Here is a 144179-nt window from a genome sequence, read left to right as displayed (position 1 = left end):
TCTCAGAGGTTTAATCTGTAGTATAAATCAGTGTCTCTTTGAGTTTTTTTAGTAGGTGGTATTCTAGAAGAAAGAACTCAGGGAATAGCAGGGCAATAAAAGGACTAGTTTGGGGGCATAAGCATTGTCCATAAATTCCATATTCACTTGTTCATCTTTCATCTATCCTTAACCATGTGGCTAGCAGGAGCCTTTACTTGGGGAGCTAGTGATCATCTTAGGCAATGCCATTGATAATTGTTCTGTTTTTTGCAAAACCACCTTGGCTCTATAACTTCCTGACTTCCTTAGGATAAAATGGTTTCATAAGATTTCTCTTTACATGGCAGATTTCTTGGTTTTGGTTTAGTCTTCAAACTATGACTAAACTGGAATCAGCACAGTAGGTCTATTTCCCAAAGCTGAACTCTGGTGTTCTGCTTTCAGCTTGGGGCAGAACAGGACTCAGAAGAAGGAAACAACTAATTCTCTTTCTTTGCCCAGATCCACAATAGACTTTTGTTTCCACACAATATGATAACCTTTCTGGTTCTCAGTTTCATTATGTGAAAATTAAGGATTGGGGGGGCAGGTGAAAAAAGATGACATTTTTGACTCCTTTCAAATTCATCTATGACTAAGACCTACACAGATAAATTATAGGAAACAAGTACAAGAAGATGTAAATTCTTGGTACTAAAATATAGTAAAAATCATAAGAACAATACTATAACTAGTTGTGTGATATTATAAAAAATACTCAATTTCTTGTGCATTAATGTCCTCAGCTATACAATAAGGAATTAGCTAGTAATTAGCAAGAATATTTCCTGTTCCTAGAATCAATAAATTACTCTGTCTGGTTCAGAAATTGAATTTTACCTGTTTCTGGCCAAGATGGAGAAACAGTGACTAGATTTACCTTCCAGACTGAAATAACAACAACAAAAAGACAAAACATGAAATAAAACAGTGATTTTTAAGACATTGGCCATTACACAACAAGACATAGTAATTTCTAAGAGACAGGGAGTAAGGTGAACCTTATGGCTGTCCCAGCTTTCTGCCTTGAGAGAGTATCTCGGCTGTACCACAGGAAAGGGAAAACCATTTGGAGTCTGGAGATCTCCCCAAATTGAGGAGACATAGCAGAGGATCTGGGAAGACCAAGGTGGCAAGTACTGGAGAGGAAAACACCACATAGAAAGAGAAACTCAGAGATCTACAGAAAGCCACCTAAATATTCAGCAGACATGCATGTGAAAAAACTACCTGAGACTATGGAAAGAACCACCTAAAATGAGTAAAGGGAACGGTACCTACTGCTCACATGGGGCCTGGGAGAGTGACTCTTTCTACCATCCATGCTGGAAACACTCATAATTCAAGGGGCATTGGGTAGAGTACTTAGTAAAATCTTGCTTGGAAGTAAAGAATAATTAGCCCTAGAATGGGCACTGAGCCAAGCTCACCTAAAAACATCATAAAACAAGACCCAAAATAATTGAACTATTTCAAGTAACAGCATCCCAAAACGAAGTTCAAGAATATTTACTGGAATGCAAAATATTCCTCACCTAACAATGTCTGGCATTCAATCAAAGATATTCAGAAATGCAAAAAGCAGGAAAATAGGGCCCATGGTGAGGAGAATAATCAACCAATGGAAACTGACCCAGAGCTGACAGAGATGCTGTAATTAGCAGAAAAGGACATTAAAACAGTTATTTTAGCTGTATTCTATATGTTCAGAAAGTTAGGTAGAGATTATGGAAGATATAAAAAGACCCAAATCAAATTTCTGAGATAAAAACTACAATGTGTGAGATAAAAAATAAATTGGATGGGATTAACAGCAGTTTAGGTATTACAGAAGAAAAGATTAATGAACTTGAAAACATAGCTATAGAAATGATTCAAAATGAAACAAGGAGGAAAAGAGAATAAATTTTAAAAATGAACAGAGCCTCAGAGTCCTGGAAGATACTTCAAGCCACCTAATACACACATGCTTGGAATCCCTGAAGAAAAGGAGTGGGATGAAAAGAAAATTGAAATAATAGTGGCCAAAACTGTTCTAAATCTAATGAAAACAATAAATCCATATATCTAAGAAGATCAGTGAACTCCAAGCACAAGAAATGTGAAGAAAACTATACCTTATAATCAAAGTACTCATAAACAGTGATACAGAGAACATCTTAAAAGCAGTCAGAGGGGGAAAAAATTACATACAGAGGAACAAACACAAGAATGAGAGCAGAGTCCTCATCAGAAACAACTCAGGTGAGAAAATAATGGAACAACATCTCGGAAGTACTGGAAAAAAATCTGTCAACCTAGAGTTCTATACTCAGCCGCAAAAATATCTTTCAAATACTAAGGCAAACTAAAGACATATGAAAGCTGAAAGAATTGATCACCAGCAAATCTGTACTACAAAGAATGTTCAAGGAAGTCCTTCAAGCAGGAGAAAAATGATACGAAATGAAATATAACTGAATGACACTAGATGAAACCCTTTGTGGATCTACACAAAAAAATATTGGAAATCAGAACCAGATATGTATATTTTCTTATTATTAAAATGACTTTATTTTCTTATTATTTAAATGACTTTAAAGTATAAATTGACTGTTTAAACAAAGATAATATATTTTGAAGTTTAAAATACAGGTAAAAATACAGTGTATGACAGTAAGAGCATAAAGGCTGGGAGAGGAGAAATGAAAGTATACTATACATGAAGTGGGATAATATCACTTGATGGCAGAGACAGTGATAAGTTACTGTCTTACCATACAGCCTAACAAAATTAACGCACAAAGTGTTATAATTAATAAATGAACAAAGGAGATAAAATGGCATCATCAAGATACCCAGTCTAAAGGAAGCCAGAAAAAGAGAAAAAAGGAAATAAGGAAAAGATGGGACATATTAAAATTTATATAAGCCTAACTATACTAATAATCACATTAACTGTAAATGGTCAAAACAATTGAATGGCAGATATTGTTGGATTAAATTTAAAAAATCAAGACCCAACTATATGCTGTCTATAAGAAATATACTTAAAATATAAAGAAACAAATAGATTAATAGAGGGAAAATAATGATACCAATGCCCACACCAATCAATTGAAAGCTAGACTGGTTATATTAGTATAGGACAAAGTAGATTTTAGACCAAAGAATATTTCCAGTGTTAAGATAGTCATTTCATAATGAAAAGGGGATCAATTCATAACAATCACAAATAATTACTAAACAAGAGAGCTTCAGAACACATGCAGTAAAAACTGATAGAACTGCAAGAAGAAATAAATCCATAATTATAGTAATAGATTTCAACTTGTCTCTCTGAATAATTGATAGAACAAGTACACAGAAAGTCAAGTGTATGGTAAATTTGAAGAACACTACCAACCAACTTAATCTAATTAATATTTATAAAACAGTGCACCCAATAACAATAAAATACACATTTTTTTCAAGTGCACACAGAATATTTACAAAGAAATTGAATTTTAAGAAATTCAGACTTAGATCCCATTTATTATTAAGGTATTTTATTCTTTACTTTTAAATCTTTGTAGCATTTCTTTAAAAAATTAATTTACAAGCATTTATTCTACTTTGCTTATTGTAGAAATGAACTCTTATAAACCACATTTTCTTTGGGAATTTTAAATGTAACATCCATAAAATACAGATATATATCTAATTAAAGAGATACATTTGGTATTTCAAATATGTGTCTGGCCTAAAGAAAAATGCTTCATACCATACTAAAACCAAAGTCAAAACAGCAATTAATATAGAATACTATCACCCAGTAAAATCACTCAGTAGGTTGGAGCATGTTTATCTTTACCAAATATTAAAGATGTTACTAATTTAGGAATTAAGAACACCTTCAAAAAGACACTATTTTACAAATGTCCTCAATTTATTCATTTTAATTAATGTTTTTTGCTTAAAAAAAAAAACTGCTTAGAATATCTCTCTACATTCTTTTGTCAAATACTGACTGCTGTTTTCAAGAGGCCTACTCAGTAGTCCAAGATTTAATAGCATCTGCTTATCTACCACAAAGGTTAAACAGGGATAAAATTGGCAATAGCTTGAAAGAAACAAGTGGAGTAGGGGAGGGAACAAATTTAGGATGGGGGCTGGCTTTAATGTTACAAACCAACTTAAAAGCAAACTATCAATATTGTTCAGAGGCAAGCTCCTTCAGTAAATTCTGCCAGTTCAGCCAGGAGCAGGATGGCCTGTTTTTTACCCTTCCCCCTCCTGCCCACGTTCAAAATAGAGAATCACTTGTACGACGCAGTGTATGTGGATAGGAACAGTACGTGGTTCAAGGCACCACACACCGTCTACACACTTATGGGCATCAGTTTTATCTCAGTCCTCACCAAAGCATGATGATATAATTTTCCATCTCTATTTAAAGGCAAGAAGATTGAGGTGCATAGAAACTCTACAATTTATGTCAGTTCAGAAATTAGCAAGAAGCAGAGCCATTTTTCAACCCAGATCTCTAGTGATAAAGATGTATAAATAACATAGCTAAAGTACTTATTAGAATACATGGGTCACAGAAGACATTTTTATAAATATTATTTCTCATATCAGTATCTAGACCTTTAATTCCTTGATTTTGGTACCTCTGTGTTAATATATAAAACTCTACAAAGAGATGTTTCAGATTATTCAAGGCATCTAAATATGGTAATGGACCTAAATGCCTGTGGGGAAGGTATCAACATGTAAGAAAAACATAAAGGTAATTTGGAACCATTCTTCGCAGAAAATTTCTCAGGTTAAATGTTATTTATTAGTGAATCAGTCTTAAGAATGATCTGTAATATGGAGATTTGGATTATGGTTGGAGTTTTATGACATTGATAAAGAACTATTGTCTTAATTTTTTAATCTTTGTGTAATTATGGGATTGTTGGAAGACTGATTTTTTTTTTCTTTTGCGGTACGCGGGCCTCTCACTGTTGTGGCCTCTCCCGTTGCAGAGCACAGGCTCCGGACGCGCAGGCTCAGCGGCCATGGCTCCCGGGCCCAGCCGCTCCGCAGCATGTGGAATCTTCCCGGACCGGAGCGCGAACCCGCGTTCCCTGCATCGGCAGGCAGACTCTCAACCACTGCGCCACCAGGGAAGCCCAAAACTGATCATTTTTAATCAATCAAACTTGATTTAGAGAATTCTTTTGATCATATATTAAGTCTAGAAACAGTGTTTTCATTTCTCTCACCCACTTTCCAAGACATTTGTTAGCTGATGATCAACAAAAGTATACGACATACATCATGAATATTTGAAATTTTAGAACCTGAGCCTCTTTCTTATTAGTGTTGGCAATTCTGATTTTCTTCCTTTGATAAGTGTGTCATCAATTTATTATGATAATTAATGAAGATGCCCCAGGAAAAAAAACTGCTTCCCTTAAGTAGATGCTTTTTAAATACTAATGAATAACTTTGCTATTTAAAATTTTCGTAACAAATTCATCACATGCAGAAATGCACCATAAATTATAGATACCCATCGTTAGTAATGTATAGACTATCCAGTGTCAGACATATTAAATAGAAAGTACCTTAAAATAGCCCTAGTTGCTGTGTTTGTATTGTTCACTGTTTGTAGGCATATTAAACATCTCTGTTTCAGTTCAGTAATGCCCTACTTACTCTGAGTATTTTTTATACAGTTAGTAAGCAACTTGTAATCACTATCACTCTTAAATAGCATTACAAGGATAAGAGGCTATTAGTTTTGGTCAAGTGAAGCTGGGTTGCAATGGGTTAACTGGGATCATTACCTCAGAGACTGTTCATATCCTCAGACTTCACAGCCCTAGCAGAAGCTAGCTCTGTAATAAGTCTCACATTACATGCGGATTAGATTTGTAGAAATCCTGTAACTCAATAGGTACCTGCCTATTCTCTCCTGGCGTCAGCCTGCCTGCACTGCTTTGCTCTGTAGACATACCTGGCATTCCACCCATGCCTCTCACTTACTAAGTGAACTGGAGTCTGCCTACCAAAACATTGGGGGTATTGTCATGAAGGAGAAAACCCCCTGACAGACAAGCAAAGTGTGAAGTTGGGCTTGCAGTGATGCCTTGTTACCTTCCTCTGAAGTGTACATGCTGCTCTAACTTCCTCATACCCCACAGCTCTGTTGGAGAGCTGCTATTTCCAGGTATCTGTAAGCAGAATGCAGTCACACTCCAACAGGAGGATGGCATTCTGGCTGCCTTTTCCTCCTCTCTTCTCTCCCCCGCCCTCCTCTGGCCTCCTTGACCACAAGGCTTACCCACCCTGATCCTCTCTGCTTTCCCTCCCAACAGTGTACCTTGACAAACATGTTTACACTCAAAGGTGGGAAAACAAAACCCAGCACAGAGCACAACAGAAAACAGGCTTGGCACCAAATCCTAGAACAGTCAGTGCACTGATTTCTGGGAGCTGTGCCAGATGTGATAAGCACTGCTATTTTAACACATAGCTCTAGCTCTCAGCACAAATCATTCATTAAATAATTAGCATATTACCTTGTTAAGAATCTTTCAAACTAAGGTAAGGTTTTCCTTCAGGAAGCACATCAGATTGTTTAGCATCTTTTTCTAATTAAGCATTAATCCCTCCCAGGAAGAATGAGTCACTCAAGCAAGTGAACTTTCAAAGATAAGGGATTTCTCCTTTGTAAACTGCAATTAACAGCTTTTAACAGGCAGCTTTGCTTCGGTTTTCCCAGCGGTTGAAGTGATTCCGATGATTTTTTTCTTTTTGCTCGTTATGCAGCTAAACAAACTCAGGAAATGGAGGCATTTATGACAAATCGAGAGGTGAGTTGAGTAGTAAGAAACCCAAACCACACCAAACCAAACAGAACCTTGAATTGTGTTACAATCCCATATACCATCTTTCTTAAAGGAGATTTTTCCCTCTATGGGGATACAACGTGGCATTCTGTGTGACAGCTTGGATGCAGGCTACCTTTCATAGGTGCAAAACTTCCCCTGGCAGTCAAACTGTGACATGTGCCCTAAGTGTAAGTACACTTTTTAAATACAAAAATTCATTTTACAGTTGTATTTAAAAGAAGCTTTGAAGTCTTCAAGTCCTACAATTTTGTACCATTCAAATACTTATTTCCAATTTTTAGTAACAAAAGCAAAGATTAAATCTTCATCCTTCCATGTAGATATATGAATGGGGGATTTATGCTCTCTCTGATGTACCTGGTAATTATAGAGTAGTAGTCAGTCTGTTCCAAGTGGGTTCTTACTATTATTTATTGGGTTTTTTTATTATTATTATGAGGGAAAACCATAAGCTGTTTCTTTCCTGAAAGTTTTCAGGCTTCACCATTTTCAAAAAGGGATATGTGAAAAAAAGGGGTGCAGGACTTGTGCTATTCAAAAAAGGGAAAGCAATGCTGATTTTTTTATGCATGTTAAAAATAAACATTTTGTTATTAGGTCTGCCTCAGTTGCCTGAAGGAGCAGTTTTACCTGTGAAATTCATATGGTCGTAGATCTGTAAGGGACCTCAAAAACAATCCAATCTAACTTCCTCACTTTATAGAAAATTAAACTGAAACTAGAGAGGCAAGGTGACTTACCTAGGGTTACACACTGCTTTATGGCAAAGCCAGGACTAGAACTAGGTATGTTAACACCCAATTCAGGAAGTTCTGCTGTTTGGCACACCATGATGTTTGGGAAGAAGTCTCACTCCAGCTGTAGCAAGGCATCGCTTCCTCAGTTAATGATGGGGAATAATTCTCAGTGGTAACAGGCTTTCCTCCTGCTGATATTTCCATTGAAGAACTGCAGGTGTAATTCAAGGAGAAAGGGGAACCTGCAGCAGGTCCTTTTTAAAATGACGGTCACATAGATAGAGTGAAAATAAACAAACTGACAAATCAGCAAACTCTATCTTAAAAAGCAGAACATGGCTGGATTTCAGGTTGCTTTTGTCACTGATGGAGGGAGCAGAAGTTCCTATTTAATCTTCATGATTACAGAAGCTAGTCAAATACTTTCAGCGTACTTTGAAGGGAGAAAAACTTTTGTGTATTTTGAAAAATTATATGTTGAAGACCAACTTTTGTTCTCAATAACTTTACACCTTATTACGGGGATAAGATAAGCATAAAAAAGCACAAAAACCCAACTTATACCAGAAGTACAAAGGAATACAGTGATGTTGGAATTAATTTAATGATATTTAGCATTGTATATGTAAAGTTGATGGTTTATAAGTTGTTACACATGTTGTATTATATTAGTCAAGCTTTTGTATTTGCTTCCTGCATTTAAATTGTTGATTAAAAAACGCACTGGGAAAATATAAATTTTAACACATACACACACACATACACACTCCTACATTTAAATAGATATACCAAAATCCTTGGTATGGTCAGAAAACAACCATGTTAACTATTCTTATTTATTCAGCCAGTATTTATTGAGATAGCTGCTGTGTAGGAAACCCAAAATGTATGTGACATGATCAAATTTCTTTAGAAGTTTATAATCTATCTTGAGGAAATTAAAAATATAGTAAAAGAGCTAGTAACATTATAAAGATAATGTTTAATAAAATGCCAAAATGAGAGCTTCAGACAATAAGTTACATTAGGCATTTAGAGGAATGAAAGACAATTAGAGCTGTTTTAGTTTGGAGAAACCTTACTAAGAAATTGAGAATTAAGTTGGGCCTTGAAGATTGCGTCAGATTAGATATTATTTAGTTTCACTACGCAAGAGGGAGGAGGTATGGGGATATATGTATAGGTATAGCTGATTCACTTTGTTATAAAGCAGAAACTAACACACCATTGTAAAGCAATTATACTCCAATAAAGATGTTTAAAAAAAAAAAGAAGTTTGGGGATAGCATTTATGGAAGGAATTAAAGACAGATCTCTATAAATTCACACACAGTTTTATATACATGGTAGATAGATTGCAGTTATATTATGTGTTAACTCTTTTATCAGTAATCCATAAGTTTCCTAGTCCTTCAAATCCTCCAAGTGCAATTTAAGTCCCAAGTTCTTTATAAAGTCATTCAAAACAACTTCATTTAGTAATGTTCCTTTCCTTTTCTAAACACACTTAATACTCAGTGTGTAAACTAGTTTTTACACAGGGATGTATCAGAAATATTCTGAAAAGAGAATTCTTCAGGATCTTGGGTAGGTATATTCCTAACTGTCTCATAAAATTTTTGGAGACAAGATAGAGAAATGTGAAGAGGACAACAGTACAGAGAAATGGATCCATAGTGGAATGAATCATGGGATAAAATTGAGAGCAATATTACTGAATTGCATGTTTTGTTTAAATATGAATCAATATTTAATTTATTCCATAACAGATTTCACACAAGAAGTAATCTCAATATATATTTCATCAAAGGGAATCTTAATATCTATGTGTTCAAAAGGAATTCACCATCACCTGCAGTTTCTACAACTTTTACATTGGCATTGACACCAACTATTTATCCACTCCACAAATCAAACATAAACTTCCTAACGAGTATGTTGCCATCAGAGTTTCCACCTTTGGAGACTGTACATCAGCTTTAACACAGTAGACATTATTCAAAGTATTTATCACCTTTTGGATCAGACTTCAGAGTAGATTCTTACCCATTGATGTAGGATCTTTATTCTTCAGAGGTAAGACTAGATTTTTGGAAATAGCCAAAAGTTTGAAAAAAGTTGGCTAAAATAGAGAATTGAGGCTATAAAGTAACAGGAATTAATTTGGAGTGTTTCTCCTAAGGTTCTATGAAAGCAACTCAAGTAAGAGCAATATTTTGAGTGATGGCAATATAATTTCACTAGCTTCCCCAGGTGACTGCTTTAGAGAGAGTGTGAACTGTAGTTAAGAGCATGGACATCGAAGCTGGAGATACCTGGGTTGCTTGACCTTAATTAGCACAAGTTTCTTCATTTTTAAATGAGGATAATAATTCCTACCTTAAAGGGTTAGTTATTGTTAATTATATTATTGAAACATGACATAGATTGATGGAGTTTTAAAATATCTATTACTCTACAATTTTGCCTCTTATTTTTTTCTCCATCCTATTTACTTTTGTGTGTGATAATCATAAATTGCGTTACTATGTTTAACAAATTTACTTAAAATTCAGAGTATTTCACCAGGGTTTTATTTTTATGGCAAACCTGTTATTAGAGAATGATATTAGCCTAATAAGTCATAGTTTACAAAATGCCAGGTGATTCTGTGAAATACTAATCAGACTAAATTGCAGATGTTAATGAAGAGCCTTTTATGATTCCAAGGTAGGAGAGTCTGTGAGAAAAGATGAAATATTAAACATACATGATTGAATAAAATTTCTTCATTGAGCAAATGATAATCTCACACAGGTACATTAATTGGTTCAGGCTGTAACCAAGGTTATAAGAAAACAGGTGTAGATGGATGTTTTAGAAAAAAAGGTAAATGTGTCATATGGTCAGTCAGTTAATCATTAATATTTACAGAGGGCCCACACCTTCATGCATGAACGGTTCGCACCCTTTAATATTCATCCCTGGTAGGACTGAAAGAGGATAATGATATATTTTTTTTAAAAATCTGTGGACTGAAACACTAAAATACTTTTATAGTTCACCTAACACTTGAAATGGACTTCATTTCAGAAATTAAGGACTCTATTATAGGTTTAATTTCCAATAGCACTCTGCTTGTAAAAATAGTCACACTTTATGTTTCTAATATGTTGGTAATGTTGGGTTTTCTCCCCCCAGTATTCTCTTATTCCATTTTTTTTAATTTTGCAAATTTACCGAATTTTTCATCGTTAAAATAATATTATCACACTATAGAAAATATATGCATAACTCTATCACTCTTGGTATTTTACAGTTCTGGTTTTAATTTATGAAATTATGTTATTTAACTTAACTTTAATCACAGTGTAAATATACTTTTGTTTTTTGGCTGCATTGGGTCTTTGTTGCTGCACGTGGGCTTTCTCTAGTTGTGGCGAGCAGGGGCTACTCTTCATTGCAGTGTGCGGGCTTCTCATTGCAGTGGCTTATTTTGTTGTGGAGCGTGGGCTTCAGTAGTTGTGGCACGTGGGCTCAGTAGTTGTGGCTTGTGGGCTCAGTAGTTGTGGCTTGTGGGCTCTAGAGTGCAGGCTCGGTAGTTGTGGTGCATGGGCTTATTTGCTCTGTGGCATGTGGGATCTTCAAGAATCAGGGCTTGAACCCGTGTCCCCAGCATTGGCAGGCGGATTCCTAACCACTGCACCACGAGGGAAGCCCTGTAAATATACTTTTGTATCCTCTTTTTTGTCTCATCTTGGTAAAAACTATATTGTATCCTCAATCAAACACTGTAATGCCTTTGAGAGTTTCCATTAAATAAACACAGAATTTAAAATTATCCCCATGAAACCTGTAGTGCTGGCGTATCTTCACTGGGCCTGAGATGGGCTTCATTATGTATTACAAGATTCATTTACAGAGAAAGAATTCTGGTGGACTTTGTGGCCTGAGATTGAATTCTGGCTTGGCCACTGGGTCAATTTGGGCAAGTTGTTTAAACTGTTTAACCCTCAGTGTCCTCCTCTGTAAATGGGAAAGTATTTTCTCATAGAGTTCTTCTGGGAATTAAATTTTAAAATTCATATAAAAAGCTCTTAGTATAATGTAGTAAGCTCTCAACCAGTATGAACAGACCCGCAGTCAGGTCTCCCATTTTATTGCCCAATCCAGGGTTCCTCCTTCTATATCATGCTGAGAACCTGGGAGTGAACACAATGATGAATATATGCCTTAATCTCTGTAGCTCCTATACATCATTTCCTGGGCTGTGGATTATCACAATCAATATTGCATGATTACAACTCACATTCTCTCAGAATACTTCAGCAGCTTTCACTGTGCAGGGTTGCATTTTTTTTTTCCAATGCTAAACATGATTGACAAAGAAATATAAGAGGACCACTCAATGAAATCCCAACACAAAGTGTTCAAGTTTGAAATGCTAAGATCCCCAGAACACTGAGCTCCATCATTTACAGACATCCAAGTAGATTCAAAGTACATAATTTGCTTCTTATCCCTTAAGAAGACCAAGCTTCCAATCCCCCATATCACACATATATAGTCATAAATGCTGGTTTAAAAAAAAAACACCATTGGCTTAGCATTTCTAAGGTGAGATGGACCTTTTGAGGCTCTTCATTATTTCAGTTTGTCTGTAGGTTGAAATAGAGGATTGAATTTGCAAAATGGAGTGAGATTATGATGCATTAATCTTATTCCAAATGTTAATTTATGGGCTTCATAAGATCTACTTTGCTGTAGAGCTTAGAAAATGTTTTTTCTCAGTAGCTCAATGGCTCAATTTCCATGGCAGGGACACTCCAAGAAAATTGAGTAGTTATCAGAATGAGAATTTTTGTTCCATGGTGTCTGAGTATCTGGTGATAAATTTCATCCTACTTCATTCAGAGAACTGTAATTTAAACACACACACACACAGATAGAGTGCACTTGTGAAATAAAACCAAAAATCTCTATATTAGCAGCCCAAATCTATTTTTTATCAGTCTAGGACTTTGTATATACATTGTAATTGTAAATGTGAAAATAAATGCCATCATATTTACTAAATTAGCATCTTTTAAGAAAAGGACTTAATAATCATAATAAGAACAAACTATAGTGAAAGGTACACTGGATTGGAAGTCTAGTGTTCAGAGCACAAGTTAGCCCCATCACTATTCCGTGGTGAAATTAGACCTGGTTTGCAAGATTATTTGGACCACAAGGTTATCAACTCATCTTGGTTTGACTTCACTGCCCTAATTTTAAAACTGAAAGTCCTGCATCTGAGGAAGCCTTTCTGTCCCAGACAATCTGGAACAATTGGCCACCCTATAAAGGGTGGGAACATTGAGAGAGCATTAGCTTGGGGAGGGAGAAAAGAAATGACTTAAACAGTGATGGACTGCAATACTGGGAACACTCAGGTCATTTTGGACTTCTGGAAGACTTGAGTTACCCTGAAGAGGAGGTATTGCCTAAGGAGTGTTGCTGGACTTAAAGGCTGTGCAACATCTACAATTCTGGAACTGGACTTTCCGGACTCCTAGTTCATTTAAAACCATAGCAGAAGATGTTAGCTTGTAAAAAGATACATATCTGTCAGCTCATACCTTTCTGCTTTTAGGATTACATGGTTACACATCCCTTTCTATGCCTCACCTGCTACCTTTGCCTCTTTTGTTTCAACTAAACCTGACCTTGACCCATTCCTGTCTTTGATCTTCTCCCTATTGCCTTTCAGGCAGCCAATGTAAACTTCCCCTACTTGCATTCCAGCTGACCTGACCGCATTTTAACTTAGTTTTCCACACTTAGACATTCTGTTTCCATATCTGCTTTTGGGACTAAGCCTATATCAAGGCTTCTGATTGCTGTATCCAACATTTGCTTTTAGAATTTCCCATGTGGAAGATGGAGGCTCTGGCCCCATTTATATTTTGAAACAGCAAACACATTTATTGAAAAGGAGGTCATGCAATCATTTTCCTTTTTGCATCATTTTTTTCTTCAGAGGCTAAATTACTTTAAATAGCTTTGTCTTCATTAGGTTTTGTTTCCTGAGTGCAGAAAAATCCTTCCCTATGTCATACACAATGTCATGTATCAATCTAATTCACAATGTCTTGGTTAGTTTAGTTATTATTGTGGACTTGATGAACCTTTGAATTTATAAGGTAGGAAGGCTGCAACAGTCATCTTTTTATTTTAATTTATTTCTTAGACCACTTTTATTCCACAAACATTTCTTACTGCCTATTATGTGCTATACTCTTAAGGGTCAAAAGGACCTCTGAAAAGACTGGAAGAAACAATGTGAGCCTTAGCCATTCCAAGGCCATAGTATAGAACCTATAACATACTAGGTACTAAAGTATATAACCAAGGACATATAAGATTGCTACTTCATAAAAATATTGTTGTTTTCATGATTTTTGTGGTATTTATCAGCTTTTTATACTTTTTAACTTGTGACTTCTTTCATAGTCTAATTACATATTAGTTCTTGTACCTAACTTGGTACTAGTAAATTATTTTTCTGTTTCTGAAACAGTGCCCTCCAAATTATGCACACTTCATGCACCACAATTCTTAGATCTATCTGTGCTCATTAAGAAAAAAAAGTCAGCAAGTACTACCTACTTCTAAGCTCAAAATTTTCTGTCCTAAAAAAAACCCAGCTGTATTGAGATATCCTTTGGTTTCTACCACAGACACTGCTAGTTACACAAAGAATCTGATTTGTCAGAAATTAAAAATCTATTTAGACAGGAGCAATTATAAGGATTCATCATACTTTCATGGCATACGAGATAGATATTTGTGTGGATTGAAAAGAAAATCCTTGTTAACTTCTCAAGTATTTCTGACTAACTGTTGGTATCGCTTTACTTGGGAGAGAGCTTTCTTGTGGTCATGAAAATTTTTTGTAGTTTCACCCATTCTTCTAGCAGTGGTTTAAAGAGATTGGTGAAACCAAATGGGAAAGAAGATAAAAGAGAGGGATTTTAGCTTGTTCCCAACACTACAAGTTTGTTAAGTTACAAACCACGTGCTCTATGCATACTTCTTATAATCTCTTACTTAATGTTTTGTGACAGATTTAATATAGCAAAATTAGACATGCTGCCACAGTTCTTCTGACAACTAACCTGGTTTCCATGCACTAATACCACTGGCTTCTTGCCCAGTACAAATACACTTGAATAAAAGGTCAAGGAACACACCAAGAAAAACCAGAAAGCGTAAAAATAAGAAGTAGATTTCAGCATGAAAACACTAAATACTTCTGAAGAATCTTTAGACACTTCTCAGCACTGACTGTCTTGGAAGGAAGGAAAATGTGTACTTTTTACAGGTATTTAAACACTGTCAGATGTAAGGTAAATCATTGAAAATAATCTTAAATTTAAAATAATATTGCATAACTTTTTAAAATTTCATATCCAGTTAGAGTCCTTGGAATAAATTTAGATGAAATGGTTTCATAATAAATCCATTGCTTTCTACATAAAGTTGGAAAGGTGCATAAAGAAGAAACATATGCAGTCATTTTCTTTTTACTTGCATCAAAATAGTTTAATCATTTTGTAGTTTACACTAGATAATTCATGGGGCATAATTACTCAAGAAGACAAACAGTAGATTTAAAACCATTGCTTTCTCTTTGGTTCACAATCTTAGCGATAAGCGTTATCTATAAAATATTAGTAAATGCCAAGTACCAACATAGCATCACCACCTTAGGATCTAGTAGGGAAAAGTAAATACAGACTAAAGAATATTAGAAAAAAAGTCAAATTCTTGACAATTTATCCATTTGCACTACTGTTAAAAAATCCCAGTGCCATATTCTTATCAGACAAGGCAATGGAGGAAAGGGGAAAATGGGACAACAATCTTATAAAATCCAACATTCAGAGGGTTACGATTACTATTAGTACTTCTTCTCCTTTATGTCCACTTATGTAAATTGTTACATTTTGGATTTACTAACTGCATCATATACTGAGCCATATTTTATATTCATACCATGTATCTGCTCCCTATTTGTATTTTCAGTGTTAGCTTTGAACACTATTTTTCATCTGATTTTTTGTGTCCCTTTGCCTTTTAATAAATCATTTCTGAGCCAATGATTCATTTAGTGAATTAGGAAAATAATACATCTTAATAGTAAATTAAAAGGAACAATTTTAATAAAATTTAAACAACCACAAATGATATAAAAATATATTAGTTTAAATGATTATTACTCATTTAATTACATGTTAGCCAAGATGAACTTACCTGCAGTTTTGAAACAGAAACTCAATCTTTAGGAACATAACAATTTTTTTAAGATGTAACATGATTTGGGGGGCAATCATAATAAAAATACATCACACATATCAGGTTAGAAAATTTTAAAGTCTAGCAATAGCAATTGTTGCTGAGATTATGAAAAATGGGAAATATTATATGTGTGATGGGAATGTAAATTGATGCCATCCTTTTGGAAAATAGTTTGTCAGTTTCTAGGAAACCTGGACTGTGCATGATCTATTTCCCTAGCAATTCTACGTACTTATACTCATTCTTAACTATTACACATGAGCACAAGAAGACACGTATCAAGACGTTTATTGTGGTGTTGATTGTCATTGTGAAAAAATAGAAACAACCCATTTATTGAGATATGATGAAGTGACCCAAAACCCAGCAAATCTCAACAAATATCAGTGAATTAAAAAGTAGACTGGCTTGTAATTCAGATATTTGAAGTTATCAGACATGGAATTAAAATTGCTATGATTAGTATGCTGAAGAAAATAGATGCCAAAGAGGAAAATCTTACCAGAGCCCTGGAGTCTATACAAAAACCATATAAGAGAGAAATTCTAGATATTTGAAAAAAATAATATCTAAAATTAAGAACTCAGTGGATGGGTATAACAGTAAATTAGATAGACCAGAAGCAAGACTTAGTAAATGAAAAGGTTAAGTTAGCTGAAATTATACAGGATCAAGCTAGAGAGAAAGAAGGATGAAAAATGTACAAAAGAACACAAAAGATATGTGAAGTCAGGTGAAAAATTATAGTAATGTACTTATAATTGAAGTCTCAGGAAGAGAAAAAAAAGAGAATGGGACAGAGCTTTTCAGGACTGATGAAATTATGAAGTGACATATTCAAGAAATTCTGTAGTCACAAGGCAGGAAACACACACTCAGGCATATTTGGCAAACTGCTGAACACCAGAATCTAACAGAAAATTTAAAGGTGGACAGAGGAAAAAAGACACTTTAACTTCAGGTGATCACAAGATTGACAGTTGGTTTCTCAACAGAAATGATGGAATCCGGAGTACAACGGAATGACTTTTTTTTTTTTTTTTTTTGCGGTACACGGGCCTCTCACCGCTGTGGCCTCTCCCACTGTGGAGCACAGGCTCCGGACGCGCAGGCCCAGCGGCCACAACTCACTGGCCCAGCCGTTCCGTGGTACGTGGGATCCCCCCGGACCGGGGCACGAACCCACGCCCCCCTCATTGGCAGGTGGACTCCCAACCACTGCGCCACCAGGGAAGCCCCGGAATGACATTTTTAAGGTGAAGGAAGGAAGGAAGAAAGGAAGGGAGGAAAGGAGGGAAGGGGAGAGAAAGAAAGAAAGAAAGAAAGAAAGAAAGAAAGAAAGACAGAAAGAAAAAAGACAGAAAGAAAAAGAAAGAAAGAAAGAAAGAAAGAAAGAAAGAAAGAAAGAAAGAAAGAAAAGAAAGAAAAAGAAAGAGAAAGAAAGAAAGATAAAAAAGAAAGAAAGGAGGGAAGGAAGGAAGGAAGGAAGAAAGCAAGCTGCCTATTTATGATTTTAAATCCAGTGAAGGGCTTCCCTGGTGGCGCAGTGGTTGAGAGTCCGCCTGCTGATGCAGGGTACACGGGTTCGTGCCCCAGTCTGGGAAGATCCCACATGCCGCGGAGCGGCTAGGCCCGTGAGCCATGGCTGCTGAGCCTGCGTGTCCGGAGCCTGTGCTCCGCAACGGGAGAGGCCACAACAGTGAGAGGCCTGCGTACCGCAACAACAACAACAAAAATCCAGTGAAAATATATCTCCAGAAATAAAGATGTTTGAGAAAAAAACAATAAAAATGAAATAATATATTACCAACAATAGAAGAACTAGTAAAGGGAGCTCTTCAGAAAGAAGGAAAGTGATCAGAGATGGGGGCACAGATATTCAGAAAATATAATAAAGAGCATTTTAAAGTAGTAAATACATATTCATCTTTTTAAATTATATAGAATAGTAACCAAAATTAATATCCTGGATGATAAATCAAATCTCAACAAATATCAAATGATTAAAAATCCTGCAAAGTACCTTCTCTGACCATAGAGGAGTTAAACTAGAATAAGAATTCAAACATAGCTCAAAATACCCAAATATTAAGAAATTAAGCAACACGATTATGAGTTACCTGTAGGACAAAGAAGAAAATTCAATTTTATAAAATACTTTGGGCTGGATGAGAAAGAAAATATCACATATAGAATTTTAGGGAATGCAGGTAAAATAGGGCTTAGAGATATATAGGGTTAAATATTAAAATAATAAGAAAGGCTAAACATCAATCATATAAGGATATATATGAAGAATTTATGGGTATAAAATCACATTAATCCTAAATAAATTAGAAATCAGATGAACAAAAAAATAACTAAATAGAAAACAAACATAATACTGAAAATCAACAAAGACAAATATGTGTTCTTTGAAAAGACTAAAAATCCTGACAACCATTTTTTTTAAATTGAAGTAAAGCTGATTTACAATGTTGTGTTAGTTTCAGGTGTACAGCACAGTGATTCAGTTATATATTCTTCTTCATATATTTTCCCTTATAGGTTATTATAAATAACCTATATTATAAATAAAATATTGAGTATAGTTCCCTGGGCTATACAGTAGGTCTTTGTTGGTTATCTATTTTATATATAGCAGTGTTTATGTGTTAACCCCAACTTCTTAATTTATCCCTCCCTCCCTTTCCCCTTCGGTAACCATAAGGTTATTTTCTATGTCTGTGAGTCTATTTCTGTTTTGTAAATAAGTTCATTAGTAATTTTTTTAGATTCCACATATAAGCAATATCATAAGATATTTGTCTTTTTCTGTCTTGCTTTACTTCACTTAGTATGATAATCTCTAGGTCCATCCATGTTGCTGCAAATGGCATTATTTCATTCTTTTTGAGGGCTGAGTAGTATTGCACTGTGTGTGTGTGTGTGTGTGTGTGTGTGTGTGTATCACATCTTCTTTATCCATTCATCTGTCGATGGACATTTAGGTTGCTTCCATGTCTTGTCTATTGTAAATAGTGCTACAATGAACAGTGGGGTGCATGTATCTTTTCGAATTATAGTGTTCTCTGATATTCTGATACACTTCTAACAGAACAGATCAAACCTCTACCACCTCCCTTACACCACACACAAATTACTAACATCAGGAATGAAACAGTGGATGTCACTACATAACCTCCAGACAATAACAGGTCAAAGAACAGGTTTAAGCAAATAACTTTGAAATTTTAGATGAAATTAAAAAATTCCTGGAAAAAATAACACCTTAGAATAAGTAACACACACAACAATAGAAAATCCATATGGTGCAATATTATCACAAAAATTGAGAATTTGTCATAGAGAAAACTCCAGGCCTGGTTGAGTTCCCAGGTGAATTCTTGCAACTAGATACTGAAAATATAACACCAATCTAACCAACCATTTTTTCCCAGGGGACATACAAGGATGAAATAAAATATAAAAACTTTTCCAGATAATAGAAAGAGAGTAAACACTTCCCAACTAGTTTTATGAATCTGATACAACCTTGATACCAATATGTGAAAAGACTATTGAAAGGGGAGAAAAATTTTAGGTCAACCTCTCTTTACGACCATAAATGCAAATTATAAAAATATTAGCCTACTATATTAAGCAATATATTAAAAAGAGCATAAAGAAATAATAAAGTGGAATTTACTCCAAAAATCCAAGTATGGCTATATATTCACAATTTATCAATTTAATTCAACACATTAACATAAGAAAAATATATGAATAACTCAATAAATGCAGAAAAAACACTTGATAAAAATCAACACCCATTTATGATAAAAAGTCTAAGCAATTTAGAAATAGAAGAAATGGCCTTAATTTATCAATATTATATAGTATGTAGCAGACTTCATATTTAATAAAAGAGTAAAAGGCTTCCGTCAGCATTTGGACACAAGGCAAGGGGGAGACTTATTCAGCTGTACCCTGGAAGTCCTAGCCAGTGCAAGAGGACAGGAAAAATGAGCAACATATATAGTGATGTAAAGGAAGATAGGAAACCATCATTATATGCAGTTAACATGACTGTGTACTTAAAAATGCAAAATAATCTACAGATGTGGCCTACAGTCAATAATCTACAGACAAGATCTATAGATTAAAAGAGATTTCACTCAAATTTTCAGCTGGTTGTCCTAGTGAAAACTGATGAGTTAAGTTTAAAACTTACATGTAATTTGAGGACTACAAAAAGTAACACAATCTTGAAGGAAAACAGAGTAGCAGATACTAAGACATTCTAAACTCAGAAATTAAGACAGCATGAAATTGGTGCCCAGGAAAGCAATCAGATCTATGGAACAGAATGGAGTCCAGAAACAAACTGACATGTATTGTTAAATGATATATGGCAGATGCACTTCTCTAGTGCCAGAAGGGAAGGATGAACTTTTCAATGAATGTTGTTTTTGATATTAAATGAAAAAAATTCTTGATTCTTACTTCACACCATACACACACAAAACACACAGACACACACAAATTCAAAGATGATTGTATATCTAAATTTGAAACCTAAAAGAATAAAGTCTCCAAAAGCTTAAATAGGAGAATAACTTCATCACTTTACAGACAGCAAATAGGACAGAAAACTTTAATTATAAAGGAGAGATCAGTTATTAGACTTTCTTGAAAATCAAGAGCATCTTTTTACCCCAAGGCACCACTAAAACAAGCTACAGAGTGGGAGAAAATATGTGTAATATATATATTTAATAAAGGCCCTGAATCTAGAATATATAAAGAATTCTTCAAATCAATAAATACACTACAGAGCCACCTCACTCCCTACCCACTTTGGGCAAATTACTTGAATGAGCATTTAGTAAAAGTGGGTATTCAAATGGCGAATAAACATGGATACAATGGAATACTATATAGCAATACAAATGTATGAACTATCATTACACAAAACAATATGGATTAATCTCGCAAACACAATGTTAAGCAAAAGAAACTAGCAACAAAAGGTACATGCTACATAATTTCAATTATATAAAGTTCAAAACAAAACTAATCTGAAGTGATAGAAATCATTAGAGTCATTATCCCTGAGGAGATAATAGTGGTTTCTCTGGTGACCATTTAAAAAAAATTCAACATACTGTTCATCTAGGAAATATGTACTTTTCTCTATTATATGCATAAATATTTTACTTTAAAATGCTTAAAAAACAAGGCAAAAAGATGAGGTGTCTGGAAATAAAAGTACACCTTTAAGACAAAATTTCGAAGGAGGGGAATTATCTCATAATCAGAGAATTGAAATAAACAAAGATGTAGCTGAAAGGAAGAATGTTGAAGTCAAAGGGCAAGAAATGTTGTTGTCGATTCATTTTAAAGAACACATTTGTGGAAGAATCCCTGAAAAAAGAAAAATTAGAAGATTCAGTTCTGAGACAAGCTGGTAAATACAGCATCCGCAAGTTCCTAGGAAGGATGATTATTTGTGCATGTATTCCAACAACCCAGTGGGTTGCCTTACGTGTGGTGGCTGTTCAATTCTTGTTTAATTACCAGTAGAGCAGTTTTTGTTTGAAAGACAAGCATGGAGCCAAGTGGGGGAGGAAGGCAACTCCTAACCACATCTCCCACATTCCTGGACCTTGACCTCCAACTTTAACATTTAAGCTAGTTCTACTCTAGACAGAGCAGCAAGTTTTAAGAGGCTAAGGAAAATACAGGACTTGTATCACTTTAGTTTTTTTCTCCTCTGAATAATCATTATTACATTGTGGATCATCTGTTTTTATTTTTCAATAATCTATTTAAAATATTTTTAATTGCATCAGATTTAGATAATATGATTTACAAAGAAGAATTATCAACATTAAATTCCTATATTATGAATGAGCAATGACCATATTATGTATTTAGGTACAACAACTTAACCCTGTGAGTTTGAAGAAAATGGATAATGGACACACAGTTAACATCATATATCCTCCTTTTCCCATAATTCTTTAAGCATTTAAACATGAACTCGTAAAGTGTGTATGTATATTCAAACATTGAGAAAACATAAATTTAGTCAACCACTTGGTTATTGTGGTGGGAGTTTTATTAATTTGTTGTGTAGACCATACTCAACCATTTCTTCCATACCATCTATTGTTTGACTATAAGCTGATTTCTCCATATTTGCCAAGACACCACAGCCATTCTGCTTTCAAATGAGAGGAGTTAGTATCAGTGTTTTAGGCTGATTCAGTTTTCTGAATGTGGTTTTAGACAAATAATTGTTCACTCCCTTTTTTATGCACACTTTCTAATTTAGTTTTAATCACCAAAGTTGATATAGTCATTATTAAAATACAGAAGTAGGTAAAATAAGAAGTGAGGTTTCCCTTCTCTTTATTCCCTTAAATCCCTCAGAGGTAATAATTACTTCCAGCCTGGAGTATAGTTTTGTTAGGAACATTTCTGACAAAAGATAACCCTCAGTATGAAAATAAGTACAAGGCTTAAAGTCCAACGTGAAACAATGTTAGGTCATCAGTTTTATTAGCACATATTTTAAGATGGGGAATCTGAAATTCAGACCTGAGGCTTTTCTGTGTAGATGAGTAACCAAGAATGAGACTTGGGAATATGGACAATTTGAAAAAGAATCAAAAATTGCAAACAAAAATAACGTTAACATTCATAGATCTTTGCTGAAATGCTTCAGTGGCCCAGAGTCTTCATATTTTCCTCAAACAATGCTTCTCTATCTTCTTAAACTTCAACAGAACATCGGTCTTGATTGACGACTTCCTCAGACAGCTCCTCTATAAATCTTAAACTTTGCATTTTCTTTTTCACTGCACTGTAAGCTCGTTTAGGCAAAGACTTTGAATTATTATTCATTGTTATCCCCAGTGCTTAGCATTATGTCTGGCACTTGGTAGGGGTTAGATTAATAAATCCAGTCCTTGTAAAAAAAAAAATAGGAGAGATCTTGGGACTCAATTACAAATAATCTTGAGCTGTATGTAAGAGTAAGATAATTAAATCACTGCTATGTGGCTGTTCATGCTCTCACTTTTTCCTTCAACAAACATCCTCAGAACTTACATGCGTAAAAGACTTGCCAAGAAGCAAATCAGGGCCTAGAAAAGAGAGTTAATTTAAATAACTAGTATTAAATGTGATCAAACTATCTTGCACGTGCAATGTTCTTTGAACATGCCAGAATTCCTGTCTGTGAATTATGGGAGTAGTATTTTTAGATTAATTTTCGGTTTAAACTCAATTTTCAATTTGTGGTCTCTATGGACAAATCATGTCAGAGAATATCAGTGCAACTGCTCAGATGTGACCTTCACACCAGACTTCTGGCCTTCTCAATCTCATTTTGGATATTAAAAATATGTATGCTATTTTCTTGTTCATTTACTTTATTTATTTTAACATCCAAATTTAGAAAGAACGCATGTATTTGCAAGTGGCTTTAATAAAATTATTGGTTCGCTCTGAAGATGTGTGTTGTTTACCTCCAGTGTTCCAAATCTTAATGAAAATGTCCTGCACACTTCCCATATTTTGTATTTATTAATAGCAGTAAATGGGCTCCAAAGCAATTCTACAAAAGTGTGAAGTGACACATTAGTAACTTGGCATGTCTTTCTGACATAGGCTTAACTGGCTGAAAAGTTAAATGTTCAGTCAAATCACCCCAAAAATAAACTCTGTACTATTTTTTACACTAAACTGATTTTACCTGAACTCAGAGTCAATTGGTTGTAAGTTTTGGTTTTTTTTAACATCTTTATTGGAGTATAATTGCTTTACAATGATGTGTTAGTTTCTGCTTTATAACAAAGTGAATCAGTTATACATATATATATGTTCCCATATCTCTTCCCTCTTGCGTCTCCCTCCCTCCCACCCCCCGGTTGTAAGTTTTTAGGGAATAAAACAGATCATCTTATAAACTTAAAGAACAAATTATAGTTAGTTCATTAATTTGCATTCAATTCATCAAATAGTTATTGAGAAAATCCTTCAATAGAAGTTCAACAAGCCCAAATGGAACAGAGGGAGGAATATAAGTAAAGGCAGGAGAACACTGAAAATATGTGGAGCAGCCTGTGGTCTAACATTGGATGCCAGAGAGGAGGTAGAAGGTATGTTGGGTTATGTCATACAGGGCTTCTAACTGATAAGAGTTTGTCCTCATTTCTTAAGCAATTTAAAACCATGGAAAATTTTTGTAGAGAGGAATGATGCCCTTAGAGACATTGTTTAAGAAAATTATCTGCAAATAGTATTAAAATCATTGGTGTTGGAGAAACTGGGGTAAAGAAGATCTAGAAGAGGTAATTACAACCAATTCAATACACATTTTATTCAATTTCTATTGGATTTGTGCCTAATTGTATTTCTGATGAACCACAGGAATATGCTTCTAAAAACAGAATATTTCAGATTCATGTTAAACTCAAATCGACTCAGCTTCTATTATATCCACATACATTATCTCATTAAACCCCTAATAGGGATTTTGCTGATGAGGAGAATTAGGAAAGATAACTTTTTCAAGATCACACAGACAATAAGCCGTGAATGTTTAGAGAAGAAGAGAGTGAAATTAAATCAGCATTTTCAGGGAAAATAATCCAAGGGAAATATACTACATAGACCAGAGGTACAGAAAGACTGCAAATAAAGAGGCCACTGCAATCATATCTATTTGTTAATGACAGACATGAATTAATATATATTTGCTGGTCTTAGAGTACTTAAGCTAAACCTTCCAATTCTCTTGGTAGTAAAGAAATTTAACAAATTCCACACATTTCAGCCACTTTATTTTCTAGGTGTTTGTTGCTGTCATTGTATGTTTATTTGCTTGTTTAATTTGCGGCAAGGGGAGAAGGATGCCTTTAAAGAATTTTCTAGGTTGCTGACTGGCCTATTGCTTACTTCAAGTACCCTTTAGTGAGGAATAACATTGTGATGTTCTCTCTTCCCTTTTACAATATGCAGAAATACACATGTGGTATTTCTTTCTAAAATATAAACGCTCTCTCTTAGAGTCATACTTTTGAAATGGTTTCCATAAATTAAAAAAATGAATCCAGGTGAAATATTAGGAAGTCAGATATTCCAGCCATGTGAGAAGTTTTGTGTTACACCTCTGGAAGTCAGTATTTATCAATGAAAATTTTACATTTAAAAATAGAAGAATGCATTCTGACTTAATTACCCTTCTAAATCAAGCAGGTAAAGCTTAAACACTTTGCCATTTATTGTATAGGTGAATTTTTTTCACCAATGCCTACTACAAGTTTTGATCAACTAAACTACACATTTTTCTTACCTTGGGTTAAATCATACTTCTACTTTGCTTTCAACAAGAATGCTTATTTATAAATCAGAACTAATCCAGGGAAAATGATGACATAAATAAATGTTGGTGGGAGGGAGCTAATTGGGTAGGAAATAGTACCCTGAAAGTTATAGCACTTTGGAATATGAAAGATGGATTCAGTGCAATATTTATGCTTTAGTCCTCTCCCCACCCTAAATCACATTTCTTGTTCAAGGGTGCCTATTGACCAAAGGAAAGTTTAGTGAATCAGGCCTTAAATTACTGCACCCAGTAATTGTTGACATATGTGTACTTTACAGTGCTAATTTATTTCACCATGAACCCAGTGTTTACGAACACACAAAAGCAGATTTATAGTATGTGAGATTAAGAACATTTTTATTCTTTACTTTTAGATTTTTAAGTTAGACAGATTTAAAAATGTAAAATACATTTGAAAATGACGTGAATCTGCCCACATGAAACACAGTGAATTGTAAAACATTATTTCTTGAGGAATTGAGAAAAAATAATTTCATTTAAAGGACATTATACCATATGTTTGAAATGTTCAGGTGATTTGAAGATCTTAGATCTAAGGTCATGTTAACAGATAAGATCTTGAGGGATCACAGGATTAAGTTATGTTTTGAGTAATGAGGCTATCTCACATTTACTGAGCCCTCATGCTTTGCCTGGCACTGTGCTAAGCCTTTCACAGAGATTATCTCATTTAGTCATCATAACAACCATCTGAAATGGGCACTATTAATGTTCCCATAGAATAGATGAAACACTCCGAGTCAGAGAAGCTGACTTCCCCAATGTCACGCGGTTAATACGTGGGTAATCCAGGATTCAGCCCCAGCTAGTCTGTCTCCAAAGACCAACTGAAGTCCCTACCCTCCATTGCTAGAATCAGGTCTGCTCTTTCCAGTGAGTATATGAGAGCTTCCCCCTCGATTGGTTTTTCCTAGAATACAGTAACTTATTTCCACATCCATAAATACACACTGAGACAGGATAAAATTCAAGTTAATTAAACTAAATTATAAGAGATGCAACTCACGTGAGCAAAGATCAATGAAAATATTTATTAACTTGTCGCAAGGCCTGTTTCTCCCTTGATTTTATCCTTTTCCTCCTTATCTTTCTTCACCTTGATTTTCCTATCACTCTAAATGGATAACTTAATAAAGTAATGAGAATTTAATGAACGTTTACTGTATATGCAGGTCTGTGTATTGGATACCAAGAGAATCATACAGTTTATGGATGATGTCTGATCTTTACCCCAAGAGCATATAGTCTACATTTTTTAATGTAGAAAGACATAAAACCACAAAAGACAATGGGCAATGATTAAATGATAAATTATGTGACGGAGATAATAAATGAACAAAAGTTCAGTTTTTGTTCTTTTTTTTTTGGAAAACGATCTTATGTAACTATCAGAGGGTATAAAATATTTGACTAGATGGAGAGGAAAGGTATTGGAGAAAAGAAACTGTTGGAGGTTAAAAGAGCAATAGAAATAATGGTATGGCAGTAACTGTAACTACTTGTGAGACACTAAGGAGATTCACATGACCAGAGTAAAAGGTCCATTTTGAGGAAGTTTTTGAGAACTAATTCAAACAGTAGGGTTAAATTGAAGAGGGATTTGGAAACTTTTTTAAAAAGTGATTTAACTTCATGTAAAATACAGCTGTGATTGCAGAACAGGCTAATCTCTTATATTACGCTCTCCTAATTTTTTGGCCAATCTTTTCATTCTTTTGAGCTAATCTTTCCCTTGAGGATTTAGCAGATATATATGGGGATAAACCAGGGTTCCTCAGTCTCAGCACTACTGGTATTTTGGGCTGGGTGACGGTTGCAGGATGTTTAGCACATGCCTGGCCTCTATCCACAAAATGCCAGTAGGACCCCCTTCCCTAGTGGTGACGAGCAAAAGTGTCTCCAGACATCATTGTCATCAAATGTCCCCTGGAGGATCAACATCACCCATGTGGAGAACCACTAGGACCAACCTAACCTCTTTGGACTCAAATGCCTAATACATTCCTACTTCTGTCAGGGATTTTCAAGGTACGTAAATGGCATTGTCTATTTTGGCAATGTGGAATCACTTCAAAATGTTCTTATCTGGATTTCAAAATACAGATTAAAAATTGATGCTATATAGTTTGGTATCATAAATTATGAACTTAAGAAAAAACTAGCCATTATACGGTTTCTACTGTTGTTGGAAATCCATTATTAATCATAAAAAAGTCAGCTAATACTACTAGCCCCACTATTTCCCGGTCATTTAAAACAAATTTTATTTTATTCTATATTAATTTTTCCTTGTTCTGCTTCTCCATAACAAGCTTTTGGTTGAGTCCTTTTTATGTGCTTTCTCTCTCTCCTCAACCAAACTGTAAACCACTTGAAAGCATTTTCACTTTGACACACATTTCCAAAAAGCATGCTTCAAAAAGGGTCAATAAATGCTATTTGATTAAAATGAAATTATACTGTTTTATGTGATAGCATTTCTATTCATATCTATATGTAACATATACACACCTAAAATATGAAATAACTAGTTATTTAAAAGTATTTTTAAATGTATGGAAAAGTATTGTTTTGTATTATGGTACTTTTAGTAATAAATAGATGATGACAATCCATTTACTGAGAATTATTAGTAGTTAAGAAACAGTTTCTTTCTGAATTTCTAAATATTTTAAAATTTTTAGTTCAAACTCTTTTGAATGAATATAGAAAATATAAGTACAAAATGAGATTTTTGTTTCTTTGTTCTTGGAAATTTTCTTTGCACTCTCTTAGATATTCAAGCTAAAACATGTCATTCAAAAACCTAGATAGTCTATACAAACAATGTGGAAAATTATAGCCTCTAAAAACTTAATAAAAGTAGAATCATCGTAGTTAAGTGAATACATCAGAGTTAAGTGATATATATGGTGTTGAGAATTAATTTTGTACATATAAGAAGATAGACTTTGTTCTCTATAATTTATGGGAGTAAATACAACACATAAACTTCATCTTTTTCATTTGCCAGCTGGTGCTACCATCTGCGTACCCAGGTACGTGGAGAATGTGGGTGAAGGTCCAGGAGCGTCCTCTCAGAAACCCACCTGCCTGTTTGGCCATCTGCTACAGAAATTACAGTCAGTACTCAGTTGGTCTGCAACAGTCCCCAGGCCTGGCCCATCACAGCCATCCTCTGGGGCACTATCAGGACAAGTGCTGGTGTTATTACTCTTCCAGGATGCTTCCTCCTTCTGTCCCACATTCCTATTTAGATTCTTTTTTGTTTTCTATTCCCCCATCTATAAGACCTTCCCATCTATGCCATGGGGTGTCAAATGGCCAGGCTTACATCTAAGACCAAGGTTTTTCCTATTATTTCTGTTGCTTTCTTTAATTTAAAAAAAATTAGAGTCCTTGAATTCTGGTCTAACTTCATGAATGAACTTGGAGTTCTTCTTACCCTTTCTTGGATTCTTTTTGTAGGTAAGAAAATGTAATATCTCTCAAATGGATAGAAAATCCTAACAAAAGTATCCTTCAAATGGAAATTATTTGTCAAATCTTTTACGGGGAATATAGTGTCTAGGACCGAGGAAGGGTGTTTCATCGTCAAAGCACTTTATAATTGAGCATTTAGAGCACTTGGGGTTTTTTTATCCTGTTCCGGGAGGTCAAACTGCAAAAGCCATTTAATCCAGTTATTTGACTTTCTTTCTCATCAATAGTGGAAGCAAATTATTGGCATAAATGACTTTTCTTAACAGACAGGTTACTGACCTTTTTGCCAAGAATATGTCCATCTAGAAAAATTCATTTTATAGACACTTTAATGGGTTTTGCTGTAATTCACCAAGTTGTGGGAGAACCTGTCCCTATACCTACACACCTTTGGAATGCTGAAACCTGATCCGTTTATCGTCGTTATTGGCCTTATTGCCATACCAAGGTACTGCTATGCAGTCATTATATCTTTTACGCTTCTGGAACAATCGATCTTCAGGCAAGCGGTGCAGAAAGCACTCCTGCTCCCTTAAATATAAAAGGGCTACAACATCTTCAGCTGCCAGCAATTTTAAGCTTGCCATTTCGCTGAATCTGAGGGGAAGTGCTTTAAGCAAATTAAATGACTCATTATCATTCCCTGAGTCATGACTGTATTTATCGGCAATGTATAAGGCAAAGGAAGACATGGTTCTTTCCCCAAATTCCCAATTATGTTATTTGTGCACTTATAGAACAGTTCTCTAAATATATCATTGTACTGAAGCAACTGTTGTATGGCAAGTTACATGAACCAGGAAGGAAGAAAAAAATTCCACCCAAGTACATTGGCACAAGGGCTTCTATAGCCTCTGTTTCCTGAAAGCAGGAAACAACTCTAACACATAGAGAAATCTAAATGGCCATTAATGGGGAAATGGGAAAGTAAATTGTGATATATTTGTATAATACTATTAGTCATTTGAAATTAAGTGTAGTACAAAGATAATGGCATAGGGCAATACTTATGGTATAAAATTATTTTAGAAATTCAGGATATAGTGTATTTTCCCTGATTGATCTTAACTGTTTAAAAGTACATGCATAGAAAATAAATGGAAAATAAATTCAAGAAAATGTTATCAAGGGCCATCTCTGGATATTGGGATACTGTGTGTGATATTACTTATATTTGTATCTTTCAAATTTTCTACTAATGATTATTTACTAATTCAATTATTGGAAAGGAAAAGAAAACCTTTATTAGAAGATATTTTGGTAAAGAAACACTGTGAATAGTAAAATGTCCTGCAATTTTAAATACAGAACATATTACAAATTAATTTAAGGTGCTTTGGGGGAGTAGAGGTGGGTATCATTTAAGGGAAGAAAGTCTTCTTAAGACTGAAAAAAGGTCAGTTATGTAATAGCAGATGTGTAACCACTGAGTAGCCCTAGGAATTTTTGACATCTGTCTTGAGCTGACTCTTGTAAGGAAAAAGATCTAGGTGAAACACAAAATGAATTCCTTACAGGAGAAAGGCATTGAGAACTTATGGAGGTCTGAGCACATGTGTTTATCAATCTTTTAAAACAAAACACCAAATCCCCTTTTGATCAACGTAAAAATTTTCTGCATCTGTATATCTAACTTAAATGCATTTAATCTGACCAATTCAGTTTGTTTTAGTTCAGTCTAATAAATATCTATTGAAACACATATCTGCTTGACTCTGTACTAGGTAGTAGAAACACCAGGAGAGTAAGAGAGGAAAAGAGGTCTTCACAGAGCTTACATACTAGCCATGCATGCAATCTCATTCTGTATGGTTCTGTCAGGAGAGAGGAAGTTCCGGAGGGAGTACAGGATTCTCAGAGGAACCCAGAGACCTGACACCTGGTCTGGAAGCAGCTGGTCCTGGAATAACTACAAGAAGTGAAGTAGGAAGTAGATAATGACTGCATATGTGTACGTGTGTATGCACTTATACATGTGTTGGGGACCAGGAGGCTTGGGAATTGGGTTGAGGTACATGACTATAGTCAAAGTGAAGAGAGAGATGGCATGGAGCTTTAGGAAAAGGTAAACAAGTTTGGTTTGGTTCAAGCTAAGAGTCTGAATTAGCAACTAAAAAGAGAAGAGATTAAAGAAGTAGAAAGAATGCCTATACAGTTTAAGAATTAGAGTTCATCTTCCAGGAGATGGGAAGATATTTAAGGGTTTCGATGGGAAAATAATTGGCTGAGATCTGGTTGAAGAAGACTACCCTGACTGCAAATGTTTTTCTTTCTGTATATTATTTTAGGAAAATAAAGGGTTTTCCTTCTAAATATGTAATTATGTTAAATTTTTTATGTTTTTCAAGTTAATCCTGCCTCATATTCTAATACTCTTCCCTGAGAGCTGGGTTTACTCTCTTAAAGTAGAGCTTAGAATTACTGATTTTTTTTTTTTTGGCAAGTAATTTGAAATACCATTTATTATATGTTAAATTCACATGCAGTGTAGTCTAGTTTTAATACATGTAAAAAAAATTCAACCTCTCCATTTGTTTTCCTCTTACTCTCCCAAACCTTAACTTTGTTGTAGAATCTGATAGTTCTAATAATCTCATTTCTTTAATTATGAATAAAATCATTTTATGTTTACTATGCTGACACCAATTCTCAGACACCGACTACCCAAAGTTAGTGCAGACCCCACAAGTCCTTCACAAGAATGCCCCCATTTCAGATGTCAGCAGCAAATTTTGGGTTTCCTCAAGCCTCTGACCTGCCTGACCATTTACAAATTGAGGGCTTCCAATACTTTTTTTTTCTTTTAACATCTTTATTGGAGTATAATTGCTTTACAATGTTGTGTCAGTTTCTGCTGTAAAACTGAGTGAATCAGCTATATGTATACATATATCCCCATATCCCCTCCCTCTTGCATCTCCTTCTCACCCTCCCTATCCCACCCCTCTAGGTGGCCACAAAGCACCAAGCTGATCTCCCTATGCTATGCAGCTGCTTCCCACTAGCTATCTATTTTACCTTTGGTAATGTATAGATGTCAATGCTACTCTCTCACTTCGTCCCAGCTTACCCTTCCCCCTCCCCGTGTCATCAAGTCCATTCTCTATGTCTGCGTCTTTATTCCCGTCCTGCCCCTAGGTTCATCAGGACCATCGCTTTCTTTTAGATTCCATATATATGTGTTAGCATATGGTATCTGTTTTTCTCTTTCTGACTTACTTCACTCTATATGACAGACTCTAGGTCCATCCATCTCACTACAAATAACTGAGTTTTGTCTCCTTTCATGGCTGAGTAATATTCTATTGTATATATGTGCCACATCTTCTTTATCCATTCATCTGTCGATGGACACTTAGGTTGCTTCCATGTCCTGGCTATTGTAAATAGCGCTGCAATGAACATTGTGGTACATGACTCTTTTCGAATTATGGTTTTCTCAGGGTATATGCCCAGTAGTGGGATTACTGGGTCATATGGTAGTTCTATTTTTAAGAATTACTGATCTCAAATGAGAAAAACTAGAGAAACCTCAAATATTACGCCTAGGCATAGGGATCAGGGTCTGCATTTCTGAATTGATGCATTTCAGCATCTCTGAGCCAGTTGAAAACACTTTTATTTTAAAGAAGAGTTAGAGAAATCTTTTATTCTTGAATAACACAAGAGTGATATAAAGGACTGTTCTCCACACACACACCCTTCCTTTTCCATCTCCCTCCCTTTCTTCCTCTCTCTTTTCCATTTTTCTTTCTTTTTTTCCTTTTTCCCTTCTTGTTTCCCTCCATCCCTTCTTTCCTCCTTTACTTCTTTTAATATTACTAAGTTTATCACTAGAAGAGATTTTTATGATATGGAATTTATAATCTGAGTATTTAACTGGGAAGATAAAAAGATAAATGGAAAAAATTTAATTAAGAAAAAAAGTGAGGCAATACAGCATTAAGTACCAAAATGAGTGATATAAATTTTAAGTTCTCTAATTTTCTAAGAGGAAAAGATATTTGTGACTTGGAATTGCTGGGAAAGGTTAGATTTGACTTGATTTGATTTGACTAGATTTGACTAGACTGGGACTATATTTGAACCCAGAAATTTTTTAATAGATTTGTAATATGAAAAAGCCTTCCCAAGTGAGAAGCAACCATTTGCAAAGGCTGTTATTATTGTTAATAATTAGATTTTAATCTTGAAATTAAAAAGCTTGGAGACAGGAGCCACATAAACTTCTCAAATTTGTTACTAGCAATGATTAGAAGGAGAAGCTTTTCTTTTTGGAGTCTATTTTTTGCTAAATAGAAACTTTGAATGAGATTAGATGAGCAGTTTGGTTTGAAAATGTTTTCATTAATTGGAAAATAAAATTGAAATTTTTCGTCTCATGCACAATTTTAACTTCAGTCATGTATTCAGTGGAGATACTTATTTCATTAACTTGTGATGTTTTATAATATTTTGCATGAGAAGGTTTACTAACTTTTTTCTTTAAACACTATTCATAATCTTAGCATCATTAAATAAGAAAAAGCTTTTCTTCTGGTACTTAATAATGTTTTTAGATACTCTATGGCCTTAGAAGTCCAAAATATTCAAATTCAAAAGTTGTGCATCTGGAACATTATGAATGAAATTATTGACTAGTCTGTGTTCTATTTTCAGGGCCTCTTAATATCTTGTTGCTGTTTTAATGATGACACCCTTTGAGAGTGTTAACAGCTTTATGCTCACTTTTCCAGTTTTCAGAGTACTTTTTTATCCTTAAGGGGATACTACCACTTTTTGCAATAACTGATCATCAAGCCTTGACATTTATTCATAGATACAATTCTCAACATTAATAAGTTCATTTGAAAACTTTCAGATAAAATTATTTAAATGTACTCTACCTAGGGCAGGATTTCTCAACCCCAGCATTACTGACTTTGGGGGCTGGATAATTCTCTATTGTGTGGAGCTATCTTGTGCACTGTAGAATATTTATCAGCTGAGCTCTATCCACTAGTAGTCAGTAGCATGCTCCTATTTTGAACAATCAACAGCGTCTCTGGACATTGGAAAATGTCCCCTTGGGGAGCAAAATCGCCCCCAGTTGAGAACCACTGATTTAGCGTTACCCTTGCAGAACCGTTGGAAACTCCAACTTGGCAATTTATGACAGCAGCTTTGATCTAACCTATTGGTTTCATGAGGCATGGTACCTATGGACATTAAAGCCTGATATTAAGTTTCTATTTTTTTGATGGCATGAGCAATAAAAATTCATGAACTTAGATTTAGTCAGTTTTGCATTTCCTTTCTTTTGTACCATGATTGAACTTAAGAAAATACACGACAATCTAAGCTTTCTAAGTATGAACCTTGAGTGACCAGAGAGGTAAGAATACAGAGTTTTGCAAGCTTCCTTATATTATCCTTTCTATACTGTTATAATAACTTAGTTTTTACAAATATTTTAATTAAGTAACTCTTTATTCATTTAGTCTCAGTGCAAGGTAGAGCTGCTTGATTAGGAGTTTGTTACTCGGTTCTGTTTTTGGCTTCCAATTGAAAAGACATTTTTATCCAGAGACTTTTAAAGCAAGTCTACCTAAAAGTTGTGTTTCATATGTTTAACATAACATATTTAGAAAATATAACTGGGATGGTTCAAATACCACAAAAATAATTAAAGCTGAATGTATTGATATATCTCATAACTGTACTAGATATTTTAGGGAAGGTTCAATTTCACTGTTACAAAGCTTTAAATACTGTGCAGAAATAGCATTATGAAGCTTTTTAATTTTGAGATTCAGATAATATATGGTTCTTTATTTATATACACCAGAAGCAATTTATGTGCTAATATGCTCACTTCTGATCAGACATACTTCAGAATATGTTTAATTGTTTATATATCAGTGACATCTTTTTCTCCCTTAGGCAGAATTTCTCTTTATTCCAGAATTCACTACCACCAGGCAACCTACACATTGATATTTCTTAATGCAATGGGAATATTTTTTGTTTGAAAAAGAATTTTTATGTTCTCTTTGTTCTGTAAGAAATTTCTCTAAGCATATAGTTAAGAGGAAAAAGACATGCTTGCATAGTTTCCTTTCCATGATGGATACACAATTTATTCTAATTATGTTCTTCTTAAATGTTTATGTGCAATTTCTTTCTAATGCAAGGAATTTCAGTATATCCAAATATTCAACACAATATATACATCTATATTTATATGTCAAACATAAACCAAGCTATCAAAAGATAATTAGGTGAGACATGCATGTTTTGTCATAATTAATATTCTGTCAATAGGCTAGATAAGAAAACTCCAAGGGTTAATGTTTTGCTGGGCTGCCAGATACTGTTGCCAGTGAATTTTTCTAGCTCACTCCATTAATCCAGTCAGCACAATGGATCAGGCTAGAGATGTGTCTCCATAAATCACTCTGAAGTGCTGGGGGTAGGAGTATCTAATTAATCAGCACTGTCATTATGTTTGACTTGTGGCTGCCTTACTGTGTTTGGGATGGAGATTCAGTGTGTTTAACCCACATGCTCTTAAACAGATCTCCAGTGGTGTGTAAATTTTAACCCATTTTCAGAAAAAAGTCAACCAGTGTGATTAAACCATATTTTTCAACAGCAATATATCTTTTAAAGATATGACCTCTCGTTACTTTCAGTTAATTCTTCCTGTACTATAGTAGATCTGCATTTGCAGTTTTAAAAACAAGACATATTTGAATATTATTTTGTATGTTAATATCATGGTCAGGACAAGAATATATCTTAAAATATTTTCTTTTTTTCTTTTTTGTTGTACACGGGTCTCTCACTGTTGTGGCCTCTCCCGTTGTGGAGCACAGGCTCCAGATGCGCAGGCTCAGTAGCTGTGGCTCACGGGCCTAGCCGTTCCGCAGCACGTGGGATCTTCCCAGACCGGGACACGAACCCGTGTCCCCTGCATCGGCAGGCAGACTCTGCACCACCAGGGAAGCCCCACTCTGTTCCTTATAATTAAAGTTGGTGCTGCTACTCCTCATCATGAAAGGATTGATTTACTTTTCTGTTTTCAGTGGTCAGAAAAGACCTACTAATAATTCTCCATCCTACTATGATTAGAAGCACAGGTTTGCACGTTAAATGGGATGACAAGTTTATTTGTGATTCTATGACAGAGGAAGTCTGTCTGATGAATCGGGGGATATTAATCGAGTCCTACACTAACTGACTGCTCTAACTCTCTGGCCTTGCAGGAAGATGTTAGAAACTGAGAAGTAACTTAAAAAATATTCATCTAATAGTGTCACAGTGGCCAGAATAACAAATTCCATAAAATAATTTGCTCAAGTCATTGAAAGAAAGGTTCTATCCCCCGGTGTTCCTGTTTCCGCAAATGTAAGTTTTCTGGTGGCTTTCTACTAAATGATTTGTACTTCTCAGCCCAAATCTGCAAAATGAGCAAGCTTACTTTGGACTTTTAAGAATGATCAAAGGGCTTCCCTGGTGGCGCAGTGGTTGAGAGTCCGCCTGCCGATGCAGGGGACACGGGTTCGTGCCCCGGTCCGGGAGGATCCCACATGCAGCAGAGCGGCTGGGCCCGTGAGCCATGGCCGCTGAGCCTGCGCGTCCGGAGCCTGTGCTCCTCAACGGGAGAGGCCACAACAGTGACAGGCCCGCGTACCGCAAAAAAACAAAACAAAAAAAAAAAAAAAAAAAGAATCATCAAAAATGTCACGGAAAACAAGCTTAAATATATACACTTTATTATGGCTACTAATCTTTGGGTAAAAAGAGCTTTTGGAGCTAAAAATTCTTGCAGAGTGTCACACACAGAAGCAAATGTGATATTTAAATTTTAAACTGTATTATAACATTATGTTAGTGGTGGCTTTTAAAATACTGTTTTGTGGGGGGAAGCTGAATAACTCATCCATTGTGCACTTGGACAAGTTTCTGACTATAATTTGTCGGATCTCAGTCATTAATATTTCACTTTGTTTCCAGATACATGTTATTTTGAACGTACAATATATGCAGGGTACTCTGCTAGTCCCTGAGTAGATAAATGAATAAGACTCACCCAGGTTGCATTTTGTAATAATTTTCATATATATATTATATATATATATATATAATATATATGTAAATGTAATTTTAAAAATTTCTTTGTTTTCAAATAACATGATTATTTATGAGAGACATGTGGGTGTTTCTCAAAGAAAAGGATAAGTTTTGATTAGGATTTAACTTCAGTTTTGCTCATTTTTACTGAGATTTCACATCTTGGCATCAAAGGAAATGTATTTTATATAAAATGTCTGCTTGATATGATCATTTTGATATGATATGATCTAATAGGCTAGGAAATGTTTGGTTCTATCAAGTCAAGTATTTATACAGTTAAAATAGTTTAACCTATGTGTAGAGTTTCTTATTCTCTCAGTAAGTAGTTTGGAGACATCACCTGTGTGATGCACACAGTGGGGAAAGAGGAAACAGGCTCTGTTAGAGCCATGAGATTAGCTGGTAGGTAAAACGTATGTAACCATAAACATGATAATCATACAATATAATATAGCACAAGGGCTAAGTGATTACTAAAAAGCAGGACATCGGGGATGAGGAAATTAGAAAGGCTGACTGAGGCAGGTTCCTAGGTGGTTTGAAGTGAGAAGGCCATTTTGAGTATGAGAAATAGTGATAGCGTTCACAGAAATAATGAAGTAGAAATATTCAGAGCATTACAAGTAGAACAGTCCAGCTTGAGTGATGAGTGGGAGACAATGACAGAAAGTGAGGTTGAAGGGAAATTATCAAGAGCGCTGAATTCTGGCAAAGCAGTTCAGAATTACCTTATTAGCCATGGGTAGCCATGGGATACTTCTGATGACATTAGTAATAAAATGAACAATTTTTTTTAAGGGTATCTGAGTGTGGGAGGTATGAACGCAAGGAGATCATTTAGGAGGCTGCTGAAAGAGAATTTTAGAGGGCAAGTGATAATGGCCTGGACTAGAGTAGTGACAGTTGGAACTGGCAAGCACGGAAGGGCTTAAAAGCAGTCGTGTAGGACTTATGTATAGCTCTTCTAACTAATGGACTGTTACCAAGTCCTGTAGCAGTTACAAAGGAAGGAGGGTCCAAAATTAACTATAAGCATTTAGGTGATTGAAAATCTGACAGTGACAATATTGAATAAAATAAGGAATCATAAAAAAAAAACAGGTTTCATTTTAGGCATGGTGATTTAAAAGTGATATTGGGGAATACATCAATTTTTCTTTACCATAGTCATGAATACATACACACACAGTGAATGAAGTGAATTTGGGAAAATTACCTCATTATTTTGATCAATGTGGAAATCTAATATGGATTTCAATTTTTAATTAAATTTTTGGAATTAAATGATTTAATTTGCTGTCTATAGCAGAAACCATATTTCTCAGTTATTTATCCACTATGCTTTCCCGTACAGAATCAATCTGTGTGTGTGTATGTAATTTTTGCCTTGAAAATAAAAGTTTAATAGTCATAAGCATATTTTTTCACTTTTTAAATATGTATTACAATTGAAAATAAACATAGTATATAGTAAATATCATAAAACACCACTTCTGATATATTACATTGTTTTTAACTTTACAGAACATTTATTGGCTCAAGGATTAAACAATTTTAAATTCATGTTTACCAGAAAGGATTATTATATAAGATGTATTATTAGAATATCGAATTTAGATTTATGACCCTAGAAAAATCCTTTCTTCCATGCAGAATAAGACAAACTGGCATTAACCAGTTGTATTGCTTTTTGCAGGAAGATGGCCGTGATGGACCTTAATTGCACAAATAAGGGTATTCTAAAGACTCTTAAACACACACACACACACACACACACACACACACAGATATCATTAGGATCAAACATTGCTGATTATCTGTCAAAAGCATTATACTGAACTGACTTGTTCAGAAAGATTTTGAAATAATTTTCAAATGATTTACTTCATAACCATCTGAACTGCAGGACAGATGTCCCTTATATTTTATAGGTACTATATGCTTTAGGCAAACAATCCTCTAAAGTCACAGGCTGTTACCATTTGTGACAGGGAAAGCTCTTGGGTGGTCCTCAGGGGAAACCTTAGGCAAACAGTATTTCTGTAATCCAATCTGTATAGCAAATCATCATAGAACCAAGAAAAGAGAGAAATGGTGGAAATCTCCACCTAGGCCAAGATGTGGGAAAGAAATCAAATGCATTACTAGTAATACTCTGTTTAAAATAGAGGAACTGCTGTATAACTCTATTTCACTGTATCCACCTTATGAAAAAATGCCCTGTTTTCTTCCATATTTTGAGAGGATAAATACATTACAAAAACCCAATTCTTAAAAGATATTCCAACTGAAGTGGCATTCCCTAGGTACAATGAAAGAGTAAATTATCAGAATCCCTCCTGAAGATTAAGTTATCCCAGGAATTTTCCTTCTTTGTTCTCCAGTTCTCCAGTTCGAACAGCTTACCTAAAGTGAGTTTCCTCAAGGCTTGGATCTACTTAAAAGTTCAGAGGAGGTGGCAATATGCTATTCCAGGTAGAGGCAGCACAGTGAGCCCCTCAACAGCATTGAGAATTAACCACATTCATGTCAGGCTGCCTGTTCAATGTTTATTTGAAGTACTAAAAATTTCCTAGTAATTCCAGTAATTTTATGTATTCATTCACCCACTCCTTTATTAATTTGCTCATATAATAATTCATTCAACCAATCTTCACAATGACCCAGATATTTTTTTTATTAGACACTGTGGATAAAATGATAAGGAAAAAGGGGGGCATGATCTCTTCTCTCATGGAGTTTACAGTAGCATAGAAGAAGACATTAATTGATAAAATAATCTCAATAAGAACTCACAATTGTTAGCTGAAATTATGGAAGTTCAGATAGAGAAAACGTAGATATATCATGACCTGTTTCACAAACACAGTTGTCCTAATTGCTAATATATCTGGCGACGCCAAATATATTTATACCCCATGAGAAGTGAATGCTATTACTTATATCTAATTATTTGTTTACTAAGAGAGATATGTAACAATTACAGAGACAATATAATTTTCCTCAAGTTATGTTTGTGTATATATGTTTACGGATGAACTTTAATCCAAATTTGACCCTTAGGAAGAAATATTAAATATGAATTTATGGGAAAAGAAATGATTTTTTTCTCATTGAGAGAACATTATTAATAAAAATTGTTATTACAAATAGCCACTTGAGAGTAGTTTCTTTCCAAATCCTTATAGATAACTTGTAAATATGAATATTTTTCCATAAATTTTATAAATTGCAAGAACAATGTAGAATATTTAAATATCAAGGAAATCAGTGAGATGAGAGAGGCATTTTCATCTATTTTCTCAAGCATCACAATAACACAGACATATAAATATGCTTAGTGAAAATTCTGGGTTAGGTTCAATTATGTACAAAGCTATCAAGAATAAGAAAGGTACTATTTCTTTTACACATCAAGTTTTCTCACATACTGTTGAGTTCATTCCCACCAACCTGAAGCTCTTTCATGAAAATGGCAGCAGAAATGTCATCTCTTCCCTGACATCTGGACACACACACACATCAGTGGCAGGCACACCAACCATAAGGGCATAAAACTAGCCTAGAGGTCTGGGCGCATCATCTGGTACCTGTTATAAGTCAACATAGATCCTTTGCTAAGTGGTTCCACAGATTGCACCAAGCAAGGAGCAAGCCCCAGGAGAAAAGCCAAAGGCAATATTGCTCTGAAGGGCTGTAAAATTGTGGCAGCAGTCTCAGTTAGTGACATTGATGATACTGATGACAATTAGGAGAGAGGGTTTAGAATGTGAATGGGGAGCAATTCAGCTGCTACAATATCCATCAGCAGACTGTTGCCTAAGGCAAAAGGACCCTGTTGTCCTTTGTTTTTCTGTTCTTACTGGAAGACTGAGGGGAGGTGGGGGTAGGAAATGGGAATTTATGAAATTCATAAAAAAAATTTTATGCAAAAATTCTTGTCAAACAGTTTAAAATGAGCACTTTAAAAAAATGGAATTGGTTGCTGCTTCTAGCTTTAATAAATGTGAGCTATCCCACTCATAGTTCTTAATTTTAAAAGAATATTGGAAGAAAAAAGGTTTATAGCTGTTCAGAGGAAGTCATCAGATTAATACTGCTAAATGTTCAACTATTTCCTCCTTGCCCTAACTTACCTTCATAATAATCCCCAACAATGTGATGGTACCTAGCCATTGTTTAGACCATTGTTACAATTTTGGTTGTCACTTGAACCACACTGAGCAAACTTCGTTTTAGGTTTGACATACAGCTTATTGTAGTTTAATGTAAATGAATGAGAAGTTCACAGCTCACCAATTTTTTGAAATTCAATGTTTATTTTGTATAGGCTAAGGAGGCTGGTGTCTTTTATTTTCATGGAGAATAATGATTTTATGGAAGGAGCCCTATGATTAGATTTGTTACGTAAACAGAGATATATACCCTGAGATGTATCAAAAAGCTGAAAAATTTCAAACTCTAGGATATATAAAATTCAGAGAGTAGCAAAAGGCAAGATTTCACTTACGTGTTATCTCTGAAAAGGAAAATACAGAATTCAAGTAGCAGGTTGCCTTTCATCCTAGAAAAAAGAAATATGTTTTGTCTTTATGTCCTAGGAAGAAGAAATACTATTCAAGTCCAATAGTGATTTTTCATCATATACCACATATTTCTTGTAATTGTATTCTATAGAAGTGCCATAAGAAATATAATTTCTCATGTTAATTGAGTAATTCTGCTTTGGGTCTCAGAACAAAAGCAAGAATTCCAAAATACATGGAGAATATTGATCAGTGCTAAGTGTTTTTAGAATCGTTTTCCTCAGGTTTCAACAGATATATGATTTTCAAAAACAAAAATTATTTGACATATTCTCTTTAACATATCATACAGATGTTTTGTTAGACTATTTGTAAAGCAAAGCTTAAGCAATTTATTTTAAAATGTTATCCTAGCTTTCATGCCAGATGGCAAGATCTGAATTAGAGGATGACAAGTTTTTCGATTTTGCAGAGAATACATTTTATTTCACACTATTGACTTTATTATATTTTAGTTCCTTATTGTCTGAGCTGATAACCTCATACATGAAGAGCTTAAATATAATGCAATAGAAATAAGATAACTGACCCAATTAAAAATTCTGTTAGATTTGTAATGATTTTTATTATTGTTACTCCATACTTATGGCTAATTATGTTTACAAGGGAAATAACAAAAACAACCTATCACCAAGAATTCTAAAATCATACAAACTTGCACCTGAGAAGAATTTTCAGTGGGGAAACAAAATCAGGCCAACCTCAATCATGCCTTATTAAATTACAGCTGGTCCAAAACTGTTTGATATTCAAGCAGCTAATTAGCAATGGAGATGGCTAATTCAAACTCTGGGCTTTCATCTCTGGGTTCACCCAATATTTATTAGGTTTATTTAAAAAAGAATGGAGAGGAAAATCATCCTGAAAGCTGGAGGAGACAGTCTGAACAGTAGTTTACTTATAATTTACAGACTTGTGGTACTTAATATATAATGCAATAATCTTCCCTGTGCTATTTGTCATTTGGACGCGGCCACAGATTATAGCTTAGGGCACTGCATCTGTGCACAGATCTGGCAGGAAATGGTCTAAAATCTTGAACAGCTGAGCATGATGTTTCCATATAGTTGGAAAATTCAACCTCTGCTCCAGAGGTCACTGCATGCTTCTGTCCTGACAGCCCAAATTGTTAAGCATGTGACTAATATGCATACAGAACACAGGCTGCCTGACGTCTGCTACAAGCTTGATGGCTGGTTAGCAGCTAGTCTTAATTTTATGTGACAATCCTATGTAGGAAGTGCTGTGTGGGTGACTAAATGGGGCATATTGATGTCCCACTGGGTGTAGCCCCTGTTGTTTTGACAAATTCTCCGTAGCATTTATCAATCAGGCCTTCAATGGGGAGTGTGCTGAATATCTAATTCAGACATGCTAGTCAGGGCTAATAGAGCAAGATAGCATGTTATTCAATTTGTACTTGTTAGCGATGTCCCACTGTCACTGGGCAATTTACCTTCACACTTCACAAATGAAAAGAGAAATTTGCTGGGCTTCAAACACTTACATGAGTTACAAGCAAAATTTTAATTAGCATGTCATTACAGCAATAATTTATTGCTTCTTTGTAGTTTTCCTAGCATACAGATTGTGCTTTTCCTACTTTAGAAGGGATGTCCTCAAGGCTAATGAAGCAGGTAATAATAAGGACAGCTAACAAGGTTTACTCAAAGATGCATATTGATATTTTCTGTTTGTGAAGTTTTAAATAATTATTTATGCATGGAGATCAAATGGATCTTTACAATTTTTCTTTCTGTGATTCTCTCAGTGTTTTTACCAGTTCTGTTTTAATGTTGTGTTTGTTTATGTGAATAGGTTCTTCCATGCTTCGGTTTATTCCGAAATATCACACATGTGGGCAAACTAAAGGAGGCACACTTACCATTGTTAAAAGCACTTGATGTAAGTGAGGGGGACTTCTGGGGTTCTTCCAGTAGGAGCACTTGTGAATACACAAGGTAAACAAAGCAGCATCCATTGTTTTCTACCAACTGTTTATGGAGAGTTGTCTAGAAGCACAATCTTTAATCAGCTGGCAAATAAAACGTGTTATGAAAGGAGGGTAAAGGGGAGAAGCTGGGACTGTTCTTCATGTGTGGCCTCAGTCTGGCATCCTTAGAATACAAAAGTGAAAGAGTGACCTATATTATCCAAGGCAGAGAGAAACAAAGGAGATAAGCTGAATATACAAAAATGGCATTTATAAATGGATTAAAATATAAGTGGAATCAAGACTTTGATCACAGTGTTGGTATATTTGGAAGGGTTATCATGGTCAAAACTTCCTTGCTTGAAAGGTGCAGTCAGACCTCTTAGACAATTAATAGTTCCTCAGAGTAGGAAGGTGAGTCAAGGAAAAGTCAAGGAAAATAAACATAGTCGACTGTTATTTTGCATATATTATCCAATCTAAAAGAGCACGGCTTGATGAGTAAATTTCCCGATTTATTTCCAAATTTATAGAAATATAACTTTATGACTACTGAATTCTGTAATACCAGTTCTACAGAATATGGCTTTAGGGCCGTCTTGCACCAAACTTACCGTCAAACAGAATGGGGTCTTGGGCTGCATTTCTTCTCTGCTTAAAATGGCAGGGTTGTGTCTTACCTTGATAGGCCATTGACTAACTAGCATGAGGCATAGCATCTAGCAAGAGCGTAAAAGATCGCTATTGAAAGAATGAACAAATCAATGATCAAACAAATGAGCCAAAGGAAAGAATATACGAATAAATTCATAGCTCCAACTTTTTCCTTTATCCAGAAGAATAGTTAAAAGTGTATTTGTATCTGCAGGAAATCAGAACACTCTTTATGTAAATCTAATATTTGGGGAGGTGGAAAAAGTATTTACAACAAAGACGTTTGCTGGCATTGTGAGCAGTGTCTGCATATTCATCTCACATTAATCTTTCCTAGTATGTATTTCAGACATAATCAGCTTTTTTAGAAAGAGTTATTTTCTCGGGCCAAATATACACACAATCTGTAAAAGACTTTGTTGTAATATTGACAGTGAGGCTAATCACATGATCACGGTGTTTAATATTTTTTAAATATACATTGTATGTGTGGGGGGAGGTTCTGGAATACTGTTAGCATTGCCCTTCTGATTTCAGATTGTTGCATGAGTGTGTGTGTGTTGTGTATGTGTGTCTTCCACTGGAAAAATCTTGCCCTGCTTAAAAAGAATACTTTTGAATAATAACAGCAACATAGTCTTTATTAATACAGTTCTTCACAGAGAGAATCTTGAAGTGTTAGAATGAAAACATGACACGTAACATGGGTAATTAAATATCAGTAGTTAAGTAACTCTAGTACGTATTCCAGTTTTAGAGATGGAGGCTAAATAAGCATGTCATTTTTTATATATGAAGTAAATTTCATGCAACATGATATAGCAAGAATAATATACATTTTTAAATCAACTGATGACAGTGCATTTCCAGTATTTTTTTAGATTAATAAGTAGGTAGATAGGCTCATACATACATAACACATTCAAAATCACATGTGCTCATACTGGAGCAGTATTCAAGACTATATCATCTTCTCTCGACACACTTTTCTACTCCAAATACCTTTGACATCACAAAATTAACATTTAAAAAAAATTTGTTTGGGGGTTCTTTTTCACTTCACTTTCCCTACTGTGTCTTAAAGAAGGCAAAATTGCAGTAGTGTGTTTTTAGAATTTGGGATGTTTCTAGAATTTGAGATGCAGTAGTGTGTTTTTAGAATCTGGGATTCATTGTTTTGAATTTAGGATGGATGAGGGACTTCAGTGGTTCTAGGTTTTAACTAGGAATTCAATATATATTTTTAGGTTACTGTAATCATAATACTGCCAGGTGCTACGGTGGTCAGAGACAAATATGACCATGGGATCCGACCTATAAATACATTACGATGCCAAATAAAAGTGTCTTAATGAGGAACTAAGCATGCATTAAGAGTCAGAGGAGAGGAATCCCACATCTAGTTGAGAATATCAGACACAGTTTCATGGAGAAAATGGTTTTTGAGATGGGCCTTTATGAAAAGGTAGAATTTCAAGAGATAGAGATGTGGGTATCAGAGCAGAAAATATCAAGCGAAGGGATCAACAATAAAGGCCCACAAACAAAAAAGCAACCAGTAAACCCAAATGCAGGCAATGTAGTGCAAAGTTGTAGCGTAGTTTAACTGATCAGTTTAACTGATTGTAGAGTATGTAAAGAGTGTAACTACAATGTGTAAGGCAGCAAAGATTCTGGGGCCAGGTCGTGAAGGACTTAATTCCTGCTTCTCATGAATGCTCCTAATTTAATATGCAGTAGAGAAACTTTAAAGAATTTTGAGCAGGGGAGTGCAATGACTGAAGATGAACTACAGGAGGTTGGAACCGGGTAGCAATGTGTAGGATGGATTTGGAAAGGAATTGCTAGAGACCTCAGAGCAGTTAGGACTCTATTGAAATATGCAGATGAGAATTTTGTTAAGGATCCAGTGTCAAGAAAGAGATAAGATAAAACTATTTTTGAATAACGAATTCATGAATTTCAGCTACTTCATTGTACTTCAATCAAATTCAATTTATAGTAAACAGTACAAATACAGTGGTTGCATCAGAAATAAGCATGCAGTATATTTGAAAGAAATGATCAGCATTTCTTGGTTGGCAACTCTTTTTTGCAGTCTATTTAAATAAATACATAAACAATAAAAAATCTGGAAAGTACAGATCTCTGAATATATATACTCAGAGATAAAGATAAAAAGATAAAGGAGGAGGAGAGACAGGGAGACAAAGAGACAGAGAGAGAGAACACTGTACGATTGGGATCAAATTTGATGAAAATATTGAATTCTTTTTTGCCAGAGCAAAAAGCTCAATTTCCTTTTTGGGAAACTGAATTCATCAGCATGTTCTCTTTGTTGTTTCTGGCCAAAAATTCAGGAATCAGATTTTTAAATTATACTTTCTGTTCTTTATTCAAATCTATTGTAGTTCAGGGGAAGTTTCTCTCAAATCGGAAGAAGTTATCTGTGTCTACAAAGTTTGTATGAAAATTGAGATGACATCCTCCCAGTTCTTGGCTACTGATCCATTACCTTTAAGTTCTTTTGAGTAATAACCAGATAGTATATAAACACAAAGCAAAATGCTGACCTTTTTTATTCTACAGGTATTAAAATCAAACTCTACTAGTGGTTTTTACAATTAAACAGTATTTTTATCTTTTATTCTTGAAATGCAAACTGGCTCTCCAGTTTTCAATGCTTCAGTATATTTTTGTCTACACATTGTCTGGATTTAGTATATGTAAATATTATTTTGTTTAAAAAGACTGAACTACCTAATATCTGAATAATTCCATGAAGAATTATTTTGTTTGTTTTTTTTAAATAAATGTATTTATTTTATTTATTATTTTTGGCTGTGTTGGATCTTTGTTGCTGCACGCGGGCTTTCTCTAGTTGCAGAGAGCAGGGGCTACTCTTCGTTGCAGTGCATGGGCTTCTCATTGCGGTGGCTTCTCTTGCTGTGGAGCACAGGCTCTAGGCACACAGGCTTCAGTAGTTGTGGCATGCCGGCTGAGAAGTTGTAGCTTGTGGGCTCTAGAGCGCAGACTCAGTAGTTGTGGCACACAGGCTTAATTGCTCCGTGGCATGTGGGATCTTCCCGGACCAGGGATCAAACTTGTGTCCCCTGCATTGGCAGGCAGATTCTTAACCACTGCGCCACCAGGGAAGTCCCTCTTTCTGTTTTAAATATTTACTATTTTCTATATAATATTTCATTCTCTTTCTAAGGGACTCAATGTAAATATTGTAATTAGTGCATTCTAATGGAAATTCAGGCATACAACAATGAAATTGTTTTCTGAAAGTCTTAAAATATTAAAAACTGAAATAAAAATGAGTCCAATCTTTATACAAGCCTTTGCTTCAAACTAATTATGTTTTTAATTTTCCTTTTCAATTTGTAATAGACAGATCCTGCTTAAACCAAATTTCAATCAAACTGGCAAGTTTTCCTTCCTTAAAAATTGCTAAATGGGGAATTGTAGCCAGTTCTAAAGCAGCTATTGTTTTTAAAGTGACCCATTTACTTTTGTAAACCAGTTGGATTGAGATCTTCTAAGGAGTTTGAAGCATCTTCCTTCACATTCTTAAAAAATGCCACTTCTTTTCCTAATAGGTTATGGATTTATTACTCTATCTTCACTCATAGGGAAACCGAGGTAGGTATTCACTAACGTGCTATAAACATAATTTTAATGGGAAGATTAGCAAAAATAAATGCAAAAAACAAGACAGTCAAATTTCCAAAGAAAAAGAAGCATAACGATACCAAATTTATTTCACACAGAATCATTACAACATGATAAATAATTTCTTTATGGTGAAATAAATGTTTATCTTACTTCTGAACAGCTAGTTTGATCATGTTGTTGCATTAATATTCTTCACTCATATTTAGATATACGTAATGCTTTGAACTTAAATATTTTTCAAATAAGCAAGAAGTAAGAAAATAGATATTAAAAATCATATGATAAAGAAACCAAATGGAGATGTAGATCAATTACCTACATCTTCCTAACCTTCATATCTAATCCATTAGGTCCTGTGGATTTTACCTTTTAACGATTTCTTAGTATATCCAAAATGCTCCGCAGCCATCTCTACCACCCAAATCCAAGGTGCTAAACCCCTCTCCTGGGTCACCATGGAATACACTCTTTCAAATTTTAAATATGTTTTCTACAATGTAGCCAGAGTAATCTTTATAAAGTGCATATCTGGTTGTGTCACAACTCAGTTGAACACTGTTCAATTTCCTATTGCTTTTAGGATACTGACAAGACAAACTCCTTAATACGATTCCATCTTACTGTTCTGACCCATCCCCACCTCTGTCTTCTGGGCCCCAAGGTTCTTTTTCAGTTTTTATCATTCACTGTGCTTACCCCAGGACCTTTGCACATGAAATTTTATCCATTTGGAATGCCTTTTTCTCTCCTATTGTTTAGCCAATTTTTACTTATCCTTCTACAATTCTTATATATCCTTCCTGAGCTCTCAGCATGGTCCAGTACTCCTTGACACACTCAGAGCACCTCATGTGTAATTTCACATTTATTTTTGTGGTTATTTGATAAATTAGTCTCTGCCTTCTTGACCAAGTTATAATTTCTACAACAACAGAACTCTTTATATATATGTATATTTAAATTTATTTATTCTTGGCTGCATTGGGTCTTCCTTGCTATGTGCTGGCTTCCTCTAGTTGCGGCCAGCAGGGGCTACTCTTTGTTGCAGAGTTCAGGCTTCTCATTGTGGTGGCTTCTCATTGCAGAGCATGGGCTCTAGGCACGCAGGCTTCAGTAGGTGTGGCTCGAGAGCTCTAGAGCACAGGCTCAGTAGTTGTGGTGCACGGGCTTAGTTGCTCCACGGCATATGGGATCTTCCTGGACCAGAGATTGAACCCATGTCCCCTGTGTTGGCAGGCAGATTCTTAACCACTGTGCCAACAGGGAAGTCCCAAGGCTCTTGTCTGTTTTGTTTGTTTCTGTATAGCCTGGCATATTGCAAGCAGTAAATAAACATTTTCTGAATAAATAAATGAGAGTAAACATACTGTGAATCTAGCACAGAGCCATCTAAAGAGCTAACTATAAAAGTAGTATGAAGTCCTTTAGACCTCTCCTCTATGTGCCTCTCTGGTCTTGGTCATTCCTACCCTCACCCTGTACACTTTATCCCCTAGGAGGTACTTACACTTCTCAGAAGGGTCTGCCCTTTCCTACTTGCAGGCTTTTGTACGGGTTGTTCACTTTTTCTTGAACATTTCCTTGTGCTCAGTATCCATATACCTGCCTCCACCCCCTTCCCTGCCCCCAATGAGTGGATTTGGAGCCACATTATATTGTCCCAGTCTGCCTCTATATAAGACCACATACATCACAGAATGTACCTGTCTGTCTAGAGTATAGCATGAGGGGTGAGGGGTAAGGGCTTTTAAGAGTCCATAATCTCTATCAACTCCTCCCCCAAATTATGCTAAATAATTTAAATAAAAGCTAGATTCTAGTTATGACATAATTTCAAGACAGATCCACTAAAGCCCGTTCTTCCTCAGACTTCCTTTTCCAGCTCCATCTTCACCAATGGAGAAATGAAGAACTAGGAGAAATGCTCAGGAAAATTAAATGTGTATATACTGTAATTACCAGGATCTTAAAGTTGGATGTGGCCGTAATCATCAAAGGGGCGCTTATAGTTCTCCAAGGTGTTCCATCACACAGATATAAATATAATTTGGTTATGAAGTGTATCTACTGAGTATCTCTTGAATACCAACAAGGTATGAGCCATAACATTTATTACCAATATTTAATATTGTTAAATTTTGAAAATGAGATATATTTAAGTCAAAATGCAAGCATACTTATAAAAACTATACAAAACAGAAGCAAGATGAGCCACTTTTAGAGTCCTGAAGGCGATCATGATGCTTTTAGATCTGATTTTTATTGCTAAGAAAACAGTGATAAAGCCCTAAAGAAAGAGGTTGATGGTATTATTCATGTATTTGGTCTTCCAGTCACCAAAATGAATATTTTTACATACAAAGCACTACTCTTGGTGTTCTAGATGATGCAGAGGTTAATAGTATATGGTTATTGCCCTCTAGAATCTAATAAACACTTTGGAGAGAAAAGACCTACAGTATGTGAAAGAAGCAACCATTAGAGTTTTCTGGCAGCAAGCAACACAAACTGACTCAGGCCAACTTAAGCTAAAAAATTCTTTTTGGAAGGAAATTGGAGTAACCTAGAAACCTGAAGGAAAAATCCTACAGCCAGGCCTCATAGTGGACAGAAACAGAGCAACTTCAAAATTCTAACAGCCATGTTATAATATCAATAGATAACACTTATTTAGCCCATTCTCTGTGCCTGGCCTTGTCTAAGTGTTCTACACATATGAACACCTTTAATCCACACCGCAGTGCGATAAGGTAGGTACTAGTACTAGTACTAGTAGTAGTAGTAGTAGTAGTAGTAGTATTGGGTTGGCCAAAAAGTTCGTTCGGGTTTTTCCGTAATCCCGAATGAACTTTTGGGCCAACAGATTATTATTATTATTATTATTTTAGTAGATGAAGAAATTGAGGCACAGAGAAGTTAAGCAGCTTGCCCAGTCTCACCACTATCTTCAGCGTGCCACTGAAATATTGGCACTGAGTTATGAAAGGTTTTCATTTTTGTGACATTTTCCTCAAGATTCAGATACAGAGCACCTAACTGGGGTCATGTCCTGGATTTTAGACAAGGGATGGATAGTTTCTTAAGGAGGTAATGTTACTAGAAGAAATTACACAGGCAAAAATAACAGATGTCCACTGAATTGTAGAGATAATAAAACTAGGCTACAGTGAGGGTGGACATTTTTACGTACCCGTTGAGTTACAAGCTTTGAAGTTTAAAGATACCACCTCCTGTTGCAACAAAAGGAGAGGCTAGAACTGAAATCCTCGGATGAGAAATTCAGTCTGGGAGTGCTGACGGATACTTAAAGATTTCTGGGAAGTACCTTCTTTGTTAGGGTCTTGGCAGGACTTCTTAAATATCAAGGTTAAAATGGTCCTAAATGGAGCACACATGGATCTACCTCTACCAATATGGTAGAATTCCTTAATCCAATAGGATCCTTCATCCAATCGTATCTCATCTCCACCCTATCACCATGGTTCTCCCACTCACACCCTTCAATCCTGGCCTCCCTCCTGGAAGAAGAGAGCAGTCAACATCAACAAGCCATTTCTTCTTTTGTTCATTCAGCAAATATCTGTTAAATCCACTTTACGTGAACATGACACACCAAGCAGACAGTCCAGTGGGGGGATACAAAACTGTACAAAGGCCATTATGAAACAGTGTGTCACCTGCTCTCATGGGGGACATAGTGGGTGCTATGGGAGCACATAAGAGGGGCATCTAAGGGAACCCTGAGGGAATTAGAGAGGGCTTACTGAAGGAAGTGATTTTTTAAAAGGAGAGCCTGAAGAAGAAAAAAAGGAGCTGGAGGGAAGAAGTGTACCAAGCAGAGGGAATATCTGCGGTGAAAGTCAAAGGATTTGTGACCTGTAGTGAGAGAAAGGGAGATGAGAAAGACACTACCTGATGCTTGGGACAGAAAATAAAACAGGTCCAGAAGTAATCAGAATACCAGCTGGATTAAGATAAGCGCCAGAGAGAATTCAAGGAGGGTGAGACTCAATCTCAGCAGTGAGAATCTCAGACTTTGGGAGAGGGGGGATTTTAGATGAGTCTTGGAGCATGAATAGTTTCAATCAGCAGAAGCAGAGGAAAGTGCGCATGTGCAGGAGGAAAGCCTGAGGTAGGCCGGGGCGAACACTCTTTGCCCTGTTTGCTTTGTGCAGTATTTTTCCTGCCTAGACTGTCTCCCAGCCTCACATTCCCTTGTTTCTCTCTTATTCATTCTTTGAAATTCATATGGTTACATTCTCCGTGAAGATATCCAGACCAGCAGAGAAAGAAACAGGTGTTTTTCCTCCGTGCTGTTGCAGCTATTGTTCCATTCATTTTTGTACCCTCCAGGACTTAGCACAGTTCTGAGAACATTTAGCGGTCTTGATGAGTCACTTAGTTTATTAATGAGCAAACCTAGGGGGAGAGTCTGGTACAGTGGTTATGAGTGTGGTTCTGGCGTCAGACTATTTGGATTCAAATTCCAGTTGGGTTACTTTCCACATGTGTACTTGGATCCATGATTTCCACCTCAGCTGCTTTATTTGTAAGAGGAAGATAATAATAAAATCTCCTCTAGCCTTCTTGGGAGAAAAAAATGTGAGGTATTTAGCAGAGCGCCTGCACCCAGTGACCAAGCAACACGTGTTACATGCTGATAGTGTTGATATTATAATGTCATCTCTCTCGCTCTGTGTACATGAATGGCGAAAATATGGGGAAAGTACACAAACATTGGAAATTGGATGAAAAAGCCTCAGACAAAGGGCAGAATGTTTCTTAACTTAGTCAAGAAGGGATGACAATGAAGGTAGAGTAGTGGAGTCAGGCCTGTATGGCAGTCTGCTGTGTTTATTGACAGCTTGCTTAGACAAGTCTGCTCTTAGTACCAGAAGCTAATGTGCTTCCTGGATGTAGAGGACCACAGTTTTGTTATATATATATAGTATTTGGCAAAGGTTTTTTATATATATATATATATATATATATATAATATAGTACCTTGCAAAGGTTATGTATATATATAGTATTTTCCAAGGGTTTTATATATATATATACATACATTATATATATATAATAGTGTTTGGCAAAGGTTACATATATATATAGCCTTCCAGAAGGTTAGTTACAGAGGATGTCTGCAGGCATCTTCCGGCCCAGTCCCTACTGCGCCCCGCGCTTCCTGGGGGTTGTTGCCGCCGCTGCAGTTGAAAAGCAGATGGAGAAAGGAAGCTCCGGCGGCTCCTGGGGCCGCTGGCTGGTCCTGCTCTGCCCTCAGCCGGACCTGGAGAAGGAAGCGCCCCGGCGACGCCACATGCACCACGCCTCTCATTAAAAAGCCCCAAGGACAAGGTCGTCAGCATTTTCTAATACGGTCATGGGAAGAGTCAGAGAAACACACGCAAAGGTTATATATATATATATATATATATATATATATATATATATATATATATATATATATATGTAGTATTTTGCAAAGGTTTATGTATATGTAGTATTTTGCAAAGGTTATATATATATAGTATTTTGCAAAGGTTATATATATATAGTATTTTGCAAATGTTCTCTAGCCTTGACTGAGCCAGAGAACCTTTGTGAAATAAAATCCATGCATATATATAAAATCTTTGGCATTCCCCTGTTTTCTTCTAAACTGTGATCTTCTGCAGCCTTCTGCCCCCCTCATTGTGTGTTCACATGTTCCTTCAGGCCATCCTGAGTTCTCTACGCTGGCATTCCACTTGGACCACCTTTCCCCAGGTTTCTTACATCTGCTCCTTTCTCTGCTCCCTTCTCCAAAACATCTAATGAAACTCCATTCCCGTAGGTGGGCTCATTCACCCTTAAGTAGTAAAGAACAATATAATTAAATGAAATATCTTGTTCATCCATTCAAATATTTATTCAAATATTTATGGAGACTTTATATTTGTTCCAGGCAAGGGAAATTGAGAGCATTACTCTAACAGATATTTTTATTTCAAAAGATGTAGCCGATTAATCAACTTATATTAGGTAGCATTTCAGAGAGTGTGGGAGAGATGTTGGGAAGCCTCTGTAACAATGGATAACCATCTACTCTTGCATCCAGGTGTGATCCCAGTGATAATTTCCAGATTTCATGACTACTTCTAATGATGGTCAGAATAACAGGAAGGGAAAGAGAACTTGCAAATATATTAGTACTGTAGACATATCATACAGCTACTACCTATCATATGTTTAATTCTTGGCATATAGTGGTTACCAGCACAGGCTCAGGACTCAGACATCTTTGGGTTCAAACCCCAGCTTTCATTCTTATTAGCAATGTGACCTTGGTAAATTACACCATTCTCTAGGTTCTGTTCCCTTATTTGTACAATGAAGCTGCGGGATTGTTAAAGATTAAATGACTTTGTTTAAATCGTTCTCAATATGCAGTGTTTGTTTTGGTAAAATAAGTAAATATGTCATTGAAATCTAGAATTACCCTATCGCTGCTAATTTCTCCTGTATCATGTGGATGCATGTGTGTTTCTGACATACATGCCTACACTTAACATCCACACACACTCCCCAGAGTGCCAAAACCAAGAAATGAACCATCTCACAAAACCCTATTCCCCACTCGCATATTCATCTGTACTTACAGACATCTACATTTTATTCTTTTCCCTCTTTCTTAATGCAAAGAAACAACAGCCCATTCCATACTGACTGCCTTCCAGTGTAATCTCAGAACCAAGTGTTACTTGAGAAATTGTTACAGAGCTGAAAGTTGAAGTAATAGACATCTATAATCCATTTTAGGGGTGAATAGGAGGATACCCAGGAGCTTTCTTCCCCTGAAGATGAACATTTGTCATTGACCTATCGTATTTCTCTTTCCGATAGCTAGGGTCACCTAGGGTGTCTGAGGTGGTGGAGACATAAGAATAAAAGATAATTATGAGATTCTTTCATCAGTCTTCTAGCTTTCATTCTAGTATTTTCATCTCCCTTTGGATTAGTGAGAATTTGCTTGTCTTCATTCTTCAGTTTAGCATGAAACCATATTTTATCTCCTGTTTCTAGCTACCATACCACACTAAGAAGTGTTGGCCATAGCAACAAAATGTTCATATAACTTTGCCAAACAATGTTTAAATGATGAATTCAAGGAAAAATTCACACCACCCATGATTTGGCATTCTGCACACAGAAAAAAACCAGTTGACTTGATTTTTCACTTTTCCTCTAGACTCATGACATCATGTGAAATTTCTTGATATTAGCATTGACTATGGCAAAATGATATGCACAAAAATCTTCTCATGAATTTTCTAGACAAATTTTGGAAACTCAAGATTGATGAATAGTTTCATGCATGTTTAAGAACCAGAAAATCTGGTAAAGAAGTAGTTTATTTGAACTCAAACTACATAATTGGCTTAGAGACATTCACATATGTCCCATCCTGTGTTCATTAAATGCATTTGAAAATCCCATTGAAAGGGAAGGGAGGTCTGCAGGAGCAGGTCCTGGTTGTGAAGTGCTAGTTTTCTCCAAAGCACATGTGAATCTCAGGAGGCACCATTGTGTTGGACAGAATCTGTATGCTGCAAAGCTAAAATTGTGTTCCACTGTAGTGTGAAGGTCATAAGTTTCCTTCTATCTGAGCTTTTCCCTTACAACTCTCCTTAAATGAGAGTTTGTAAATAATGAATAACGTTCCTAAAGTATTATAAATTTGATATTATGATCTGTTTTCAAATTTCAGCTTTGAATATTTTTTGAAAATATTAGCTGCTGAATAACAAATATTCAAAACTATTCATTAGTCCGTTGATTTAGTGAGCTATATTAAGTTTGAATTCTCAAATATTATAAATATAATATTTATATAAATTTTATAAACTATATTTATATAAATATATTTATATATTTTGTATATAGATATTATATATACATAAATAGGATAACAGTTATGGCTTTTGTTATTGTTTTGGGTTTTCTACATATTTTTTTGTTCAACATTTCCTTAAATAAGTTATTTTCACGAGTTATGTGTATGATTTTTATTGGAAACCGAGAATACAAAATGAATATTGTAAAATTCTATCCTGTTGTATAAAGTGAGCTACCAAAAAAAGTGTAACGGACAGTTAACTTTTAAGAGCTATTCCTTTGGTATGTAATAATGAATTTATTAATGGGGTTATTACAGATTCCATTATTTCAAAGGCAATATGATATGTTTGAAATTTGGAAAAAAAATTTAGGTAGTAAAATGCTGATAAAAAGATAGTTTCTATAATGAAACTAACCTTCTATATTTCTTTTCTTTTAAAATGCCTTTAAAGCATACATAGTTGGGTTCTCACATTTCATATCAAGGATGCCTTTAGATATTCTAGAATTTCACAATGCCAATGTCCTTACAAAATGAAGTCTGAAATATTTTTGATATTAAAATGTAGAGGTACACAATGCAAGCAGGTTAAGTGAGTCACACAGAAGATTGTGAAACTGGCCGAATTTCATTGCCATTTTTTTTCTTCAGAATCCTATGAAAGGATTTAAAGGTGGCTAAAGACATATTCATATACCTATGTAGAGCTTTCTTTTTTTTAATGTAACAAAGTTCGACCATTTTTCTCATTGTTTGGGTGTAATTCTAGGCTTTTTGTTGTTGTTGTTGAAGTATAGTTGGTTGACAATATTTTGTTAGTTTCAGGTGTACAGCAAAGTGATTCAGTAATACACACACACACACACATATATTCTTTTTCAGATTCTTTTCCATTATAGGTTATTGCAAGATATTGTAAGGTAGTTCCTTGTGCTATATAGTAGATCCTTGCTGTTTATCTATTTTATATATAGTAGTGTGTATCTGCTAATCCCAAGCCTAATGTACCCCTCCTCCTTCCCCTTTCCCCTTTTGTAATCATAAGCTTGTTTTGTATATCTGTGAGTCTGTTTCTGTTTTGTAATTAAGTTCATTTGTATCACTTTATTAGATTCCACATATGTGACATCATATTTGTCTTTTCTTTCTCTGTCTGACAGACTTCACTTAGTATGATAATCTCTAGGTCCATCCATGTTGCTGCAAATGGCAGTATTTCATTCTTTTCATGACTGAGTAATATTCCATTGTATATATGTGTGTGTGTGCATATGTGTGTGTATGTATATATATATATATATATATATATATATATATATATATATATACCACATTTTCTTTATCCAGTCACCTGTCGATGGACACTTAGCTTCCATGGCTTGGCTATTGTAAATAGTGCTGCTATAAACTTTGGTGTGTATGTATCTTTTCAAATTAGAGTTTTCATCTTTTCTGGAGATATGCCCAAGAGTGGGATTGCAGGATCATATGGTCACTCTATTTTTAGTTTTTTAAGGAACCTCCATACTGTTCTCCATAATGACTGCACCAATTTACATTCCCACCAACAGTGTAGGAGGGGTCCTTTTTCTCCACACCCTCTCAAGCATTTATTATTTGTAGACTTTTTGATGATAGCCATTCTGATTGGCATGAGGTAATACCTCATTGTAGTTTGATTTGCATTTCTCTAATAATTATCAATGTTGAGCATCTTTTCATGTGCCTGTTGGCCATCTATCTGTCTTCTTTGGAGAAGTGTCTATTTAGGTCTTCTGCCCATTTTTTGATTGGGTTGTTTGTTTTTTTGATATTGAGCTGCATGAGCTGTCTGTACATTTTGGAAATTAATCCCTTGTTGGTCACATCATTTGCAAATATTTTCTCCTGTACCGTAGGTTGTCTTTATGTTTTGTTTATGGTTTCCTTTGCTGTGCAAAAGCTTATAAGTTCGATTAGGTCCCATTTGTTTATTTTTGCTTTTGTCTAGACTTTTATAAGTTCAGTTGTTATTCACACTTCACAGAATATTGATAAGGTGCTCTAATACATATATGTATAGGGAATTGTGCAGATGGGTCAAAATTGTTAAGTTTATGAAATAATTATATAAAGGTTTTATGATGTAATAGGAAGAGCCCTCAATAAGAAATCACAAGAATTTTGACCTCTTAAGTGAGCTACTTAGTCTCTCTATTAACCCTTAGTTTTTCTTATTTATGAAATGGGAACCTAAAGGAAATGGAAATGGGCAAAGAATTGTTGAGAGAAACATATCCATTAAATTTATATGTATACGGAAACCAGTTTTTGAAATCCTATTTATTTTGAAGATTATACGCAAATATCTTTAATTTTTTCTTGTCAACTAGAATTTCTTGGTCTGTTTTGCATGTCTCATATTTGTGGTTTTGATTCAGTAATTTAAAGAGATAGGACTTCCATACAAAAGACGTGTAAAAGTTGCTACAGTGAGAATTGATACACACAACTTGAGTAACACTGATAACTTAGCACTACTGTTCTTTCTTTGACTTGGGTGAGAAATTGATATGAACTAGCAAAGAAGATTCTTCTCTCCCTCCTTTGAAGTCCCTTCAGTCTCCCATGACAAGTCACTTAATGATTTGGGGGAATGTTGATTTGAAATTACCCATACCCTTCATATGGACACTGAACTCAGGGGGTAGGATTTAGACAGTTATAAGAATGTTAGGTTGAGCGTGCTTTAAAGAGACAAACTTTCCTTTTAAGAAAAATTTGGTATGAAAGTAAACATGAGTCCCTGACTTTGAGAAATCTTATTTATGTTTTCATTTCCCATAAATTATTATAAAAATGCCAAGCATTTGACAATGATAGGCACTGCTTTGATGCCAAGGAAATTTGGAAGCCCCAGAATACAAACAATATGAACAGATTTAATATATTTAATAATCTCATCTGAAACAAAGTTTTCAATAACAGAGCTTCAGTAAGCCTGATTCATATAAACTGATATATATTGGGTGTCAGAAACTTAAGGGAAACCAAAAATCCTAAATTTGACATTTGTTCATTCTAAGAAATGCACTTCTTTTAAAAAATGGTAGTACAAGGCTAATTGTCATTTTCATCTATCATTTATGTTTTTCCTTTTGAATTTTCAATTCTCAAGTTCAGAGACTGTTGATTTGGTGGAGAGTTGGAACAAACACCTAATTAAAAAAAAATAAAAGTCAGCAACACCAGAAAAGCATTGTCACCAAACAATAAATAACGCTCCATCTAAAATATCGCTTAAAGATGAATCCATTTCGGGAGTGGCAGCGCACCTGCGGCACAAACCTTAAATGAAAAATAAAGACAAGTGGGTTGTAGGGTGCCTTTCCCTCTTCAAAATAAAATTCTTTACAACATACGAGACAAATGGCACAAAAGTGAAAGGGCAGTGATGCAGACTGGATAGGCTTACAGCGTAATTGAATTAAGGCTTGTGTGCCACATATGACCACAAAGCGGGCCTAAAGGCTCGGGCCTGCTGAATGGAGTTGGCTGGGCCGACAATAAAGACCCTTTAAACTGGTTAAATGCATCATAAGCGTGTGTGCAGAGAGCTTTCTAGCTAACAGGTGGCTGAGTAAACCTCAGCTGGTGCCACACAGGGCTGTTGCATTGACCTTCTTTAGGATAATTTCAGCCCCCTTTAAAAAAAAATTTGTTACTGTACTTGCTGTGGTGGAAACAATTTAGAGAGGAATAATTTCTTTTGGTCTCCAGAGGCGCCGGTGGCTCTCTTTCTCTCCCCCCCTCCCTTTTTTTCTTGAACTCTCTCTCTCTCTCTCTCCCCCTCTTTTGCTCCGTCTTGAAACTGAATTAACATAAAGGAACAGTGACAACAGCAAGCTGAAAAGCATAGCTGGTGGGAGGATTAAGTATATCATTGAAAGGAATTATGTTGTAAATGACTGGGAGGGGTCGGGGCTTCTGTTCCTTGGTCCCATCTGGTCCTTAAAGAATACCTTGTTGTAATTACCCCCAGATGGTTTGTGCTCACTGGGGTCTGGACAGCCAGGTGCCACTGTGCCCTGCTGGGTGTGATATTCATTGCTACATGCAGTGACAAAAATGGACTTCATTGAAAGCTAATTTCTTCCAGAGTATTACACAAATAAGAAATGAACCTAGCTCATTGAGAGAGAGCTTTGTTTATTTCCAAGCCGAAACAGTCTCACCTAAGATAAGGCTGCCTGGTTATTTTACAACTCTCCTAAAAAGAAGAAGCAAAAACAATTCACAATGTGTGCTGGATTTAATTCAGTCTTTTAAAATAATGGAAGTGGTCAACATCAATGGCAGGTTTTTATTTCTTGGTGCTAGGTAGTTTTAAAAATAATAGCTAGGATATTCAAGACCATGTTTTGATCATTTTATTAGTGAAACTAACAGTAAATAAAGTGAATTATAGTATATCCAAGTCTAAGCACATTTTGATATTAGTGAGCAAATATTTATATAACTCAAAACTTAATCACATATTACTCACTATAAAATATATCTCACCACTTAATTTAAGAAACACGTTTGAATATTTTTGTGTTGTACTATAGCATCAATATTATCACAGAAAAACAACAAGGAAACTAAATATTTTTTAAAGTTAGCTGTCTTGATATATACAAAGATGGAATTTTTAAAAATTATGCTTACTTTAACTTTCTATCAGGAAATTTCACTTTTAATTTTTAAATATATCTTTAAAGCAGAAATAACTTGAAAATGAAAGTTAAAGTCATAATTGTATAATTCAGTTATATTTATTTTATTCTAATTATATTGCAATAAGTCTAATAATCTTATTTGATAAATTATATAACAGAATATCTTTTAGGTCTGACTAATTTTAAAAACAAAATATTTATCTATTCCATGTCTTACTATAATTTTGCATGTATTAACATTGTAGCAAAGTAACTCAAATTCATTACTTTAAATCATGAATTTTTCAATGTAGAATTTGGAAATTTTTAATATGAAAATCAAATGGGAATTAGAGTGAAGAGCAGAAAATGAATACACTTGATATTCCTTTTTTCTTTACAATCGTAAATTTTACACAGTATTAAGAAAATATAAACAGTTGATATAATATTACAAATGTTAATCTTGAGAATATTTTCCTTTAACATATATGAGCCACGTGCTTACTACGAAAGTGTTAGCAAAAAAGAGAACAAAATAAAATGCTTCCTGCTGCATATTTAAGAGGGAGTTAAATCCCAGACAATCAAATAGAGGGAAATGATTTTAAATGTTGGCAACTTAACGTGCTAGGAGCAATTGCTCTGCAACACTGAACTTTGACAACTGAGAATAGGCTTCCTGTACTCTGTAAATAAAATTTTAAGGTAAAAATACAGTCCCAGTGTTCTGTTCAAACTTTATTGGGGGGCAGCATAATTTTGTTAGTGCCTACAATATACATACAATACCTAGGAAGACCTTGACCTGAGGTGAAAGGACTCTGGAACAGGGTCCAGGAGACCTGAACTCTAGTTCCAGCCTGATGCTCATAGTTTTGTGATCCTATAAGCTGTAGTTTCCTCCCTTGCAAAATGATTGTAAAACAGCTTGATTATAAGATCAGACTTGTGTTTTTAAAGATATGTGCATTTGATGATATGATCAGAGGTACAAGAAAGAGCATGGGGACCACAGTGGTCCAAACGTTCGTGATTAAGGCTTGAAAGCTGACAGGTAAGATGGAATGGAGAAGAGAGAGCAGGAAGATGTTTAAAATTGGGGAGAAAGAGGAGTGGGAATTGAGAGTTTTAATTATGAAATAAATGGAGTTTTTAAGTATTTCATCAATTTTTTTCACTTTTGATACATTTGGTACATTTCTTTAGATGTTGGGCTTTTTCTAAAATAGAAGGTTTCTCTTGCTCTTTTTTTCATTTTTCTCTATTTCATTCTCTTCATTGAGTGAATTATTTTCGTGGAAAGTTGCTTCCTTGATACTTTAGTCATTTGGAAACTGGAATTTGAGAAGATTAGCATAGAAGCAAAAGAAATGCTTATGCTTCTATTCCTGACATAACACTCAGGTTTCAGGATAAACTTGCTTAAATTTTGGACAATTACCTGTGCAAAATAATGGTTTGGGGCCTCTTTGTTAAAATATTAAAGGAGGAAGTTACTCTTTAGCAAGTTGGTATAGTTCATTAATTGAGGGATATCAATGTACTGGGAGTATCAGCAGAAATTCTGTTAGAGTTTCAAAATCATCAGTTTCTAATAAGAGATAATCTGATATTATCCTTCTGTGGAATTCATAAATCTTGGAATTATTTAGGGTCTTTCAGTTCTTCAACTCAACTTTTTATCTCTTACAATGATTTCTTACGTACATTATACTTGATAAGTGCTTATCTAGATTTTTTTATACACTTTCAATGATAGAAAACTTTTCATATTTCCAAAGCAACCAATTTCAATGTAGGGAAGCTCTAATAAGTGGTCCTTATTTTGAGTTGAAATATGCCTTCTTGTAGTTCAGTTTCTTGCTATCTTAAGAACAATTCCGTGTTACAATAGGAAGAAACACCATTGGTAACCAAGCCAAGATTAGACATCCTAGAATGCAAGTTTTTATTCCAGCCCTTTCCAGATTTCTTAGCATTTCTGTCTGACAGTCTTTTTTTTGGCGGTACGCGGGCCTCTCACGGCCGTGGCTTCTCCCGCCGCGGAGCACAGGCTCCGGACACGCAGGCCCAGACGCCATGGCCCACAGGCCCAGCCGCTCCGTGGCACGTGGGATCCTCCCGGACCGGGGCACGAACCCGCGTCCCCTGCATCAGCAGGCGGACTCTCAACCACTGCGCCACCAGGGAAGCCCTGTCTGACAATCTTGATATGCCGTCTATTAATCTTTTTCCCAGAATATCTTCTTCCTCTAAAACATGGGAAGAGGAAAAGGAGAGAGAGATCAGTGAGCAGAAACATGCTTTCCTTGATTAAAATATGAATTTAGACTTTGACTTTGGCTTGTCTGGATTCTTTGCTAAAATACAAAATTTTCTAAAATGTCAAAAAGAAAGTTTTCCTCTAAGCATGGAGAGGAAGATTGGACACTAGATCCACAGTGCAGACACCTATTTCCTCATGAACTACAATTCTGAATACCCACTCTAACACTCTAGTGATTTGCAAAAATAGAAAAGGAAAACTTTACAGGCATAGTTGTCACTGCCTTCTAACTGGTCTTTCTGTTTCAAATTTTATCCTTTTCCAGGCCTCTCTTTTTCCCTGGAATTAATTTTTTTTAAATACGAATTTTACTTCCCTGTTCCGGTCTCACTGTATGTAAGTGCAGGCTCTTAAAAGGGGCTTACAAAGCCCTTTGGCATCTGGTTCCTTCCCGTCTCTTTAACCTCATCTCTTTCAGCCTCCCTCCACACCTCAGTCTTCAGCAGCACAGAAAACAATTTTAGACCACTCTGCCTTCATACGGGAGTTGTTACCCCCATTTTAAGTCTGATGAGTTCCTGTTCTCCCCTCAAAAACCAGCTAAAGTGCTCACTTCAGCAGCACATAGACTAGAATCAGAACCACGCAGAGAAGATTAGCATGGCCCCCGGGCAGAGATGGCATGCAAATTTGTGAAGCGTTCCATGTTTTCAAACTGTATGATTCCACTTTCAGGAGGAACGTGGAGTAGTCAGATTCATAGGGACAGAAAGTAGAATGGTGGTTAGGCTGGAGGGGGGATGGGTAGTTATTGTTTAATAGGTAGAGTATCAGTATTGCAAGATGAAGCAACCTGTGGAGGGATGGTGGTGATGGTAGCATCACAATGTGAATATACTTAATGCCACTAAACTGTACACTTTATATTGGTTAAGAAGGTAAATTTTATCTTATGTGTATTTTGCCACAATTTTTAAAAGCAGCTAAAATTCCAGGCTCCTTTTCTCTGCACCCATGCCATTCCCAGGGAGAGTTAGGCATTTTCATTATTTAACCAGTAGACTGAAATAGCTGCACCTAAGTGATTGTCAAGAACACTAACCTTGAACTCACTGCTGCTTAATACTCATCAAATACATGGTTGAACAACATAAACTTGCAAAGGATTGCCTTTGTGAAATACAGTCCACATATTTCTACAGACACAAAAAAATTCATCCTTGGAATAAACCACACAAGCCGGTCTCCACACATCTGGACCATACAGTCTATTCTCTTGTAAAACTGCTTTTATGAAACATAATTTGGCATTATGTCATCATTGGCCTATGTTTAGAGTCACTGTAGGAAACAGTCAGCCCATGAAATCCATTTAGTGTACAGGTGTGTTTAGGGTGGTATACTGTTCTTTTTCTTTTATTTTTCTTTCTTTCTTTCTTTTTTTACTATCTATGAGGAAAAACTCTTTAGTTTTGGCACCAGAAATAGGTTTTCTTTGTAGGTAATACGAATAGAGTGATTGATTTTCTCATTTTTGTCTCCTTTCCAGAAAGCCTAGAGGCCAACCAGTGGCTTGTTCTAGCATTTTCTAGACCTTAACTATGCTATTCTGTGTAGTGATTTGCTGTAGACTTCAAATTATCCATTAAAATTTATTTTTTTCTCCGAATCCACTTCATTATTCGTGTTGCCTTTTATCGCATGTTGTTTTGAACTTTAAATCCATTCTTAAATAAATGAGGAATAAATGAACAATTAACTAATAAATTCACCCTCTCCTCTAATTCCTACTGGATATTGCATATATTTTTATTATTGCTTGCATATATTCTATTATTTATTTGTATTTCATGTCTGCCATTTACAGTGGACAGTACACGCTTTTAATGCATGATACATGTCTTAATATTATTTCAACACAATTAGAATGTCTAGCTAATAATATGTGTATAAATAAGTCTACCAGATTGATCTGAAAAGAAATGAGAAACTCAATAACTTTGAAAAACAGAATGTAATTTATTAATCTTTTTAACACACAACGTGTCCTTTTTTTGTAAGCAAATTATAGTTTGGGGGAGTGCTAATAGTAAAAGCTAAAAACTCAAATAAATGGCTGAAAGAATTCCCAATCTTAAATGAATTCTTGTTTATTTCTTGTGGCTATTAACATTCAGCCAAGCATTCAACTCAGTTCTTTCTCTTTTGTCTGTGTGTGCGTGCATGTGTGTGTGCGCGTGTGTGTGTGTGTGTGTGTGGTGTAGCAGACTACAGGTATAGTAAGACTTATAGTTGGGTAAACATCTCTCTATATATATATATAGAGAGAGACATAACTAATAGCAATATATATTCATTATATGTGTATATACATATATATGTATATGTATTACATGCATGTGATACACAATAATAAATATATATACAATTTTGTTCTGTATAAATATATAGGCATATATACTAGTTTTATATATGCACATAATATAAAACCATAGGATATATACAAAACATATGTCTGTATATATACAAACATGCATAGGTGAATACAAAAACATATGATGGATATGTGTGTATATATATATATATATATATATATATATAAAGTCACAGTTATTTATGTAGATTCACAGGTATATTTAACCCCAAAACAGGTCTTACTAGTTCTATTTACTGAAATCAAATTCTACTCTTTTTCCACGACACAGCGTTCTTTTGTTTTCTGACTTTTTGTAGTCCTATTTGTTCCTAATAGTGCTCCTTTCTTTTTTTTTTTTTTTTTTTTTGTGGTACGCGGGCCTCTCACTGTTGTGGCCTCTCCCGTTGAGGACCACAGGCTCCGGACGCGCAGGCCCAGCGGCCATGGCTCACGGGCCCGGCCGCTCCGCGGCATGTAGGATTTTCCCGTACCGGGGCACGAACCCGTGTCCCCTGCATCGGCAGGCGGACTCTCAACCACTTGCACCACCAGGGAAGCCCTCCTTTCTTGACCTCCATAGTAAATGTGTTCCTGTGATCACTTTTCTGCTTACTCTGCAGTCTACCTCTGATCAGTTGTATCCCTGTTGATGGTTTTATCTACAAAATTCCAGCATCAGGCACACATCCGACTCACCCTTGGACATGTCCACACAGGCGGCATGATTTCTCCACCTGAACTCATCATTTTCCACCCTTGGCACTCCATGGGATTGCTCCTCCTCTTAAGCCCCTGCTCTTCATGGTTGACATCTCCAGGTTCCTGTCACCCAAGCCTGACCACTGGAAGTGACTACTGTCTCATTCTCCTCTCTGACTGTTCTTCCCCACAACTAGCTTATCACTAGCTCCTTTTCATTTCACCTCCTAAAGATATCTCAAATCCTCTCTTCCAAGTCATTCCACCAACCTCATCTCCTGCAGAATTTTAGGTGAGAAACAGGATTATTTCAATAACCTCCGAAAATTCATCCTTTTTATTTTGACTGCTGAAATTTAAAAGGCAAATATTACCCTGCATTCTATCTGCGTAAATGTTTTCTTGGCTTTGTACTGCTCACAGATTCATGGTTTCTGTAGTTGCTGCCTGAGGGGTAAACCTCCAACTCTGCGTTAGCCATTTGCGTTTCTTTGCACACACTACAATGCTTCAAGTCTTCAAAACTTTGCTAGCGCCATTCTCTTTACCTGAGGGATCACTTCTTTCGTTCTTCAACCTTCCAGGTAATAGAAAGAATATAGATTTTAAGATCAAACAAATCCAGGTTTAGGTTTCAGCTCCACTACTGACGTTCCTGAAACTTAAATGACAGATAACAAGTCAAAACACTACTGATACTTCTTTGCATGAGAATCATTCCCAAGCCAACTTGTTTAATTAATTTGTAAAAAAAATTTTTTTTACTTTAGCAGGAATTTTAAACTCCACTAAGTACCTGCTTATGGTTTTGAACCTTCATCGACTAATCTTTTACAGACAGTAACAGATTTATATTCTGAATGAATTGAAGGACTTGCAAAGTTTGTTAACATCAGCTATTACAGAAAATTCCACATAAATTATAAAGGATTAGACTTTTCTTTCATATTTTTAATAAACGTGATCAAAATAAGCATTCTATCTCAGGTATTAAGTAAGCAAATATTTTTACCCTTTGTCACATAGGTTAAAGTGCTGGCTCTCTGTGTGTGAGTGTGTGTATATTTAGTTGAGTCTGATGGCAGATTTCAAATTTATATCTTGCTTGTAAATGTTTTCATTAGGGAATAGAAAAAACAGTTTTATTCTTATTGGCAGGTGTATTCCACATATATGTTTATTCTAGAATTTGCAAACTGTGATGCTGTCCTTTCAATCTGAAAATTGCAACCATATGTTTCAAAGGAATTCTGGCACTAGAGTGATCACTTCTAGTGAAATTTAGTAGGTAGAAAAACAGTGTAGATATCACTATGGCAATAAAGGAATTGTCAGCACAGACAATGCTACACAGATATGGAGGACCAGAAGAAGCAGTATAGCACAGTCCAAGAGATACTCATTACCCACCTGTTGCAGGAGCCCAGACTCTGAGAATTCTCCACCCATTTCAGTTGGAAAACTTGAACCTCATGAAGAGTAGCAGTTCTCTTGAAATCTACTTTTGAAATTCTTGTCTCCTCTCAGAACCAAGAAGAGAATGTGGTAGACCCAGAAGGAGTTCTCATAGGTCAAAAGCAACCTTTGATAACACAAAGGTCATAGTCAACTAAAGTCTGGTGTTAACTCAAAGGGTTTGAACTGCGTGGGTTCACTTATATGCTAATTTTTTTCACTAAGTATGTACTGCACTACTACATAGTCTGTAGTTGGTTGAATCCAGGGCTGTGGAACCACATATAATGAGGGCCGACTGTAAAACCTAACTCGGATTTCCGACTGTGCAGCGGGTGGGCACCCCTAACCCCCTTGTTCAGAGGTCAACAATATAGCAAAAGTCTCTATACAAAGTAAAAATATTTTCTGTCACTTTTGACTATATATTGCTAGTGATTTTTACTTATTTATTTTTAATTATTTATTTGTTTTGGGGGGTAGATTTGATTTGTTTTTCATTGAAGTATAACTGACCTACAACACTATGTTAGTTCCAGATGCACAACAAAGGGATTCAATAGTTCTATACATTAAAAATGATCACTACAATAAGTGTAGCTGCCATCTGTCACCATACAAAGTCATTACAGTGTCATTGACTATATTCCCCACACTGTACATTTCATCCCCATGACTCTTTATTTGTAATTGGAAGTTTGAACCTCTTAATCTCCCTCACCTATTTCACTCATTCCCCCCCCCACCTACCTTCCCTCTGTATCTATGAGTCTCTTCCTGTTTTGTTATGTTTGTTCATTTTTTTGTTTTTCAGATTCCACATATAAGTGAAATCACACAGTTTTTATCTTTTTCTGTGACTTATTTCACTTCACATAATACCCTCTAGGTCCATCCACGTTGTTGGAATGGCAAGATTTCATTTTTTCATGGCTGAGTGATATTTTATTGTACGTATGTGTGTGTGTGTGTGTGTGTGTGTGTGTGTGTACCACATCTTCCTTGTGGACTCCATTCATCTATCAGCAGACACTTAGGTTGCTTCCATGTCTTGGTGGTTGTAAATAATGCTGTAATGAACATGAACAACCTTAGGGATGTATTCAGAAAAAAATGTGTATACCATTTCACATTTCAAAAAAGGAACATGTTATCCTTAGTATATTATATTACATCTAAAGTTGGAGCAATTACTCCACTTTTACTTGTAAACAATTTTTCTCAAATTCCCCAGAAACATTTTACATAGATATAAAATAGTATCTTCTAAGCCACAAAACTAAGTTGACTTCAAGTTACAAAGATTTGAGGTACTCAGTAATTTTTGTTTGGGGGAAAGAAAGGGTAGTAAGAGCAAGTGGGGTGTTTTGGAAAGTACAAAATCAAAATATAAAATATAAATTCCTTATGTGACCTCTCACACCTTAACCTCCATGTTGTTTTGGTTTCTTTAAAGAAAAAAGGAGGGAGTGAATGGAGAGAGAGAGAGAGAAAGAGGGGGACAGGAAGAAGAGGTGGATGAAGATGGAGAGGGAAAGAAAGAGAAAAAGAAGAGAGGAGAGAGAGAGAGAGAGAGAGAGAGAGAGAGAGAAGAGACTGGACTAAAGCAAGAATTGTAGTGGCCTAGGGGCACCTCCAAATAGAAAAAATTCTTCTGTATGCAGCCTTTCAGGGTTTCGTAAGTTTTTGTTTTGCTCTGCTGACCTCCCCTGGCCACGTGAAAATACACTTTCAAATTCCACCTTATCCAGCCTCATTTCCCCCAGAACTTCTTGGCTGCAGCTCTGCCTCTGTGTCCTCAAGCACTTCCTCCAAGAAAACACTTGAGACTCTTAGAGCCAGGTGTTGACTGGCAGCACTGCTGGAACCTGACACTGCAATTTGACTTCCCCTTAAGAGGGCAGGTAAATTACCATTTTTTTTCTTTTTTTACATCTTTATTGGAGTATAATTGCTTTACAATGGTGTGTTAGTTTCTGCTTTATAACAAAGTGAATCAGTTATACATATACATATGTTCCCATATCTCTTCCCTCTTGCATCTCCCTCCCTCCCACCCTCCCTATCCCACCCCTGCTAGGTGGTGACAAAGCACTGAGCTGATCACCCTGTGCTATTCGGCTGCTTCCCACTAGCTATCTACCTTACGTTTGGTAGTGTATATTTGTCCATGCCACTCTCTCGCTTTGTCACAGCTTACCGTTCTCCCTCCCTGTATCCTCAAGTCCATTCTCTAGTAGGTCTGTGTCTTTATTCCCGTCTTACCCCTAGGTTCTTCATGACATTTTTTTTTCTTAGATTCCATATATATGTATCAGCATACGGTATTTGTCTTTCTCTTTCTGACTTACTTCACTCTGTATGACAGACTCTAGGTCCATCCACCTCACTACAAATAACTCAATTTCGTTTCTGGCTGAGTAATATTCCATTGTATATATGTACCACATCTTCTTTATCCATGCATCCGATGATGGACACTTAGGTTGCTTCCATCTCCTGGCTATTGTAAATAGAGCTGCAATGAACATTTTGGTACATGACTCTTTTTGAATTATGGTTTTCTCAGGGTGTATGCCCAGTAGTGGGATTGCTGGGTCATATGGTAGTTCTATTTGTAGTTTTTTAAGGAACCTCCATACTGTTCTCCATAGTGGCTGTACCAATTCACATTCCCACCAGCAGTGCAAGAGTGTTCCCTTTTCTCCACACCCTCTCCAGCATTTATTGTTTCTAGATTTTTTTGATGATTGCCATTCTGACCAGTGTGAGGTGATAACTCATTGTAGATTTGATTTGCATTTCTCTAATGATTAATGATGTTGATTTACCATTGCAACAAAAAGAATAAAATATCTAGGAATAAACCTACCTAAATTGTCATTTTTGATGCATAATGTTTTGCAGGTTGCTTCTTAGGATTCTCATACCTCTGGCCGCCCTTTGGCCCCAAATTATCAGAATTCAGCATTGGAGTCGCAGTTGGGTTTTTCTTTTTTTAACATTACAAAGTAGAAAAATGTAAAATTTGATGTAAAAACACTGTCACTCAATTTTGCAAATGTTAATTTTTGTCACTTTAAACTCTGATTATAGAGACAGACACACACACACAGATGCATACACATGCACACATTTATACACTGAATGTTCTATTTTATATAAAACAATATAGTATAAATGAAGGTCCCCTTTGCTGCTTTCCTTAAATCCATTACTTACTCTTTCCCTCCCCTAACCAATGCCAAGGTATTGATTAGATTTCTTGAGTCAATCTATGTTCTAATGTTTTTACAAACATATGTATCTCCACCATCAATATATTGTATTGTTTTGTGTGTTTTTAAGCTCTTTTTTTACATGAAAGTCTTTGTATAATTCAGCAAATTGCCTGATGGTATATACTTTTGTAACTCCCTTGATATATACAGATTAAGTTACCACTGCTGGGCATGATATGAATATATCACAATTTATTTAACCCATTTTCCTACTGACAGTCATTTATGTTGTCATTGTTCCTCCATTACAAACAATTTTGCACAGAATGTTCTGGTACACAGGATTAAGAGTATGTTTACTGGCTGGGCCATAGGATATGCACATACTCAGCTTCAATAGATAGTGTCAAGATATTTTCTAAAGTGGCTGTACCAATGTATAACCCATAGGCAGAGTATGCCTATTTCCATTGTTCCATACCCTTATCAGTGCTTGACTTTGTCAGGCTTAACTTTTCTTTTCACCAGTATGATTGCTATGGGATGATATTGCAGTATAGTTTTACATTATTTATTTATTTATTTTTGGCTGTGTTGGGTCTTCATTGCTGAGCACGGGCTTTCTCTAGTTGCAGCGAGGGGGGTTACTCTTCATTGCGGTGTGCGTGCTTCTCATTGTGGTGACTTCTCTGGTTGTGGAGCATGGGCTCTAGGTGTGCAGGCTTCAGTAGTCGTGGCACGAGAGCTCAGTAGATGTGGCTTACAGGCTCTAGAGCACAGGCTCAGTAGTTGTGGCACATGGGCTTAGTTGCTCTGCGGCATGTGGGATCTTCCCGGACCAGGGCTTGAACCTGCGTCTCCTGCACTGGCAAGCAGATTCTTAACCACTGCACCACCAGAGAAGTCGCATAGTTTTATTTTTTTTTAATTATATTGAAGTATAGTTGATTTTCAATGTTGTGGTAATTTCTTCTGTACAGCAAAGTGACTCAGTCATATATATATATACGTATTATTTTTCATATTCTGTTTAATTTTAATTTGCAGTTCCCTGATTGTCATTAGTTAGATTCAGTGTCCTTCATTTCTTTTTTGCTCATTCAAATTTTTCTCCCTTAAATTAGAGGGTACTGTTCATGACCCTTGCTCATTTTTCTCTTAGGATGCTTTTTTTTTTCATCCTTCCTCTCTCCCTACCCTCCCTCCCTTTTTCCTTTCTTTCTCCTTTTCCTTCCTTTCCTCCCTCTCTCCATCCCTCTGCCCCTTTCTCCCACACCCTCCTCTCTTTCTTTCTTTTTAATCATCAGGGATTTGTCATAATAGCCCTTATAAATTCTTCTCTCAGTATGAGACCTGTTTTAAATTTTATTTATAGTTTTATTTGTCATATAGAAGTTCAAATTTTGATATGAGCAAATATAATAACCTACTTATTTAGGAGTCATCCTCCTGTGTATTTCTTAAGAAATCCTTTCTTATCCCAAGTTTCAGGACATGTTCTTCCAAATATTTATCTAATACATTTTTAAGATTCTTTTCACATTTTGAAATTTAGTCCATCTGGAATTTATTTTATTTTATAATTTTATGTAAGGATCATATTTACTTCTTCTCATGTAGAAAGCCAGTTTTTCCAGCATTATTTATTGAGTCCATCTTTTCCCCACAGCGTTGTGTTTCTATTGTACTTCTATGGTATAAAATTTTGTATATATGTTTGAGTCTGTCCCTCAACTCTTTATTTTTTATATAGATCTTCTTATCTATCCCAGCATAAAACTCACATTGTTTTAATTAAGTATTTATTTATAACAGGCCTTAATATCTATATGACAGATCCCCTGTCTTTATTCCTTTTTTTTAGACTTTTCTTGGTTATCTTAGCTGTTTACCCTTTAATAGGAATATTAAACTCTGTTTGTTCAGTTTCAGTAAAAACCACATTGAAGTTTTGATTAAAATTGTATTGAACATTTGTAATAATGTTGGGAACTTCATCTATGAAAATAGTTTGTCTTTGTCTATTTATTCAGATCTGTTTTATTTCCCTCAATAACATTTTGCCATTTTTTCAGTACAAGTCTTGGGCCTCTTTTGTTGTATTTATTCCAAGGGACCATACAGGTTTTGTTGCTATTCTGAATAGAAAGCCCTTTTTTATTGCATTTTTCTATTGGTTATCACTTTATATAAGAACATTTTGGGTTCCCTTGATCTATGGTGATCTTGTTTTATTAGCTTATAGATTATTTTAGATGTTCTATGGTAGGAAATTATAATGCCAGCAAGTAATAACAGCTTTGTTTCTTCCTATTCAAATCTTACATATGTTATTTCTTTATCTTCTCTTCATCTTTGCTTAGAACCCTGTTTTAACAGTGAAGAGCAGCCATTTTGTAGCCATTCCCTTCTTGTTTCTGACTTTAATGGAGATATTTCCAATATTTTGCCAAGCTTGGAAGTCAGATGAAGAATTTTTGTTAAATACCTTTTATCTAGTTAAAGACGTACTTCTGTTACTAATTTGATAGTAGATTAGTAATATTCTACAAAATCAATGTTGGATTTTATTAATTGCTTTGTTGGTGTCTAGCAAGAAGGTTTTATGATTTTTCTCCAATTTCTTCTTATGAAAATTTTCAAAGATACAGAAAAGGTGAAAGAATCTGTAGCATCTTCTATCAGAGCCTGCCTGTTTCCCTTTACCAGGCTGGAGCAACTGTACTCAACTTTTGAAATTCTCATAGATCAAGCCCTCACCCAGAAACCTGGGAAAATTTCTCTACTGCTCAGGAGATTGGTATTAACTCCACAATATGAACAAGTACTGAGTAAAATGGTAGTGGGTTTTTATTTTTCTTGTAAAATAGATCTAATACCTATTCACGAGTGTGTTGAGAGGATTAAATAAGACAATGCATATAAAGTTGGTACCATGCCTCTAGCATGAAGTAAAGTTTCAACAAGTAGCAGCCATTTTTTGCTGTTACTGTATTAATGTCGTTCAGAAGCTGCTGCCCCACCCTCAAGGTCACCTCACGACTAGATACTGGTTTGGAAAGCAAGTGTGAAACTTAAAATTTAAAATGTACATCGCAAGATTTTGTATTTACAAACAAGAAAATTATAAGAAGTAGTCAACAAATACAATTCAACTAGGAATGTTCCCCAATGATAAAAGACAAGCATTATTAATGACCCTTTATATACTACCATCAGGCAGATGGAATGTTTAATATAAATGAATTTTCCAAATACCAAAATCCTACTGCTTAAATAACCATTTTGATGGATATATTTCTCAAATATATTTCAGTTTCCCTCCTTCCTAATCAGTATACCATATCTAAATCCTTTTTACTTGAATGATACCAAATTATTGGTAATTAGATTAACCATTGTCCTCGATTTGTAGGTTTGTCCATAGGACTATATAGGGTTTGGGAGCTATTTCCATTCACAAGATGACTTCTTGTTTTTTAAGACAATCTGTTAAAACTGTTTTGGGAAGTGGGGTGACAATAGAAATGAAATGTGTTGGGAAAATGTCCACTAGAGAGAGCATAATCACATTGCTTAAGATTGAGTATAATTAAATCTGACAAGTGTTCCATCTTGAAAACTGGACAACTCCTGGAATTTCCCAGTATTTCTTTCTTCTGGGTGCAATAACTAGGTCCCATTCCCAGAGGTGTAGTATCAGTAGCTGCATCTGTAACAAGAAACCTAGGTGACTGATGTAGATGCTGTGACATTCTAAGCAGCACTCTCCATGTTTTCTGGAAGAGTCACTGAAATGATCCAAGGCTGGCATCCTTCCTGTGATGCCATATTTAGGGAGGACCTTGTATCTATGGAGTGTGGCAGAACCAAGGGAGAAAGTGAGGCACTGTGGGAAGAACAATAGACAGGGAAACATGTTCTAATCCTGGTTCAGCTGGTAACTGATTGGATGACCTTAGGTATATTATTCCACAACTGGGACTTAACGTCTTCATCTGTAACATAAAGGAATTAAAGAAACTGCTAGAGAGTCCTTAAAACCTCTTTCATCAAAATTCTAAACAGGCTACCAATGAATTGAGCTTTAAGCATCTTGTAACTAGTAGTAGTTAGTAATATGATCAAATTACATTATTTATTCTTCACACAGTATCCGGAAGTTTTTTGTAACATAGAAATCAGATCCTATTTCTGATTAACCCACAATGACTAACCATCAGTCTAAACTCCTCACCGTGGTCTGCAAGCCACCTGCCTAAGTTCCAGACTCACCTTGTTCCATTCTCCCTGGCCTTCACTTGCTATCCTGATCTTCAGCTACAACGGACCTTCCTTTCATGTTCTACTTTTCCAATTTAAGAAGGTGGAATTTGCTGAACTCTTAGAATACCATACTCTCAGACTTCCCCATGGCTCTGTTTCATGCCAGTCAAGTCTCATCTCAAACATCAAGCTGTCAAGAGGGTCTTCCTGACCCAGCTGACTACAGTAATGCAACCTGCCCCTTGGCACTCTACCACATTTGTTAGCATTGCTTTTCTTAAGGCACTTGTTACTTATCACAATATGACGCTGTGCAGTTACTTATTTACTTCTGTCCCATCAGACTCCCTTGTTCAGAAGTAAACTCCATGACAAATCACTTTGCTGTACACCTGAAACTAACACAGTATTGTAAATCAACTACACTCCAATATTAAAAAAAATTAAAAATAAAAAAAGGAGTAAACTCCATGAGAGCAGTAGCTTTGTCCCCTTGGCCCAAAAGACAAGCTGAGTGGAGACAAAAAGGCACCAAAACAGTGTTTTGTTTGAAGTGTGACACTTTCTAGGACTCCTTTACCTCAAATCTTTATTTATTTTTAAATAAATAAAATTATTTAGCCCTTGATTTCTCAAACTTCTCTTGAGCAAAAACAATAACAATGATTCTGAGGTGGATATGAAATATGACTACCAAGTATTTCTGTGCTTAATTCTGACCAATGATCAAACATGCAAAAATGATGTAGCAGCTAACTGCTAGTAACTGGAAACATCAGCATCGATTCCTTCAAATGTCCTTCAATAATCAACATTGCCTCATGGTATGCTTTAATAGAATTATCTCTTTTCCTGAGGAGAAATGCGGGTCTTAAAAATATCGGTCGTACTCATTTTAATCTGAACTTCCTGAAGTCTAAAGGAAAGTTATCCTTCTAGTGATGAAGTTTGGGTACTAAGTCTAACACTCTGGCATCTGGACCTTTCCAACCTCCCACTTGAGGTATGTTTCTCTTTCATCCTCACACTCTTCCTTGCCACCAATTTCTTTGCTGTCTTTTAACTTGAAAAACTTTCACTTGACTCTGCTGCCCCCTCTAGATATTATGTATTTCTCTCTTATCTTTCTTTGTCAAAGTGAGTGGTCCGCTTTTATAGCCTACAGTTACTTTTTAAGTCCTTGCAATCTGGCTTTGACCTTCACACCCTTATATTACCACGCTCTAGAAGAGCTGCTGTGACTGATCCTCTTCTGGCCACTCATTATTTTTTCTCAATCCTGATTCTCCGCCAAACTCTCTAGCATTCAACATTATCAAACTATAAAACGATATGTTATACAGTTGTCATTTCTTATAATCCTCACAATAACCTTTTTTTTTTCACAGTAACCTTTTAAAGTTTGTGTTATTAATCCCATTTATTCTCTTCTAAAAAGTGTAGTTCAGAGGAATTAAATGACAGCCCAAAAGAAGCAGAACCACATTTGAATTCAGCTTTTTCTACTAGGTCACATTAATTTTCAAAAGCAAAGAAGCATAGCTTCTCTACAAAAGCAAAGAGTAGGGGAGATTTAGTGTGTATATTACATTCTGATTATTTTATTTTTATAAAGGTAGAAGTCAACCTAAACACACACTGGATATAAGTACTGATGATAATCTTTGTTAACATGTATTAGACATATTAAATTATCTATGCCTAGAAAACGATTGAAAAAATACATACTAATAAATTTTTGAGTGGATAGATTTGGAGAAGGTAGGTCTATGGGTAGCCTTCTTTCAGACTTTCTACGTTTTCTAATTTTTATATCATATTATTTTTAATAAGCACTTTATACTAATAAGGAAATGAGAAAATAAGACTCATTCTTTCATTCAAATATATTATTGAAATTTCACTTAAAAACTAGGTTCTAGACTCTGGGGATACAATGATGAATAAGACACACCTAATCACAATCTTCATGGAGCTAGTGAAGGATCCAAAGTACTGTGGTACAGCAAGAGGAGAACCAAATCCAGCCTTCATTAATGCAGGAAGGCTTCCTGGAAGAAGTGCTATCTAAATTTAGACTTGACAACTTGGGGGAAGTTAGCCAGGTGAAAGGAATACCTTAGGCATAGGAAACAAAAATAAGGCCAGGTCATATGGTGTTAAAAGTTTTGTTAAGAACTTGACTATTATTTTGAAGATTGATTTAATTGGGCATAGGGTTAGGGATGATTAAGGGTCATGATCAGATTTGATTTTAGAAAGATCACTCAGGTGCACAGAATTAATACTAACCTCAGTTGTACAAAGACTTGTGGAAGTCTTATATACATGAGTATTGGGAGCTAAACTGATTCAACTCTCAAAACAAGGTCTGTGCATTTTGTGTGTGTTTATATACATACACATATATATATATATGTAAATACTGGATTATTTTAGTATGCAGTCAGAATGGAGAAACACTTGATTAGAAAGAGTTCTGTGCTGGAATCAACTCATAAACTCAAGAGACTCAAAGATTAGTGTCACTTCTCAACTCAATATTCACTGGTATCACGTTGGTTGCTTAAAATTAGTCGTGCTGTGACTATTTACCTCATGGAAATTGGCAAATACTGCAAATCAGGGATTTTATTCTTTCTTCAGAGAAGTGATTGCAAAACATTTACTTGCACACCACTGGTAGAAAATGGAGGAAAGACAAATGTAAAAAACCAGTTGGATCTGATGGTAAAAATTTAGACAAGAGATAGATTTGTGAAATATTTAGGTTGCAGAGACACAGAATTTGGTGATTGATGGGATATTGGATTAAGGGAATGGAAGAAGTTAAAAATTACTCTCACCCTTCTGACTTGGCTAACTGGATCCATGGTGTTATCATCATCACGATGGCAAACACATGAATGAAGTTTGTTTAGCTGGAGATAGAGGGACTAGAAAGAGAAATTTTAGCATATTATGTCCAAGGTGCCTGTGAGGTATCTACTTGGAAATGTTCACTAGCCAGTTCAGGAAAGAGAGATTGGGGCTAGAGGTAGTGATCTGAGCCTCATCTTCTTACAAATTATGCTTGATGTGATGGCAGTATAAGAAATCACCTAGGAAGAATGCACAGAGTAAGAGAAAAAGGTGGCCCAGAAAGCCTTGGAGAACCAGCGTTAAGGGCCAATCATAGGAAGAGGAGGCAACAGAGACGATTAAGAGAGGTGGTTAGAAAGAGAGGAGGGAAGGCAGAATGGAGCAGTGTCACAAAAACTAGGGAAACAGTAATCCAAGAAGGAAGTGGGAGCTCTATAAATGCTGCTGCGATGCAAAGTAATTTAAGGACTAGATGCTAGATTGCAGTGGGTTAGGAGTTGAAGGAATGATCAATTCTTTCAAGTCTAACTAAATGGAAATAGTACTGTACTGTAATAGGTTTATAATACTTTTCACACAACACATAAAAAACAAACACAAAAAATAAATAAAACATTTTTAATCTTACAGTACAGTGCCTTGAAAAGTACAGCACAACAGCTGGCATACAGGGGTTGGCATCGAGTGAACAGGCAAGAAGAGTTACTGACTGGAGGAGGGAGAGGAGGTGGGAGATGGTAGAGCTGAAGGATCATCAGCAATAGGAGACAGAGGGCAAGCTGCAATTTCACTCACATCTGATGTTGATGGCACAGGTTCTGGTTCCTTGTTGTATCACGATTCTGTAAAATTAGCCTCACCTCTTACCTAAATTTTAACCTTCCATTTTGATTCAGGGTGCCAGCCCCTCAGCTTGAATGCATTCTGGTGAGAGAAGAAAACCATGTTAGAAGAGTAACAAACTAGTCCTTGGGAGCAGATGAGACTAAAAAGTGGCACAAGACTTAATTAAAGCAAGGGGATATGAGGTAGTATAATTGGGGTTAGGGGCGAATGAAGGTATCATGAAGGTGCTGTCAGGAGAAAGACAATGCCAAAACTGGGAGAAAAAGATGAAATAGGTTTTAAGTTAACTTAATAGTAGATTGGGAATAAATGTATCAACTAACAGCATAACTGTGTTCAAATTCTACGACCTAATCTTGTCTGATTTTTAAAACATAATAATGTTTATTTTTTTCATCTTTGGATACCTGTTCCTTTCTTCTGCTACTGAAATATCTTAGAGATTATACACTGTGGCTCTGATATTACATTTGCAGTTTACTTTATCACTCTAGATGTAAGGGTTTCAGTTTGATTTTCAGAAAGAATTTAAGGGGGATGATTGCAATATATCTGAGAATTAACAATAATTTTAAATGACTGGACATCCTCTTACTGCCTCATTATGTAGCTTAGACTTGACTCCATTTGTTCCAAAATATCTGTTCTATATTCACATCAATACATCATGGACAGGATTGGCTGTAGCACCCTACCTACTTTGTGATTTGAATAAATGTTCCCCTGAGTGCCATCAACAAACAATGTATATAAAATATAATAAATATAAAATACTTTGTAATTTGGTGAATTATATTGTGCCATGAAGAAAGAGATGCAGGCAAAGTAATGTTTCCAGGGACGAGGAATCCAGAAATGAAAGTGTTAGGGAGCACAAACGGTACATGTGAAAAATGATCTCAGACCTTAGGTTGAGTCATTTAAATAGCAAAATCCTCATAGTAAAGAAGGGCAGCAGATCACTGTGGCTTTATAAAAACTGACATTGAGATGACCCAACTTTCTTTGCCCTAATTCCAAATTCACAAGCATGGCCAGAAACTATGATGTAGATTGTGGCATACACTCCAGCACAAGGAGGGATGCTCATTTTCTGAAGATAACTTTGGCCCCACTTGTAAATTAATACATTGGCACTGTGGTTTTATACATTAACCTTCTATTATATTGGCTAATATACACTGTTGGTAAGAGCTGGAGTTAAAAAAAGAAGCAGATGGTTCTAATGAAAAGACTTAAATGGAGAAAAGTGAGCAGAGATTGTGAGCAGAGATTAGGGAAGACAAGAAACAGCAAGGTGCCCCAACTAACAACTATGTGAAGCCCTCACCAGACCTAGTGTTGAAGGGGCCAGGAGAGGAGAGAGCATTGCGGGCCGTAGGGCCACTGGCAGGAGTTGTGCTCATGATGGCACCAGTTATTGCCAGGCCAGCGTACTGAAGCAGGGAGGAATGGGGAAGAAATGTCCCAACCTCAGTTTCCCCTACTCCTCCACTGCCTTTCCAAGGTGGAGCCAGCTGGGAAAGGAGGCTGTGGGTACAGGCTGCAGAGATGGATTACATTTTTAAAAAAAATCATTTGGACAGTGACTGGAAGGTGCCTCAGCACTCAAGCAGATTTTTGTGTGGACATAAGTTTTCAACTTATTTGAGTAAATACCAACAAGTGCAATTGCTGAATTGTATGGCAAATCTATAGTGAGAAGCCAGACGATAACCAAAACACTGCTAAGGAAGCTCGGAATCTAATAAGAGAAGATAGATAATCTGAGGAAGTGTCCTTGAACCATAAGCCGTGTGGCTGACAAGGTCTTGGTGCTCGGGCCGGGTGTGAGGCATGAGCCTCTGAGGTGGGAGAGCTGAGTTCAGGACACTGGACCACCAGAGACCTCCTGGCCCCACGTAATATCAATCGGTGAGAGCTTTCCTAGAGATCTCTGTCTCAACAATAAGACCCAGTTCCACTCAATGACCAGCAAGCTCCAGTGCTGGACACCCTATGCCAAACAACTAGCAAGACAGTAACATGACTCCACCTATTAGCAGAGAGGCTGCCTAAAACCATACTAAGTTCACAGACACCCCAAAACACACCAATGGACGTGGTCCTGCCCACCAGAAAGACAAGATCCAGCCTCATCCACCAGAACACAGGCACCAGTACCCTCCACCAGGAAGCCTACAAAAACAACTGAACCAAACTTACCCACTGGGGGCAGACACTGAAAATAAAGGGAACTACGAACCTGCAGCCTGCAAAAAAGAGACCCCAAACACAGTAAGTTAAGCAAAATGAGAAGACAGAGAAACACACAGCAGATGAAGGAGCAAGGCAAAAACCCACCAGACCAAATAAATGAAGAGGAAATATGCAGTCTACCTGAAAAAGAATTCAGAGTAATGATAGTAAATGTGATCCAAAATCTTGGAAACAGAATGTTAAACAGAAACGTTTAACAAGGACCTAGAAGAACTAAACAGCAAACAAACAATGATGAACAACACAATAAATGAAATTAAAAATTCTCTAGAAGGAATCAGTACAAGAAAAACTGAGGCAAAAGAACAGATAAGTGACTAGTAAGATAAAATAGTGGAAATAACTACTGCAGAGCAGAATAAAGAAAAAAGAATGTAAAGAATTGAGGACAGGCTCAGAGACTTCTGGGACAACATTAAAGGCACCAACATTCGAATTATAGGGGTCCCAGAAGAAGAAAAGAAAAAGAAAGGGACTGAGAAAATATTTGAAGAGATTATAGTTGAAAAGTTCCCTAATATGGGAAAGGAAATAGTCAGTCAAGTCCAGGAAATGCAGAGAATCCCATACAGGGTAAATCCAAGGAGAAACATGCCAAGACACATATGGTTTTTTTTTGGTTTTTTGTTTTTTTTAATTTATTTATTCTTGGCTGCATTGGGTCTTCATTGCTACACGCAGGGGCTACTCTTAGTTGCAGTGAGCAGGCTTCTCATTGCAGTGGCCTCTCCTGCTGTGGAGCATGGGCTCTAGGCACGCAGGCCTCAGCAGTTGTAGCACATGGGCTCAGCAGTTGTGGCACACAGGCTCAGCTGCTCCACGGCATGTGGGATCTTCCTGGACCAGGGCTTGAACCCATGTCTCCTGCATTGGCAGGTGGATTCCCAACCACTGTGCCACCAGGGAAGCCCCCAAGACACATATGAATCAAACTATCCAAACTTAAATACAAAGAAAAAATATTAAAAGCAGCAAGGGAAAAACAACAAATAACATACAAGGGAATCCCCATAAGATTAACAGCTGACCTTTCAGCAGAAACTGTGCAAGCCAGAAGGGAGAGGCAGGACATGTTTAAAGTGATGAAAGGGAAAAATCTACAATCAAGATTACTCTACACAGCATGGATCTCATTCAGATTTGACAGAGAAATTAAAACCTTTACAGACAAGCAAAAGCTAAGAGAATTCAGCACCACTAAACCAGCTTTACAACAAAGTTAAAGGAACTTCTCTAGGCAGGAAACACAAGAGAAGGAACAGTACAATAACAACAGTACAATAACAAACCCAAAACAATTAAGAAAATGGTAATAGGAGCATACACATTGATAATTACCTTAAATATAAATGGATTAAATGCTCCAACCAAAAGACATAGACTGGCTAAATGGATACAAAAACAAGACCCATATATATGCTGTCTACAAGAGACCCACTTCAGACCTAGGGACACATACAGGCTGAAAGTGAGGGGATGGAAAAAGATATTTCATGCAAATGGAAATCAAAAGAAAGCTGGAGTAGCAATTCTCATATCAGAAAAAATAGACTTTAAAATAAAGACTATTACAAGAGACAAAGAAGGACACTACATAATGATCAAGGGATCAATCCAAGAAGAAGACATAATAATTGTAAATATTTCTGCATGCAAAAGAGGGGCACCTCAATACACAAGGCAAATGGTAACAGCCATAAAAAGGGAAATCAACAGTAAAACAATAATACTAGAGGACTTTAACACCCCACTTTCACCAATGAACAGGTCAACCAAAATGAAAATAAACAAGGAAACACAAGCTTTAAATGATACATTAAACAAGATGGACTTAATTGACATTTATAGGACACCCCACCCCAAAACAACAGAATACACTTTCTTCGCAAGTGCTACATGGAACATTCCCTAGGATAGATCATATCTTGGGTCACAAATCAAGCCTTGGTAAATTTAAGAAAACTGAAACCGTATCAAGTACCTTTTCTGACCACAATGCTATGAGACTAGATATCAATTACAAGAAAAAAATCTGTAAAAATACAAACACATGGAGGCTAAACAATATGCTACTAAATAAGCAAGAGATCACTGAAGAAATCAAAGAGGAAAGCAAAAAATACCTAGAAACAAATGACAGTGAAAACATGACAGCCCAAAATGTATGGGATGCAGCAAAAGCAGTTCTAAGAGGGAAGTTTATAGCAATATCCTCCTACCTCAACAAACATCCCAAATAAACAACCTAACCTTACACCTAAAGCAATTAGAGGAAGAAGAACAAAAAAACCCAAAAGTTAGCAGAAGGAAAGAAATCATAAAGATCAGAGCAGAAATAAATGAAAAAGAAATGAAGGAAACAATAGCAAAGATCAATAAAACTAAAAGTGGCTCTTTGAGAAGATAAACAAAATTGATAAACCATTAGCCAGACTCATCAAAAAAAAAGGGAGAAGACTCAAATCAACAGAATTAGAAATGAAAAAGAAGTAACAACTGACACTGCAGAAATACAAAGGATCATGAGAGATTACTACAAGCAATTATATGCCAGTAAAATGGACAACCAGGTAAAAATGGACAAATTCTTAGAAAAGCACAACCTTCTGAGACTGAACCAGGAAGAAATATAAACAGACCAATCACAAGCACTGAAATTGAAACTGTGAAAAAAATCTTCCAACACACAAAAGCCCAGGACCAGATGGCTTCACAGGCGAATTCTATCAAACATTTAGAAAAGAGCTAACACCTATCCTTCTCAAACTCTTCCAAAATATAGCAGAAGGGGGAACACTCCTAAAATCATTCTACGAGGTCACCATCACGCTGATAAGAAAACTCGAGAAAGATGTTACAAAAAAAGAAAACTACAGGTCAATATCACTGATAAACATAGATGCAAAAATCCTCAACAAAATACTAGCAAACAGAATCCAACAGCATATTAAAAGGATCATTGGGCTTCCCTGGTGGCTCAGTGGTTGAGAGTCAGCCTGCCGATAAAGGGGACACGGGTTTGTGCCCCAGTCCGGGAAGATCCCACATGCTGCAGAGCAGCTTGGCCCGTGAGCCATGGCTGCTGAGCCTGCGCGTCCAGAGCCTGTGCTCCACAACGGGAGAGGCAACAACAATGAAGGGCCCACATACCGCAAAAAAAAAAAAAAAAAAAAAAATGATCATACACCATGATCAAATAGGGTTTATCCCAGGAATGCAAGGATTCTTCAATATATGCAAATCAATCAGTGTGATACACCATATTACTAAACTGAAGGATAAAAACCATATGATAATCTCCATAGATGCAGAAAAAACTTTCAACAAAATTCAACAACGATCTATGATAAAAACTCTCCATAAAGTAGGCATAGAGGGAAGTTACCTCAACATAATAAAGCGCATATATGACAAACCCACAGCCAACATCATTCTCAATGGTGAAAAACTGAAACCATTTCCATTAAGATCAGGAACAAGACAAAGTTGCCCACTCTCACTACTATTATTCAACATAGTTTTGGAATTTTTAGCCACAGCAATCAGAGAAGAAAAAGAAATAAAAGGAATCCAAATTGGAAAAGAAGTAAAACTGTCACTGTTTGCAGATGACATGATAGTATACATAAAGAATCCTAAATATGCTACCAGAAAACTACTAGAGATAATTAATGAATCTGGTAGGGTAGCAGGATACAAGATTAATGCACAGAAATCTCTTGCATTCCTATACACTAATGATGAGAAATCTGAAAGAGAAATTAAGGAAATACTCCCATTTACCACTACAACAAAAAGAATAAAATACCTAGGAATAAACCTACCTAAGGAGAAAAAAGACGTGTATGCAGAAAACTATAAGACACTGGTGAAAGAAATTAAAGATGATAAAAACAGATGGAGAGATATACCATGTTTTTAGATTGGAAGAATCAACATTGTGAAAATGACTATACTACCCAAAGCAATCTACAGATTCAATGCAATCCCTATCAAACTACCAATGGCATTTTTCATGGAACTAGAACAAAAAATTTCACAATTTGTATGGAAACACAAAGACCCCAAATAGCCAAAGCAATCTTGAGAAAGAAAAACAGAGCTGGAGGAATCAGGCTCCCTGACTTCAGACTATACTACAAAGCTACAGTAATCAAGACAGTATGGAACTGGCACAAAAACAGAAATATAGATCAATGGAACAGGATAGAAAGCCCAGAGATAAACCCATGCACATATGGTCACCTTATCTTTGATAAAGGAGGCAAGAATATACAATGGAGAAAGACAGCCTCTTCAATAAGTGGTGCTGGGAAAACTGGACAGCTACATGTTAAAGAATGAAATTAGAACCCTCCCTAACACCATACACAAAAGTAAACTCAAAATGGATTAAAAACTTAAATGTAAGGTCAGACACTATAAAACTCTTAGAGGAAAACATAGGCAGAACACTCTATGCATAGATCACAGCAAGATCCTTTTTGACCCACCTCCTAGAGAAATGGAAATAAAAACTACAAAAAAATGGGACCTAATGAAACTTAAATGCTTTTGCACAGCAAAGGAAACCATAAGCAAGATGAAAAGACAATCTTCAGAGTGGGAGAAAATATTTACAAATGAAGCAACTGACAAAGGGTTAATCTCCAAAATATACAAGCAGCTCACGCAGCTCAATATCAAAAAAAACAAACAATCCAATCCAAAAATGGGCAGAAGACCTAAATAGACATTTCTTCAAAGAAGATATACAGATGGCCAACAAACACATGAAAGGATGCTCAATATCACTAATCATTAGAGAAATGCAAATCAGAACTAAAATGAGGTATCACCTCACACTGGTCAGAATGGCCATCATCAAAAATATCTACAAACAAGAAATGCTGGAGAGGGTGTGGAGAAAAGGAAACCCTCTTGCACTGGTGGTGGGAATGTAAATTGTTACAGCCACTATGGAGAACAGTATGGACGTTCCTTAAAAATCTAAAAATAGAACTACCATTCAACCTAGCAATCCCACTACTGGGCATATACCCTGAGAAAACCATAATTCAAAGAGTCTTGTACCAAAATGTTTATTGCAACTCTATTTACAATAGCCAGGAGATGGAAGCCACCTAAGTGTCCATTGACAGATGAATGGATAAAGAAGTTGTGGTACACATATACAATGGAATATTACTCAGCCATAAAAAGAAACGAAATTAAGTTATTTGTAGTGAGGTGGATGGACGTAGAGCCTGTCTTACAGAGTGAAGTAAGTCAGAAAGAGAAAAACAAATACCGTATGCTAACACATATATATGGAATCTAAAAAAAAAAGAAAAAGGTTCTGAAGAACCTAGCGACAGGACAGGAATAGAGACGCAGACATAGAGAGTGGACTTGAGGACACTGGGAGGGGGAAGGGTAAGCTGGGATGAAGTGAGAGAGTGGCATGGACATATATACACTACCAAATGTAAAATAGATAGCTAGTGGGAAGCAGCCACATAGCACAGGGAGATCAGCTCGGTGATCTCTGACCACCTAGAGTGGTGGGACAGGGAGGGTGGGAGGGAGATGCAATAGGGAAGGGATATGGGGATATAAGGATATGTATAGCTGATTCACTTTGTTATACAGCAGCAACTAACATAACAATGTAAAGCAATTATACTCCAATAAAGATGTTAAAAGAAAAATGCAAAAATAAATGAAGCAAAGTCCAGTCTTCTTTCCCCTATACCAGACTTCTTTCTTGAACATTTTTCTGGATGAAAGAACATTTTGATTATATAATTTACTCTAAAATTTTATTTTTAGAAAAGTTTAAGTTTATGGATTTAGCACATTAATTTATCAATCAACATACAACACAAAGCATTAGTAATCAAGTATTCTATTAAAAATGCTCTTACTTTAGAACAGCTAAAAATTATTGCTTCAAAATTAATGTTCCAAAAGAGTAGTGCCCATAATTATGAAAACTATTCCTTTAATAAATAACGTTGTACCTTGTAACTTAAGACATAATTTCAAACATAAAAAATAAAAACCTTCACTAATATTGCACAGTATTTTAAAATACTCTGCAATCTATTATGCACAGGGTCAAAAAATGAAAAAGATTAATTTTTAATCTGGGAAAAACGAAGATTGAATCTGTTAATGAAAATAAAGCAATATATCATTCTTTGCTAAATATAGTTATAGTGTTTTCTTGTGTTTCTATTCTCCTTTGTATAGTAGAATTCATTTTTTACGAGACCAGAAAAAGATAAATAATATTTTCTAAAATTATGATATACTTAATGTCTTTTTCAATTTTAGTTATCTTTTAATATAAAGATATTTAACGGAAAAATGACTTTGAAAAAAAGTTTCTAAATAAATAGGGATACTTTTGCCCTTTCATGAATGTGGCTAAACCAACACCAAAGAAATGATGACAGATACATTACTCATGTCTTTTCTTTAGACATCGATTTTCGAAAATCTGTTTTGGACTTTAGCTATCAAATATGCTACTGAATTGTCAATTAAATATATTCCTAGTCAATACTGAAATTTAAATGAATGCTTTTCCAAGTGAAAATTAGCTACTTTGACAGTATCAAATTCATCTCCAATTTTTTACCTCCTCTTTTATTTTAACCCCACCCTCCTTTATATTGGTGGAAAATTTTCTCAAATATATATCTTTTCTCTGAGTACCAAATCATATTTCTATACTTTTATTAATAAATGGGATATGGTAGAGCATGACTCACCTCCAACTTCTTACCAGTGTGACTGCATCATTGTCATTCTTGATGAAGTGCCAACCAGTGCTCCAAACCTGTGGGCATGGCAGTTGCCAGCCACACTTGTCCTAATACCCAGCCCTTTCTCACAAATGTAACTGTGGTCTTGCCTTGTGTCGCTCTTAGGAAGTGTGCCAGAAATGTCTGCTCTGTTTTGAGAAATTTGTTTTGAATTCCAAAATGGTCTTAATTTTCATTTGGATTCTTTAATCCTAAAGCTAACAATGTTTTTTTTTAAAGCCTCAAAAGTCGTGATTGTATTCATTTTGCAGTTATCATTGCCTGTAGTATTTTCAGGAAACATTGCTACAGCCTTATTCACCTCAATATTTGATTTTTCTAGGGACTTCCCTGATTGTCCAGTGGCTAATGCTCTGCGTTTCCAAGGCAGGGGGCCTGGGAACTAGATCCTGCATGCTGCAACTGAAAGATCCCACATGCCGCAGCTAAAAGATCCTGCATGCCGCAAAAAAGATCCCTACATGCGGCAACAAAGATTCCACATGCCACAACTAAGACTTGGTGCAGCCAGACAAATAAATAAATAAATACTTTTAACTATATATTTGGTTGTTCTACCAATCAAATTTCTTGAGTCTATGAATTTTCTTCTCCTCTAATGTATCTCAACTAAGTGTCAGTTTATCTATTCTAGATTTGTGATAGCTCACAGTTGTGAATCAGAGTATCCAAGGTCTCTTTTTTGTTCTCTTTGTTTGCTAAGAAACTTTCACCATCTAATTATATCAGTTTAGTGTCCTGATATGTATTATTCTGAACTAAGAATGCTGCACTGAAAGCAAGAAAAAATATGAATGTAGGCAAGTCCTGAATTCTTAATCTTGCTCCAGTTTTTTCCCTCCATTTCTGTGAGAAAGTTCCTCATGCATATCTTCATGATAGTGTACCTATTTGATTCACACTTCAGCTGTCTAAACCCACAAATCATTTCTTCTTTCTTATTTCTTCTATTCTTATCAATAGCCCCCAAATTCCCAGTCCTTTGGGCTCACTATGTAGAATGAGATTTGACTGCAGTCTTCTTTTTTGCCCTCAGAGTCATCAGATGTTTCTAAATCTTCTGAGTCCAAAATTCTCTGAAATTCAGCTGATTCACCATTTCCTCAACTACTGCTCTAATCCAAGAGTGTGTCCTCGTGCATCTGCAACAAGAGCTGCTAAGCCACTCTTCTTTTTCTTATTTTGCCTCAGTTATAAACACAACTTGAAATAGATTTGACTTTGTTAGTCTCAGCACTAGCTATGAAACCTTCTCTCATAAAACTGCAGGAGTTCAGCCAGTTTCTTATATTTTCCAACACAGCACGCTCATTCTCATCCAATGGTCATGTAATTCTTCTATGGTTTCTTTCTATTGTCTCTTTTCTCTATGCGGTTAGTCATCAATTTCAATCCCAACTCATCTTTTCCTAAGTGTTACCATGACATGATGATCTTGATTTATCTTTAATTTCCTCATTATTCTATAGAATTGGGGCTATATCATTATGTACTCATTTTCTTCTCAACCTATCTATCAGGGACTAAAATTTAATTTATTTCCTTTATTAGAGTCTTCCTTAGAGGAGAAATATGGGCTGAGGATGAATTATAGGAGTCATTAGGATGAAGATACATTTAAATTCATGAAAATGGGTAAAATCTCCAAGAAAAATATGTAGAAAAAATAAGAAGAAAGCTCAATAGTGAGCACTAAGGAATTCAAGCATTTAGAAGAAAAAAGAAAAAGAAGAGAAAGAAAGAGGGAAAAGGGGAGTAGATTCTGAGTTGAGGAAAACCAGGAAAGCATTGTCATGAAAGTTCAAAGAGGGCAGTATTTCAAGAAGGAGGGAGTGGTTGACTCTGGTGAAGATTGTTGAAAGTTTAAGTAATATAAATCAGAAAGTGGTTTATTAAAATAGGTCATTGGATGTCATTGTGATCTTGATAAGGACAGTTGCAGCGGAATTATAGGGTGAAAAATCACTCTGTAGTGGGTTGAGGTATGGGAGGTGAAGACACGTAAACAACTAATGTATACAACTTTTATAAAAGTTTAACTTTGAAGGGGTACAGAGAAATGGGATGATAGGTGAGGAAAAGAGATGCATTTTTATTTATGATGGGAGATTCTAGACTATGTTTATATGCTGATGGGAATGATCTAGTAGAAGGGATGAAAAGAGATAACTAAAAAAGCAAGAGTCATGAGTACTCTGAGAAGAGGGACTGGGGTCCAGAGGAGGAGTGTGGGAGTTTGCATTTGATGCTGGGGGGGAGGGGAGGGAGATCTTCCTCCACTGAAATAAGAGGGAAACAAAAGAAGATAGATTTCAGTATAGTTGGGATTTTAGATCTGGTGGAGAAAACATGAGATATTACCTATCACATGCCTTCTGTTTTCTCAATAAAATATGAAATGAAGTCATAAGCTTATCATGAGTAGAATAGGGATGAGGAATGTTTGAAGAGAGGGGAGAATGTATAAAGTAGTCTTTCAGGATGTAGGTAAAGTATGCCTTTTGTAGAAACATGATAAGATGGCTGGACATTATTAAATGTCAATTTGATCTTTGAGTTTTAATGTGAAACCAGCCAGCTTCAATGGGGTGGTTTCCTCCAGCAATATATAGCTACTCCTGTAAGGCACAGATGCCTTACAGGATGGTGTAAGGGTGATGGTAGGCGTTTTTCAAAATTGAGGTTTTGTGAGACAAGCACAATCATGGGAGAGAAATCAAGGAAATAGAGGTATTTGCGAGGTTGTGTTAAAATGATAAATCTTAGACTTTGTGCTAAATAAAGGTGAACCTGGAGCTGGGAGAAGAAGAAGTTGATAAGAAAGTGGTGAGAAAGCACTGGAAACCTCATGAGGTAGAAGAATGGTAGTGGTGACAGTGCTTGAGCAAATGGCCTAGAAATTGAGTGTTTGAAACATAGATTTGGGGAGTTAAGTATCTGTTGATGACAAAGTACAGGATACAAATCTGGGAAAAGAATTGCTTAGGCAGAATGAAGCAACAGGTAAATAGAGTAGAGGAAGCTAAGGAAAGTGTTGGTGTATTCATCTCTGTGGATTTTCAAGTCATCAAGAACAATAGCAGGCTTTTGGGAATAGTATTAGACAGTGAGGTGAGAGAGAAAATATTTGATGGTTAATGAAGTGTGTGCAAGATTATAGTAGGGAAGAAGGTGCTACAGACATATATAGGGTAGTTGTCTCAAGTACCCAAGCAGAAATAGTAATGGTAGTAACAGTCTGGAAGTCATTAGAAAAGCAAAGAGACAAACAACTCAAATATTTTGTCTTGAACTACATGTGGAATGAGAGAAAAATATTGGTTCTCCCTTAAGAAAACAGCAAGGAAAGTTGTGCCTCTTCAGGAAAGCCAAATTTCAGTTAAGGTTGTTGTCCAACATTCAGATTATTTGTCCTTCCTAAAATGAGAAAGAAAAAGACTCATAATGTAATTGTAATGGAAGTCTTTGAAGATGTGTGTTCAAAGTCTACCTGCACTTATTCTGATGAAATGGAGGTTGTCAACTGAGTTAAGGAAGATTGTATTAGTTGTCTGCTGCTGCGTAACAAATTATCACAACTTCAATGCCTTAAAGTAATATCCATGTATTGGCTCACAATTTTATAGATCAGGATGTGGCATGGGATAACTGGGTTTTCCACAGGGGTTGAGTTTTCATGTAGAGGTTCTGATAAAGAACCTACTTACAAGCCAATCCTTGTTATTGGCCAAATTCAGTTCTTTATTGTTGTGGGACTAAACTTTCTGTTTCTTTGCTGTCTGTCAGCCAGAGATTACTTTCAAATGGTAGAAGCAAACTGCCCTCTTTGGCACATGGCCCTATCCATTTTCAGGCCAGAAACGGGGTGTCAAATCCTTCTTATGCTTAATCTCTCTGACTTCCTCTCCTGCTCCCAACCAGAGAAAACTCTACTTTTAAAGTACTTATGTGGATTTCCCTGGTGGCGCAGTGGTTAAGAATCTGCCTGCAAATGCAGGAGACACAGGTTCGAGCCCTGGTCTGGGAAGATCCCACATACCGCGGAGCAACTAAGCCCGTGTGCCACAACTACTGAAGCCCTCACCTAGAACCCATGCTCCACAACAAGAGAAGCCACCACAATAAGAAGCCCGCACACTTCAACGAAGAGTAGCCACTGTTCACCACAACTAGAGAAAGCCCTTGTGCAGCAAGGAAGACCCAACACATCCAAAAAATAAATTAATTAAATAAAGAATTTTATTTTTAAAGAAGGAAAAAGAAAGGCTTTAAAAAATAAATAAATAAGTAAAGTGTTCATGTAATCAGGTTAGGCCCATCTGAATAACCTCTCTATCTTAATGTTAACTGTGCCATGTAACATAACTTAATCATGGGAGAATCAATTCCCAAGGAATAGGGCAGGAAATCTTGTGAATCTTAGAATTCTTGTTAAGCAGTAAGAAAGTGCAATATGAAGGGCATCTATCCCAGAATACTTCCACTTCCTGAATTATGTCATGTGCTCAGAGCAGTTAGCAAAAGAACACATTTTAAAAGGCACCATTGAATTCCTTAGGACCAATTTCTTAGTGATTTTTATTCAGACATGCAAATATATTCTGAAAGCACTCACCTCTTTTTTTTTTCAATTAAATGATTAAGTTTTGGTTGGGCTTTGTGGAGTGGCTTGAAAGGGCTGATGGCTTCAAACATTATGGTCTTACATGACTTGGTACTTCCAGCATGGAGCTTGCTAGTAAAATGGAAGCTCTGGTATCTTAGAGAGGAAGTATGATGAAATAAAGTAGTTACTCTAGGTTATGGAGCCTGATAAAATGACTCTGAATCCCAGCTTTACACTAAGTGTATGATCATGGACAAGACAGGAAACTCTGCTTCAGTTTCCTCATCTGCAAGTAGTGGTAAATGATCACCCCACTGATGGCTGTGGAATCGAAGATAATGTCTTTAAAGTGTCTGGAACATTGTAGGTTCTCAATAATGTAAGTAATAAATGTGTGAATGGGAAAATAATGCTGTTAATCTAGTATTTCAAGTGTGTATCCTCAGCTTCTGTTTGTGTAAAATGAAGAGATTGAGCTGAAGAATCTATAATGCTTCTTTAATCTTTATTATCTAAATGCTATATCAGACTTCCCTGGTGGCACAGTGTTCAAGAATCTGCCTGCCAATGCAGGGGACACGGGTTCGAGCCCTGGTCCGGGAAGATCCCACATGCTGCGGAGCAATTAAGCCCATGTGCCACAGCTACTGAGCCTGCGATCTAGAGCCTGTGAGCCACAACTACTGAAGCCCGCGTGCCTAGAGCCCGTGCTCTCCAACAAGAGAAGCCACTGCAATGAGAAGCCTGCACACTGCAACGAAGAGTAGCCCCCGCTCACCACAACTAGAGAAAGCTCGCGCACAGTAACAAAGACCCAATGCAGCAAAAACTTTAAAAACTTAAATTAAAAAAAATGCTATAGCGTTTAGCACTTGTTAGTCACTATAGAATGCTTAAAACTTTGGAGGCCACAATACCTGCCTACAGAACCCTAAAATGTAAAGAGTATAAGATTCAATCTCATAACAATGAATTACAAGATATTATGCACATAAGAAAATGCATAGTATTAATAGAATAAGAATAATAAGAATAAATGTATAAGAATCTTAGTGTCATTACGTAAGTGCTAGAACAAAGAAGTGTAGAGTTCTACATAAACACACACAAAGAATAAGAGTTTGTAAAGACACCAACAAATAAACTTACTTCTGGAAGCAGGGATAATGAGAGAAATAGTACACATATCAAGAAGGATGAAATAATAACACTTTGGTATAGAAAACCATTTGAGCAAAGTGAACCTTTACCTTAGCTTGGTGGTAGAAATAAGAAAAGTGCACATAAAAGACAGTGGCATGTTCATTTCTTTCAAATATATAAGGAGATTCTTCAAAGTGTAACCGGAGGAGAATGTCAGGAAGTTGATTATTTCCAGAGTCAAACTCAAAAATTTGGCAAGATGGTAAATTTGTGTTAGACCATAAATAGAATGTGTCACTTAGAGAGGTACCAAGATCGACTTGGTGAAATTGAATGCCATCTGCAGGGAAATGGAACATAAAACTAGGAAATGATTTAGATCACAAAGAGGTAGAAGCTGTGACTATTCATTATTCAATATGGAGTAGTAGTTCAGGAAGAAAAGAGCCGATTATTTTGAAGTTAGAAAAGTGTATTGACTTTTTTTCATTCATTTTATTGAATGTTTTAATATATTATGAATAAATATTTGGAGAGGCTGCATAGTGGCTGAATGAGTGGGCTCTGGAGACTTTAACCTCTTGGAACCTCAGTTTCCATATCTGTAAAATTAAAGTAGAAATAATACGTATTTCATAGGGTTGTGAGAAAATTCAAGGAGATGAAACAGGAAACACTTAGTAGAATACTTGGTGTTCAAGAGCATTGCTACCTTTCTCTTTGTGTTATTAGCCATGCGGTCATGATGTAGCTTGCAAGCAGAATGGAATTTTAGGGGCATCCTGAGAGTTTTCACATTTATTTCAGAATCCCTTCTTTACCCAAAGCTCTTAGGAATGAGTGAAATGAGTTTTAGAGAAACCGAGTCCCATATCTACCGTCACAGAGCAGTTCAGAGGGAGTCAGGGCTCCTGTGAGTACAGCTGGTGTCTGATAGTGAGACCTAAAGAGTTAAAGGTGAGCAGGGAATCACAGGGCAGAAACCTAACAGATTAATAAGTGAAAAATAAATTAGCTAATCAGATCAAGGACTAAACAGAAAGAAGAGAATGTCAGTCAGCATTTTTCCTCAAAAAAGTGTTGCTGCATCCGAAAACAGTAAGGAAATGCTCACTGAAAGAAAAAGCAGAAGTACATAAACAAAAACTCAGAATTTGCTTCCTTCTTCAAGTTTTATTTTCATCTTTGTATTTGATCTCAACAAATTCATTATGTAGGTTTGCAAGTAGGTTTGCAAATATGACTCTTCTCTCAAAAGATTTATTTAGTGCAAAATTTCAGCAACTTTTCATGCCAGGTTCCCCCTGCAAACACAGATTACCAAGAAAATAGTAAAGAAAATAAGAAACAAAGCACCACACAGAATTTAGACTTGCTACTGTTTTAACTTAGACCACATTCCAAGTTTTTACAAGCTAGCTGAAGTTCTGTGTATGTGGAAAATATACATTTCTCATTTGCATACATCCCAAGTCTTACTAATTTACTCATCCTATAACATAGTTCTATTGAAGTTCAATCAGATTGGCTGTTATTTTTCTTGGAAATAATAATAGGTCATGGAAAATATATGAGTTATCACTACAATCACTAATCAAATGTTTCCCTGGACCTAATTAATAACAAACCAGGCAAGGAGCATCCATATATAATTGGCTTGGTGTCAGCATAACTTAGTGAAGGATCACATGAAGAGCTGACTCTTCTAAATAACCGTTGAAATAACATATTGATTCTTTTTTAAAGGAACTTGGCAAAGAAAAGGAAATTGTGCGTGATTATTGTCTCTAGTTGAAAATCACATAAAATAGCCTTCAATAGGTCAAAACAAATTTTAATTTACACTATTTGATAAATAGCCTTGTAATAATTTTGAATGATACAATTGACTTTGCAGACCTAAGAAGCCAATTCCTTTGAAGAGCAGTTCAAATTATTGAAGACATTTTTATCCTCTCTCTACTTGGATATTGATTCATTTCTATGTAACGGGGGGAAAAGAAAATTGTAATTATAGCAGCACTGCTTGTTCTATTATAAGTTGAGGACTACCAACATTTCTATTATTAACCCCTATTGTGACTGTTTTATGATCTCAGCAGTAAACTTGGCATGGATGATACCTCCTTAGGAGTACATTTTTTTTGCCACATTTCATAAGCTGTTTGTCTATATGAATTATACAATTGCCAGAAATGATGTGCACTCAAATAGGCTTTTGATTTCCAGTCATTCTGTATAAAGGTTTATGTTTTAAAATGAAAACACTGGCTTCAAAATATTCTAGATTCCTTTTGGCATTTTTTGGTTTGCCCTTTTTATTTTAATTCCCCAATCTGTTTAAGGCTAAATTTTAATATAAATTAATATAACCTGGTCTCAAGCAAGTGGCTCACTTCACCCACGTTAACAATTGGCACAGATTGCTAGGTGGAAAAGTCAGCTGCAGTGATTGGTATCAATTGCAAGGCTGACTGAAATAACGCTGTTAGCTTTGTGACAGTTCACTTAGCCCATCAGGTGTGGGCAGAGACCTGGAGAATTTATACGCATTTTAAAACTTCTGATTCACATGCGGACCAACTAATACAGGACTGTTTCTTAGATTAAAAGTGTTACATCATTAAGAAAAATTACGAACCCTGTTGCACATGTATAAAGATATGTATATTATGTACCGTTATATAGATTATATATTATATATACATTATATACAATACATGTATATAGTGCATAGTTAAAGAAAGATAAAATAAATGCCATCATTCCACCTCAGGTTAAAGGTAAAATGTAACCAAAACCTTTACATTCCCTAGAAACCTCTCCATTATGGAATCTCCCTCCTTCCTCCAAGAGGTAACCAGTAGCTAATTTAAAAAAATAATTTCCATACTTTTCCTCATAGATTCATCTGTAAATAACATTTACTATATTCTTATTTCAGATGTTGAAATAACTGGAATGATGCTGAGTTTATTCTTTAATCATTTCTTAGAATTTCATTCAGTTAAATGTTTGGGGGGTTCATCCAGTTTTTTTACAAGTAATACTAGCGCATTTCCATTGCTTACGGCATCCCTTTTCTTAGCCCACCACAAGTTATTTAACCGTTCTACTGGTAGTGGACTTTGAGTTGTCTCCAGTATTTTCTACACATGTTTATTTCACTAGTATATTCCCAGAGCCTAATTAAGAGCTAAACATTATTTAAGATAATTGTATGAATATGAATTTACACCATTTCAGCGTTAGATACTTGGACATAATCTTTGTCTGAATTACCTTAGCCAAACTACTTTTTGAATTACGAAGGCTGACAGACTTGCAATACAAACTGAGGCATTAATATTCTTATTATAAAAGTATTATTTAAAAAAAAATCAGGACAAATATCTCTAACACATGTTATGTGCACACATAATAGCACATGTTATGTGTGCACATAGCTTTTCTCTCATTTGTGTGCTGGCAATGAGACCATGGTGACATTGTCCAATAGACTTCCTTGAGAAACTCAATTATTCCCTCTATGCTGCCAATTGTTCCTAGGGACAGTACTACAATAGAAATGCTTATATGAAGCCAGGTCCCATTTTGGTTTTTAATCTTTCTCTTCTACTGCTGCTGGTTGCTCCTTCCTTAAAGCTCTTACTAGTGTTGTCCTTTTTGTCTGAACAGTCCCTCTTTCTCAACCTCTCTATGGTCTGGTCATCATTGAATCTGATTTAATCCCCATCTCCCATCCCTGTCCTGGTCTGGATTTCTCTCCTACATAAATACCTTTTGCGTTTTGTCATAAGTATTGCCTTATATACAATGCTATACTCTAAACATTTCTACCTTTCAAGTAATTACCTGGATATTTGTTATCTTACTTGTAAATTGCTTTCCTTATGTATGTTTTTATTCATCAATAAAATGAGGGCTATGAATGGCTTGGTACCATCACTGTTATTTACTGCATGGCTTTAGTGGGTACTGTTATTATTTCTGGCTTCTCAGGATTCCTGAATATTTTCCTTCTCCTTTGCCTGCCCCCTGCTCTATATTTCAGAACTTCCTTGATGCCTAGATTTTGGATCTTTAAAATGTCACTAACTCATTCATTCATTCATTCATTTAACAAACATGCCTTGCATACCTAATATGGACCAAGCACTGTTCTAGACAGTGAGTAGACAGAACAAAGGTAAACATGGCCCTTGCTCTCAAGCAGTTCCCAGTAGGAGTAAAAGAGTCACAAAAAGATTATTACAATCTAATACAGCAAATTAGAGTGGCAGAGATAAACGTTAGGCATTATAGGAGCTTATGAAATTGATATGCATTTAATAGGTCAGGGGAAATGGAGAGATCACAGAAGTCTTCCTGGATAAAAGTATTACAGAACGAAGAGCTATCAGGCAGGTGAAGGGGTAGGGGTGACCTCCTTTGCAGTGGGCACAGCAATACGTGGTAAACAGTGGAACAGGTTAGCTACTATTATGAATGCAGCAAGAGCAAAGCCATGGACACAAAACATCTCTGACCATCTATGGTAGGAACTGCAAGAAACTGCTAGAAAGTTACACTTGGGACAGAGAGGCAGAGGCTGAAACAAAGAGACTAGAAATAAAGGCAGTGGCAAGATCTCGGAAATCCAGAATGTTATGGAAAGGGGCTAAGGCTTTTTCTTTAAGGTGACAGAACACTGAAAAATTTAAGGAGGAAATTGAAAAGGTCTGACTACTGTTTTAGACAGACTATTTAAACATCAACCAGGGCAGATATGATGAAGTAAGAAGACTGTTGCTGCCCTGCTCTGAGAGAGGATGAGGAACTCTGAACCAAGGGAGGATGAGAATGGGATGAAGTCCTATAGCTTTCTATCTCTGTTTGTATTTTTTTTCTTCAGATTATGTCTCTCCACTGAACACCTGGCATACCTATTTGTTTATTTTATCTTCTCCTACTAGAATGCCAGCTCTGTGAGAATAGAGGCAATGTCTGTTTGGGTCACTGCTCCAAACCCGTCACCTGGAGCCGTGCCTAGCACAAGCAGCACTCAGTAAATATTTGCGGTCCAATGAATGAATCATGTGAGAAGTGAGAACTGGATGTGACAGGGATGATTTCCAGGTTTCTACCTTGAAAGGCTCCTATGTGGACAGGGATAACTCCAGCTGAGAGACTATAAATGATAAAACACATTTAGGAAGAAATATGGTAAGTCAAGTCATAAAATCAATATCTTGTGAGCTGGATTGGGTGAATAATTTTCTAATCTCATGAGGTAGTTGAATTGAAATGTTACTGTCATAAGATGATATTTGAGTGAGACCAAAATGCCAAAGAAGCTAGTGATTATTTTCCTGTTTTTAATTTTAAACACCCAGGAAACACCACAAAGAAACAATATTTGGAGACCCATCTAATCATCCCTAATGACACTGTAGCTCCTCCTCCACAAATATGTTATTCATTTATTTGATTCATTCATTTATCTTTTGTGTGTGTGTGTGTGTGCTTGCTATGAATGTGGCTCTCATATAGTATAAAAAGAAGAGCATTCTGACTCACCTTCACTGGGGAATTACATGACCCTGTACGCCAAGGTCAACTGCCAAGGTCAACCTGCTTAAGGCATCCTTCTGACCTTAAAGGTTCTAAGAATGTCTGATTGATGGAAATCAACTTGCTGACCCCATGCAGAAAGAAAATTACCTAAAGGAAAATTATTAATAAAATACCCAACAAATAAACATTAAAAAGCATTTCAATTATCATTTTAAATCTTTCGCTCCAATATGGCACCTTGCAATCTAACTTGATTACTGTGATGCATTATGAATGCTTTAATCCACTTTCATATGATTCTCACAAGGCCAAAAGATTGCATGAGTTTCCCTTTTTCAGGATTTGAGTAAAATTGATGTGTTTAAGAGTAGTACTGGGGAAGAAAGTTGTTTCAGTTTGTTAACAACAGGTATACCAAACTTTACCTAAATATAGTCAGTTTGATTCAATAGAGCCTAAAGATGTTACACACTACAGAGCCTTTAATAATTTGATTAAATGTAAGAATGTATCCAAAATTTTCAGCAGGTGATTTATTTCTGTAATAACAAAAAAATTTTGACCGTGTAGTTTAAACCACAGATAGGGGGAAAAAATGTTATAGTTACTTTGGATTTTATTTGGCACACTTTTTGACAGCTTTGCCTCAGCTGAGATTCCTGATTTATTTATGAGTCTCTTGCCTTTTATTTAGTATTTTAATGTACACCTGTGAATTTGCATAAATATTTGCAAAAATGGCAAGGTCCAGAAGAATAAACATTTATGTCACACATAGAAATTTACTTAGAAGGGCATTGCCTCCACTCCCAAATAACACGGACTTGAGAAAAAAACAGTCTTAGTATACATTCCCTAAAAGTGTTGGTATACGTTATTCATTAAGAGTAATTCTATCTAAGTTCATGTGTCAGAGTTTCAGCCACTTAATTCAGGGCTCTAAAATGAACTTGCACTACTATAACACTCTTGCTTCCTTATCCAAAATCTTAGTAGAAGCCCCAACAATTTAAACCAAAATTAAGCATTTTTTTCATTGATTTTCAAGTTTAGCCTATTGTCATCTTAAACTTATTTTAGTTCAGAATAAAAATAAAAATGAGCTCAGGGTTTAGCCTTCTCCCTTTTCCAACACTTCATCAAAATGCTAGCAAGAAATTCAAAGAGGGATATATCCAGGAAAATAGACAAATGGGGTAGGAGTCATTGTTAGAGCAGAGAAGTACTGGCAAGTTTCCTCCAGAAGAATCCAATGAATGAAAATGGCTTACTGAATAAAACAAGTTGGCGGAATCTGAAGGCCAGAATATGCAAAAGATAAATCTTGCTCCATCATATGGAAATACATATTTCCAGCAGGACCCCTGAGAAGATCCACAGTTTTCCTTAGCAAATATGTAGATCATGAATGGGTAGTGGGGCAGAAAGCAGTGGTTCATTGAAAGACTATTTTCAGAGCATCTGCTTTGGTCAGCTCCCTATCTTTCTTCCCCCTCCTTTGACCCAAACCAAATGGCTGTCCTGTGTGTACCCCCAGGCAGGAACTGGACAACTGTTTTCTAAAGAAATTCAACCATCTGTCTGGGAAAATCTGGTACTTGTGGTGAGGGTGTTAGAACCCCAGAGAGGAAACTCATTCTAGCATTAAAAGGGCTTTATCTGTATCAGCACCCCGTAAACATAAGTTTCTGAAGTGACATTGTCTATTCACAAATGGAGTCCAAGGCAGCCACTCCCCTTCAGAGAAAGGCCTAGTGAAAACACAGAACTATTTATGTAATAGGAAGGAGAGCTCATACCATTTACCTTTATGAATTAGCCTATGCCTTCACTCTATATATGACAGATAACTAATAGTTGCTGAACAAAAATCCTTAACAAAAAAAGAGAACTAAGATGAACAAAATTTGAGGAAACTCAATATCATGAAAAAGAAAGTTCAAAATGAATAAATATGGCAACTAATTCCAAAGATAACAGATAATTTAGAAAAGATATTTTCAAGTTTGAATTAATATCTACAGAGAGATTCAAGATATATTATAGCCATAAAACAAGATAATGTTATTAAAAGAATAAAATGTCAGAAACAATATAAGATCTTAGGAAATAAAAACATGATTGACCATATAAGAAGTTCAGTAAAGAGTCTGAAAGACAAAGTTAAAGGAATTTCCCAGAACTTAGAACTAAATAGGTGAGAAAAAAAATAAGAGAAAATGTAACAAATTGAATCAATGTATAAAATAAGATATTAAGATAAATGGGATGGGATTTTAGGAAAAAAATAAAGAAAATGATGGGCAAAAATTGTAAAAAATAGTAATGGAAGAGTTTGCTTCAAGAAAAGTTCATAGTCTCTCTGAATCTTAGATTCCTCCTCTGTAAAATGGAAATAATAATACTTTCCACACAGTTCTATGGTTGAGTTTTAAATGAAACATGGATAACAGTATCTACTACAATGCCTGCTTAGTAAATGCTAGTTATGAACATAATCTATCTAAGTCTCATTTGTGAAAATGGAGACAGTAATACCTCATAGTGTTGCTGCTAGAATTAAGTTATATCTGTATTATCTATCTATCTATCCATCTATCTATCATCTATCTAAAACACACGACATAAAACAGACTCTTAGGAAACAGTACTCCTCTTCCCTTTATACCTACTCCATCTTCAAGGTTTTAGTTTTTCTACTGCCTCTCCATAGTAAAACATTTGAATCTCAATGCACAGTGTAAAAGCAAACATATCCCTTTAATGGTAGAATGAGTCTCAGTTGTTTCATTCAACAGCTATATAACCTAGAGGAAGTGACTCCTTCTTAATCTCAAGTATCTTTGTTATTAAATGGGGATAACAATACCTGTTCTATTTAGATGACAGAGTTCTGCATATCAAGTCAGCTTCCTCTATAAGTAAATGATACCTACTGGTAGGAGAGCAGCTTAACCCTTGGACATGGAGAAAGAGAGAGTTGCTGCTGACAGTACAGAATTTAAAGCAGGATGGTCTTGAGGTGGATGAGGAGGAAGAGAGTGGGAAAATAGTGTGTCAAGAAATGGCAAAGGCTCATTCAGGGTATCCATCAGCCAGTCAAAGGATGAGGAAACAAATCATTTAGCAGCAGGCATCAATGCTCAAGAAAGGAAATGAGCAGTGTGAAGCAGGTAAATTTGGGAATTATCCTCCATCTGATGACCTCAGAGATGTCTGCTACCAGTGCATTGAGCACACCTTTTATCTTACATAGGTACTTCTCTGATTCCACAAGACTTCTCCATTGAAGGGGATTGCTGCCTGGGAGCTCTGTGTGGTTGTCTAACCCTCCCAGTAATTGATTTGGAAAGACTTACGGCACTCATAACTCTCTAACTTGTTTTAGTGCTATGCATGGGTGATTTTTCTCAAATATTTGTACTTAAGGATGGTTATCAGATCATAAGCTCTAAAAGACAAAATCTGTACCTGACTTATCTTTGCTTTCCTTTCAGTCCTTAACACAACATCTTAAAGCAGTACATGGTTGAAGGTAACTGATTAAAATTATGAATGAAAAGACAAGCACAATGAAACATGAAATGTTAATAAAGCTATATTTGTTAAAGGAGAGAAGAAGGATGAATAAAACTTAAGATTGCTAATATAAAACTCTAATTAAAAACATTCTGAATGGGTCTTATTGAAAGATTTAAAAGAACACAAACAGCTATAGTAAACCAGAATGCTAAATTGCAGTAAAAGGAGTATAAAACAGGCACTGTTTGATAGACTGAAAAGAAATCTTGAGATATGGACATATCTCACCAGAGGTGAGGGGGTGTCTATTACATGTTTCTAAAGAAAAGGCTTTTGATTGGCCAACTGTGATTATTTTCCTCTGAGATAGCTGAAATACATAAGGACCATATATGAATATGACCAGTATCCTTACCCTCAATGAGTGGTCGAGAAGACAAATTTATATGCCAGGAGAAGCAAGGCATATTGACTATTTATGTAGTTCTTTATTTAGGTGTGGTCAAAAAACATGCCAATCTTAAAATAACTCACTTCTTATCTTAGAGAAAAAGGAGATTCTTATCAAAGAACGGTGATTTGTATGCTTAGTTCAGGCACAGTTTCTACAGATGGCATTATACTTGATAAGAAAAACTATGAATTTGGAAGATATGACAGGTATAGTGGAAGACCCAGGGCAAAATTGAAAAAAAATGTAAAAACATACAAATAGGTGGTAAGGAGAGATAATATAACATTGATAATAGAGAAGAGATGGATGATCCAGTAAGGAATGGTATATATTTAGAGAAGAAGACAATGTAGCCATAATCAGGAATGACAATAAGAGTAGAATCAAAAGCAAACCTATGGGAAATTTATGTCACCATTTGAAGACAAAGCAAGATTGATGAAACAGGTTCTGTGCTAGATTTTTTTCCTTTTATTAATGATATATGGCTTTCATATATTTTGAAGACCTTTGACAAAGGTATTCTCTCCTTGAAAAAATTTTTGAAAAGTGAAAGGCAATCAATGAGAGGAGATAGTGAAGAAGATGATAAAATATAGGGTAAAACTTGGCAGCCAATGGAAAGAAAACAGTAAAAGAAATGGTGGTAAGCTGTAGAAAATAGAATTAGGACACCATCAACTTATTTGACAAACTTCTGGTTAAAACCAAATACAATATTAAGAGAGAAGAGCCTGCACTGTAGAAGCAAGGATGTGGGTACAAAGGGACAGGTTAACAGAGGGTCTGAATGTGCCAGAACAACAAAAACAAAGTGAGATTCCCTTTAGGGGAAAAGAAAAGGGTGAAAAATATTATGTTCTTGGGAAAGGGATACTTAAGTTAGAAAAACTGGGGAAGCTATTAAATATATGAGTGTCAGAGAAAGAACTGGCTCTATGGAAAAGAGACATTCCAAAAAAAAAAAGAGTGAAACTCGAATTAAAAACAAGCAAATTTTGAGACTATGGAGTTTTAAAGTATTCTTACTGATTTTGCTTAATAAATATAACTGGTTGGATAGAATTGAAACCAGAAAGGCCAAAGTTTAGCACGAGAACTTTTAGGAGAGCACAAACACGTGCAAGGACCTGAAACTTTTTGTTACATTTAGTATATTCTAATGGGGAGGGGGATGAAACTAAAAGATATCTGAATACATTAATCCTTTAATTTTAAAGCAAGGATCATACTCAAAGGACAAATTATGGCATGGAAAAAACCAGTCATTTCACGCATACCTATCTGTATATGCATATGTGTGTACATTTGCATATATATATGCATATATATGATATACATACATTTACGTTTATACAGATATAGTTGTATCAGTATAGAGTTATAGATATTATTCTTTAATTTTTGAGTATGGGGCAACTGATATATGTGATAGTTAATCTATAGACACCAGCATGGAAACAGAAATTCTGTAGACAAAGTGCAGCATAAATCGTGCCTTTTCCTTTGTGACTGTCAGAAACACCTGCAGACCTTGTTGTGACTTGAAGTTTCAGTTTGTTAAAATCTTTGCTCAGGGCTTCCCTGGTGGCGCAGTGGTTGAGAGTCTGCCTGCCAATGCAGGGGACACGGGTTCGTGCCCCGGTCTGGGAAGATCCCACATGCCACGGAGCGGCTGGGCCCGTGAGCCACGGCCGCTGAGCCTGCGCGTCCGAAGCCTGTGCTCCGCAAAGAAAGAGGCAAAATCTTTGCCCACAGTATTCCCTAACAGCCATGTTGATAGTGCAGGTTTCTTCCCAGATCAAGAAAAGCGGGCATGGACTTCAATAAACAGTTTCGGAGTCAAAACTAATTATTTATTTGCACAGCTCTTAACAAATATTTTGTTGCCCAATTATATTTCCTTTTTCCCCTTTGAACCTGGGATATAATAAAGTAAGCGAAGTATTCAGGAAGACCAAGAATTTATTTCTATCCCAACAAAATAGCTAGTCACTAAATCAGTGACAAAAGACAATCGTGTCTGAGACTCCAAATCAACTCCATAACCTTCTGACTTGAATCCTTTGGGCAATCCAACGGCCCCATGGTACATTAAGCACCACAAGTAAGTACAAAGCTGGCTCTGAATCCATTCACAGGACAAGCCACGGATCCTGATGTGTTTGCTAGAAGAGCAGCCTATATTTCAGTCTCTGACAAGCTTATGGAACAGCTGCCAAGTGTGATGGCAGATATGAGAGAAAGTGCTCAAAGACACAGAAACAGAACAGGATCAGAGGGAACCATGACAGTGAGACACAGGAAGAGAATTAAGCACTCAAGGCGCCTGTGCATGGGAGTATCTTTAGTAGCTATGCAATGGGTGGGGAGGAGAAGAGGTGTATTCACATGAGAAACAGAAAGGCAGATTTCCATTTGCCATTAGTGAAAAGATGCCGTTGTAAATAACATAAAAGCATTAACAGTGATATAAACAAGATGGAAGATATTTATCTCTATCAGTTAAGAATCTAGATGTAATATTCTCAGGATGATGTACTGCACCCTGGTGTGATGGGCTCTGCATCTTCACCTTGTTGCTCTCCTGCATGTCTTTCCATACTCACAATTACTTCATGGTCCAACATGGGTTCCGACACTACATTGCCATTCTACCTCGCATGAAGAAGAAAGCTGAAGGAGGATACTCCCCTCTTAGAGATATTCACCTCTTCTTACAGACCATTGCTTGCAAGTTGGTCATGTGGCCATGCATAGCTGCATCAGCGGCCACGAAATGTAATTTTTAATCTTAACTGCCATGTGCCTACCGGGATGAGAGAGAAGACTGGCTTCTCTGTGCCCCAATGCTTTTCTCTCTAAAGCAGCTGGCTTAAATTTAAACAGGACAGTTATGGAAAAAAGACATTAAAATAGAAAACATTATACATAAGCAGAATATTGGAATTGTTATGGCTAGAAGGAGCTTTATGAGGAAGACCAACGCCATGACCGAAGAGTTAAGAATCTGAGGCTGGGAGAAGTATTAGAATCCAAGGTCACGGGGCCATAGTAGAAGGAGAAACAAAGTGGGACCCATGTCTTCAGACTTGTACTCTATACTCGTTTCCTAGGGCTACCATAATAAATTACTACAGGCTTGGTGGCTTAAAATAACAGAAGTTTATTCTGACACAGCTCTGGAGCCCAGAAGTCCAAAATATAGATGTCAGCACGTCTGAGCTCTCTCCAAAAGATCTAGGGGAATTTCTGTTCCTTGACTGTTCCAGCTTGTGCTGGTTTCAGGCATCCTTTGGCTTGTGGCTGCGTGGCTCCAACTCCTGCCTCTGCTTCATGTGGCCTTTTCTTTGTCTGATGTCTCTCCCCTTCTTGTCTCTTATGAGGACACGAGTCACTGGATTTAGAAGTCACCTAAAATGATCTTGACTCGATTACATCTGCGAAGAGCCTTTCCCCAAATAAGGTCACATTCACAGGTCCCAGGCGTTAGGATACAGACGTATCTTCTGCGGCAGGGCCACAGTTAGACTCACTACACACTCCAGGTACTTTTTTCTGACACATCGTACTGTTCCCTAGTTTTTGTTACTATTACTATTATTATTATGACAACATTATCTTCTTTTAATCTGTTAGGTAATCTATCACATTTTTCTCAGAGGTAACCAAAATATATCTGTAACATAATAGATCTTTCCATATGAATGAAAAAAATCTAAATACTGAAAGTATGAAGTATGGTGGTATTAATTTAAAAGCTGATGAAAAATCCTCTGTTTCTGACATTCCCTTCATTAGCTAGCAAGGTACCTCATGGTCCCATGTAATTTGCCTTCTTCATTAAGTCTTTGAAGGCTCCGCAGGGACAGGTAGGATATTAAAAAATTATCAATCCTTAAAAACTTACTGTGAATAAGCTTGGAAAACAGTTTCCCAAGGTGTGATGGAATGTAGATTGTATTAGATGTGGAGGAGAAGGAATAGGTGGCTGGGAAGATTATCAAAGGAGAAGGACAATCACAAAAGAAGGGTGATGAAAATAGATTCTCCCAAATCATAACTGCTTAGACCAGGCTCCTTTTACTGTCACATTTAAGTTTTTGTGTATTATACATCTGAGGAATGGAAGGGACCTACTTGTAATCATCTCTATTCTTACTTTTTCTGCAAAAATTAGATATTTTGCCCTTTCCTTTCTCCCTCTACTCTTTCCCCACTTTATGTCCCATTTGGGCCCTTTACATAGGGAATAATTTGAAGAGTAAGATATTTGTAGGCTGTGACCATGTTAAATGTTTTTTCTGTATCTCAAGTGTCAGGGGTTGGCACAATGTTAAGGACCCTGCAGAGGCTTAAGAAAATACTTGGCTGACACATTGATTGACTGATAAGCTCATTTCAGTACTTTAAGTCTGATAGAGTAACTTTCTCAGGATCAAAAGACTACAGTCTACTTCTGGCTTTTCACTAACTAGTTTGGGTGACTTGAATCTAATCACTTAACAGAGAACACTTTTTTATTAAAAGCAAGAATTCAATGACTTCTGGATCTGGACTTACAAATCAATACCCCACAGACCTGTTTTAAGGATCAAGTAAGATAATTTAGGTAAAAGAATGCTTTAAAAAACAATAATCATAATGTAAATGTTAGGTTGAAACATAATGAATGTAGCACATGAAGAAGTCATCAGTGTAAACACTGTAGTGAAGGAAGACATGTGTCCTTTCAAAAAATTATTTCTAAATCTCTTGCCTTATACACAAATTCAGTGGTGTCAAGAGACTCAGAGTAGTCTTGCTAAAGGGAAAGATCATCCTTGTCATCTAACTTTGAAAGGTGAAGAATAAGGAAGATGACATATTTTCCTCTCTAACATCTAATTAGAGAGTGCTGGTGGTAGATGGCTTGGCAATTATTTGACCATTTTGTCCCCATTTTTTAAGATAGAGAGGAATCACAGACATGAGATAAGCTAGGTTAAAAATAGATTTATGGGGCTTCCCTGGTGGCGCAGTGGTTGAGAGTCCGCCTGCCGATGCAGGGGACACGGGTTCGTGCCCCGGTCTGAGAAGATCCCACATGCCGCGGAGCGGCTGGGCCCGTGAGCCATGGCCGCTGAGCCTGCGCGTCCGGAGCCTGTGCTCCGCAACGGGAGAGGCCACAACAGTGAGAGGCCCGCGTACCGCAAAAAAAAAAAAAAAAGATTTATGGATATACCGATTCCAGCAATACTCCCTTTTATTCCAAACAACCCGTGCAGTTTTCCATCAGTGACAGGTAACTGGCATAGTACTAGTCCTCGTGCTTATAAAAGTTATCCTACACAGGGTAATATTTAACAACTTCCTTCTTTACTAACACCAAAACAAGGAAACAATAGCTTAAGCAAATGTACCCTCCAAGGTCCTTAGTAAAAAGTAACAGAAAAAAATCTCTGGCTCATTTAAGCAGTTAAGGAATTTCTTGAAAAAGTACTGGGAAGTTTTCCGTCAATGGGAAGGCTGAAGAACCGGAGGCCAGAGGGATGAAGACGGGAGGAACAGCCAGTGGTAGAGCCAAACAATACCACAAAACTGGTACCACAAGGACACATCTGCCTCAGCTGCTGCCCTGGAGCACACAGTGTGCTCTGCCAGCATTACTGGCTGCCACCCTAACAACCTCCACTGCTGCTCCTAGGAAAGGGATGTCACTGCTGCCACTGCTACCACCCCTCACCCCCAGAACAGATTCTCTACTATTCCTGCTTCTTCGTGTCACTAATTCTTGACTCAAAATTTGGGGCAGGGGCATCTTATTGGTTGCATTTGTGTCACATACCTGAGCCCTCACTGCAGAGGAAACTGGGAAAATGAGGATGGATATTGGCAGCTTATGTAATGGGAGGTGAGCAAGTAACTCTGATACAAAATAGAAAGGATAAAAGTCGTTAGATAGGTGCAAAGGAGGAGGGGACTCTGGAGGGGAAAGAGTTCCTGTCAAAGTGAGGATTGGGGCCAGACTTATTAGAAGACCTGATATTTGAGCTGCATGGGATACATTTCAACAGATGGAGGTGGGGAGAGAGCATCCCAGCATGGTGGAGACTGGAGCATAGGCATGTAGGCCATAGGGAAGAGGGCTTGTATTTGATTTTTTGCTTCCATCCTATGCAACTAGCTTCCGTTATTTATCTCTGTCACTTTTGAGAAATATGGGAAATACATCCTTAGAAAATGAATCCTGAGATGTCCAGGGTCTTCTGGTGCCAATCTATTTCAAACATTATTTATCAGATTTCTTAGACATTGCTTATTCTGACATTGAAGAAGGGAGTCACTTTAGTTAATGTGTCTGGATGCCTCCTCTTAGGCACATTCATTCAAAGATGAAGTATGGGCACCTTCCTCACGTGGATATCCTACTGTAAATCATTTTGTAAGATAATGCATTTAGCTGTATAACACATCACTTGGTATTGTTATTAACTCTTTCCTGTTTAAATACTCTATCTCCCTGATTAGACTGAGAATTTTTAAGGGCAAGTCTACATGTGTACAGATGTTTAAATTTGTCAATCTCACATTGTCCTCCCTATCCCTGAAGAACTGGAGGCCAGAGCGCCTCCAGTTCAATCCAATTCCTAAGAAATTGCACAGCGATAAACTCTCCCTTAGGGTATGGAACTGAGGTTATTTACCAACTTTTGTCTACGTTGCATTCCTGTAGGGTCAGGAAAGTGGCTATAAGACCCTGGGAAAATTATTTAGTTTCACTGTGTCTCAGTTTCATCACCTGTAATATGGGTAAAATAATACTATTTATCAGAGAGAGCAATTGTGAAAGTCAAGTGACACAGTACCAAATTAGTTCAGTGCTTGGAGTACAATAAATGCTCAATAAATATTTGTGATTGCTATTATTAATATTATTATTATTGATTTCATAGTATGTGATCATCTGAATTTTTCCCATCCATGCCTATGATTATTGGGTAACCTTAAAGAAGAGGGTTTTCAATGAATAAAAACAATACTTGGGCACAGGCTAGTGAGACAAAATCCAGAAAACTCTAAGGGACATTTTTACTAGCAAGGCCCAGACTTCAGCAGGTATGAGGGACCCAGTCCAGCCTTTGGCCACTACTGAGGGCTACAGGCATGGCATGTGTCAAAGCAGGCCAGAGAAGTAACCTCTCTAAAAAGAGACTACAGTGCAGTGTTTCTCCACGGATTAGCAGTTTCATGACACAAGTCATGTGACACTGGCTCAAGTCACATTGAAACTAGGTTAAAAATCATTGGACTGGAGGGATGTCCATAGTGGTAGCATCCAGGAGGGCCAGCAGCAGAGTGACTTAATGAAGAGCACCTGAAGCTTGGTGAGCACCCCTGGTTACCACTGTGTAGGCAATATTGTGCCTCTCCTGAACCTAGCACCATACGGGAGAAAGGGTGATGGGGTGTTGTTATCTACACCATCTCTAGGATCTTCCCCATGTTGATTGCAGAGCCCTTACCTTCTCTTCACCCATGCACTGTAAACAGTGTTTGCAGAAATATGTCTGACAAATAATCACTCTCCCACCAGGGCTATAATATCTTATGCCCTCAGCAAAGATTTGTTGAATAATTGTGTTACCAAAAAAAAAAAAAAAAAAAAGACAGTGTTTGTTCACTGGAATATAAAATGCTCATTTATGGTCTTACGTGAAGAAGCATGTAAGCATATGGTAGCTGCCAAGTTTGCCTGCAGACAAAACAGAAGCAGGTAATGCTGGTCTTGCAATTCTGCCCTTCTCTCCATTTGCTCTTTTATATCTCAGAGGTGAAAGGCTTTGCTCTCTAGCTTTTCCTGTTAAAATGTTAGCTCTTAATAGTGCCAGTTTATCAGATATTGGGGGGAAGGGTAATAGAGAAAATCAAGAGAAGAATACTAAAGAAGAGGGATTTAAACCTTAAAGTTTTCAGGAGATTTTTCTCTCTTCGTAGACACTGGGCATTGAGATGGGCAGCAGAATTAAGAGAAACGAGTGAGATTACCATGGATTTTACGGCTTGAATTTTGTGCACCTTTGCATCAGTTAGGATATTTTCAACTGCAAGGCATAAACTGACTAAAATAGTTCAAACAACAAGAAAACGTATTATCTCATGTGAACAGTAAATCCAGAGGTTGGGCTGATGGTGGAGCCAGCAGCTTGAGGATGTCATCCAAGTGTAGGTCTTTTTCATCTCTGCTCTCTGCCATCTTTGGTTTTGTTTTTATCGTTAGGCAGATATCAAGAGCAATGATACAGGGATATCATACATTTGTGAAAATGTCCCGAGGAAGAATAAAGATGTCCTCTGGCTTTCTTTTTCCTGAAGTGAAGAATCTTCTCACACACTCCTTTGCAGAGTCTCCCTCCATCACACCAAAATGTGCTCGCATTCTCATTTCTCAGCCAGCGTTAGCAGAAGAGATAACCTTAAAACCCATTAGACCTGCCTCTGCCCTGGGGGATGGAGACACGGGGCTTTGGAGGAGAGGAGTAAGAGCTTGAAAAATATCAGAATTCTTTTTAGAAGGAAGAAGCATGGAAGGTAGTCTGGAGACAACTGAGGGAGTTTTCTATATACTTTATATGATCTTCTTATTCAGAAAAACCAACAATTATATTTTAAAATAAAATAAATACCAGGAGAAAAAAAATTTTTGGAGAGAGACTTTGTTTCCAAAAATGAGAGACAAAGCTTTTAAAATAGCACAGGGGGAGAAATGGTTGGGAGGTAGAATGAATATTTATCTAGACTAGGAAATTGGCCCAAGGAAAAGAAGAAAAAAGAGAAAGCACATATTAATGTGGCCAGTTCATCCTGCTGAGTCAGGCTTAGTGTGCAGCCATGGTTGTCATTCCATTTGAACCTGCTGTCTGCTGTGCAATGTACTGGGAAAGGCTGTGGGGTTTGATTTAGCTACGATTCATGGTAGTAGACAAAGTAGCACATTGCCATAAGCTTTGGGTAGTATAAAGTTCCATTGACTGGAGAGTAAGGTGTTGCAGCTCTGCAATCAGGTGGTTCATTATGCTTAGTTTCTGGAAACAGTTTTTCATTGAGAAATTCTAACCCTTTTAAAAAAAGAAAAATAACTACACAAGACATAAACTAAGTGAATTTCTTTTCCTGCAGCAATTCATATGCTTTTCACCTAGACAAAATAAGCACTATAGGCACGTGTTCAAAAGAAAAGAGAAACCCAAATGAATTACATTTTTAAACAGCCTTAATCCTATTTGGTCAGGAACAAGTTTCCCTAAAACCTCAAGTGCTGGCTTCTGGTGCCTGTCATCAAATTACTACAGAACATTCTACCATGCCTTGACTTCTGCTATAAGTAGAATCCAAGAAAGATTAAGTCTTTGTGGAGATGGTATCTAGGAACTTAAAAACAACAACAACAATGACAAAAAGCAGTTGCCAAGTTGCTGAGAGAGTGAATCATAAAAGTCCTTCCTCATCACAAGAAAAAAAAATTTCAACTATGTATGGTGATGGATGTTAACTAGATTTACTGTGGTGATCATTTTTCAATGCATATAAATACTGAATTATTATATTTATACCTAAAATGAATATAATGTTATATTTCAATTACACTTCAATTAAAAAAATAACAAAACAAAAAAACCCCTAGTATGTAGGTGTATTTTCCTTCAGCAAATGTTTTCTTAGAAACCAAAGAAAAGCAAGAAGCCAGAGAAGATTGGTGGGAAGGAATCAACAGATCCTAGGGAAATATAGGCTACACATTTAGGTGAAATTTAGTGTGATTGACAAGAAAAGGAAAAGGACAATATAACAACTGATTATATCACGAGTACGCCCCTCCTACCATCTCGTTGTGGTTTCTTCTTTATGTCTTTGGATGTAGAATATCTTTTTTGATAGGTTCCAGTCTTTTTTTAATCAATGGTTTTTCAGCAGTTAGCTGTGATTTTTCTGTGCTGGTGAGAGGAGGTGAGCTCAAGGGCCTTCTACTCCACCATGCTTGGCCAAATTCCAGACATAACAACTGAAGGAGTACAATTGGACTCAACAGGACGAGGTGGAGATGCTGTGTTATGGAGATGACTTGGGGAGAGAAAGAATTATGACAAATAGAGGATTCAGCTTGCTTTCTCAGATATGTTTCGCTCACAGTTTTCTTCTTTCTCAGACTTCATGCTTGCAAAAGAACAATACAATTAAGCAAATATTTCTGATGACTACACTATGTAATGCAAAATAGGGAATGACTTAGGGAGAGAGATACATTTATTATTAGTTACAACACAAGGCGGAATGTTCTATAAGAAAGGAAAAGAATAGTTCTATCTTTGGTATTTTTTAAGTCTCAGAAAGGAGTTAATAGATGAACTGAACTTGGAAAACGTGTAGGCCATTGACAGTTGATTATGTGGATATAGAGCATTGCAAGCAAGACAGTGGGGTGTTTCAGATATAGGAAGCATCCTTTTGGGGCTATGCCTTAAGTATTAGAGCTAAAGGTGGACATTCACATAAGGAGTATGGATAATAAAGTAGGATGGGATCAAATAACAAAGAGCTATGAAAACTTCATTCTTTGTCCCATGATTAGCCATTAAAGGTTTTTTAAGTAGGAAAATAATAAGATTAAATAAGATTAATAAAATAGTCCTGTTGTCAGTGTGGAAGACTGTTCTTCCACAGTAGGAGATTGTTGAAATACTCACAGTTGCTGGTAAGGAGAACACGAACAAAAACAGAGTTGGTAGGATAGAGAAGCAGAAAAAGAAATAAAGAATATGGAAGACGTAGTAGGAGTAGGATTTGCTCACTGAATAGATAGGAAAGGAAGGAAGAGAGAAGAGTTGATGATGACTCAGATATTTGGAGTCTGAGCAAAGGGAATGGGTTGTTTCAAGTTTTGGATGATGGGTTCAGTTAGAGATGTATTGAACTGTGCACATGTGCTTAGAAACTTGATTCTGAATTTTTAGAAACATGGATATTCAAGGCACTTGCCTTGAAGTTATCTTTAGAATTGAAAGAGTATGGAATCCAAAGAAGAACAGGAACAAGAGAGAAGGAAAAAGGACAGGAACTAAATCAATAAGGAGAAAGGGAAGCAAATAGCGACAGGTGATGTTGAAGCCACATCTTTACATATGTAATTTTTAATAGGGTTTTCCACATTTATCTTTCTCAGCAAAGCTTCAACCTTGAAATTGTGAAATGTCAGTAAACCAAATTTTGTACTTTCAAGTTCTTCCAGGGCACTGTAAAGATTAGTTGACCTCACAGATGTGCATCAATTAATCTCAGTGAGTGCTTTTTTACACTGCAATAGTGCTCTGTAATTTGACATTGTGTTCAAGAAAACTGCAAACTATAGGTAGAATTGTGACTTTAAAGAATGTAGTTGCAATGGATAAGTCTGTTGATCTAAGGAGAGAAAAATTTTTTCTAAGTGATGAATTCCAGATTCTAAAATAGAAATCAGTCCTAATCACATATTTATGTGATGTGCTGCTTAAGTATGGGAAATACTTGTTGAAAAAAATGTACTCAGTACTTCTTGATGCAGTCATATACATACATTTTCATGGTAATTAAGAGGGAGGTGGAACATGAATAAACCCACCAAAATAATTCAAACAATTTTTCAATAATTCAACATGTTTTCAGTCAATACTTCTTACCTCTTTTTCCCCTTTCCCCCCCTGCCCTCTCTCAAATGCGACATAGCAAGGTGAAGGAGTGGGCCATGCAGGTACGTGAGTCTCTGCGAGTCAAGAGATAAGGACTGACCTCTAGGCTAGACTAGGAGACCCAGGACAATGCACTCTACACTTGCATCTGTCTGTGTGGAGTGAAGAGACTGATCACAACATGCTTCTGATTTTGCCCCTCCTCTTCACAGTAAAAACAAATTAATCAGGATTGCCTGCCATCTTCCTAACGAGAAATTTCAGTAGAGTTTATTATGCTTCGCTTTATCCAGAAATATTTTCTAGCATCTTCATAGACTCTAAAGGACTCCCTCCCAGAAGTATGAGGAGCCAGCAGGAGAATGAACTCAATTTCTCTTAGGACATGTCCCCAGTAAAATCCTGTCCTGCCCTTTTTTTCCAAGGCTTTGTCTCTTCTTTATGCCTCCACTGTGTATGGCAAGGCACAGTGCTGTCATACTGAAGCATTATGCCATACTCCCAGCTAAGACCACCAAGCACTATCACCTATCTCCCTGCTCCACAGCCCACAACCAGGCCTGTTCATATCCCCAGTTAGGCTAACCCACCACGTGCCTCCACCAGTGTTTGTGATGGTGACAGAGACTTACATCCCTCCACTAGCTTCCACTCACCTGGCTCATGGAAACAGTTACCTACTGTTCTTGATTTCTTGGGGTGAGGGTGTTTATCATTTGGGTTTTACTCTAGTGAGTGTTACTCCAGCCAAACCAGACTTGCCTAATTTAGAGAGTAGAATAGCTCCAGAAGCATTTTCATGGTTTTGCCTTTCTTGTTTCTGAAGGACTCACTGAAGCTGTAGTCAGGGTAATAATGAATTTGGGGATAGCACTAAACATTGAATTTACTCTTTTGCTACATTATTCCAATTCTCAAAACCATGAAGATAGCAGTTATTCTAGTGCAATTTTTCCCATGTGTAATCACTTTGATAGTTAAAGATATTTTGAAGGGAAAAGATCCAAAATACTGGGTCAAGTAGAATAAATATAAAACCACCGTGCAGACATCATTAGCAAATACCTTATAAGCCTTGTAAGCATGCATTTTGTGTCACCTTTTCTTCTATTGCTCTTTTGTTTGGCTTTCCTTCCCCACCAATGGTAATTTGTTCTTATGGAATATTTTTCATTCCTGGAAATTATGTTATTTCATAGTAGTTACTTGAACATGAGCTTGAAAATCTCTGGCAAGTTTTATTTGTGTCATATTAGTCTCATTCAGTCTTTTTGTAAATGATGTAGTCATCCACCTTAACATTTCAATGTTTTAATTGTATGGAAAACTATAGGATAAAAGAAGATCATATTTAAAGAGCTACACAGATGACTGCCTTGAGTGATATTTTTCTCTACCTTTACTTGTTTGTACTGGTGAGAACCTTGGAGGGAATGAAGTCGTCAGGAGGCAGACGATATTTCAAAAAGTAAAAGAAGGTTTTATCTGGAAAAAAAAATTGGATAAAATGTTACTAAGTAATCAGGATTTAGTTGTGTAAGGACTTTGGTATTCACATTAATGTTGTGAATAAAGAAATATTTCCCATATTTAACACATTTATTCTTTCAAACCTCATGCCAGATTTTAATGATTTATTTTTAAGAAAACAATGTTCATATAATACTCAAGTTTTATACAGGTATTTTCTTCACTATGGAGTATATCTGACTCAATTTGAACTTTGAACTTTTATTTAAATAAGGGGAAATACCTCAAAAACCATGTGCAAGTAATGGTTTGTACAGATGGAAAAGTGACATAACAGTCACTTAAAAATATTTCAGAAAACAGAGAGATGATCTTCTCTGATCTAAAGTTATCAAGCCACCTCATGGAAATCATCCGGTTTCATTGCATCATGAGGGGTTTAGTCCAACAAGTTGTATAGGGCAAATTAGGACATCCAGACACACAATATCCTCCTGCCCAGGTAAATGATTCCTTTCCTGTGAGCTCAACTTCTATCTAAACTCAGTTACCTGAAGTTTTCATAGGTGAAGTGTGAATTTGCAAGATGAAAACTGCAGCAACCAAAAAGAGACAGATTTGCAAAGGATTATTTTCTAAAAAGAAAACTGTTTATATGCAAGGTTTAAGTTAGACAGAACTGCAGGTTTTCCAATCAGTTAAGGCCTAAGACTGAAATAAATAGTATAAGGGCATGACAGTGTATAAGAAAAAAATCTAATCCAAGAACAAGTAATAACTAGCACTGGAGAGGACCATTAAAAAAACAAAACAAAAAAACCTCAAGTGCAAAGTAGGGGAGAGTGGGGGGTCTGGGAGGAAGATGAACAAACCAGTAACAAAACTGTAGAGATCTTAGTTCATTATGATGGAGATCTTCTCTCTGGATCACAAACAGATATTTTAAAAATTTCTTTATACCCCTCTGTGTTGTCTAACTGTCCTCCTTCAGGTAATTGGACTCCAACATCTAAATTTAAACTTTTGCTCAATGTGAAAGGGAATCTCATCCCCTTGACTAATGGTAGAGCAGTTACAGTCACTGTGTGTGTGTGTGTGTGTGTGTGTGTACATTGGATTGGGGAAGTCAAATTCTAGAAAGACTACAAGATTTGTGTGATTTATTTGGACAAGGCAGCCACAGACATCCCCAAAAACCCCAGTTTCTCCTAATTAATTTATTTGTAAGAACTGTGTATATTCCTGAAACAAAAAATGCAGGAAATTTAAAATGTTTGTGTCTTGCAGACTCAGCTTTCTAAGAAAACCATTTTTCTTATCTTCATCTATTTGTCTCTTAACTAATTATCTAAACTGAAATAACAGTAAAGATATCATTTATATCTATATTTTTATCCTCCCCAGAGTCTGTACAGCTTAGAAGACATAAACTAAATTATATTAACAATAGTCTTTTTTTAATGCAAATACCATGTATTCCAGAATTGTATTGCCCTGCTATTGTAGAATTCACAAAGGGATTTATACAAGTAATGTCATTACAGCTGTGATTTATCCATATCCTCCAACTCTGTGCCCTATCCGTATATAGAGACCCATGAATCAGTTTGCCCTGATATCAGCACTGATAAATCAAAAGAACAAAAACTGTTCCCAAGCTGGAATGATTTTGGAGACTATTTGAGTTCCTAATAATGTTTCATTGAAAAAAAGTGAGCGAGGACTTGGAATTATATTGGATAATTTTGCCAACATGTTTATAGAAAGGATTAACTGAAGTAGTATAATGTCTGAATTGAGTCTGTAGAGTTGTTTCATTTGAGAGAACATGGTTTCTGTACTGGAAGGTGATGAAGTGCCACATAGGTGGCATACATACTCCCTGGAAAACACTAGAAATCAACTGTGCGTCTGTTTTAGTAGAGAGAATTTTTTTTTTTTTTTAGTAAAGGTAAAGTATTTTCTCAGCCTGGGAACCTCTATTTTTGGACCTAACTTTTCTTTAGTCTAATCTTTACATACTAAGCTCTGAGAAACATTTTCAAGTGCATTTTCAAGTCTTTTCTTGTGCTCTGTGGTTGCAAAAACAGGAGACAACAGATAAAATTGCAGCACAGTTAATTTTAGAGCATGCGTTTCTTATTTGCTGAATAAAGTGTGAATTAAAGACACATCATTTAGTTGAATTAGTATTTATAATATACATAATTATGTTTTCAAAATAAAATAAAATGAAGTTCTAACAGCTGCATAAACCAGATATGCTTAGATTAAACCTAATAGACCATCAACGTTTAAACTAATGTGTATGTGTTTTTGTTTAAAAACCAAACATTGAGAGAGGCCACATTATGCATGTGGCAAGTGAGATATAATATTGGGATTCCTTATACTACGAATAAGTGTGGAAAATTAGAATACCTGTACCAAAAATGCATGATATTAAAAAGGTAAGATTTCATTATGATAAAGATTTGTAAAGGGAAGATTTATATTTTTATTAGTAATTTTATTTTGCTCTCTGTAACTATTTGAAGTTTACTAATAGTATTAACCTCCGAAATTTAACAGAATGTTCAATATCCTTTACTCAAGAGCCTTGGTTAAAATAACTGATGAGCAATCAAATATAAAGTACCCATGGAATTATATGTTTTATTCTAACAAGTTGCAGAATTTGAAAACTGGCTATATCCAGGTATAACCTGATATGAAACCTGGTCTGGCTTAATTAAACTATATTCAGTAATACATATAGCTGTTTGAGTTGGCCGATTATTTTCCAATTTTTCCCTTTTTATTAGTAGAAAGATCATTTTATGAGAGGCATTTGAATTTCCTCACCAGCTACATTTCTGTTTTATATCTTTATTAGGCATTTTGGCATACTATCGATGGTCTTTGTGTGTGCAAGTGTGTATGTGCACATGCACCCATGCACATGTGTGTGCAAGGATGACTTTTCCAACATTATGTTTTTAAATCTGACAAGGTCAGACAAGCTGGTAAAAAAAAAAAGCAAAGGGTCATCAAAAGGGGGAAAAAATAACAGAACTACAGTGAAATGGCTCTCTGTCGGCCTTGGTATTGATTCAGAGTGTGTCAAAAGGGTCTTTTGTCATGCCCCTACCACAGCATACTAATTTGCTAGATCAAGTCTGTCAGAATATCGACTGGAAGTAAAGAACGACAGTGGCAGCTTTTTGTGTTTCATACAGCAGGGAGCCTGTGTGTGAAACAGGATTATCAGGGGGTCATGAAGAGAGTCAAAGGATGTCCATCACTTCCCTTCTGGTAATGTAATGGGGCGGGCGCCTGGGTGTGATTAAGATGTAGGAGATGGGAGGCATAGCGGTGAACAAATCAGAAACACACACATGCAAATCAGGTTGGCTGCTGTTAACCACATATTTTTAATGAAAAATTCAGTAGCAGACCCAACACATATCTAAACAGCTGCATTCAGCTAACCTATCAAATGGCCTATTCAACATCTTTTCTTGAAAAGCAAATCTACAAAACATGGAAATGCTTATCGGGTCTGCATTTTTCTTTAAATATCACTTTGCAATCTACAAGTGTTCCTTCTGCGTTCTGTGTGCTCCTGGCACAACTATCAGACCATTAAATATCAATTTGGATTTTTTTTGTAAAACAAGATACAGTATTTACCATGTCACAGCTCAGCCTTGCCATCACTGTTGGTATTATTGAGTTTTGGCTTGGTTCTTTTCACTGGCTTTGTTGCATTAGCAAAGTACCTTCCTTGAGTGGAAAAAAAAAATGTATGATGGAAGATTCATAGCTTTGTACAAATATTGATGCCTAGGAAGAGGTCTTGCAATTATAATAGTACAGTAAACATATCAATACTCTGTATAGGATACAGATAAAAGATGATGTAAGAATTTTCATAATAGAAGCTAAGATTTTTTTCTATCGTCTTTATTTCTACATCTTTAGTGCTCTGTACTGGGTATCTATTTACTTACTCATTCAAGAAATGCTGATTTAAGTTCCCACTCTGCCAGGTGCTGGCTACATGCTGGGGCTACAGAAATGAATAAGGCAAGTACTCTGCCTTGAAAGCTAAGCGATAGTGTGGAGGCATAGAGTATTTATGTTTGTAATTTTGCTGATTTCTATATCGCAATGTAGACTAAATATCAGGAAAAGGGCTGGTATGCCTCTGGATACTTTTTGGAAGTTTGTTGATTGGGCCTGCCTTAAATAAACCATCAGCTTGTACAGACAAAGTGTGAACTTGAAAGGTTCTTCTAGGCTGCGTTTCCAGCTAGTTCAGCTCACTTTATGGTAGAGGAATACGGCCTATTGGTAACAAAGATTTATCTCCTATCCAAAACACCTGAAGAGAGGGGCCATGTATCTGAAGATCTCTGGCGCCTATCTTAATCTTACCATTGTGGGCTGCACATAAAACGGAGTCATTCATTATCTGAAACAACCTCTTTGCCTTGCTAATACCTGCTGAGAAAAGCTGCTGTCCCAGCTCAGGTTAATGAACTTTGTGGGTATGATTATGGAGAAGAGATGTTTATCTAGTCAATATTGGATAATGCAGGAAGAGAGACATGACTTGATGTGCCCTTCAGAAAGTAGCTATTTCTTTTGTTTGTTTTGTGTTTTTTCCCCCCTCTTAATCCACCTCATCTTGGTTTTCACCCAATCATTCATTCTCAGCTTCCCTGCTAGGGCTTTTCCTCTTTATCCCAATCTTGCAAAGTTGGAGGCCCTGGATTTCTTTTCTTGTCTCTGTCTGAACCGTATCTCCATATGGCCTTCTCCATTGCCGTGCTTTAAAGCGCTTTATAAGCTCAGGACATCCAGTTGTACATCTCTGGTCTAGGGCCCTGGCCTCACACGTCATTGGGACCTTTACCTCTTGAATCCAAAATTCATTTCTCTCCCATCCTTCCTTATCACAATAAATATATCACCAAGTATTCTGTTGTTAAAACAAACAAACAAAAATTTAAAGAGGAAAGAGACACTCCTGCTTAATTCTTCAAATTTCCTCACCCTCACCAGACAAAGGCAATCCATTAGCAAATGCTGAAGGACCTACCTCTAATGTAGATCTTCAATATGTCTATTTTCCCCTAACTCCATTGCCCCTGCTCTAGTTGAAATACCAACTCTCATCTGTGTTATTACAACAGCATGCTAACTGGTTTCCCAGTATTCACTCTTGCTCCTCTACAATCCATTCTCCAATTATCTTTTCAAAATACAAATCTAAAAAGTATTTGGATAGATAGTTAGTGAGAAGGAACTGCATAGCCCAGGGAGATCAGCTCAATGCTTTGTGACCACCTAGAGGGGTGGGATAGGGAGGGTGGGAGGGAGACGCAAGAGGGAAGGGATATGGGGATATATGTATAAGTATAGCTGATCACTTTGTTATACAGCAGCAACTAACGCAACATTGTAAAGCAATTATACTCCAATAAAGATGTTAAAAAAAGAAAGAGTGAAACTGATGGTTGTTAGCAACCTGTTGGATGTGGGGATAAGGGAAAGAATAGAATTAATAACAACTATAAATTTAATCCTAAGTGACAGAGAAAGATGGCTTTTCTTGGCAAAAAATAGAGAACCCAGATGTAGGTGGAGGAAGAAGAATGAAGCTTGGTGGAAGTTTGACAACCATCTCTACTGGAAATGCAACAAGTGATCATTTGAAACCAAGATAGATATGTATAAAAGTAAGCCAAACAGCTTTGAAAGTTCCCCTGGCAAATGGAAATTGGGGGTCACTGAGGCAAACAACCTAGAGGTTCAGCTGGGATATAAAGGAGAAATGGCTAAATATTATAAGATCAAGAGAAAAGAGTATTTTTCATGATTCTTTGATGCTAGAGAAGAAGAAATGCAACTCAGTCTTGTGACGTGAGTCTGGCTCTTCCAGCTCAGACACCTGTGGCTCCTGCCTTCCGTGGTATAGCCTCCCCTCAACAAACTGGAAGATACACACATATGCTTATGTAAGAAAAAGTTTAAATTGTTGGAAAAATAACATAATAAATTATGCTCTATTAAATAAAGCTCACTCAGTGTCTGTAAACTGTTATCAATTTAGACTGAATAACAGTCAGAATCATGCTGGTTTCATGTCATTTATAACCAGTATTTCAATGTGAGCTAAAGTCCAAAGAGATGTTTTCTTTAAGAGGTTCCATTTTTTTCCCTTTTTTTTTTTCAATCACAGTGAATAAGATTAGAAAGATTTTTCCTATACATGTCTATGCTTCATCACTTCCTATGATCATGAATCCTAACTATGTTGGAATGTTCACAAAAATCTGATCCATAATTTCTCAGATGAGAACAGTTTCTAAAAGCTAACTACCAATTTAAAAGGTCCCCTGAGCAGGTTTGTGATGATCATTAACATTTTTACTTATTAATTTTTAAATATGAAGTTCCTTTGGTCATGCCACATTTCCAAACTGGCTTTCCAAATGTTCACCCATGTTCCCATGAGTTAATGGAAAATATTAATGGAGAGAAGGAAAATCATCCAGGCACACACCACACTGAACTTCCATTTGCGAGAGCAAGTTAGTTCCCGAGAATCCAATCCCTTTTAAAAGGAGATCAAAGCCACACAACTCAACACATGTTTGCAATATCTAATTTATATCAGGACAGGATGAATCCAGATGCTCTTTGGGTCCAACATTTTGAACTATTTGCCAAATGTTTGGGACTTCATAAAATCTAAACTCCACCTGGCACCTTTAGGTTAATTTTAAAGCAATCATTATTCCTCAGGAAACTGAAAACATGTGCTTCTGATTTGTTCACACTTAAGTCATAAAAATATTATTTCACGAAATATTATTTGATATCCAAGAAATTTTTGGATGCTCTTTTTCCTGAAAGTAAGAAGTTTGGTTTTGCCTAAGGAATTTGGCTAATTCCTCTGTTTGGGTAACATTTTGGGGTCATGATGAGGCAGAAAGATGCCTTAAATGATACCTAGCAGTAGCCTGGCTAGTGGCAGGCTGTGTAGCCTTCTGCATTAAACTCTTACCATCACCACCACCACCACACACACTGCCCCCCAGACTCCTCTCTCAAACCGAGAAATGCAAGTGCTCCGTCTTCCTCAGTATTCAGAGTCATCCATAAGGGAAGATTTCCAAGTGCTAGTGGAAAGAGATGAGCTTAGCTGTGGTCAGCATTCATCCACTTAGTAGCTCTGAGACTTTTGAGAAGACTCTTAACCTCTTGGGCCTTGTCTGCCTCATATGCAAAAGTCTGGTGAGAAATATTATCACTTATTGCAGGAATTAGGCTAAAGACTTTCCCAGAAAATTTTTTCTAGAAAAATTTATTTAAAAACTCAAAGTGCTCTAAAGCACAATTCCAGATGTAGTAGGATGAAGCAGAAGGGACAGTGGACATACCTGTTTTTAATTAAAATAAAATTATCAGAACAGAGGAAAACTTATTTTTAAAAACCCCCAGTAAATCAATCAGAAAACTGACAGTGCATTTAAAATACAGATTTCAAGGGATTCTGAGTTCTGAAATATTATTGGGTAATAGTCTCGCTAACACTGCATCCATCCTTGCCCCGATCCCTCTGTAGTCTATTTTCCTGACAGCAACCTATAAAAAAAGGAATCACATTATATTACTCTCATAGGTAAGCACCCCAGTGGCTTCTCATTATACCCAGAAAAAGTTGATGTCTTTAACACTGCCTAGGATAAGATCCTATCAGATCTGGGTCCTGGCCACCTGCCCACCCTCATCTCCTGCCACTGTGCCCTGCACACTTGATACATGAACTTCCTGGTCCCAAACACACTCAGGGTCTTCGTTCTTGCTCCCTTTGCCTGCAATACTCTCCTTCCAGATGGCCCCATAGCTCACACCTTCCCTTCGTTCAATTCTGTGTTCAAATTGTACCTATCCCAATGGGGCACTCCCTAACTTCCATAAGTCAGAGAGCATCCCAAGGTACTATCTATTCCCTTATTCTGTTTTACTTTTCTTCAAACATTTCTCACTCCTTCCATGACTTATATCTATTTGATAGTTTATAGTTTGTTTGTTCTTTATCCTCAGTACCCACAAACAATGCCTGATGATCCAGAAATATTTGTTGAATAAATGAATAAAAAGGTACAATTTAAAAATCCATGTTAACAAATTATTTCAAGTAAATTATATCAATCTGTACATCCTGCAGTGGCATATACAAAAATCATTTTTACTGCACCCTCAGCAGTACTAGGTTATTAATATGTATAATCTGACAAGAGGTATTTATATATAATTTTTGATAGAAAGCAAATGTTCATGTTTGTCTAAATGAATATCTTTTGGATATTCTTTTTGAATATCTTTGGATATTCATTACTCATTTGTCATTTATTAGACCAGCTCTCATGTCATTTGCCCATTTTTAAGTTGCGGTGTATATTTTTTAAAAATTAATTTGTAATAACTTTTTTACAAAAGAAATTGTAATAACATATTTGACTATTTGTCATATATGTTGCATTATTTTCCAGTTTGTTTTTGTAGGTACACTGATATGCTATTTTAAAAGTTATTTGCTGAAATTCAGCAATTTTATTCTTATGACTCTTCCTTTTATAGTAAATGAGTATTCTTCTGGTTCTTTATAACTCCATTCAAAGGCAAATATTTTAAAGCAGCAGATGGCTTTTTCTTCTAGTTTAACTTTGCAACTGAATTATAACTGATACTTCTGTATACCAGAAAAAACTATGGTGGATGGTTATGAAGTAACTTAAGAGTAAATTATTTCTAATGTTATGGGTTTATCTCAAGGGTATTTTAACAAATAAAAGTGTATTTCTCAAGCCTTGCAATATATTCTACTCTAGAGATTCTGAAAATGTTTCTACCTTTCCAGCTCAATCATCTTTAGATCACAGGAGGGTACTTTGACCTTCTTAAACTCATATTTAAAGTTTAGATTCATTCACCTTCTTTTACAAGAGACTAACAACACATTTTAGTATCTATTTAGTTTATACTTTCTGCAGATATTACTACTTCAGATAATAAGTTTATGATCATATTAATTCCTTTCATTTTTCCTAAATTTAGTTTGGTCATTTTCAATATCTTTCACATTCTAAGATTTCCTTCACTTATGTGTTTATTTACTCACTTATGCAGTGAACATTTACGGAAACTCTACCATATGCAAAGTGCTGTACTAGGCACTCTAAAGGATTCAAACAGGAACTGGAGGAGGACCTTCAAGATGGTGGAGGAGGAAGATGCGGAGATCACCTTCTTCACCACAAGTACAACAAAAATACATCTACATGTGGAACAACTCCTATAGAACACCTACTGAATGCTGGTAGTAGACCTCAGACTTTGCAAAAGGCAAGAAACACCCTACCTGCCTAGTCGTGTGGGTGACAGGGTCTTTGTGCTCAGCCTGGTGTCAGGCTTGAGCCTCTGAGGTGGGAGAGCCGAGTTCAGGACACTGGACCACCAGAGACTTCCTGGCCCCACGTAATATCAATCAGCAAGAGCTCTCCAAGGGATCTCCATCTCAATGCTAAGACCCAGCTCCACTCAAAGATTAGCAAGCTCCAGGGCTGGACATCCCATGTCAAACAACTAGCAAGGCAGGAACACAATTACACCCATTAGCAGAGAGATTGACTAAAACCATAAGAAGTTCACAGACACGCCAAAACACACCAATGGAGGTGGTCCTGCTACCAGAAAGACAAATACAGGCTCATCCACAAGAACACAGGCACCAGTTCTCTTGACCAGGAAGCCTCCACAACTCACTGAACCAACCTTACCCACTGGGGGCAGACACTGAAAATAAAGGGAACTACGAACCTGCAGCCTGCAAAAAAGAGACCCCAAACACAGTAAGTTAAGCAAAATGACAAGACAGAGAAATACCCAGCAGATGAAGGAGTAAGGTAAAAACCCACCAGACCAAACAAATGAAGAGGAAATAGGCAGTCTACCTGAAAAAGAATTCAGATTAATGATAGTAAAGATCATCCAAAATCTTGGAAATAGAATGGAGAAAATCCAAGAAATGTTTAACAAGGAGCTAGAAGAACTAAAGTGCAAACAAACAATGATGAACAACACAATAAATGAAATTTAAAATTCTCTAGAAGGAATCAATAGCAGAAAAACTGAGGCAGAAGAATGGAAAAGTGACCTGGAAGATAAAATAGTGGAAATAACTATCACAGAGCAGAATAAAGAAAAAAGAATGAAAAGAACTGAGGACAGTCTCAGACACCTCTGGGACAACATTAAAGGCAACAACATTTGAATTAAAGGGGTCCCAGAAGAAGAAGAGAAAAAGAAAGGGACTGAGAAAATATTTGAAGAGATTATAGTTGAAAACTTCCCTAATATGGGAAAGGAAATAGTCAAGGAGAATAGTCAAGGAGAATCCAAGGAGAAACATGCCAAGGCACATATTAATCAAACTATCAAAAATTAAATACAAAGAAAAAATATAAAAAGCAGCAAGCGAAAAACAACAAATAACGTACAAGCGAATCCCCATAATGTTAACAGCTGACCTTTCAGCAGAAACTCTGCAAGCCAGAAGGGAGTGGCAGGACATAGTTAAAGTGGTGAAAGGGGAAAAACTACAACAAGATTACTTTACCAAGCATGGATCTCAATTCAGATTCGATGGAAAAATCAAAAGCTTTGCACAAGCAAAAGCTAAGAGAATTCAGCACCACCAAACCAGCTCTACAACAAATGTTAAAGGAACTTCTCTAGGCAGGAAACACAAGAGAAGGAACAGACCTACAATAACAAACCCAAAACAATTAAGAAAATGGTAATAGGAACATACACATTGTTAATTACCTTAAATATAAGTGGACTAAATGCTCCAACCAAAATACACAGACTGGCTAAACGGATACAAAAACAAGACCCATATATATGCTGTCTACAAGAGACCCACTTCAGACCTAGAGACACATACAGACTGAAAGTAAGGGGATGGAAAAAGATATTCCATGCAAATGGAAACCAAAAGAAAGCTGGAGTAGCAATTCTCATATCATACAAAATAGACTTCAAAATAAAGACTATTACAAGAGACAAAGAAGGACACTACATAATGATCAAGGGATCAATCCAAGAAGAAGATATAACAATTGTAAATATTTATGCATGCAAAAGAGGGGCACCTCAATACATAAGGCAAATGGTAACAGCCATAATAGGGGAAATCAACAGTAACACGATAATACTAGAGGACTTTAACACCCCACTTTCACCAATGAACAGATCAACCAAAATGAAAATAAACAGGGAAACACAAGCTTTAAATGATACATTAAACAAGATGGACTTAATTGACATTTATAGGACATCCCATCCCCAAATAACAGAATACACTTTCTTCACAAGAGCTCATGGAACATTCCCCGGGATAGATCATATCTTGGGTCACAAATCAAGCCTTGGTAAACTTATGAAAATTGAAACCATATCAACTATCTTTTCAGACCACAACATTATGAGACTAAATATCAATTACAGGGAAAAAACTGTAAAAAAAAAATACAAACACATGGAGGCTAAACACTACACTACTAAATAACAAGAGATCACTGAATAAATCAAAGAGGAAATAAAAAAATACCCAGAAACAAGTGACAATGATAACACGATGACCCAAAACCTATGGGGTGGACCAAAAGCAGTTCTAAGACGGAAGTTTATAGCAATACAATCCTACCTCAAGAAAGAAGAAACAACTCAAATAAACAACCTAACCTACACCTAAAGTAATTAGAGAAAGAAGAATTTTTAAAAAGCCAAACTTAGCAGAAGGAATAAAATCATAAAGATCAGTTCAAAAATAAATGAAAAAGAAATGAAGGAAATGATAGCAAAGATCAATAAAACTAAAAGCTGGTTCTTTGAGAAGGTAAACAAAATTGATAAAACATTACCCAGACTCATCAAGAAAATAAGAGGAAAGACTCAAATCAATAAAATTAGAAATGAAAAAGGAGAAGTAACAATTGACAGTGCAGAAATATATATGCCAATAAAATGGACATCTGGGAAGAAATGGACAAATTCTTAGAAAAGCACAACCTTCCGAGACTGAACCAGGAAGAAATAGAAAATATAAACAGGCAAATCACAAGCACCAAAATTGAAACTGTGATTAAAAATCTTCCAACAAACAAAAGCCCAGGACCAGATGGTTTCACAGGAGAATTCTATAAAACATTTAGAGAAGAGCTAACACCTAACCTTCACAAACTCTTCCAAAATATAGCAGAGGGAGGAACACTCCCAAACTCATTCTATGAGGCCACCATCACCCTGATATCAAAACCAGACAATGATGTCACAAAAAAAAGAAAACTACAGGTCAATATCACTGATGAACATAGATGCCAAAATCCTCAGCATAATACTAGCAAACAGAATCTAGCAGCACATTAAAAGGATCATACACCATGATCAAGTGGGGTGTATCCCAGTAATACAAGGATTCTTCAACATACGCAAATCAATCAGTGTGATACACCATATTAACAAATTGAAGGATAAAAACCATATGATAATCTCAATAGATGCAGAACAGCTTGTGACAAAATTCAATACACATTTATGATAAAAACTCTCCAGAAAGTAGGCACACAGGGAACTTTCCTCAACATAATAAAGGCCAGTATGACAAACCCACAGCCAACATCGTTCTCAATGGTGAAAAACTGAAACCATTTTTACTAAGGTCAGGAACAAGACAAGGTTGTCCACTCTCACCACTATTATTCAACGTAGTTTGGGAAGTTTTAACTACAGCAATCAGAGAAGAAAAGGAAATAAAAGGAATCCAAATCGGAAAAGAAGTAAAACTCTCACTGTTTGCAGATGACATGATGCTATGCATAGAGAATCCTAAAGATGCTACCAGAAAACTACTAGAGCTAATCAATGAATTTGGTAAAGTAGCAGGATACAAAGTTAAGTCACAGAAATCTCTTGCATTCTTATACACTAATGATGAAAAATCTGAAAGAGAAACTAAGGAAACACTCCCATTTACCACTGCAACAAAAAGAATAAAATACCTAGGAATAAACCTACCTAAGGAGACAAAAAACCTCTATGCAGAAAACTATAAGACACTGATGAAAGAAATTAAAGATGATACAAACAGATGGAGAGATATACCATGTTCTTGGATTGGAAGAATCAACATTGTGAAAATGACTATACTACCCAAAGCAATCTACAGATTCAATGCGATCCTTATCAAACTACAAATGGCATTTTTCACAGAACTAGAACAAAAATTTCACAATTTGTATGGAAACACAAAAGACCCCGAATAGTCAAAGCAATCTTGAAAAAGAAAAACACATCTGGAGGAATCAGGCTCCCTGACTTCAGACTATACTACAAACCTACAGTAATCAAGTCAGTATGGTACTGGCACAAAAACAGAAATATAGATCAATGGAACGGGATAGAATGCCCAGAGATAAACCCATGCACATATGGTCACCTTATCTTTGTTAAAGGAGGGAAGAATATACAATGGAGAAAAGACAGCCTCTTCAATAAGTGGTGCTGGGAAAACTGGACAGCTACATGTAAAAGAATGAAATTAGAACACTCCCTGACACCATACAGTAAAATAAACTCAAAATGGATTAAAGACATTATAAAATTCTTAGAGGAAAACATAAGCAGAACACTCTATGACATAAATCAGAACAAGATCCTTTTTGACCCACCTCCTAGAGAAATGGAAACAAAAACAAAAATAAACAAATGAAACCTAATGAAACTTAAAAGCTTTTACACAGCTAAGGAAACCATAAACACGATAAAAAGACAATCCTCAGAATGGGAGAAAATATTTGCAAATGAAGCAACTGACAAAGGATTAATCCCCAAAACATACAAGCAGCTCATGCAGCTCAATATCAAAAAACCAATAACCCAATCCAAAAATGGGCAGAAGACCTAAATAGATATTTCTCCAAAGAAGGTATACAGATTGCCAACAAACACATGAAAGGATGCTCAATATCACTAATCATTAGGGCAATGAAAATCAGAACTACGATGAGGTATCACCTCACACTGGTCAGAATGACCATCATCAAAAAAACTACAAACACTAAATGCTAGAGGGAGTGTGGAGAAATGGGAACCCTTTTGCACTGTTGGTGGGAATGTAAACTGATATAGCCACTATGGAGATCAGTATGGAGGTTCCTTAAAACACTAAAAAAAGAACTACCATAAGACCCAGCAATCCCACTACTGGGCATATACCCTGAGAAAACCATAATTCGAAAAGAGTCATGTACCACAATTTCATTGCAGCTCTATTTACAATAGCCAGGTCATGGAAGCAACCTAAGTGTTCATCGACAGATGAATGGATAAAGAAGATGTAGCACATATATACAATGGAATATTACTCAGCCATAAAAAGGAAAAAAATTGGGCCATTTGTAGAGACCTGGATGAATCTAGAGACTGTCATACAGAGTGAAGTAAGTCAGAAAGAGTAAAACAAATATCGCATATTAACGCATATATGTGGAACCTAGAAAAATGCTACAGGTGAACCGGTTTGTAAGGCAGAAATTGAGACACAGATGTAGAGAACAAACGTATGGACACAAAGGGGGGAAAGCAGCGGGGTGGGGCAGTGGTGGTGGGATGAATTGGGGGATTGGGATTGACATGTATACACTAATATGTATAAAATGGATAACTAATAAGAACCTGCTGTATAAAAAAAATTAAATAAAGTTCAAAAAAAAAAAAAGTCATGTACCACAATGTTCATTGCAGCACTATTTACAATAGTCAGGACATGAAAGCAACCTAAGTGTCCATCAACAGATGAATAGATAAAGAAGATGTGGCACATATATGCAATGAAATATTACTCAGCCATAAAAAGAAGCAAAATTGAGTTATTTGTAGTGAGGAGGATGGAACTAGAGTCTGTCATACAGAGTAAAGTAAGTCAGAAAGAGAAAGACAAATACCGTATGATAACACATATATATGGAATCTAAAAAAAACAAAATGGTTCTGAAGAATCTAGGGGCAGTACAGAAATAGAGATACAGACATAAAGAATGGACTTGAGGACATGGGGAGGGGGAAGGGTAAGGTGGCATGAAGTGAGAGAGTGGCATGGACATATATACACTACCAAATGTAACAGATACCTAGTGGGAAGCAGCCACATAGCACAGGGAGATCAGCTCTGTGTTTTGTGACCACCTAGAGGGGTGGGATAGGGAGGGTGGGAGGGAGACGCACGAGAGAGGGGATATGGGGATATATGGATACCTATAACTGATTCACTTTTTTATACAGCAGAAACTAACACAACAATGTAAAGCAATTATACTCCAATATAGATGTTAAAAAAAAGGGCCATACCATAAACAAAAGAAATAAAAGAAACTGGATGTTGTTTTTGACCACACAAAATTTACAATAGGTATTATCTGTTTTCATCCTGACAACACTATGAGATAGGTACCATTATTATCCTCATTTTACAGATGAGAAAACAAAAGCACAGAAAGATTAATTTTCCCAAGTTCACTCAGCTAGTAAGTGGTTGAGCTAGAATTCACATTCAGGGGAACTGATTTCAAAGACCATGTCCTTAATAATTATACTAAAACTGCCTCAGTGGAGATGGATAAGAAGTGAAGAAAGCATCAAAAATAGTTTAATAATATTGACCAAAACTGGGGGATAAGAAATTCATTCAAAAGTACTATTTAGGAAGGTTTAAAAGAGGGAAGAGATTAAAGCATAGAAGCCAGTTTAAAGGCTTTTCAAGCAGGAGGGTGAAAAAGTCATAAAGACCTCAACTTAGATCATGGCCAAAGAACTGAGAGCAGCTTGGAACCAGTTTAAAGATTGAAATTGAGCTGGGACGAAGTGAGAAAGTGGTATGGACATAGATACACTCCCAAATGTAAAATAGATAGCTAGTGGGAAGCAGCCACATAGCACAGGGAGATCAGCTCGGTGCTTTGTGACCACCTAGAGAGGTGGGATAGGGAGGGTGGGAGGGAGAAGCAAGAGGGAGGAGATATGGGGATATATGTATACATATAGCTGATTTATTTTGTTATACAGCAGCAACTAATGCAACATTGTACAGCAATTATATTCCAATAAAGATGTTAAAAAAGAAAGTGAAATTGATGGTTGTTAGCAACCTGTTGGATGTGGGGATAAAGGAAAGAATAGAATTAATAACAACTATAAATTTAATCCTAAGTGACAGAGAAAGATGGCTTTTCTTGGCAAAAAATAGAGAACCCAGATGTAGGTGGAGGAAGAAGAATGAAGCTTGGTGGAAGTTTGACAACCATCTCTACTGGAAATGCAACATAGTCATTTGGAAATGTAGGATGGGGACTATGGAAATCACATGATGGGATAAAAAGATTTGGGAGCAATCCTCAAAGGCTTGAAAGCTCAAGCCTTGGATTGAATGCTCTTGCCAATGGATAAAATGTAAAAGAAAAAAAAAATGGTCAAAGAAGCACATGGACTGCCACATTTAGAGGAAAGCAGAAGACAGAGAGGTTTGTTTGAAGGGTACCAAGAAAACTGTCAAGAAAACCAAGGGAAGAGGTGAAAGATCAACAGGAATGCTTGAAATGCCATGAAAAGGTTGCACAGCGCTAAGGAATTGTCATTTTATTTAGTGACTACATTGAGCCTTTAGCAAGTGTTTATGGGACAGTTTTAGCAGAATAATGCAGACAAAAGCTAGATGGCCAAGGATAAAGGGCAGAGTGGTAGTTAAAGGAAGTAGCCATGTAGAAGGCAACCTAGACTCAAGGTGTGGTAGCAAAGGGAAAATGAGAGGATAATAGATGGAGGGTGTGGCAAGGTCAAAGGGATAAGCACTTTAATGATGGAGAGCCTGGAGAGCTGTAGGATGTGGAGAGGAAAAATAGAAAAGAATGGCCTGAATATGGGGATAATCACCACCTCTAATGAGCACTTACTATACCCTAGATATCATTGTGATATGCATGGATTTTCCCTTTTCCACAACAACATTAATAGGTTCCATTAAACGTAAGAGAAAACAGAGGCACCATGAAATTAGGTAAGTTGACCAGAGTCACATTGTCAGGGCTGCAATGACTCCAGAACCAGTGCCCCTACCCACAATGCATCCCCCTCCTTAGAGACAGTGGGAAGCCCAAGCAAGAGCAAGGAGAGATGGACAGAGAGCTGGAAGAAAGGGTACCAAAATATTAATGATGATTGCTTCTAGGTAATGGCATCTAGACACACCAGGGAGAAAGAAGGCATCATTTCAATTTTGATGTTATTTTTATTTTACACAATGAACAGAGTAACAAAAACTATCAAGGCTAAAAGTGACAGCCTGAATTTAAATGATGGGATTTTTGTTTTAGTTCAAACTCCACCCCATCAGCTATATAAATAAATTTCTTTTAACTATGAAAGTAACGTAGCAAAAAATTTAAACCATAATACTAAGAGGTAGCCTATGAAAAGTAAAATATTTTGGCACTTCCAGTTTAACTTCTAAAAAGTAATCTCTGGTAATAATTTTTATGTATTCTTTAGAATTCTATGCATGTGTAAGTGATATGTGTGTGTATTTGTACATATTTACATACCTTGATTTTTAAAAAATAAATAAAACCACAAATATTTTGGACAGTATTCCACATATCACTTACTTTTCTGAGCAGCTTCATACTAGGCTCTTATATGTATGACAATAAGATATTTAGTTAATCCCTTGCAACCGGACATTTACTTCTTGATACTTTTTTAAAATTACTTTTGCAAACCATGACAATGAACCTAATAGTATGTATTTTTGTATTTTTGTGGGAAAATCCTAGACTTATAGTTGCATTTTAAATTTGTATAGATATTACCAAATTTTTATCCACAGAGATTGTACTGATTTCCAGTCTCACTGAGACAGCCTGTTGACCCATCCCTTATCAAATTTTTGTGTTGCCAAACTTTTTAAGTTTTGATGATCTGATAGGCATGAACTTGTATCATTTTACTTTGTACTTATAATTATATGGAATCTAAGAAAAAAATGATACAAATGAACCTATATATAAAACAGAAACAGATGCACAGAGATAGAAAATAAACTTGTGGTTACCAAGGGGAAAGTGGGGGAGGGATAAATTGGGAGTTTGGGATTAACATATATTTTTTACTATATATAAAATAGATAACCAACAAGACCTACTGTATAGCACAGGGAATTCTACTTAGTATTTTGTAATAACCTATAAGGGGAAAGAAACTAAATAGATCTATATGTATGTATAACTGAATCACTTTGCTGTACACCTGAAACTAACACAACATTGCAAATCAACTATACTGCAATAAAAATAAATAAATAAATTTTATTAAATAATAAAAATAAAATTATGAGGACAGTTGGACATTTTTCATGAATTTCCAGGGCTATTGGATTTTATTTTTAATTATAGTAACAAAGATCTAAATGTACTGGACAAAAAAGAGAAGGGGGAAAGTAATTTCTATGAGTTAAAAAAAGCCTGATATAAAAAGACTGGCAAAAGGAATGACAGAGGAGGTCAATGAACACTAACCTATTGAGGTAGAAATAGAGGGACTAGCTTCAGCAAAGAAATGCATTCCTTTTTCTGAGATGAGAGAAAGTTGGATAAAATGGAAAGGTGGTTGTGTGGTGGAGAAGCACAAAAGTTAAGGTTAGAAAAGCGATTTTTTTTCATGGCTCTTAACTTCCGTGGCAAAAGTTCTCATACAACTTAAAAACTATTTTATAGAGTCTAATTCTTCTTGTCCATTTCCTTGTCATTCCCTCAAAGACTGGGCCATATTTCTGAGTTGAATCTTTGTGTTTCTGAAAAATAAAAATAGCTTTTCTCTGTTAATGAATTTTCAGATGCCAAAGGGTATGGATGCCCATGTGAACATGCAGTTGTAATGTAATGGAAGCTTCTGCATAAACATTAGCCCTTTAAATTAATTTTGCTCCCAAATATTGCAAAAACCTGTGGGAAATGTAGTCAATGGACTGTTCTAAGAATGATTGCACTGTCATGTCTATTTTGTAATCTGATAATTTTAATTCCCATATAAGGAATAATAATGTATCCATTGACATGTATCCTTAACTCAAGAAACATGGGTACAATATAATTTTCCTCTATTTACTATACTGCAGACTTCAGACTTACCATGTTCCATCCACTCTGCAGGTCACTGGGAACTCGGCAGTGAATGAGTCACAGTGCCATTGTGGACAGAAGCAAATAAATGCTTACTTAACACAAAGTGTGAATTGTAAAATCAGATATTTATAAGGACACAGAGAATGTGTGACTCTCCCAGTATCAGGAAAAGACAAAGATTCTTATAGAATTTGTAGTTGAATTACAGCTAAAGGACAATAAACCATTTATTTTTTAAGCACTAAAAACCTAATTCTCTTCTAATATAAATCACAGTGTGTGGTAGCTACAACAAACCTACTCCTGTACCAGGTACAAGATCTGAAGTTCATTACTGGACACAAGCTCTTTAAATTTTCGTTGAGATTCTTTGAAGTACTAAAACTGAAAGAGGGGGTGGGGAATACATAGAAAATCTGTCCAATATAAATATTATGTTCTTCCTGTGTACATTATGCTTCATCAGTAATTTGTATTAGTCCCCTCAGCTTCCAACAATTCTAAGAGGCTTGATTTCTAAAATTCTAAATTCAGGTGTCATGTAATGTTACTGATGAATGCAGAACATATTACTGTTGTTGTTATTATTATGTAAACTCATCTATCTTGTCCAGTAGTAACATTAGAAGATATAACCTATATTCTTGTTCCCTCCTCAAACCTGGCATTTTTAGGATTTACTTTGAATCGCAGACATCTCCCTGATAAAGGAATATGTATTATCACTCTATGTTTGTAATAACTTGTAGAGTGTGCATTTGATCAAAGCCATTTTTTAAATACCAGGCCTCAAAGTCATGTTATAAAGGGAAAATTTTAGTGATAATATAACCATTAAAAAAAAAAAAACTCAGAGGAAACAGTAAGTCTGCTTAATGAGGATGCAATTGTAGGTAATGACCTTTATTTTTAGTGGTATTGGAAATGGCTGAAGGATACATCCTTGTGGAAAATACCAGAACAAGGGAGGGGTAGAGAGTACCAACATTCCATTAAAACAAAAAGTCACTAAAATCACTGGTTCAAATCCTAAAAGGAATGTTTCAGCTTTAAGTCACAAGTCACAGACAAAGAGAATGCGCCCAAGCCATTCAGAGGAGTCAATTTTAAGGTCTGCATCCTGACTGATGCAAGTGGCTGCGATCAGCTGTGGCATTGTTAGAAACAAACGCAGTTTATAATTAATGATCTTGGCTTGAATAGACTTTATTTCACTGATATTAATGAAGTGTGTATTTATTCATATGGTATGTTTGGCTATTAATCCCTTCAAGTCATGAGTGCTCTATTATCCTTGGGATTTGTGCTGTGGGTTTTTTGTTTTGTTTTGTTTGTTTGTTTTTTGTTTTGAATAAGGCCAGTTTATAACAAATATGTTCATTTTCTTAATATGGCTTTCAAGATCCTCTGAGGGTCTCATAATGGTCCCTAATGACCTACCAGTTTTCTCTCCCACAATTCTGCCCCAAACCAAATTGGACTATTCACACCTTTTCAAATAAACCATAACTTTCTTCTCCCTAGAAACTTCTTTCTCCTGTCTGTATCTGAAATTCTTCCCCCCCCCTTGCATTTATTGAAGTTTTTTTATTTTTAACACAATTTTAAATGTTACTTTCCATATAGGCATTAAAAACATACTGTATGCCGGTGTTGTACAATACATCCTTGAGCTTATCCAACATCCAACAGTTTGTACCTCCCACTCCTGCACCCCTATATTGTCCCTTCCCCCCTCTCCCCATGGTAACCCACCAGTTTGTTCTCCATATCTGTGGGTCTGCCTCTTTTTTTGTTATATTCACTAGTTTGTTGTATTTTTTAGGTTCCACATGTAAGTGATATCGTACAGTATTTGTCTTTCTCTGTCTGAATTATTTCGCTTAGAATAATGCCCTCCAAGTTGTTGAAAATAGCAAAATTTTGTTCTTTTTTATAGCTGAGTATTATTCCATTGTGTGTATTCCATCTTCTTTTATCCATTCATCTGCTGATGGACACTTAGGTTGCTTCCATATCTTGGTGAATAATGTTGCTAGGAATATTAGGGTACATGTATCTTTTTGAATTACTGTTTTGAGGTGTTTTTTTGGGGGGGGATATATACTCGTATGGAATTGCTGAGTCATATGGTAGTTCTATTTTTAGTTTTTTGAGAAGCCTCCATACTGTTTTCCACAGTAGCTGCACCAATTTACATTTCTACCAACAGTGCAGGAGGGTTCCCTTTTCTCCACATCCTCGCCAACATTTGTTATTTGTGTTCTTTTTGATGATAGCCAGTCTGACAGGTGTGAGATGATATCTCATTGTGATTTTGATTTGCATTTCCCTGACGACTAGCGATGTTGGGCATCTTTTCATGTGCGCATTGGCCATCTGCATCTCCTCTTTGGAAAAAATGTCTATACAGTTCTTCTGCCCATTTTTTAATCGGGTTGTTTGATTTTTTGATGTTGAGTTGTATGAGCTGTTTATATATGTTGGATATTAATCCCCTATTGTGATATCACTTGAAAATATTTTCTCCCATTCAGTAGGTTGTCTTTTCATTTTGTTGATGGTTTCCTTTGTTGTGCAAAAGTTTTTAAGTTTATTTAGGTCCCATTTGTTTATTTTTGCTTTTATTTCCTTTAATTTAGGAGACGAGTGTTCTGTGTGTTCTGAGTGTTCTGTCAAAGAGTGTTCTGCCTGTGTTTTCCTCTAGGAGTTTTATAGTATCCCACTTGATTATGGTGTATAATCTTTGTAATGTATTGTTGGATTTGGTTTGCTAGTATTTTGTTAAGGATTTTTGCATCTATGTTCATCAGTGATATTGGCCTGTAATTTTCTTTTTTCTGTGATATCTTTGTCTGGTTTTAGTTTCAGGGTGATGCTGACCTAATAGAATGAGTTTGGAAGTGTTTCTTCCTCTGCAATTTTTTGGAATATTTGAGAGGGATAGGTGTTAACTCTCCTCTAAATGTTTGGTAGAATTCACCTGTGAAGCCATCTGATCCTAGACTTCTGTTTGCTGGGTGTTTTACTTACTGATTCAATTGAAATTCTTTATGCCTTTTCTTAAGTGTTGGTTTTCCCAGGAACAGAACTTGAAACAAGAATTCATGGTCAGGGGTTTATTGAGGAAGCACTCTGCTCCCAAGAGAAACCACTAAGCAACTGGAGGAAGGGGATGAAGTCAGGCAACATGCAATCTTAGAAAAAGTCTCAGCCTCAGTCTGATCCCACAGGGGAGCTCTGGAATGCAAATTACACCTCAGAGCTTGTCCTCAGTTGAGAACTTTTTTTCTCCTCCACCAGTCATTGGCAAAGTACTGAGCAAGGAGAGGGGCAAACATAAATCCTATGAACCTGCACAGGTTAAGGAAGCCAAAAAAGACAGAAACTGGGAGAGAAGCACAAAGACATGGTCACAAGTATTCAGGGATCTGGACAGAACACCAATAGTGTCAACTACAGGTACCATACAAATGTCACATTTTATTTTATTTTATTTTTATTATTGAAGTATTGTTGGTTTACAGTGTTGTGTTTGTTTCGGTGTACAGCAAAATGATTCAGTTATACATACATATATATCTATGTTTTTCAGATTCTTTTCCCTTATAGGTTATTCCAAGATATCAAATACAGTTCCCTGTATTGTACAGTAGGACCTACCTTGCTGTTAATCTATTTTATATATAGTAGTTTGTGTTTGGTGATCCCAACCTCTTAACTTATCACTCCTCCTCCCCCTTTCCCCTTTGGTAACCATAAGTTTGTTTTCTATGTCTGTGAGTCTGTTTCTGTTTTGTAAATAAATTCATTTGCATCATATTTTAGATTCCACATATAAGTGATATTATATGATATTTGTCTTTCTCTGTCTGACTGACTTCACTTAGTATGATAATCTCTAGGTCCATCCATGTTGCTGCAAATGGCATTATTTCATTCATTTTTATGGCTTGATAGTATTCCATTTTGTGTGTGTGTACACACACACCACACCTTCTTTATCCATCCGTCGATGGACATTTAGGTTGCCTCCATGTCTTGGCTATTGTAAATAGTGCTGCTATGAACTTTGATGTTCAATTTTTTTTTTTTTTTTGGCTGTGTTGGGTCTTCATTGCTGTGTGCGGGCTTTCTCTAGTTGTGGCGAGCAGGGTCTACTCTTCGTTACGGTGCGTGGGTTTCTTGTTGCGGTGGCTTCTCTTGTTGAGGAGCATGGGCTCTAGGCACGCAGGCTTCAGTAGCTGTGGCACGCGGGCTCAGTAGTTGTGTCTCACGGGCTCTAGAGCGCAGGCTCAGTAGTTGTGGCACACGGGCTTAGTTGCTCTGCAGCATGTGGGATCTTCCCAGACCAGGGCTCGAACCCATGTACCCTGCATTGGCAGGTGGATTCTTAACCACTGCACCACTAGGGAAGCCCTCACTTATCTTTTAGAATTAGAGTTTTCTCCTAGGAGTGGGATTGCTGCATCATATGGTAACTCTATTTTTAGTTTTTTTAAGGAAACTTCATACTGTTTTCCACAGAGGCTGCACCAGTTTACATTCCCACCAATAGCGTAGGGAGATTTCCTTTTCTCCACACCCTCTCCAGCATTTATTGTTCATGGTCTTTTTAATGATGGCCATTCTGATGGGTGTGAGGTGATATCTCATTGTAGTTTTGATTTGCATTCCTCTAATGATTAGAGATGTTAAGCATCTTTTCATGTACCTAGTGGCCATCTGTATGTCTTCTTTGGAGAAATGTCTATTTAGGTCTTCTGCCCATTTTTTGATTTGGTTGTTTGCTTTTTTTGTTACTGAGGTGTATGAGCTGTTTGTATATTTTGGAGATTAATCCCTCGTCAGTCTCATCGTTTGTAAATATTTTCTCCCATCCTGTAGGTTGTCTTTTCATTTTGTTTATGGTTTCTTTTGCTGTGCAGAAGCTTATAAGTTTGATTAGGTCCCATTTGTTTAATTTTGCTTTTTTTTCTATTGCCTTGGGAGACTGCCCTAAGAAAACATTGCTATGATTTATGTCAGACAGAATTATCAGGATCCATGTAGGGTGTTAAATTACTCTTAAGGCACAACTCTTCTTCTGCCATGTGCTCTGTTTATTTGGGCACTTGCCTTTTAATCACCTTGAGGGCAGTGTTTATGTCTCATGCATACTGCAGCCTTTGCCTATCCTAGTGGCTTGCATGAATTAGATACGGAATAAAAAAATCACTGATTTGAAATGAGGTGACAAAAATGTTTAAACGGGGTCCACAGTGGTCCCATCTTGTTACCAAATTCTTCAACGCAACAAATATTCTTATGATAAAGTTCTATTGTTATTTCTAGATGAAGGAATCACCAGAAACTAAAAATAAAGAGAAGAATCATTTAATAATTCAATAACTGAAATAAAAAACTCAGAGTGAAACCCTCAGAAAAAATTGAGTTCTAAATTTTTCCAAACTCAAAAGAAGAAAGTGCTGACTCCCTAATAACTCTCTATCTTGGTAAATCCTTGCTCTTCGAAGACTTCATAAAGTTTGCAGAGGGGGATTGGGCAGAAGAGGTTTTACCACTGAACCACAGCTTTCAAGGATTTATTCACCATTGCAGGGGATCTGCTGGTGCAGCTTTTCTCTAGTGCCCAAATCTCCAATGACTTGGCTCCTGTTTATGTAATTCTTTTTCCCTTGAGTCACTATGCTTTGTTCAATTGGCATAAGTAAGATTTGTAAGCTGATACTTCTGATCTACGGAGAAAAAAAAAAAAGAGATTCAAAGTGAGATAACCAAACATATTACACAGCTAACTCTGATCAAAGAGTGGGTTGAGTGCCCATTTTAATGCCAACTTTGGCTCCAAGCAGAATGTGCTAATAATGGTTTGGAAGAAGCTGTCCTCTGTTTTCAGATTAGAGAATCTCTAAACACACAGAAAAGGTTTTCCACCTATTTTACACAGGCCACTTACCCTGGCATTCCCTTAATTTCTAAACCCTGATTACTAGAGGGGCTGAAATAGCAAGTACAGATTTTAAACCTTACTTCTAGTGTATCCATAACCTACTTCATTAAATGGGAACAGTGAGGTTAACCTATGCTTCCTAGAACCAATGGATTCACATACTATTAGAATTCATAGAGCTACAGGATGATATGTTTACCTAGTCCAGTCTCACAATCTTCCATTTAAAGAATATGGGCCAATAGTATAAGAAGATGTCCAAGATCATATGAATAATGTATGCTGACTCCCAGTACAGTACTCTTTCTAGTATAATATACTATCTCCTTATTTCAAGAATTCAGAAGTAGTTTGATTAAATTACATCCTCAAAATACAATTCCATGAAGTAAAAGTTCTCAGCAAAATAGTGCCCAATATTAGGGGCAAAAAGGTAATGAATAATACATGATTTTTACTTAATGAACCTAATTTTAATATAAGATTATATCTCAGATTATACCTGTTTCTGATATACTAATACCATATTTCATTGAAACTGTGATGCTATAAATGGAAAGATATACTGTTATTTTACTCATCACTAAGGAAAATCTGCCTATTAAACTATGCTTCACAATTTCAGAGAGGTTTCAATGTTTAAAAAAAGTTTATCTTAAAATCAATGAAATATATTGTATTTTATATGTATTATATATGTATATATATAAATTCATTAAATTATTCTACCTTTGAAATAGAACCATTGGCAAATGGGTAGTCAATAAAAATTTTAAAAAGAGATGGTTTAGAGTTCTGAGAATATTTATAATAGTACATATTAATTTTATTGCTTAACTATTCAGAACTGAAAAGAGTTTAATTCTTGGGGGTCTTAAGATTAGTTTTAAAATTCTGCTTTTTAAAAAATGTGCTTAACTAGTCATTAATGCCAGAAAATGCACAAAGAACATTTAAAAGGAAGAGATTTGGAACCATCTGGTAATAGAAAAAAACAAAATAAAAGCCATCTTGGTCAACATTTTCGTCAAAGTATTTACAGAATAATAATAGAGAAAAAAAAAAAAACACCACAGGTTAGAACCTATGGGCTATGGTCAACATTGCCCTTAGAGGAAATTCATGATCTTAAAATTGCATGAGAAAAAAATGAAAATAACAATTAATTATTCAATAAATAGCAAGAAAAGATAAAATGTGTTGAAAGAATTAACAGAGATAAAACCAAAATCAATAAATATGCAAAGAAAGCAATCCAACAGCCAGTTGTTTGCATGAAAATCGAATATAATAGGTAAGCTAATAGTCATCTTATTCAAGAAACATATGAGGAAACCATAAATATACGAAGCTAAAAGTTTTGACTGGGGAGATAGCAAGTTAAAAATTAGATACAATTAGAAATTCAAGTATAAAAGATAATTAAACTAAAATTAAAAGTAAGAAAATTAATCAACATAAGTAAAATAAAAATATATTGAAAATATAAATTTTACTCTATGCAATATGGTTGATTTTCTATGAAAATATAAATGAAAAAAGTAACAACAAATTAAACAAATCAATTAATACAGAAGAAACTGAGAAAATCACAATCACTCTCACATCACCCAAAACATGTGCCTCAGTTTCACAAATCAGTTCATCAGTTCTTTCAAACCTATAAACAACATGTAGGTTATTTGAACAATTTTAGATCATACATAGAAAAGCAAAAGTTTAGGTCTTCCAAAGTCAGTGCCAAAATCTGAGTACAACAAAGAAAAACTATGGAATATTGGTATATAGTATTCATGGATATTGTTGCTAAAATCCTAAATATATTATCAGATATGTAAAAATAGTGAAATATGACCAAGTTGAGTCCATCCCAGGAACATAAAGGCAGTTTGACTGTAGAAATTCTGTAAGTAAGATAAGGGAGAAAAAGAAAATGATCATCCTAATAATAGATGATATTTGCTTGCTACTCTTCTATATCTAGTTGGGCTTAGAGCTTGGGGAACCCCAGGAAGAGAATAGAGGGAGGAAGCAGAGGGAGAATAGGGGTATTCATACCTCCAGTTCCCTCAAACATCACAACTTCTCCCAAAGCAGACCTCTCTATGTTATAGTTCCTTTCGGTTTCATTTAACACTGCCTTCTCTTTGCAACTCAACTATAAGGGGTAACAGCCCAAGGATCTTCACTATTCCTGGTGGCTTCCGTATTCCCTAACCCACACTTTTGAAGTTAACCTTTTATTAAACCCTCCTGAATAATCTTGAGTTGTAAAACTCAATATTGTTAAGCTATCAGTTCTCACCAAATTGATCTACAGATTCAATGCAATCCCAATCAAAATCTCAGTGGCTTTTGGTAGAAATAGACAAGCTACTTTTAAATTTCAGATGGTAATACAAAGGAGTGAGAATATATAAAGAGCTTTAAAAAAGATGAGAAAGTTAAAGAACTAACATTACTTCATCACAAGTCATTATAAGATAGTACGGAAGTTCATTAAAAAACTAAAATTATAGCTACCATATGATTCTGCAATCCCACTCCTGGGCATATATCCAGAGATCACCATAATCTGAAAAGATACACGCACCCCCAAAGTTAATTGCAGCACTGTTTACAATAGCCAAGGCATGGAAGTAACCTAAATGTCCATCGACAGAGGAATGGAGGTTGAGATGAATGGTACTGAAGTTGAAATAGGCAAAATGCAGTGGAACAGAATAGAGACTCTAGAAATAAACTCATGCAAAAACGGCAACTGATTTCTGATAAAGGAGCAAAGATAGTTCAGTGGAGAAAAAAATAGCCTTTTCAAAAATGGTGCTGGAATAGCCATTTACCAATAACTGGATATCTATATATAAAAATCACAAACCTAGATCTACATAGAAAAATTAACTCAAAATGAATTACAAACCTAAATTTAAAAACTAAAACTTATACAATAAAACAGGAAAAAAATCTTTGGGACCTTGGGTTAGACAAATATTTCTTACCTAGAACTGATCCATAAA

The 144179-nt window shown here is 36.1% G+C and overlaps 1 non-coding gene across 1 annotated transcript; it reads left to right on the top strand.

Annotated features, from left to right (window-relative positions):
• The first annotated feature begins 63233 nt into the window (after positions 1-63233).
• On the top strand, positions 63234-63340 carry LOC115801676 (U6 spliceosomal RNA). The gene has a single exon (XR_004021989.1). It is a non-coding gene; the product is annotated as a U6 spliceosomal RNA (small nuclear RNA).
• Positions 63341-144179: the final 80839 nt, after the last annotated feature.

Source organism: Delphinapterus leucas, chromosome 3 (assembly GCF_059928025.1).
Source record: "Delphinapterus leucas isolate spDelLeu-1000000601 "Yukka" chromosome 3, BTC_Dleu_Yukka2, whole genome shotgun sequence".
In the NCBI taxonomy this organism is placed as follows: domain Eukaryota; kingdom Metazoa; phylum Chordata; class Mammalia; order Artiodactyla; family Monodontidae; genus Delphinapterus; species Delphinapterus leucas.
Note: the sequence above shows the minus strand (reverse complement) of the source record. Positions and strands in the feature narration are given on the sequence as shown.